The sequence below is a fragment of the Hibiscus syriacus genome, unplaced genomic scaffold, assembly GCF_006381635.1.
Source record: "Hibiscus syriacus cultivar Baekdansim isolate YM2019G1 unplaced genomic scaffold, ASM638163v2 tig00111937_pilon, whole genome shotgun sequence".
NCBI classification, from domain to species: Eukaryota; Viridiplantae; Streptophyta; class Magnoliopsida; order Malvales; family Malvaceae; genus Hibiscus; species Hibiscus syriacus.
Window position 1 is genome coordinate 151245 of NW_024063215.1, and position 144179 is coordinate 295423.

A 144179-nucleotide genomic window follows, 5' to 3' on the forward strand; every position below is an offset into this window, starting at 1 on the left:
TCGAACACGAACGGCTGGTTCTGTTGCAGCAGGGTGCACAAGGGCTTGGATATTGTGGAGAAGTCCTTGATGAATCTTCGATAAAATCCAGCATGTCCAAGGAAACTCTGAATGCCCTTGACAGAATTTGGTGGGGGTAACTTCTCAATCACCTCGATCTTTGCTTTGTCCACCTCAATGCCCTTTGCAAAAATTTTATGGCCAAGAACAATGCCCTCGGTCACCATGAAGTGGCATTTTTCCCAGTTCAGCACGAGATCGGCCTCCTCGTATCACTTCAGTACTTTCGTCAAATTGCCGAGGCATTTTTGAAAATCATCTCCAGAAACTAAAAAATCATCTATAAAAATTTCCAGAAAGTCCTCAACCATGTCTGAAAATATGGCTTGCATGCAACGCTGAAAAGTTGTCGGGGCATTACAGAGTCCAAAAGGCATTCTTCGAAAAGCATACGTACCATAAGAACACGTGAATGTTATCTTCTCTTGGTCATTCGGTGCGATGGCAATCTAATTATACCCCGAGTATCCATCCAAGAAATAATAAAATGCCTTGCCAGCGTCAAGCCATTTGAGAATCTCCTTCATCACAACTTGCTTCATGATTGGATTTAGTCTGCGCTGTGGCTCTATGGATTTGTCGTGACATTCTTCCAGTAGGATTTTGTGCATGCAGATTGTTGGACTTATTCCCTTCAGATCTACCATCGTCTATCCTAACACTCGCTTATGTTGTGACAAAACACTTAGCAAACTAGATTCTTGGTTAGGAGTAAGGGCAGAGTAAATAATCACAGGTAAAGTTTCATTACTACCCAAATAAGCATATTTAAGATGTCGTGGCAAATTCTTAAGTTCTAGGGTAAGAGCATGTTGTAATGAGGGCTTGGGAGGAACAAACTCTTCAAAATTAAGAGGTTCAAAGCGCGTACCTGGGTTAGCTTTGAGGAAGCTAACCTTATGTTCCTCGGATAAAAAATCATTAGGTTCTCCAACCTTTAAGTCTTCGATTAGCCCCTCATCAGGTTCCAGCTGAATGAAATTGTCCTGGCAAAATTGATCTGCTTCTTTTGTGATTACTGTATCCACTTCTAAAATGCTCTGGCATTCTTCAAAATCATCCATATACTTGAAAGATCGGAAGACATTCACAGTGACATGTTGATCGGCCACTATCATGGTCAACTCGCCCCTCTCACAGTCGATGAGAATACGACCGGTAGCTAGGAAGGGTCTCCCCAAGATGATGGGTGCTGTGGCGTCAACCTCACAGTCCAGAATTAGAAAATCGATAGGAAAAACGAATTTGTCAACCCGCACGATGACATCTTTAATTCGCCCTTCAGGATGCACATGTGAACGATCGGCTAATTATAAAATGACAGATGTGGGTCTCACATTTCCTATCCCAAGATTTACAAAAATTTATTTAGGCATCAAGTTTACACTCGAGCCAAGGTCACATAGTGCCTTCCCAACAAATTTGTCTCCTATCGAACATGGGATGATAAAACTGCCCGGATCATGTCTCTTCGGTGGCAACTTGCTTACTTTTGCCGTGGCAATTGTCTCATATTACTCAGCCTTTCTTTTCTTAGTAACAATCTCCTTAAGAAATTTAGCATAAGTGGGCATTTGTTCCATGGCTTCCAAAAAAGGAACATTGATTTGAAGTTGACTCAGAATATCAACGAACTTCTTAAACTGGATATCTTCGTTATGCTTCTTCAGTCTTTGCGGAAAAAGAGGTGGGGGTCCGGCTTCCTGTACTGACGGGGTGAGAACAGAAGTTGCCTTGGCATTTTTATTTGCCCCCTCAGTTTCTTTACTTGACAAATCCTCAACCTTGTCATCTTCCTCTGGTGCTTCTTCCAGCACTTCTTACTCAACTTGCACGATTATAGGGGGTGAATCATCCTTCGGTCTTCCCTCAAACTTATCTTCGACATTAATTTGTGTACCACTTCGGAGAGTTAGCACACTGCACTGTTCTTTGCCATGAGGTTTTGTGACTTCAGTGTCACTCGGTAGATGTCCTGGTCTGCGTTCTTGTAATGTCGCGGTAATTTGACCAACCTAACTCTCCAGCGCCCTTAATGACGAACTATGGCTCTGAAGCAGGGCTCCTTATTTTTGATGGAGGTCGTATGATCTTGCAGCATTGTCTTCGTTGTTGCAATAAACTCTTGCATTGTGGCCTCCAAAGAACTCGTGTTTGATGAAGATGGCCCTCCTTTGTGAGAATTATGCCATGGCATATTTGATTGAAATCCCTGGGACCGAGCTGGTTAATGAACAGTGCTGGTTCCTTGATTTCCCCATGAAAAGTTTGGATGTTGACGCCATCCAGGATTATATGTGTTGGAATAGGGGTTATTGTTGCCTCGGTTAAAGTTGCCTACAAATTTGATGGATTCTTGATTGGTCGGGCAGTCACTCTCATTGTGATTGCCGTGGCATAATAAACATGTTGAATGGGTTACCTTCACTTCTCTCACCTCACTTGGCCTTTGCAAATTCTTCAACATGTTCGTGATAGCAGCAAGTTGGGTGGACTCTGTATCTTTGGAATCTAGCTCGAAAGCTCCATGTGTTTTTCGCCCAAGTCCAAGCCTTGTGGATGGAAATTGATAATCGTTGGTGGAAATCCGATCCAGAATGTCAAATGCCTCTGTTGGTGATTTGTCAAGTAACGTCTCATTTGTCGAGGTATCTATCATCATCCTCGTGGGTTCATTAACTCCATTGTAGAACATCACCACTTGCGTCCAATCTTGAAAACCATGATTTGAACACTTACGAAGCAAGCTTTTATATCGGTCCCAGCACTCATACATTGATTCGTCATTAGCCTGACGAAAAGAAGCAATGTCGTTTCTCAGTTGGGTGTTCATGTTCGGAGGATTATACCGCAGTAAAATTTTTTTCACATATCAGTCCAATACTACATTGAACCCACTGGAACACCACTCAACCAAGACCTTGCTCGGTCACACAGAGAATATGGAAATAGCTTTAATTTCAAGACATCTTCGTGCACTCCTTGTTGGCGAAAGGAATCACAAACCTCCAAGAAATTACGAATGTGCTGCCTGGCATCTTCATTTGGCATGCCCCCAAATTGCCCTATGGAGTTCAGCATATTGAACATGACAGGTTTAAGCTCGAAGTGGGCTGCCTGAATTTCTGGTGCCACAATTCCAGGATTTAAATCATCTAAGATCGGGTTTAAGTGATCACAAATAGCACGAGATCTGGCTGCATTCCCAGCATTTGGAATTGCCCCGACATTCTGATCATTCTCATGACCAATGCCTTGATTTCCGATTTGATACATATTTGCACGTTGATCACGTCTTCTTCTCCTAAAGAACCTCTCGATCTTAGGTTCAACCGGTTCTAATGGCTCGTCCGAATGTCTTCTAGTCATACACTGCAAAAAACCTGAAAAAATAAGGAAAATAAAAAGTAAAATTATTTAAAAAAAATTAAATAAATAAATAAAAAAGTAAAATAATAATGCTATGACAAAATAATTTAACTTCCAGTAGCCAATCCCCGGCAAGGACGCCAAAAACTTGTCCGCTGTTTGTGAGTACTATAAATGGTGCGGATATGTGTGCAAGTATACACAATTGAACAAGTAATAAAGTGATGAGTGAGTATCGTTCTCCACAGGGATTGCGGGAAATCAAATAAGTTTGTCACGGCACTTTACTTTGTCACCTAAGTAAAGTTAGAGATGGTATATATACAAATGATGATGATGTGGCAAAATGAATGGATGATATGGAAATGGAACGATGGCAATGTGGTAGCAGATGAATATGTTGTGGCAAAATGGATTGTGTGTAGTGCGATCAAATAAAAATGTAAAGGCAAAATAAACTGTAAATACTGGATTTGCTAATAAGAACTTTAGACTCCTCACACGACAAGCTACTATGGGAATGAGTGATGGGGAGTTACCTAGGAAAATCTAAGTCCACTTCTCATAATGGTTTTACTTCTATGCCTTAACTGCCCGACAGAGTTTACTAAGGGAGCCCTATGCTATCTCTAGTTAAGGAACTCGACAGATTGAAGATGCCTTGGCAAAACCAATTGGCGTTAGCTACTGCAGGGATCCTATTGGTCTAGATAACAGGATATGTCTCGGTAATACCTTTGTGCGGCAGCATTAACATCTAACCTATCGCTCATGCACAACTCCTTTTAGTCGAATGAAATCCTAGCCTTATCTCTAAGGTGGATTAGGCCTAGTTACTATCTAGAACCCCTTGCTTATGTGGTTCCTCCCTAGTTTCTCTCGAATACTAAGGATATGCTACTTAGGCATTCTCTCAAACACTAAGTAATCACCTAAGGAATGGCTACTCTCATAGCTCCTACAACCTTAAGGCATTAAAATTCATAAGCAAAACAGATTATAACATAGAAAAATAATCATTCATTAAAGAAAATCTTAAATATCCAAAATAAACTCCCACCAAATAGGATTAGTTCATGGTGGGGTTCGAAATAAGCAAGCACAAAGCAAGTTAATCCGTTCCTTACAACCCAAATAATAAATAACGAAAGCAAAGAGCAAAGGGAATGAGGAAAATCCTTCGACGTGCACTGCCGGAGCTTTCCTCGGCCACCACGAACAGTCCCAGCGATCTAGCTCCTCTCGGATGCCTAGTTCGCCACTCCCTATAGCCTGTCAATGGAGGAATGCCACGGCAAAAATGATTGACGGGAAAAAGAGAGAACTTTTTCTCCGAATTTTTAGGCTCTTGGCGGCTGTCTAAAAATCTCCAAATCTCCTTTCAAAAGTCAGGCTTCTTCTTCTATTTATAGGGGGGTGGTGGACCTAGGGTTTTGTGTTAAAATTACCCTTGCACTCTAAAGTTCATTCCTTTTATGCGAGAGTTGGTGCAAAGATGGTAACTGGCCCCTCCTTTAATGCTGATTGCATAAAACACTTTTTATGCCATGACAGATGGCTCTTACTAAAAATATATTCTTTGACTTTTTCTGCCCAGAAATACCATCCGAGATGTCACGGAAATCGCATTTTGCTCAGTAGTCTCCTTATGTCATGGCATCCCTGCACATCATTAAACAAAACACCTTCCCCATAATGCAACACTGATTACAAAATTAAATACCGCGACAAACAAAATTTCACCACATGCAACTATATGCTCCTAAATGCATTTATATGATCCTAAATGGGCTTTTAGACAATCAATTACTTAAGTGAAAAAGTCCCAAATTTGACCTTTTTACGGAGTTATCATGGAAAGATCAGTCTTCATTCTTTTTCTGGTTTGATTGTATTCTTTATTTGCTGCACCTAAGTGTATTCTTTCGAATCTTGACTTATGAATGGATACATTTTGCCCCAGTAAAAAAATTTGTCTTTGGTAAATTTAACTTATTCAAAAAGATTCATTTACAGTTATCAAGAAACCCATAAAATTAGGCTTGGCTTCTTTCAAAAATTCAAAAAAATCAAGAAACCCCTGAAAATCAGGCTTAGTTTATAAAAAAATTTTGTTTTCATTTGTCATCAAGGAACCCCTAAAAATTAGGCTTACATTCCTTTAAAAATATTTTAGAGATAATCGTCAAGAAACCCCTAAAAATCTTAGTTTCTAAAAACTCATTTGAAAACATCCCGATCGAAGGTCTTACGAATGGCCCGAAGGACTTATCATCTTGCTTGAAAGACTTATAGATGACCCGAAGGATTTAAGTATCATGCTCGAAAGACTTACTGATGGCCCGAAGGACTTACTCATTAAGAAACCCTTGAAAATCAAGCTTAGTTTCTTAGTTGTCAAGGAACCCTTAAAAATTAGGCTTAGTTTCCTTTTAAAAACTCATTGAAAATAATTATCAAGAAACCCCTAAAAATCAGGCTTAGTTTCTAAAAATTCATTTGAAAACATCAATAAATCCCTAAAACTTAGGCTTAATTTCTTTGAAATTCATTTCAAAACATTAAGAAACCCCTAAAATTAGGCTTAGCTTCTTTCAAATTCATTTGAAAACATAAAGAAACCCCTGAAAATCAGACTTAGTTTCTAAAAATCTTTTGTTTCGAGCGAAACTATCTCAAGCGAGATAAAATATTCTGTTTCAAGGGAAACCGTCTCAATGGAGACAAAATTTGTTTCAAGGGAAAATGTCTCAAGGGAGACTGTCTCAAGGGAGACAAAATTTGTTTCAAGGGAAATTGTCTCAAGAAAGACAAAACTTTGTTTCAAGGGAAACTGTCTCAAGGGAGACTGTCTTAAGGGAGTCAAAATTTGTTTCAAGGGAAACTGTCTCAAGGGAGATAAAATTTGTTTCAAGGGAAACTGTCTCAAGAGAGACAAAACTTTGTTTTGAGAAGAAAATGTATCAAGTGAGACAAAATTCATTTTTTAGAGAAAACAATCTCAAGTGAGATTAATTTTGTTTTACATATTTCAAAATTTTGGGAGAATGTCTCAAGTGAGACGATGTTTGTTTTGAGAGAAATTGTCTCACGCGAGACAAAATTTGGTTCAAGTAAAAGAACTTTGAAATTTGTGTTCTGAAGGAAAATATCTCAAGTGAGATGAAATTTGTTTTAAAAGAAAAATGTCTCAAGTGAGACAAAATTTGTTTTTAAGAAAAACAACTTTGAAATTTGTGTTTCGAAGGAAAATATCTCAAGTGAGACGAAATTTTGTTTTAAGAGAAAAATGTCTCAAGTGAGACAAAATTTGTTTTTAACAATTTTTTTTGAAATTTATGTTCCGAAGGAAAATGTCTCAAGTGAGACAAAATTTGTTTTAAGAGAAAAATGTCTCAAGTGAGATAAAATTTGTTTTCAAGTTTGTTTCGAGAGAAACAACACCCAAGGAGATAGAGAGTCTGTTTGTTTCTGCACGTTGAGGAAATGTCTTTAGAAGATCTAATTGTTGACTTCAGGATGTCAAATATATGTGGATGACATTGTTCTTTCAGGTTGAAGACATCTGGTCATTTCTGAGCTTTTATTTCCTGAAATATCGAAATGATGTCCTATCTTGGATGTTTACGGGTGTCATGATAAAGTTTGTATTTTATTTGATGAATTTTTGATTTTTTTTCTCATGAGAGGAAAATTCAAAGTCTTTATTGCATATGATGAATGTTTAATGTAAAGATGCAAATTTCATGTATCATGTATGTATGTGTTGATGTATGTTTTCTAAATATGTAGGGGAATGATTACGAGAGTAGTCTTCACTCTATGTTTGATTCAATTTGTCTTCATTTCCACCAGGGTGTATTCTTGCAAACCTCATCCTGAGACAATTTATTTTCCTTTACCCATCAACTTTTGCCCCAAAAATTTGGCTTTCCCTTGCCCCAGCTTCGATCTTGAGCTTCGGAGGGATATTCGTTGAATTCCAAGATATGATTCCAGAGAGATTATCTTGTTTGAAAATGTTTTTCTTCTTTTTATTTTCAAAATTTTAAAAAATATCAAATAGAATTTTGAAAAATATTACCTCATTCTAAGTTTTACAATTGAAACAAATCATAAAACAGGAATTCATTGTATATCAAAAGAATCAATTGCTCTATTAATATTTGATAACTGCAAATCTTTAACAAATATCAAGTTTGAAAGGTTGGTTTTGAGGTTGGTTACCTAAATTCTAAGGTTTGTTTCCATGATTCGTCATTCATAAAGATTATGGCAAGCCCCTCTTTCTTGGCTTGGCATTTTGATCAGAGGTTGACAAAATTTCACAACTTACATAGTCAATTGCTAGACTTTTTAGAACAGTTTTGTTTCAGTTCTCTGAAATCTTCCATTTTTTCAAGCTTCGTAGGCTCCTATAGCAAAGGTAGAGCAGAAATATTGGTCTAAAAATGAGATTTCTGAGTGCTTGTCTGAGTTCGACTATAACAGGTGTTCCTCAACTCCCACCGAAACTCCTTATTTAGTAAGTTCGACTTAATTTGCCATTGTTTGGCTAGTTGAAATCATCTTTATTGTAAATTATATATTATAATTGTCTTTTTTGGTTAGCTGATGGATTTATGTCATCACAAAGTCTTTGGCCTGACAATCACAATGGTGCAAACACCGAATTTCCAAGTACCAGATCAATGTCATGGTTTGAACGTAATCTATTCATAAAGCCAGGGCTTTCGAGTTTCCTCTATAACCAATTGTTTTGCGGAATAACCCAACTTTATTGTATACATACATATATATATATATAATATATATATTCTGGGTATATGAATTCCATTTCTTAAGTTTTTCAAGGAGAATATGTTATAATCTCGGTGTTAGTTATAGGTCAGAAAATCTCATCGTTAGAGTTCAATTTCCAAGCAACCGACCTAAACTAGATTAAACTACTCGACCATTCCATCTGTGAAGATCATGATCATCATTGAACGTCATTAAAAAAAGTAGAAACCAATTAACTTAGCAATCTCATGTGCAAGTTGCCAAATTTTGTCAACTCCTAACACATACCTGAATGCCAACCCTTTGATTGACTCTACATGCAATGATAAAACTAGATCGGTCCCTTCAAGAGAAGGGCATGTATTGTGGTGTATTTCTGGAGTAAAATCAAGGGATCCTTGTTTTTTTGGGATTCAATCTTGTCATTTGTTAAAGATTTACAACCTCAATTATTAAAAAACTTTTAATTAAGATGATATTCAAGGAATTTCAAGATTAAAATTTGTTCATTGTTCATTTCCTAAGAAGGAAGCATTTTATTTAAAATGTTCGAACGTCAAGTGATTTACAAACATTTAAATGTAGGATAAAGAAAAACAAGTTCAAACAAGATAATATACAAGTGCATCAAAAGTTTCTAGTGGTTGTAATGATTTTTCTCGGTTTGCATTAGAATGCCCCATCATTCATCAAATGTCCATGCCCTTGAATCAATTAAATATTGAACCTTGCACTTCAATGCCCCACAATTCTCAGTGGTATGCCCCGAGCTCCCCATGTGGTAGCTACATACTGCATTAGTATCATGCCCCTCAAGAAATGAGGGTTCTTTCAATTTCGACTGAACTGGAGTCACGAGATTCCTCTCAACTAGGACTGGGAGTAGCTCTTAATATGTCACCAGAATTTCACCAGTAGAGGTCTTTTCCCGTTTCACTCTATAAGGTTTGGTCCCACGATTAGCTAAATAATACCTCACTGTATTGACCTCGACTACTTTCTTGACATCAATACTGTCAGATCCTCTTATCTTTCCATTCTTGACATTTGTTTCGATCATTTCCCCACACATGACAATATTAGAGAAATTCTTGGTGGCAGTTCCTATCATTTGATCAATATAGGGAGGTTTTAGCGTATTTATGAACATAGTAGCAACCTCCTTTTCGGTCACTGGTGGCTGCACTTGAGAAGCAACGTCCCTCCATCATTGCGAATATTGTCGGAAGCTCTCGTTGTGTCTCATCTCCATGCTTTGCAACGTTATTCGATCAGGAGCCATATCCATCAAGTGCTTGTATTGACCTAAAAAGGCTTGAGCTAAGTCTTTCCAAGAACGGATTTGAGTACGCTTTAGCTGGTTATACCATTTGGAAGCCAGTCCAGATAAACTATCTTGAAAATAGTGGATTAACAACTTCTCATTCTCCACATAGCCAGTCATCCGATGATAGTACATAGTGATGTATGATGAAGGGAATATGGTCCCATTATACTTCTCGAAATCCGAAATCTTAAACTTTTGTGGGAGAAACAAGTTGGGGATCAAATTTAACTCTTTCGCATCCAACCCATAGACTGACCTGACCATCTCCATTGATTTTATCACATCTTCTATACTTTTTAATCGTTGAGTCATTTTTTCCTTCTTAACCAAATCATTCATGTCAGGGATCTCATTATCAGCACAAAAATCTTTTGGTTTCAACCCAGATGCAACATGACAATCAGTGGAGAATGGAGCTCCAGTATGATATTGTGGGTTTTTAACAGTGAAACAGGCTGGTGCTCGAATTTCCTGATGTCCAGATGTGTGCTCAGGAATGTGGACAAGTGTGAAACCTGGAGGATGTGTGGGGTCTTCAGCAAGACTCTTTCCATAGGTCACATGCCTCCTAAACATTTCTTCTACCTTTTTCAGATATCGAGCTGAGAGTTTGCTATATTAGCTTCCAATTGTGTCAATTTTCTCCTCATTTCTTCTTGCATCTCTTTATGTTCTCTCTCAATTATGGCTAACTTATCCTCTATTTCTTTAGGCATTTTCTATCGTCGTGCAGATGATATGAATTCTTGCTACTAGTGTGAACCCGGATCACTACGATCAGAAACCTTATCTTATTATTTTATGTATTTGAATGAATGAATGTTTTAATGCATGATTTGAAAATTAATCAATACAAATGTGATGCATGCATAAAAAAAAGTGTCAATCCATAGTAATCATATTAAATGATTTTCATTGAATACAAATGGTTTCAGTACATCAAATAGCCAAACTAAAAATAATAAATAGCTTTGGCTCCTAGCTTTTATATCTTGTTCATGAGCCAGGTCATCTTCCAAGCATGATCTGGTGCTGAGCCATCAATCTGCTTCAAATCTCTTGCAAAGACAACTAATTCGACCAACTTATGAGTCATGAGCTTATGTTATGCAATGCAAGTGTCGTGTGTGAGGAGAAATTATCAAACCTTTGACAAACAACCACACACAAACAATTCAAACGAATCCAATACTTTAATATCTGAAAATCAATCAAATACACACATTAGTATACAAAGATATAAAATTAAATAACGATTGAAAGGAATCAAAGGAATCGTAAACTAAATAAAATCGAATTCTCAATTTGTAGCTATATAGACAATATATAATCGATTTATGGCTTGACCCTCTAGGTCCCCAGCGGAGTCGCCAAGCTGTCGTTACCGATTTTCGGCGATACGACTAGTCTCGACTTATTTTGTGAAAATCCGATTTTATAAAAGAAATGTGTTGGAATCGCCATTAAACCTTTTGCGTTAGGTTGGTCGAATACCTAAAAATTTCTTTCAAAAGTGTTTCAAAGAAAACATCATTTTAAAAGATAAATCAGTTTGTGTGTAACCAGAGATTCATTCTTTTTGAAATAAAAAAAGGGGTTTGGGGATCGATTACGTATGGGGAAGGATAAACACCCCTACAACGCTCAAAATTGGTACCCATCGATTATAAATTGTCTCTAATAATAGAAATCTAAGAATTCGAATATAAATTTAAATTATGATCTCATTATTTCAAATTCAACCATACAATTTTTATTGAATGAAAAATTCTAAGGATAAATAGAAAATATTTTAATATTTCCAATCGAAGAGAAAATAATCCCTAAAATACTTTAAGACGAATATTTCTCTTTCCAACTGAAATAAAAAGAATACAATAATTTCTCCCAAGAATTTGAGATTAAAATAATTTGATTCGACCAAAGAAAGAAATTAAGCCAATTTATCCAAATTATATGATTAGAAAAGATAAAAGATAGTCAAATATTTAAAATATCGAGGCTTGATCCCTAATAAAAATTAGGGGAATTGTCTTGATAAGTTTAAATAAACAAATATTTCCTTTTCCTTTCAAACTTAATTAATTTTAAATGCAATCAATTTTTTAGGTTTTTCTAGTGGGGTATTTATTTATTTTAAAACATCGGAAAAAGGTATCTAATTACTTTAAGACCGTCCCTTCTTAATATTTTAAAATAAATAAATATTACCCTTAATCCAATAATGTAATCGGTTGAGTTATGCTTATGAGGCTTTCAAGCGAAATAAAATGTCATGATTAAATACAAATGCCTAAATAAAATACAATTAAATTAAAATGGTAAATTGAAGCATTTAAAGAAAAATTATAAATATATATATGGACTAAAAACAATTTTAAGGAATTTTAACTTTATTTTACCTTATAAATCTATACATATATTTTCTAAATATGATATTAAACATAGAACATAATATTTATTATAAAATATAATAAAATGTAAAATATAATATTTACACAAGGCTCTACATATAGTATTATACATATATAATAAAGTAATATATAATAATACAAGTGAAATAAATATCTAATACATAAAACATACTTTAATGGTACAACATAAAACAATATACATTTGGATTCATTCATAACATAGTTACAAAATTAAGTATAATAACTTTAGTATCATAAACATTAATAAAACAAACATCATGGCATGAAACAGAAAAATAAGATAATATGAGCCCTAAAATCATAATAAAACATAAATATACAGGACTAAAATGAAATAAATAAAAAACAGTGGCCAAGTTTAAGGAAATAACTGTTGAGTTAATCGATTGACGGAATTCGCCAAGAGGGGGGTAAATTGGCATTTAAAAATTTAGTGGAAGCTTTTGCAGAAAATTGAAAGTAATTGCACAGCGATTTAGAGTGGTTCGACTTTCTCAATCAAAGTCTACGTCCACTACCTTAGCTATCCACACTAAGGATTTTCCAACAAATTCACTAATTTGTTCTTTCTTTTGAGGCCAAAGAGATAACCTTACAAAACACCCTCAAGAATATACCCCAATTCTTGAGAACACTCTTTCCCAAAGAGAAGATTACAAATTTGCAAACTTACAAGGAAAACCTCACAAGGTAAGATGTTTGCACAATTCTAGAACAAGAAAAGAACACTCACAAATAATTACAAATGAGCACAAATGGTGTTCTTTGAAAGCAAAATGAATATTGAAAGGAAAATTGGCTTGATTTGCACAAACTTGGTGTTTGATGCTTTCACTCTTGTTTCTCTATAATTTCTTGTTGATCAAAGGCTTCAGAACTTGTTTAAATACACCTTGAATCACTTCTGAACGTTGGGGATGATTAGTGAAGATCATATAGCCGTTTTAGTGTGAAAACAATTAATAAAACAGCTTGGAGCGTGGGGGGAATCGGTACCCCCTATGGGGAATCGGTTCCCTAAGTGTAAAATTCAAATATTTCGACCGTTATACAAGGGGGGAATCGGTTCCCTCTGAGCAATCTGGAATTTTTGGCTTTGAAATGGTTCGAAATACTTTGTAAAATTATTTTGAAAGTGTTTTAAGATTAAAACTTAATTTTACACTTGAGTAAGGATTAAAAATGATTTTTGAAAGATTTGGAGTAATGTTTTGATATTCGAATAGTTATATCGAATATACTTAGAAAATCATTTGGAAAATCTTAAAATTCATTTAATTTAATTTGTTATATCGAAATATCAAAATGTTTTCAACAATAACCAAGCAATTAATGACTAAACTATAACAAAAATGAACCATAATGTCAAATTCATAAAAAAATAGCAAAATGAGGTATTGGGTGACCAAAATGCTAAAACAAGGGAAAGATACAGTGAGCTAAAGGTGATTTTACCCTGATAAATGACCAAAGCGTAAACACGCTAAAACTAGGTAAGACGTAAATCCAGTAAAAAAGTAAAATTTAGGTATCCGGCCTTACCTAACTCAAAAGGTTGGTGGCGACTCCAAAAAAGGTAAGATTCTCTTTAAGATGAAATGTGATCTCGGGACCACCCGAAGGACTGCACCCCGATCAATTTTAGCAAGTCTATCAGCCAGACTATTGGCTTCGCGAGGGATGGATCGCACTGTAACGCTCTATTGGAGATTCATGAGAGCTCGAATCCTCCTTATGATTGAGGGAGAAGGACGAGAACCAAGGCTCTTATCTTATTCAATACCGTCGAACTCCACTTGGATTTGAAAAAGCATATATGTGATGTTCAAACAGTGGCGGATTTAGGAATTTAAAATGGGGTTCAAAATTTCAATACTATTTTTTCTAACAAAATATGTATGCAAAATTTCTTGTTTTCTTCTTCTTCCCTTAATATATTAAACTATATTTAATAACTTTTTCAAAATAATAAGTATGCACTTGGCCTTAGGATGCTAATCCACCCCTGTATTAAGTGTCCAGTTGATCAATTAGTTGCTAATGGTGCTAAATCTTTATTAATTGCTAGTATTGATGCCTCGTATAGGCCTATATGTCATAAATTAGGTTTAACATGTTCCTATAGGTTTCATCAAGTTTCGGGATGATTTGGGCATGCTTGGGGGCTACAAGAGTTGAATAAATTACTTAATAAAATATAAATTATGCATTCAGTACCTAAACTATTGGTTTTGGTTTGTTTTAGTACCTAAACTTTCATTTTTTTCTTAAAATCATATCTAATGTTTAGTTTTTGTTTCGTTTTAGTACATCACCGTTAAAAACTTAACAGGTGATTTGTACATGACACTTTTTTATGGATAAATTGCATCATTCATCACTTAACTATCTTCTCACTCCTATTTTGATCACTAATTACTCCTAATTCAATCACTCTAACTTTCAAATTTATTTTTATTTTTAATTACATATTAATAAAATGATAATAAAAATGTCATGTCACAGAAATTATCAATAAAATAAACAAGAGTGATTAAAATAGGATCAACTTGAAAGTTGAGTAGTTAAATTCAAAATATTTAAAATTAGTGAGAAGATAGGTGAGGAATGAATGATGTAATTTACTCATAAAAATGCATATGTCGTTAATTTTTTAACGACAGTGTACTAAAATAAAACAAAAACTAAATATTGGGTATGATTTTGAAAAAAAATGAAAGTTTAGGTACTAAAACTAATCAAAATTGATAGTTTAAGTACTAAACGTATAATTTACCCTAAAATATATCAGTTATAGGATATTAATATTTTAAATAATGATATTGTCAAATGAACGGTTTCTAAAATTTCATTGTGTAAAATTGATACCAAGAACTGCATAGGATATAAATGCCTAATTATTAGTATCGATATCCAAGATTAATGTACCGAAAATTGATTACTTTTAGTGCCTTTCAACACTATTTTTTTAAAATCATCGTTAATATTATGTTTTAGTTTTATTTTGACCATCCATCTTTAAAAAAAATTAGCATAATTGTTGACGTATCATTTTAAAAAAAATCAACGATGATGTGATATTACCTTATGATAACATGTTTGTACCGCTGTTAATTTTTTTAATGGCGGGTGACCAAAATGAAAACCAAAACGTAACGTTAGTAATGATTTTGAAAACCAAAATAGTAGTTGGGTGACTAAATGAGTAGTTTACCCAGGTTTGATTGAATATACTCTGCATGAAAGAGAAGCTTAGCCATGGATGTTGAAATCAAGACTTTGTTGTTTAAGCCGGAAATAGTTGTTTTGATGAACTTAAGCTATAAGAATGTCATTTAAGATAAAAGTACACAAAATGATTTTTACTAGTTTGTGAAAAAATTGATTTGATTTATAGATTTAAAGGGTGTAAATTAAAAAAACGTTGTGTTGTAATTTAAAAATGTAATTTGAGCTTTTAGTTGTTATTAATCTAAGTTTCCAATGCAGGGTAATCGGTAGGGATCTCATCCTATTATAAATTTTTATAATTAAATTTAAACAACAATTCGACTTTAAATTTTATAAACTTGATTCGACTCGAAATGTTTTTCAAATAAAATTTAAGTTATAACATATGACTCTTCAACTCAAATAACTCAAACAAAAATTTTCGACTCGATCGAATGTTCCACATGACTAAAATCAAAGTACATTTGCATGTTGGATCAAGAGAAGAATGAAAGAAAACAAAGACAATTTGGAATTTAATTGGAACATGATTTCCATGTCAGCGGGGATGGAACTATAAAGGGCATGGAAGGGGATGTAGCTCCCTCAGGGGAAAATAATTATCAATTTAGACCTTTAAATTTTGATTTATTTTGATTTTCTCTTCATTTTCTATTGTTAATTATACTTTGCCCCCTAAACTAAAATCCTGGATCCCAAACACACTTAGCAAAAAAAATACATTTGATTTATATATAAAATTTAAATATTTATTAAATAATTATGAAATAGTTTTCCTGATTTTAGAAAATTTATGCTTTACTCCCTCAAATTGAAATCTTGATTCCGTTCTTGCATGTCACGAGTTCCGTGTTCATGAAGATTTCCTCCAATTTCTTCAACTTTTTGGTGTGAACTGGTTATTGAGGTTTTCACTTTTTAATCCCCTTATACATAGAGATTAAAAAATGAAAAAAAACACTATTTTTTTGTTCTTTCATTATTTTATTTTAAATGGAAGAAAAAGGAAAACGTTTGGGAAGTATAAAAGGTTTTATTTTGACCTTTATTTATCTTGTTAATTTGGTTTCGTATAGCACAAGCATGTTCAAGGTTAGAAATTTGATTGTATTCCTTTAAAATGAGCTAAGTTGGTTGTATGTTGATGAAAAATACACTTGAATCTCTCAGTTTGATGTAGGGCAATTCAAAATCTACACATAATAAGACTCTATTCAACAATTAATAACGTTCTTATGTGTTTCTTCATATTCCTAATGCATAACAACTCTATCTCTGATCCGATCTCAACAATATCGGAATATGACCTCGGAGGTGAAGGTGTCATCTCATTAATCTCACAAGGACCTAAGGTTGTTGATATTGAATCAATCCAAAATGATCAACTTTTGGAGGTTCTCTATGAGTGTGAAGAGGATTTGATGTCACAAGTGGTAATAGAAACACCACTTTCTGAGGTCCTTGATCCTCTAAGTGAAGTGTTAGGTGATGTCGATATCCCGTATCCGTTCCGGAAAAGTGTCGGCTCGGGTTGTTTAAGCTCAATGGAGTAGGTGCAAGAGGCTGCAGTCAAGCATAATTTTCTGGTTAATGATAATGATGCCTAAGCCAGAAAATTACTTCTTTACACGGCTATAATAAGGGCCAAGAAAATCTCTAATCATGATACCAGCAAGTTGATCCAGTAGAGAGTCGAGGACTGCAAGAGCACTATCAGGAGGAAAGTCATGGCTGGCAATGAAATCAGCAGCATAATTTGCTTATCGATTGAACACAGCGAATTCGACAAACCATGCTCGATGGCAAAGCTTATCAATGGCATGAACTAAGGAATATGGACTATTGCATGTGGCATTCTTAATAAGGTTGTGAGTATCAGTATTATCCATTTGAACGAAAACACATTCGAAGCCATTTGACCAGGCAATGAAGAGACCTTTGAAGACACCCTATAGCTCAGCTTGGAGGATGGATGACTGGCCTATAATTTTATTGAACACTAGAAGGAAAGATCCATCGTGGTCATGAAAAACCCCACCAATGGAAGCCAAACCAGATCGGTGTGAAACCACATCATCAGAATTAAGGCAGACTCAATTTTGAGGAGGAGATTGTCATTGGACTTGGACAGTTCAGACATGAGAGGGTGCCAAGATCGGAAATTTTACTGCTGCGTATTGACGCGCCCACCCCAAGCTACGGTGGAACAAGCTGTGATGATCAGAGATAGAACCCCAAAAAATAGCCTCATTTCTCCCTTTCCATGCTTGCCAAATGATGGAGGAGAAAAGACTGTTCCAAGGGATAACATGTATCGGAAACAAACTTTCTGTATGGAGATTAATCTCGAGCCAATCCACAAGAGTGAAATTAAAGAAATCAAGATGAGCGTTGTCTTGGAGGAGCCAATTCTGGAGGTTACAAATCATCGGACAATCTCGGAGGATGAACAGCAGGGATTCATTCGAATTGGAGCAAAGGTGACAAGAAAAATCATTATTGAGGCCTTGTTTGCAACGATTTCGTTTCTAAGAAGTCTATCCAGGATAGAAAGCCATAACAAAACATCTAACACGCTCAGGAACATAGTTTCCAAATCCATTTCCATATCGGGTTCATTGTTGACCAATTAGTTTGGGACTTGTAGGCGCTCTTGACAGAGAAAATGAAATTATTTTCTTCATTCCAATAGCAATTGTCCGAGCCATGAGCGCAATTAGGAGAAAGTGTGCTTTGTAGTAGAGGAATGGCCTCGCGAGCAAGGAGGTGATTGAGCAGATTCCAATCCCAACCATTCTCAGCATCAAAGAAATCCTTCAGCTTTAAAGTTATGTCAACCGTAACGTTCGGATTCGCCCAATGTATAGGCTGCCCCAACTCGTGAACCCAATTATCCGACCAAAAATTAATAGTTTTGCCATCACTAATGCACCAAGCCAATCTCTCATAAAAGAGGGGCCAAACATTCGTAATAGAACACCAAAAAGGAGAGTAATTTGGCTGCAATATAAAGGACGAACAAGGAAATGATCATCCAGCTCAGTTGGTAGAGCACAAGGTTTTTAACTTTGAGGTCGTGGAATCGAGTTCCACGGAGAGCATTTCATAATTCGGAGGGGTCTCCTACGGAAACTGCTCTCAATTTGGTGTGGGGGGCAACTTACTATCTTACCTCCTCTTTACCCCATTTATATGGGAAAAAAGGGACGGCCAGCCATAAAGGACGAACAAGGTTCGATCATACGATACTTTTCTCGAAGAATGGTGGTCCAAAGCTTAGTCGCGTTTGGAATGAAGAATTATAAATCTTTATTAAAAAAGTAGTATTTTGATGTCTGATATTCCTCAAACCTAGTCCTCTATAGGAATAAGGTTGGCAAAGTTTATGCCAACTGACTAAGGAGAGAAGGTAGGATCCCGGGCTTGAGCCCCAAATAAATTGGCGAATTATAGCCTTATTTTATAACATATAATAGCTGAGAGTCGAAAAGTTTGCATGAGATAGGTCGAAATACTAAAAAGATTAGACTTCGCTAAAGTAATACGAATGGCAAGAGAGAGCGTGCTAGATGACCAACCGTCAAGCTTCTTAAAAAAAATCAATAACAAAATTGCAGATGTCACTTTTGGCTCCCTTGTGAAGAACATGTACTCATAAATAGACCCCGAGATCAGTGGCCGACTGGAACCTGAGCCGAGCGCTGATAGTATGGATAGCAATAGTCGGCGTATTAGGAGGGAAAAAGACCTTTGTTTTTTGTTGGTTAACGACATGGTCGGAATGGAGACCAAAAATGTTTAGCACATATTCAATAACTTCTGCATGGTTGATATCAACTTTGGAATAGATAATTAAATCATCTACAAAAAAGCGATGCGACATAGGAGTACCTCCACGGGCAAGTTGATAAGCCGACCAATTTTTGAAGGCAATAACGTGGTTAATGTGATGGCTCAGTTGTCCCATGCTTAATATTTTTAAAAGACTGAGTTAATTTCTTTTTTTTAAAGGGTGTTAAAACCTTTTAAAAGGGTGTCATTGTTTTTCTTTTATATTACCTTAGTGGTTAAATGAATGATTGTTATTTATAGAGGTATCGGGTTAGCGACTGCAACAAGGGTGATTGAGAGATTATTGTCAAATAATTAAGAATATGCAAAACAAATATTACTTTGTAATCACCTATCATAATAAGAAAAAAATTAAAACTTTTGGGTGTCAATTGACGACCCTCAATACATACCGACTCCGCCAATAGTGCTGGATACGTATACGTGTCTTAAGAAGCATATTCACAGATTCAGAGGATGTCTTAATGTTATAATTATATATCTATGCGTCAAACACGAGTGTTTCAACAAATATTTCATAAATATTATTACTATTGTATTAAAACACGTCCTTTCGTGTCTTAAATAATCAGACCCTTCCTAATAATTGTAGAGGGTTGTCAGAGATATTCCAATAGAAAGGGGAAGTTGGGAAAGGACTACCAAACTGGAGTGCAAATGTGCTGATTGATGCTTTAAGGGTTTAGAATAGTAGCAGTTCTTGTGTGTGTTTTCCATTGTTATGTATTATATTAAAATAAGGGTTTAAAACGTGCTGATTTTGCGTGTCAAACATAATATTAACATAGGAGGGAAGGAGATCGAGATTGATGTTGGTAATGCTCAATCCCACATAGTGTTGGAAACACTATTGGGAATGGTATTTAAGGCTTGACATTCCACTTCCTTGTTGAGTGATAGAGAACAAGGGGGGCTCTCGCGCACCGCCGCCGCCGTCCGTCCGTCTCGTCTCGGCACGGCTCGGCTCGTGGTCGTGGTCGTGGTCGTGGTTTAATCCTGAAATTTTATGGACGACTTTAACCCTATTTCTAGCCTATAAATAGAGAGCTATATTCAGCTTCTCAACTCACTCCAAAACATTCACAATTCACTTACCAAAGTGTTTTCTAAAGTTCTCTCTGTGAGTTCTCTCTGAGTGCTTTCCGATCAGAAGTGCAATACCACCAGCAGTCCACTCCGGTTTCGGGTGTACGGAATTCGGAGCGACCGTGTTAACCTCGGGGGACGGTCCGCCTACTGCAGCGATTACACACATCGAGGCGAATTCGTTTCTAAGGCAGTGGTTCTTACCACGACACGGTTTACGAATCTGTTCTTCTTAATTACTGTTTATCTTTTCAGTCAGTGCTAACGGTGTAGTTTTGCGGTTCATATATCCAACAATTGAAAATCAAATGAGGAGGAATTTAGATAAATAGGCATTATATTAAAAGATTAATATTTAAATAATCAATATAAATTTCTTCAAGTTAAAATTATACGAGAAAACAACTTGAGTGATCGAAAATGCCTTATAATATATGATTTTAACTAATTTTTTTTTGTTTACAAAAATAACCAACGAATTCGCAATTCGATTTCGAATTCGCAACACGAAAGTCAAATTAACAACACAATTTTCGAATTCGCAACAAGAATTTATCAATTTCGCAACTCAGTTTTCAAATTTGCAACTCGAATTCGGATTTCGCAACTCGAAATCGATGTAAAGTCAAAAGAGCTAGATTAGTTTATTTATGAAGTCACCCACTTATTCTTTTTTCTGCCATTTACAACCTATAATGGAATGATTGCGACCCGAGATAAGAAGAAGATGAGATGGGGCATTGTTTAATAATCTGACAGGCTTCTTTCTGAAATGGGTTTCAGTTTTAAAGTCGAAGGAGGCCTACCGAACCTGGACAGAACAGGCTCCTGACCACACCCACCGCGTGGCTTGGATGCTGCTGCACCAGTGGCCCGATGAAGGTGACACGTAAACGAACCGGCGTGGCTTGTTGGAGAGCATATGCAGGGACATTTCTTGGTTCTGTTCATCTCCATCGCATGCTGTTTTGCCTTCATCAATCCGTCTCCCTCATTCGGTGGCCTGGGAATGAAAGATTTTATTTCATATGTAGAACACCAACGTGAAAGAGAAATCACTTTCTTCTTTGCACTGTTTAGTTAATTCGCAACTCAAATTAAAAGCCTTATCATACTGACATGAACTAATTTCGAGTTGTGAAATTGGTAAATTCGAGTTGCGAAATCCGAATTCGAGTTACGAATTTGAAAACTGAGTTGCGGATGTGGTAAATTCTTTTTGCGAATTCGAAAATTATGTTGCGAATTTAGCTTTCGTGTTGGGAATTCGAAATTGAGTTGCGAATTCGTTGGTTATTTTTGCAAACCTAAAAAAAGTTGATTAAAATTAGGGATGGCAACGGGGCCGTTTCGGGCTGGGTATTGGTCCCCTTGTCCCCGTCCCCGCTTAAAAAACTGCGGGGATTTAAACGGGGATCCCCATCGGGTAATCGGAGAAAACCGCGGGGAAACGGGTATCTCCGTTTAGCATAAACGATTATTTAAAAGGGTATCGGACCGGGTATATATATTTAAATTAAATATATAAATATAAATTAAATTTATTAATATTATATATATATATATATAATAATAATAATTATTTTTAATATTTATCGGGCCAGGTATTCGGGTAATCGGGGCGGGGATTACCAAACCCGTCCCGTCACCGTTTAAAACATTCGGTTTTTCCCCGTCCCCGTCCCCATTTATCATCTCTGAACCCGACCCGTTTAATTCGGTTTTCGATTTTTCCCGACGGGTTCAATTTTTTTTGCCATCCCTAATTAAAATCATATATTATAAGACATTTTCGGTTACTCAATTTATTTTCTCAAATTATAATTGCATATATATGTATGCAACACATATTTTTTCAATTGTCAATATTTGTATTTTGTATTTGAATTTCGTTCCTATTCTCGTTTTTCTTTTGATTAATTAATTATTCCTTTAAAAAAGATAATAATAGCATGGAATAATATGTTCAATTCATCATATCTGACACACTTCAATTAAATAAGAACACAAAAATTATATTTATTTTAAAAGTTGTTATTCTCTTTTATTATTAAAATTTTATTTCATTTCTTGTTTTTAATAATTACTTTTTTATTAAAAATACTTTCATTTATTGTGTAAATTATTTGATTAAAAAATATTTTTATGATTTTAAAAATTCTTAATTATTTTTTTCTTATTTCTTATGTTAGTTTTCAAGTTTTTAATCTTAAATGAAACCGGTAGAATATTTTGATGTTACTTATAATATAATATATAAAATATTATCAACTCATGAGCTATAATTGTATTAAATTACTAATATTTATATTAAATTGATAGGTCACCCATACGTCATGGATCTCGTTAAAAATCTCCCTAATAATGCACCAAGTCGATATCAACAATACTAGCTAATAGTTACATGCTTACTCGTTGCATTTCCTACTCCTTTTTACTAGCTAATATCTGCTTCGCATTCCTCTCATTCTCTTCCTTTTCTCTCTTCAACTTCTTGAATTTTTACCTTTGAGGCAACTCAATCGTGATAAAGTCTATGATATTTCCCTCAACGTCTAGGAGAACGGCTCCACCACTCGTGTTCCTTCCCTCAACGGAAGCATCTATGGAGAGTACATAGTACCTAAAATCACATTATACATGACATATTAATGTAATCATACATTCCTGTCAAACAAACCAAACACAATAATGTAACATTCCTAGTAATGTGTAAGATAATGTAACATCGGTAATCTTATTCCCGGAGGTAATATTACATTCCATGAACCAAACGCCCCCTTAGAGTAAATCTTATATAGTTAATGCAAAAAAACCAGAAGCCATATCCTGATAAAAAGGTTCTAGCCGAAAAGGCATAAGAGGTTTTTGTACTCTTGAAAAAAAATCAATATTACTCTCGTATTATTTTTTTTCTTCTCTTAATGTAGCATTCCAACTTAGAAAACAAACCTAATGTGGGTCTTTGACCAAAGTTTTTTCATCGTTAACCTTTACGGTGCTGGCGTTAGCAGTTCACGGTGCTGACATGGCGGTCTACGATGCTGACATGACAGTCCATTTGCCATATTTGAGTTACCAATTTAGCCCATCTGGCATGTCATCCGCCACGTTATCAACCACCATGGACTACCATGTCAACACCGTAGACTGTCACGTTGGTACAGTGAACTGCCACGTTAGCACCGTAATGGTCAATGACAAAAAATGTTGGTAAAAGAGCCACGTTTGATTTATTTTCTGAGTTAGAGGGTCGCCTTAAGAGAAAAAATAGTAGAGGGCAACATTAATTTTTTAAAAAGTACAACGACCTTTAATATATTTTTGCCAAAATTCTATCTTATTTGCTACAATAACTTCCTCTCTATAATACAATCTCCAAGTAGGATGTAAATAGAATAGAAAAGTAGCATAATTTTATATTTAAAGGGATGATATTTAAACAATATTGCTCCTTTTTTATCACAAAATTTGTTATTTTCTTTAGTATGCGGGTTAAGTTCTTTAGTACATAAGTTTAGGGCTGCCTAGAATTTTCTAGGATAAACTAGTGTTTAGTTGCCCACTTATTTATGTAGTTTTATTTTGATCACCTAATTTTTTTTCTGTTTTGGTTATTTATCATTAAAAAAATATAAACAAATTTGCTGACGTGGAAGTTTTTATTTTTTCAAATATGATGTGGCATTACCTTATGGTGACACGTCAACATCATCGTTATTTTTTAACGGTGGGTGATCAAAATGAAACAAAAAAGTAATATTATGTATGATGTTGAAAAAATAATAATTTGATGACTAAAACAGAATTGCATGAGTAGGTGGGTGACTAAATGCATAGCTTATCCAATTTTCTAGGTAAGCTACGCATTTAGTACCTAAACTATCAATTTTGGTTCATTTTAATACGTAAACTTTCGTTTTTTTTAAAATCATACCTAACGATTAATTTTTGTTTTGTTTTAGTACATCGCCGTTAAATATGTAACTGGTGATTTGCATGTGACACCTTTTTTATGAGTAAACTACATCATTCATCGCTCAGCTATCTTTTCACCCCTATTTTAGTTACTAAAGTTTTTTTTTAATTTAATTGCCTAACATTTAAATTTCCTTATTTAATCACTCTAACTTTCAAAAAAAAATTCTAGAGCATTTTAACCATCAACATTTCATTTGAAGTAAAAAAATGTTTTAAAACATTAATTGTATGTTAACTAACGATTTCCATCTATATAAGAGACTTTTTACCCCAAAATATAACGTTGGGGACAAAATACTCAAAAAAAAATAGAGACCAAAACAAATTTTGGCATTATCCCACTATAAAATATAAGACTTATGACTCAATAGAAAGGTATAAAGACTTATGACTCAATAGAAAGGTATAAAGACTTATGACCAAAGGATACACTGCATTCATTCAATTTAAACCAGACACTGCTTAATGCATGACACAGGATATTTACAACAAGATTGAAAGTATTTCTCCATATTTTCACTCAAATATTTTTACCTTTACTGAGTAAACAATATACGTGTAAATGCACATTCCCTAGAAGAGGTAAAAGTAAAAGAAAAAGGACATACAAGTAATGAGTAAGGGTGAGAAACAGTGAAATCAGTTGTCCCAAACACAACAAACAAAACTTGAAGACATGTATACATCATATACAAACCTCAGACTCAATAATTGGCCACTTTCCTCCAAGATACATACATTTCTTATATGTGGAGGGATGAGTTCCTAAATTGTTTTACACCACCTTTTACGTAAAATTAGGCTCCGAGAGCAGGACAGAGAGAGAGAGAGAGAGAGACTTCCTTCCCTGCCTATTGCTCCTCAGCAGTAAAATCAGGCTCTGCAGGCTTCTGAAGCAGTATAGGTGGAATCCTCTCCGTCACTCTTGCTTTACGGCTACGGTTTTTCCGTAAAGCACGAAGTGCATTGGCAGCGAACCGAGAGGCATAAATAGTGGCACCCAGACTTGGTGAACTCCCACCAGCATTGGCTAAAGCATCTTGCAGTCTATTCTCTTCTTCTCTAAGAGATTCTTCAAGTTTCTTTTTGCTGTATCGGCGCCAAGCTGCTTGTATAAAACAAGCTGCCCAAGTCCTCCACTGCTGCGAATAGAACCTAAAAGTGTGGCGCAGCTGCTTACTGTGAAGCCGGCGGAACTGAGAAGCAACAAACTTCAAGTCATCAGCCATCAGAGCGAAGGCTTCAACTTCTGTCAGAGCTCGAACGGTTCTAGTCGAGATAGGGAGGTTCGACGAAGAATGGGGATCCAGTGCCCATGTGAGAAGTTCCTCTCCACAGAAATCCCCTGCCCCCAGATATTCAGAATTAAAGAAGCCAGTTCTTCCACCATTTGTTGTCATGGTCAATAGTTTGCCCCTCATGATTAAGAGCATCTCATCAACTGGGTCTCCCTCCCGAACAATGTAGCTCTCCTCCGTGTAGAGAACTGGCTTGAGGCGATCACACATTGCATCCAATAATTGTTCATCCATTTTCTCAAACATCGGTACCTTAACCATCGAAGCAAATGAGTGAAACAACCAAAATTAGTGATAGGTAGTGAAAACACAAGTCAAATAATAACATCAATCTTATTCCCCGAAAAGGATGCAACTCATTTAAAACAATGACCAGAACGTCAAGGCACCCACTCTCATGAGCAGAGCCAAACAAAGATGGCGCTTTATATCCCTTCTTAGGTCCTTGGGGAGATTACAAAGTAAATTCTCTTCATCAACTCCTCTAGTTTCTTGCCACCTGTATTGTTCGTATCGTCTTATCCGCTCTCTTAGACTCTCAGGTAGTAAGCGGTGGGACATCCATTGCTCTGCATCACGTCTTTTCACTCGCATCTCCTCCAACCTGGTAGTGGTGGACTGCAAATATGTCTGTTTCACAGAGATTTTAGTCCTTATGTCTGAGTGAAGTTTAAGTATTCACACAACTATATATACTAGAGTTATTTGATATTTCCTGATTTTCTGGAGACAGCAACTGGAAAGAACTGCATTGGTAACAGCATGACTCATGTATTTCCTATTTATTGCAAATAAGCATTTTATTTAGGCACTGGCTCTTGCAGCGGCTTGCTGGTTTGTTGTACCTTGTGCTCAAAGCCCACGAGCCACGAGTCCATGGTTCGAGGGCCAGTATCCTCAGCTGAGGAATCTTTCAAAGGCATTTTATTTAGGAAAGAAAGAGAGAGAACAATAATACTTGGACATTATAAAATATATGAAATAAACCAAAAAGCTTCAGCTATTTTAAACAGTTATCTTATGTTCTCAGACGATATGTTATGGCATCCAGTGGCAAAATAGCGTGAGTAGCATTCAGCTCACACATGAGATTTTCAAATATAAAAAAGATAGAAACCTACAGAATACAAAGAATTCCCAACGGTCATGTCTTACAAGAAATTAGAGATCAGTTCCACTGCTATAAAACAAAAAACTCGACAAAAATTCAAAGAATGCAGATGTTTGGTACAAACCTGCATATTTCCAATGAGAAATGAAAACAGAACCAAGCCCGAGATTGAAATGAAAACTGCAAAGCAGATCTCGAAGACATAGGTACTAGTCTTAAGATTCTGACCCAGAGAACTGCAAAAGCAATGGGCAAAAATATATCACGCAATGCTGTCAGATTTTAATAGCACTATGCTAACAGAATGAGACAGGAAACAAGAAAAAGGTTAGTCGATTCATACACAACAAACTTAAAAATCTCATTTGGACTGTAGACGGACATGGATTCAACAAGTCTAAATATAGAACACAATTAAGACTAGTGTCAACTCTGCCCCCTTACAACCATTTAACCACAGTTTTTTAAAGCACCACAAGGGCTATGAAGCGTGATGCTCTTTCATGAATTAATCTCATTACATCACACTTTGAGCTATAGCACTAAAACATTGCTTCCCATCTACCTCAAGAAAGAGAAATGAAAAAGTGATGAAAATTTTTATAGAAAAGGAGAGATGATTATACCCAGACTTTTTCCAATTATAATAACTTTCATGAGGAAGGTTTATCACAATATATGCTCCGCATTCATATTTCAACTAACCACCCCTTCAAGGCAAAGATTATTGATCAAAACGAGGGTAATTATTTTATCAAGATTCTAAGAGGTCACGGTTCTTAAGTTAACCAGACAACTAAATTAGATACTTACAGAATGTTGAAAGAGAACATTTTCTGGAAAGAAATACTAGTAGAGCGATTACATTTATGAATCTTGTTGATCCAATATGAATACGATAAAAATAAAATAATAACAATAAAAAGACAAAACAAATAAAGATAACTGCAATGATGGAAATTGGGAAGATTAATGATACAGACAAATACTAAAACTAGTTTCCAAAAAATCAGAAGTTGCATGCCAGTAAGTAAATTTAAGTCTGGTTTGTATATATCTATATATCTAATTATAATAAAAGCTACTAGAGATTAAACGCAAGTAATCTGAATACAAAAAATTAGCTAAAATATAGCCCATCTAGTGAAAGGAAACAAGCAATGACCGGTAAACACTCAACGGGAAAAGGAAAATAAATGAAAAGCGTCTTATCTAGCACACCTTAGATTTTGCAGTCCCCACCAAAAACAGTAAAAAAATTTCTCTAGAAAATCTTCTGACTCCACAACACCTGATTGAAGGGCATCAAGGAATATCCCAAAATTGAAAAGAGTCGTGTTGGGTGTTTGTATTGGACACGATTCATTCAGCAACACACTAAAAGAAGAATCACCATCACAGTAAAATGAACGGGGGGAGCATTCAGCATTATTCCTACAGGCATCTTTCCAGCATGTGTATTCTCTTTCAATGGAAAACAAGTACCAAAATGCCCCAAAAACCTACAAGAAAAGCTAGTCATTTTACCATTATAATATATAGCAGAAGAATTATTAAGCTCTAAGTCATAATGATGTGTGTGTGTGTATTAAATACAGCTCCAGGACTTACGAAAAAAACTAGATTACGTATCATTAAAAAGTTTATATGACGCAACTGAGAAAGTAACACCCAGACAACATATATCCTATAGTTAGTTCTATGGCAAAAATTAGCATGCTTAAGGTCTTGGGATATAGGGATACATCCTCCAAAGAGGACGTCAGTTTTAGTAAAAAATTAAGTAATCAACTTTAAAACATAAATGCTCGATTTCAAGGCACCATTATTTAAAAACAACTTTTTAACAAAATATTGCCGATAATTTATTTTCAGAATTGCAGTGATATTAAAAATGAAGAAAAATTGAACCTGTTGATCATGACAATAATAACTATTCTTTGTGTAGCATTATGCATGTATATGGTCGAAAGTTAGATAGTAATCAACAACATTCACATTTCAAAAGTTATGCAGAACTTTTCTACCCATTTCAATTAAAATATTAATCCAAAACTAGCTATGGCTTTACAAATTACCATACTCCAGCTTCAACTTCTATTTTAAACAATATATATCACTTGTTTGCGTCCTGGAAATTATAGCCATTGAAATAGGATGGATCGACTTTAGAGGACATGAATAAACCACCAAAATCATGTGGCAAGAGATCTGCTCTTCTTCCCTGCTATTTTAATTGTGAAATGACTAGAAGCAATAAACCACTCACAAAAGGTACATCCACAAAAGCAAATATCAGAAAAGGCACATGCTTATTGTTAAAAATATTCTAATACTGGTCTAGCAGACTTACGTGGCTTGCTAGCATGTAAAGAAACAGATTGAATGCAGCTCCAGCCCATGCAGTCTCAGTTAGTATGCCGGAAGTCCTTGTAATTTCCTTATACAGTGGATATATTCGAAAAACTCTTGGCAGATATTGGAAGAGAACAATAAATGTCAACAAGTTCTTCGTATTCAATGTCTTTGAACCTCTCATTTGTGGTATGACAATTAAAATCACCACCTGGGAAACAAACAACAAGTTAAAAACCAAGCTAATAGTATCAAACTAAATGATCATGCATTTGTAGGTTGAAAGAAAGAAGTTTCCATGACAATGGACCGTGATAAAATAGCATATTTCCATTAAATATGCAAACCATAATTAGTTGGAGCAATTAAACTTATCCTTTGACCTAATGGCAGATTATAGAATGATTCAACAACTCAGGATGCAATGAAATTTCTCAATAAAATTTACAATTCAAAGCACATAACATGAGGTTCCCTCTCACCCTATAAACTAAAAAGATTCATCCACACATTTCATTTCAATTTTAAAGCCTAAATATAGTATGACCAGCACACATAAATCAGTTAAATGCCAGAGGAAGAACCTTTTCACGGGCCCAATAATGTTTCTTACCTGTGGCAGGGGAAGAACTGCTAGAACATCGATTATGAAGTATGATTGCAGATACCTCTTTGCTATTGCCAATGAATCTTCAACTAAAACCCCTCTTCCAAATACACGAGAAGAGGGTGCAATGAAGCCAGTATGAAACTGAAAAATTATATGGATTATATAAAAGATATCCGTGAAAGAACGCAGCACACTGGCTGTAATCTCCATCTTTTCATCCAAAACAAGACACTTTTTATCATCATTAATCACAGGTACGTAAAAGAACAAAGGATCAATTGAGACTGCTAGGATACATGACAGTAAAAATATCTTGTTCCACCTTTGAAGGAACGGCCCCTGTGGATCAAGAACTTTCTTATTAGAACCAAAACTGCGATTGAATGAATAGATTTAAATGATCTTCTAATCCCTTTAAACCTTTCAGAACTTGATTCAACCCCTCTTTGAAACTTTTCTGAAAATGAATTCATTTTGAACCTAATCTTCCCCAAATTTATCCTGTTATTATCAGAGAAATGTCCTTCAGTGCTTCTCTCTGAGTTCCAGTCCTCAAACCTGGAAAAAATCATTTAATTGAAGAAATCAGACTATCATTTCATGTACCAAAAAGATCAAATGAAAGGGAAAATCAACACCATCTACTAATCACACGATGTATAACATTTCTCCAGCACGATATATAATTGTTGTCATGTAAGAAATGAGGCACCAATCGGAGATGCATATGAAACTTCAGCTCAATCAAAAGAAGTGTTAGTTTTATTTAAAATATTGGAAAACATAGGGTGTTGAGTGTCGATGACAGTAGCTACAACCGATGAGAATTGGTGACAGCACCGTCCGGAAATGCGGTCAACATGAACATCACTTGGAAAAACTGCGTATCTAGTACAATCTTAATGGTTTTAGAATAAAAGACAAAGAAAGTACATATAAGAATAAGACCTATAATTAAGCACAACATCCACTCAAAAAACATATCATTCCCCATAACAAAATCAAAGGACAAAATAATAATGTACTAACCTCACAAGCTTCTCTTGAGGATAATTCATAGCTATAACCTTCCCAATGATCCCACCTGGCCACCTCCAAGAGAAGAAAGATCAGCTCCGAAACACAATCGAATTTAAGGAACTTCTCAAATACAGCAGAAATCTTATTGCCAGATGGCCCAGACCCTAAAAAGACAAAAAAACAAATGTACAAAAAAAAAGTTACAGACACAATTAGGAACAAACTCAGAGGCAAAATAATATACTATTGCATACACATTGAAGATATCAAAAACCATACACATCCAAGACAACTGGAAACCAGTCATCAAATTAGTTGTACCCAATCACTAAAGAAGCTGAAACAATAAATTAATTGGCTACTCTCCTTTCACACTAACAGCTCGATAAATCGTTGCACAATCATAATAATTAGTGGCAAAAAAGAATAAAGAAAGAAATTAGCGTGAAACAAGAGTCACACATAGCGTTTTTCATAAAGCTGCAGACAAGCCACTGATTCCAAATGACCAAACACCAAAAATATCTGGAGAAATGGGTACCGTAATAAGAAGTAATTACATGATAATTAAAGTAAAAAAAAAAAAAGAACAATAATAAAGAAGATTAAAAAAAGCAACTTTTTCTTTTAAAAAATCAGTTCTCAAAGCAATTAATCCTGTTTGTGAAACCAAGGGACCCTAAATTTTCGGGAAATTTTAATTTCAAAGCACTCCTCTACAAAATTGAAGACTGAACTATAAATCAAGTAAAACAAATTTTAAAAAAATACAGGAGATAAGGGGAAAAGGAAGCTTACAAGGGAAGAAATCAGACTGGAGTTAACAAACAGGATGGAAGTGAATTATTGTTATTGAAACTAAAAGCTCCTTCTTTACTAGCTTGTTCAAAGAGGATATGGGGAAGAAATTTCTAGGAAAGGGTCTCAGATTTTTCTTTTTAATTTTTATTTCCAATAAAAACCAGAGAAAGTGGTCTTCGGGTAGCAATAAATTATTGTGAAGTAGGTTCCACAAGGAGAATAAAAATGGGTAAACTATACTTTTAGTATCTCAACTATAAAGTTTGTTACGTTTTGGTCACTCAATTATATTTTTCAAAATCATAATTAACGTTATATTTTTCAAAATCATAATTAACAGAACTATTGATATAATATTTTTCTCAATAATAATATGATATTATCTCATAATGATAAGTCAAAATCATTGTTATTAATATGTATGCTTTTTTAAAAATATAATAATTGGCTGACAAAAAAATAAAAGTACTAATAATTAGGATACTAAACGAATAATTTACTCGATAAAAAAAGCTTTGTACTATTACTCTAGGGGTGCGTTTGGTTAACGGAAAGATTATCAGTGAGAATAAAAGATTACCAGGGAATAGGATTACTAGGAATGTTGTATTTTGTATTTGGTTGGTTTAGCAGGAGTGTAAGATTACCGTGTTTGATTAAAGGAATAAAAGATTATTAGAATGTATATTTGACCAAATTGTCCTTATTATATATTTGTATAATATTATAAATTGTAAAATATTTATATATTTTTTTAAAAAAAATAAATTCATAATATTTATATGACTTTTTTTACAAAATTAAAAATATAAAAAATATTTAATAAAATGGTAAAAAAAATTTAACCCCTGAACTTCATATAAAATTTTAATTATAGACTTTTTTTTGTAAATCTAAAATAATTTAAGGATAAATTTATAATTTAACCTTCGTAGAATTTTTATTATTCAATGACAGAAGAATGATTTTTTTGAAAAAAAAATAATAATTTAAGGGTATTTTAGTCCAAAACGCTAGTAATGTTACAATACCTAAGGGAAGGGATGTAATGACATTCCCGGTAATATACCCCAAAAAATCTACTATTGGTAATAAAATATTACCGAGAATGAGATTCTCAGTCAACTAAATATGGAGAATCCCACAATCCTTGAACCAAACATCCCCTAGAAGTCTGTTACTCTTAAAAGAATTTCTCATTCTCTTGGCAGTCCGGTTTTTTTTCACGGTCCAAGGTTGACTCCACTGTACGGTTCAAGACCATTTGCGCTTACAGGCTACAGCGGGTATTGTCGTGGAACTTTATATATTTTGAATTTTTGAATGAGGTGAAATGGTGACGTGGCGACATGTGATTGGGAAGCGTGGAGTATGTTTCTAAACACGAGTCCAAGTGGATGCAGAGATGAGATTCTCAACCAACCACTACAGATTTGGTTGACCTGACGGAATCCGATACTAATCACGGACCAATTTTCTCTAATGGATATCCTCTGTTCCTTTTATACTCCCCCCCCGTCATTTTCAGATGCTGATCATTTTGGTCCATTATGATCCTGCGAGTCAAGGATTGGCCTAAACGGGACGGGATGTCACTCCTTAAAAATTTAAAATTATATATATTTTTATATTTTTATATATTTTTTATTAAAAATATATTTTTATCTTTCTAAAATTTTATAAGTTTAAATTCACGCCCTTAAATTTTTACAAATTTATATTTATCCCCTAATATAAAATTCTACGTCTATCATATTGCGAGTTTAAATCTTTACTATCACAAAAAGTGGATTTGCCTCTAGATGCAAGTAGATTTTATGTTGAACGTACTTGTGAACAAAATGTTAGTTAATACTGAAGTGGTAGATCCAAAAACTTAAAAATTTAAGTCTAATTTTTTTTAATAATTAGTCTGTAAAAAAAATTTATTATCACATTAAATTTAATTTAATTTTTTTCTAAAATAATGAGGATGCATTTGGCCCTTGTAGAAGTTTAATGCATTGCATCCCTCTAGTCAGGTGTTGTAATTAGGGATGGGCATGGGATTCGAACCCGATGAGTTTTTACCCGACCTAACCTGACCCGATCGGGTCAGATTCTTTTTTAAAAAAATTCGGGTCGAGTTTAGGGTGAAAAATACTCGACCCGACCCAACCCCTAAAAAAATATAATTTTACCTTTTATATTTAGGATAATTACAATAATATCCATCTATATATTATTTTTTCAATTAAATTATTGTTTTTATTGAATAAAATAATATTTTTATTATTTCGAATCGAGTCGGATTCGGATGTTATTTCAAAAAGTCAAGTCGGATTCGGATTATGTGAAGGGTGTATATTATATGGGTCGGATCAAATTTCGGGGTGGAGGAGTTATTATTCTCAGGTCGAGTCGAATTGACCAAAAATCCTACCAATGCTCGTCCCTAGTTGTAATATACCTAATCTTATTGTTAGGGGCTTAGACTTATGTATGTCATAAGCTGAAAATGTGTTTGAATAAATTTATTGACTAAATCTATTCAGAATATATATATTTCAATTTCACATGATAAAATGTCAATTATTTTGTCAAAAGTTAAATATTTAATGTGTATCTCAAGAGATAATACATTAAAAATAATATATTTTTCAAAAGTCTATCCCCTCATCATCTTCATAAGAATATTAATATAAATATTTGATGAATTTATTCAAGTGATAATTTAGAAGATTTATTTACTAATTTATTATCTGTTCAGCATTTAAAGATCATATTCAATATTGAAGTATAAAGACTCAATCTTATACAGGGGTAGATGTACATGGCTCCATATTATCTGTTTCAACATATAAAGGTTATATTCAATATTGAAGTATAAAGACTCAGTCTTATACATGGGTGTATGTATAGGACTCCATATTATCTGAGTCAGCATATAAAGATTATATTCAATATTGAAGTATAAAGACTCAACCTTATGCAGGGAAGGATGTACAGGGCTCCATAGGAGAGTCATTGTACACCTATTATTTCGATAAAAATACTAAATTTAGTTTAGTTTACTAATGGAAATAAAAAAAAAGTGCACACTCAAAATTTTTAGAATAGCGTATTAAAATTTTGAACCCCATTTTTTATTTTCTAGATCCGCCATTGATCTTATGTGATGTTATCAAGAGAGAGTAAAAAACATGTTGCCTTATTAAAAAAAATTCCAGAAAAATTTAATGAGTATTAAATATGTGTACACCTTTAATTTTACTAATTTTTTTGTCACAAGTAAAAATTTAATTAGACATTATTTTAATAGACATCTAAGGAGAGTATTATTAATATTTGTTTGCGTAGATATCTGTTATGATTATAATATTATATATTAGTAAACTTTGATGTAACTTTATTATTACGATTTTCTTTTTAATTAGGATTGAAGTTTTATATAATATCTGCACAAATCGATCTACATCAATGGTTAAAGAGGTAATTGTTATCTTCAGAGATCACGAGTTTGAATACATTATTGCATAGTATTTGAATGTTCATTATCAAATGATTGAGAGTCTCTAAAACATATATTAATACTTGTAACCACTCTAAATTAATAAAAAGATCTATATAACATCCATCCTTAATTCTTTACATCTATAAATATAGAATTTAGAGAAAATATTGTACATAATTTATATAAAAATAATAATAAAATTTTCTATTCCTTATTTTTAAAATTTTATTTCTTTATTTTTGTATATATTGTTCTTCTTCTTTTTATTACTTTATTCTTATTATTTCATAATACATATAATAATTAGAATTTAAAAGTAGAATAAAGTAGAAAAATGGTCCTCTTACTATAGGACACTATTTTATTGAGTTCCTTGATTGTTAAAAGTTATAGAATAATCCATCAATTATAGAGAGTTGCTATGTTAAGTCATTCGATAATAAAGTTACAAAGTTGTCACTCTACTATTCATTATGTTCTAAACTCGTCTTTTTTCGTTAAAAAATTAACAGTTATCTGAGTTGGACGTTAACATGTTGTCTAAGATGTGATAATCGTTTTAGATTATGCAATCATGTTTTATCAGGCCCGACCCAATACATGTGCCAGATGGGCCTTAGCCCAAAGCAGCATATTTGAGGAGGCATCAGTTTTCAAGTACTTATCTAGCACATCTGGCACATGTATTGTGCACTTGCCCTTTTCTCTCCCAGCTTACAGCTTTGGCATTAATCCTCTTCTTTTAATTAGACAATTCAATTATTTGTCGGTTGAATCATATATTTAAATCATAATTCTGTAATCACTTTAGGTTTAAAATTTAATTTATCAATACAATAATTTGGTCCCAGGTAGTTCTTCAGCCGAAGCTTTATATATTGATGCTTCACGACTATAAAGGGTTTGAGTGCATCAGGAATGTATTCAGGAACCTTGAGTCAGAATTATTAAGATTCATATCAAACAGGCGTGATTACATCATTCAAGCTATCAAAGGTAATTTGGACATTTTGATTACTAAAAGATTCTTAGTAACTTAGTCCAACAAAGGTAAAACGATGACTTACAGAATATATGATTCATGTCGACTTATCAGGATATTGGGTCAACTCGAACTGAATAAATTACAGCACTACTATACATGCCAATCATTCAGACCATGATACCTTATGAATATTTACTTTTTAACATTGACTGCACTAATTAAATTGATCACCTTTAGAGTCATCGCTGAACGAATCTTAAAGAATTGAACTAGTATTTCGGTGGCATTATTTATTTCTGTAATACACTCGTATCCAGTGACCCTTAAACCTTAAAAATGACAATTAAGTGATCACAATTATAATAATAACTAGATGACGAAATACTTAAGGATTTTTTGGCCCTTTAAGCCAGGCAAAGAAATTAATTGACCTAATAGGTTACTTGCGCGTTTATTTTGCAATCTATGACAATTATCACAGTGAAGAACGAATCGATAACATCATTGTTATAAGTTTTATGGATAGTAATTTATTTTTAAATTAAGTAAAATAATTTATAAATTAAAAATATTTTTTTAAAAACTACTAAACTCGTCACGTCGAGGAGATGTGTTATCTTGGAATTTAAAAATCTAATCGTTTATAGTCGTTGGGCAACAGACAACAACAATGGCTAGATTTCAACGGGTATATTCAAACTCGTCACCTTGACGTGACGAGTTCCATAAGATTTTTGAAAAATATGGTCGTTTATAGCTGTTGGGATTGGGGTTATAAATACGGGTTTGGGTATAGGATTTTTTATTGTTTATTGTTAAAAAAATTGAGAAAAAATTATATATTTTTTTTTTGAAGAATTCCTCAAAATGTTTACCCGAGATGAAATGTTACGTCTTGATGATGTCTATATCTCTTCGCTCAAACTCATTCCGGAAAAAGAACAAAGCATTTTGCAACAAGGAATGACACTTAAAGATCTGCATCAGCGGATTATTATATATCTACAACAATCTGGACTGTATCCAACCACATTTATGTGTGGTTTTAATGTGAATCCAATATTGATTTTAGCTCTAATTAAACATTGGAGGCCCAAAACACATACTTTTCATTTTCCGAGTGGTGAAGTGACGATTATGTTGGAAGATGTCACTTACTAACTTTGTGTTCCGGTTAATGGTGCGACATTAGTGAGACAACACAATTTCAACTGATTCGCCATTGTTCAGGCAGTTTTAAGGAAGATGCCACTACCGGAAATCTTAGACGGGTACCTAATACGAATAACTTGGTTGGAGTCTGAATTTAATGTGACTAACGACTCTATTGAGGAAGAGATTACATTTACAACCCGATCATATCTTCTCCAATTGATTGGAGGGATATTGTTACCAGATAAATATGGTAATTTGGGTCACATTCAGTATCTTCTGATATTGAATAATTTTACTAAGTGTTGCAACACTAGCTGGGCTCGATTATTTTGGTATTTTTATACTATGAACTTTGCAAGGCTACAATTTTCAAAAAGGGTTAAAAAGCATATGTTACCGATAGTCTAGTATTACTACAGTCGTGGGCGTGATATCGATTCTTTTGTTATGCCAATTACATCAACCCTTGTTGAGTTTCCTTTTACTGCAAGATAATTTTTTAACTTTATTTTTTTTGTAAATATTAAATTTAAAATTTTTTTATCCTTTTTTATTTTTTTATTATATTATTTAGACGGCGACATAAAATTAACAAGATCAAATTGTTAGGTGCAAATAAATATGATATACGAATGAGGATCGATATAGCCGATCGACTTGCTGTAAATATTAGTTTAGTAAATTACTTAATTTTTTATTTATACTAACTTTTATAATTAATGTGTTACAATTTTCTTGGATTTCGTATTGTGATGACGAGATCCATCGGTTACACAGGGGTTTTTTAAAGCATCAGACTTGTGGAGTGTCGTTGCATCTTTGCTACAGTTTTCGATTGTTGAGATACACATTACAAATAGAGTGTTGTGACAATTTTCATCTCATCAACGCATTTCTACGCAAATATTTGATATGGATGCACTTCATAAAATTGATACGTGTGGGAAGCATAAAGAGAATTGGCAAGGAAACATCTATATGCATCCAACAATTGAATAAGAGGCATTTATCTATCCCTATGCGTTTCGAAATTACAGCTGCTGATATTGATTTCGACATTTCTCCCTACCTCTAAAATTATAAAGCAAATGGGAAACCATTTTTAACAACACCGAAAGAGAGGGGAAAATGGGAAGAAATGAAAGCAAAGTTCGCAAAGGGCAAGAAAGCATCATCATCAACATCTTCGTCTTCTGCTTCTGTCAAGTATTTTGCATCTCAGACCATTTATAGTTTTTATCCTCCATGTCATGCTTCAATGGAGAGTTAACCGAATTGGGTTGGAGGTTTATGGGATGTAATGCAAAGCACTTAAACCTCTTCGACAGAACATATTGGTCAGGGTGAATGTGATCATATTATATATGGTCAACAAGGTACTGATTTTGGTAGCCAGATTGAGTCAATAACGTCAATGATGCCATCGAATACCTTAAGTACTCCACCATATTTTGAAGGTAGATTTCGAAGTGGAGTGATGTTCAATACATCTCATGTTCAATAAACAAATGAAGACGAAGACGATCAATGTGGATGACCACGACGTAATCGACGGGCCCTGTGCCATTATCATTCGATCACTCCTTGGCACCGTAAAAATTTACGTAAATATAAATAAATTTTATTATGCATTGTATTATTTTGTAAGAACTTTTATTATTATTTTGTAATAAAATTATTTTATATGTATTAAATAATTTTTAATTTTTTTAATTTAAATTCGACGAAACTTGTTATGTTGACGTGTCGAGTTTTAATGGTTAATTTTTTAAAATTTTAAAGTTGCCCGTTGCCCAATAGTAAATTTTTTAAATTAAATTCCATGGTAAATCATCACGTCAATTAATAAATTTTTTTTTACTCAATCTTTTAAAAAAATACTACACATAAAACTTATTATGTTGACGTGATGAATCTTATAAAATATATTAAATACGTTTGTATTCCACTGTAATAAATGTCTTACATTGTAAAATAAACTAGTAAATGACTTATTGGACCAATTATTTTTTTCGCCTAACCTAATTTAAAAAAAATCAAATACTTGTTTTACTTTTATGATTAGAGATGAGTATGAAATCCAAACTTGATAAGTTTTGATTTGATTGGATTGCTTTTTTTTTTAAATGTTGGGTTCAGAACGGGTCGGGTTAGATTTTTTAAGGTGATGTTCGGGTCGGGTCGGATTTAGGTTTAAGGTGAAAAATATCCGATATGAAAATATATAATTTTACCTTATATATTTAGAAATAATTATAATAATATCTCTTTATATATTATTTTTTAATTAAATTATTATTTTTATTGAATAAAAATAATATTTTTTTATTATTTCAGGTAAGATAGGATCAAATTCTGATTTTATCTCAAAAATTCAAATCAAATTCGATTTAAGTGGAGGGTATATATATTTTAAATCAAATCAAGTGAAAGATATAAAATTTTTGAATCAAATCAAATTGACAAAATTCGACCGATGTCCGTCCTATTTTTTTATCTTTATAGCAGCCTTGTAACTTTCCACTATGACACGCAATCTTTAATCTCCTCGGTAAGAGTAAAGTCTCCACTCCCCGATTCGGTCGCTTTCCAACCCATTTCTCATTTCTTATTTAACACACTCTTCACCTATTTTTGCTTTTCTCATCAACTTCGTCTTCCCTTTCGATCTATATATACAACTCTTATACTTTTCTCTCAATTTCTTGGGATTTTTTTCTCAAGAGGGAATTGAAGCTGAAGATGGAGAACAACCAGCAATCTTTTTGGCAGTTCAGTGATCAACTCAGGATCCAAAATACGAACTTGGCTAATCTTTCTCTAAACGATTCCATATGGAGCAACGCCCATGTCTCTAAAAGGCCGGACGAGAGGAGGAATTTCGATATCAGACTCGGTGAAGTTGACTCAGTCCACAATTTGAAGCCGAAGCCATCTGATTTCAATTCTTTCAACGACGATGGCTGGAAAATTGGAGTCGGCAGCATCAATAACAACATGGGGTTCGATCCGATGGGGTCTCAGAAGAACACTAGGATCAACGGGGGGGTTCAACAAAAGGGTTTATTCGAAGCCTGTGAACAGAAATAATTTCAACTTTAATCCGAAGGGAAATAAGAATAAAGGAGAGGATGATCATGGGAGTAAAAGCGGAAAGAACAGTAACAATAAGAACAATAACAGCAGCAACAACAACGACGAAACTGCCGACAAGAGGTTTAAGACACTGCCGCTATCGGAGGCTTTGCCGAGGAATGAAACTGTTGGTGGGTATATCTTTGTCTGCAACAACGATACCATGCAGGAGAATCTCAGGAGACAGCTCTTTGGTATGTCTTTTCTTCTCTTTCTCTCTGGGTTTTTGATTATGTTTCCAATTCTGATTTCTCAACTCTTGATTTTTTGGATGAGATTAGCCTAACTATTACTGCTTGCTCTAGAAATGGGAAGTAAATGAATTTGTTTAATGTTGTATTCAGTTCAGGGATTTAAATTGCGGTCCGAAACTGTTATCCGCAAATGCGATGAATTCAACTGAAAATGCTGACCACAACGGCAATTTAAATCCCCGATTCAGTCTCTAAATTGTTACTATGTATTATTTGTAGGCTTGCCTCCACGCTACCGAGATTCAGTCCGGGCGATAACACCGGGCCTGCCTCTTTTCCTTTACAACTAGTCCACCCACCAACTCCATGGAATATTTGAGGTTTGTTCTTATAATTTTCTATCAATTTATGGGATTGATTCTACTTTGAATAGTTAGTTAGGGATTTAAATTGTAATTGCGGTCGTGTTTTGTACTATAATATAACACAAATCTAAATACACCATACTACGATACCGAACCGAAGTATTTTGGGTTTGTCTCATAATGAACACAATTAGCTTTATTCCCATGACGTTGTCCATATAATCCACTCTTTTATGTCTTGATATTTATCGTGATTGTGGATACAGCGGGTGCTACCGCTGTCATTATAGGTATTGTGGTCATGCAACAATGGTTTTGGATGGCACTGCTATCCGTTATTCCACTAGCGGATTGTTATTTATATCCCTATAGGTTCTTAGGCCGAGATTTGTTGAAATCATGACTTGTTTTTGTTGAAAGCACACTAATGAGTATGATCTTGCGGTGCAATTTGGACTCAAGTGTGGCTCCTCATTTTTCCTAACTATGGATAGTTCTTGATTGCGCTTCTAACAATGTTTTAATCTATTTAGGCTGCAAGCTTTGGAGGAGCAAACATTGATCCAACAGCTTGGGAGGACAAGTAATGCCCCGGCGAGTCTCGATTTCCTGCCCAGGTATTTGTCTAGGCATTATTTGATTTGTTCATCTTCCTCGACAACAAGAACAAAAATGGAAGACTTAAAAGTAAACACCAACATTGTTCCTCTGCAGGTTCGGGTTCTCACAAGGAAAACCTGTGAGCCACTTGAGGAGGACTCGTTTAGGCCAATTCTCCACCACTATGATGGTCCGAAGTTCCGCCTTGAACTCAATGTGCCCGAGGTAAAGTTTCACTCGGATGACAAACGTTGTTAGAAAATTTCCCACCTAGCCTTCTTGGCTCTGATCTTAGTTGCTGCTTTTAAAATAACAGGCACTGTCCCTATTGGATATATTTTCTGAACAAGATCCTCAAGTAACATACTACAATGGCGTACAGATACGATTACACGAAGATATACGAAGGTGAAGATTCAAATAACTAGAGAAATTGATAGTATATTGGGAGTTTATTACGGTATCTACAGGGACTGAATTCAGATCTATGACCTGTGAGATGTAAACCATTTTGTTCATAGGCTGCACTTTTCTTCTCTGTCATACAGCTTGTCCTATACATAAATAATAATAGTACACGGGATATGAGCCTTGGAAATGAATAATGAATAGAATGGGTTAAAGCTGCAATTCTCAACCATTTTGCCAGCCTAATAGTTTGAATCCAGGCTTTTATGAATCGAACAAACTGGAATGGTATGGTCAGTCCCATAATGGACCTATACAAAATCTGATTTGGAATAATCGATCAATAGGTCGGATATCAGTGATTAAACTAAAGTAGCTTTCATCGATGGGACGGTAAGCTGGGATTGTTTAAAATATGGGAATAGGAAATGGAGAGCTTGTCTCAACGCCCAACCGACGTTTATAAACGTTTCCAATATTATGAGTGGTTAGACTATCAACTCCACAAGGTAGAACTCCGAAAAACCCAAGCCCCCGGGAAGTTGCCCCGTCTTTATCAACATGATTTTTTATCGACGGTAATATTTCTAGCCTGAATTCATGCCGGAGAGATGTTGACTAATCCGGAATCAGATATGAGAATAACATCTTAACAATTGATTATGTATGCAGAATGCAGGAAACAATGACTGTAATATCATCTCTTTTCCCACCAATATACCATTTTCCAGACATCTCAGAACCCTGCGTAGACGGAATCACGACCTTTCTATCCATGGAAACGTCGTAAGCTCGTTGCACCACTTGCCAAGATCGTCCTCCGGATGTAAACCTCGTTTGATCCCTGTTACCACAGTCTCCGATATTTGACTTTCAGAAAAGTTACCAAACAGTCCATCAGTTCCGGCTACGATAACATCCCCTGCTTCTACTGCAACCTTAATCACCTGTGCCTGCGGGGGCTTACCACAATTCGCGCAGTTTCCCAACTGATATGGGAAATTGAAAGAGTGTTGCTGAATTGGGGATCTGTATATGGCTGCAGCTTGTCCGATCACCATGAACCCGCTATCTCCAATGTTCACAGCATGCAACATCTACATATAAAGGGAAACAAAATTCAAAGATTCATGACTTCGGTTTGCATTAACATAATATCTGCAATGAGATTGGATCAAAAATAACACACGTTGTCCTTGTGGAGAGTTATGATGCAAGCCGTCGAAGACCCTGCGGCTTTGTCTTCGCAAAAGGCCTCATCCCAGACCTTCATGGGGGTCAATCCGATTGTGTGGATGAGCCTGAGTGAGGGTAGCAAGAAGAGAGTTGTTTATGAGTTGCCTCGAGTATATTCCGGCGTCGACGCCTCACATTCGCCATTCGGATTGGTCATCTATATGCCGGATCTATGACATGTATGCTTGTTTGTTAAGTTTTTAATGGTTGGTACTATAACGAAACGAAAACTAAATGTTAGGTATGATTAAAAAAAATAAAAGTTGATGTACTAAAACAAACCAAAACTAATAGTTTATGTACTAAACACATAGTTTACCCAAGTAATCGAGATGATTATAATATAATATTTATTAAGAATTCTTTTTAATTATTAATAATATATACATATTTTATAGACAGTCGCTGAATGAATAATATTCTTTTAAATCGTAGTTGATGGATTTTGAATAAACAATTGATTAATTTTAATTATTTTAAAATAAACGAGTGATAATTTTGTTATATTATGTCTTACGTGTGAGATGACAAAATATTTGGATTTGAAAACTTTGATTTTATTTATGATTTAAAGATATTTTAGTTTGATGAAGAATATAATCTTAAGAATACTTATAAAAATGTTGTTATATTATTTGTTAGGCAGAAGAGCTGAAGAGGAATGAGACAAGAACACTGCTTAAACCCTCAAACCCTAGCAAGTTGTCACTGCTTGCTTTGTTCAACCATTAACATCCAAGTAAACACGCAAAAACCAACGATAGATCAGCAGCCATGGTTTCTTCCATCGTTCAAGAACTAAAATGTTGCCTCTATTGAAAAGTCCAAAACCACTGTAACTGAAAACAAAGAGATCAAATAAGGTTTAGGGTTTAGGGTTTATACTAATGTAGCGGTAATTGTTAGGAAATATACTAAAAATTGACATTGTACATATCTTTAACGGATGCTTAATTAGATCGAAATCAAGCTCCTAAAACAAGCAAAACGAAGGGCAAAGGCAAAGGCAAAGGCAAAGTACCTGAGTAATCAACTTTGCATTTTGGATACAGTAGCGAGGAAAGCCAGGTGAGTGCATTTAATTGTGTAACTATATGTTATACTAGTCATATATGTATGATTACTTAATATGTATGTGGTGATTACCAAATAGGCACTAAGTGTGCAAAGTACGAAATTCATCATATGTTGATGAATAACCGTTTCGGTACTAAGTGTGCAATTCATGGAATTCATATGTTGATGAATAACCGTTTCGGCACTAAGTGTGCAAAGCACGAAATTCATCATATGTTGATTAATAACCGTTTCGGCACTAAGTGTGCAAAGTACGGAATTCATCATATGTTGATGAATAACTGTTTCGACACTAAGTATGCAAAGTACGAAATTCATCATATGTTGATGAATAACCGTTTCGACACTAAGTGTGCAAAGTACGAAATTCATCATATGTCGATGAATAACCGTTTCGGTACTAAGTGTGCAAAGTAAAAAATTCATCATATGTTGATGAATAACCGTTTCAGCACTAAGTGTGACAAGCACGGAATTCATCATATGTTGATGAATAACCGTTTCGGTACTAAGTGTGCAAAGCACGAAATTCATCATATGTTGATGAATAACTGTTTCGACACTAAGTGTGCTATTAACAAAATTCATCATATGTTGATGAATAACCGTTTCGGCACTATGTGTGCAACTCACAGAATTTATTATGAGTTTATGAATGACTGTATAGGCACTACGTGTGCATCGTAATGAAATGCTATTAACTTAGAATTCATGATTTGGTACTTGATCAATATGAAATAAGGAAATGACATGTTCATTGTACTATTATTCTTGCCTCACTAAGTAAATACTTAACGTGTGTTTATTTCACGCGTAGATCGTAATACAAACGAAGTAAGGAGATCACCGAACATCAAAGCAAGGGTCGTCTCATCAGTAACAATATGACATATATGTTGACTTTTTGATGTATTTAGTTGGCATGTAAAATATTTAGGAAAAACGATTTGAAAAATATTTGAGTTACCATTTTGTAAATTAATGAAATATTCGAATGATACTTTTTATTATGTAAGTAAGTTTAATGCATGTTTTATATTAGTTTTAATTAAAGTGTTTTATAAAAAGAAACAAAATATTACGGTTTTCAATAGAAGAATTGTTTTAAAAGTGATGTGACATCCATATCTCGTGTACGGATAGGTATATGGGAGATGAATGTTACATTTATTGTTATCAGAGCTACAAGTTTAGCTGATTCTCGGTCAAAATCGAGTGTATTTTGATGTAAAAAGAGTTTACATGCCACTAAAATGTCAAGGTTACTGATAGGGAATAGAATAAATATGATAGATGTCTCACCTTACTAACGTAATTACTATCTTTATGAATGTTATACTAGATGTTGGATTCTACAAATTTGAGAAGAACGGTTGGACGAGAGAGTAGAGATGGATCGGGTAGTGAAAGTTACAAAGAAAATAGTGAATATCTGATTCTGTCTGAGAACGTCAGCGCACCGATACCTCAAAATATGCTTGTTCCAGAGTTCGAAGCTTTTATACAAGCTCTCGATGCTATCTTGACAAGGTTTCAACCTCCTCTGCCTCCCATTCCCCCTGCTCCTCCAGCACCGCGAATGTTAATTCCTAAGGAGTTAAAAAGTTTGGGAGCTCCTGAGTTCAGGGGAGAAGAAGTTGAAGGTCCAATGGACGCGAATTTATGGCTAAACGATGTTATGATGATGTTGGAAAGTCTAAAATGCTCCGATCATGAAAAATTGGGTGGATCTGTATCATTACTCCGAGGGTCAGCTCAGGTGTGGTGAACAAATACGACGATGTATGCGTCGCCTGAACAAGTGAACTGACAATTCTTCCAAGATGAGTTCAAGAACAAGTATATCGGGGAGTAGTTTATAAGATCATTTTTGTTGAAGTTTCTTAGCTTGAAACAAGGAGATCGAGCGGTGCATGAATATGAGACCGAATACAATAAGCTCAGTCGTTATGCTACCGAGGTAGTTCCTAATGATAAAGCTTGATGAGATTGGTTTATTGAGGGTTTGAGACCTAAGTTGAAAGAGATGATGTTGGCCTTAAATTTACCTAGCCTACAAGAAGTTATAAACAGAGCTAAGGTTATTGAAAGAGCTCAAGAGGAGACTTTGGCAGTAGAGCAAAGTGTGTAGACAGGAAAAAAGATTGTGATGACTTCATCTACACATCATCCTAAGAGAGGCAAGGGCTCAGGTTCTTGATATATTGATAGGGTTGATTCTGTTGCAGCTACACAGAAAACTAAGCAGTCTCATTCTTTTGCTGCTAGCTCGGGTAGAGCTTTTGGAGAAAGAGGTAACCCATGTCAGACATGTAGCAAATTTCACCGGGGTGTATGTAGAGTGCTCTCTGGTGCTTGCTTTATTTGTGGAGGAACGAGTCATTATGCTCGAAACTGTTCACAGAGATCTGAGGATAGATCAGTACAATTTAAGAAATTAGTAGCATCACCTAGTAGAAACAGAGGAAGAGGAAGATCAGGCGGTCAATCTGAGGCTAGCCAAAGACAAGAGACTTGGGGAGTGGCCCAAATTTATAATATAAAGACCACTGAGGATCGGGATGATCCGGATATCATAACAGGTACATTTCACCTTTTTTTATGGTCCTATTTTTGTTCTAGTTGACCCGGTTCTACGTGCTCTTATATTAGAACAAAGTTAGTTAGAACTAGAGGAATTCCTTTAGAACCAATTTTTAGTGAAATGGTAGCAGTAAAACCTATGGGTTATAGTGCGAGGGTAACACGGGTATGTAGGAAATGTCCAATTAAGATTCAAGGGGTCGTGTTATTGGTAAACTTGATGGAGTTGCCTTTTGAAGAGTTTGAAATCATTTTGGGAATGAATTGGTTGTCTCCACATCATGTATGGGCGGATTATCGCATTAAGCGATTGTTTTTGAATGACGCGGAAGGCTCCAAAATAGTAGTGATTGGCGAAAAAGTGAAATCACCCTCCAATGTGATATCAACCATGACATCAAAGAAAATGATGTCAAAATGATGCATAGCTTTTCTAGCTAATGTGATAGACACTTGAGTGCCGGAAGTGAGATTGCATGATATCCCAACAGTTAAAGAGTTTCCAAAAGTGTTTCCAGAGGAGTTACCGGGTTTACCTCCAGATCGGGAAGTCAAATTTAGAATTGAGGTTTACCCGGGTACTGAACCTGTTTTTATGGCTCCGTATCGAATGGCTCTAACGGAGTTAAGAGAATTAAAAGCACAGTTGCAAGAGCTACTTGATAAAGGATTTATCAGACCCAGTGTTTCACCTTGAGGAGCACCTGTGCTATTTGTGAAAAAGAAGGACGGGTCTATGCACTTATGTATTGACTTTCATCAACTAAATAAGGTAACAATAAAGAACAAGTATCCTCTTCCAAGGATTGGTGACTTATTTGATAAATTAAAAGGTGTAACAGTGTTCTCTAAGATAGATATGAGGTCGGGGTGCCATCAGTTAAAGATTGAAAAGGAGTATATTTCCAAGATGGCATTCAGACTCGGTACGAACACTATGAATTTGTGGTAATGCCTTTTGGATTAACAAATGCTCTTGCAACATTTATGGACTTAATAAATAGAGTATTCCAACCGTACTTGGATCAAATCGTGGTAGTGTTTATAGATGATATCTTGGTATATTCCAAGTCAAAAGAGGAACATGATTCTCATCTTCGAGTGGTTCTTCAGATACTTCGTGATAAGAAGTTGTACGCGAAATTATCCAAATGTGAATTTTGGTTAGCTGGGATTGCTTTTCTTGGTCATATAGTCTCTGCAGAAGGCGTAAGAGTAGATCCTAAAAAGATTCAAGCTATAGTGGATTGGCAACCCCCAGAGAATGTTTCTGAAGTTCGAAGTTTCTTGGGGCTCGTTGGTTGTTATAGGCGATTTGTGAAGAATTTCTCAGTGTTAGCTCTGCCGCTAACTAAGTTGTTATGGAAGGATGTGTCTTTTGTTTGGACGGAAAGATGCCAGGAAAATTTTGATATGCTAAAGAGAATAGTAATGGAAACTCCCGTGCTTGTGCAACCTGAGTCAGGTAAGGATTATGTCATTTTCAATAATGCATCCCATAACAGATTTGGATGTGTACTGATGCAGGAGGGGAAAGTTATGGCTTATACCTCAAGACAACTGAAGAATCATGAGAGAAATTACCCAACACATGATTTGGAATTGGCAGCCATAGTATTTGCTTTGAAAATTTGGCGCCATTATCTGTACGGTGAGCGTTGCAATGTATACACGGATCACAGATTTTAAAATACTTGTTGACTCATAAAGAGCTGAATTGAGACAGAGAAGATGGATTGAGCTCTTAAAAGATTATGATTTGGTTATTGACTATCATCCGAGAAAGGCTAATGTAGTAGCCGATGTGCTCAGTCGAAATACTTTTGCAGCTTTAAGGGCTTTAGATGCACGCATATCTTTAAAAAAAGATGAGGTTTTGATTGCTGAATTAAAGTTAAAGCCGATGCTTTTAGATCAGGTAAAAGAGTTGCAAGATCGGGATGAAAAATGCTTGTTGAGATTGGCGCAAGTTGAAAAATAAGAGGCCAAAGATTTCGAAATAAGAGATAATGGATGTTTATATTACTAGGGAAGACTTTGCATTCCCGATGATGATGAATTGAGGAAAGATATTCTTTGTGAAGCACATTATAACCCTTTGATTATACACCCAAGTGGGAATAAGATATATAAGGACTTGAAGAGTCGTTATTGGTGGCATGGTATGAAAAAAGATGTATCAGAGTTTGTTGCAAAATGTTTGACATGTCATAAGTGAAAGCTAAACATCAAGTGCCTTCTAGATTACTGCAACCAATAACCTTTCCTGAGTGGAAGTGGGAGCGAGTTACAATGTATTTTGTTTCAGGGCTACCTTTGTCACCTGGGTAAGAAGGACTCGATATGGGTAATAGTAGACACATTGACCAAGACGGCTTATTTTTATCCCGGTTCGAGTAGACAACCCGATGGATAAGTTTGCGGAGTTATATATAAAAAGAGATAGTTAGACTGCATGGAGTGCCGATATTGATAGTGTCCGATCTAGACCCAAGGTTTACTTCAAGATTCTGGAAGTCTTCACATGAGTCATTGGGTACTTGATTGAACTTTAATGCAACTTTTCATCCCCAAACAGATGGGCAGTCAGAACGATTTATTCAAATACTAGAGGATATGCTAAGGGCATGTGTGATTGAGTTTATAGGATCATGGGAAATGTATTTGCCTTTAGCAGAATTCGCTTATAACAACAATTATCAATCAAGTATTAAGAGGGCCCCGTATGAAGCTTTGTTTGGGAGGAAATGCAGAGCACCATTAATTTGGTTTGAACTGAAAGATCGAGACCTGGTTGGCCAAGATTTGATGAAAGATATGGAGGAAAAAGTGAAAATCATCCAGAGCAATCTAAAGATAGCCTCATATCGCCAGAAGTCGTATGCTGATTTAAAAAGAATAGAAATTGAATTTCAAGAGGGATACAAAGTATTTTTGAAAGTATCACCTTGGAAAAAGGTATTGCGTTTTGGACGAAAAGGAAAGCTAAATCCGAGATTCATTGAATCGTATGAATTATTAAAAAGGGTTGAACCCATAGCTTATCAGTTAGCTTTGCCTTCGGACATGGACAAGATCCATAATGTTTTTCACGTATCGATGCTTAGGAGGTACATATCAAATCTATCACGTGTTATCACTCCTGAAGAAATAAAAATCGGACCCGATTTAACTTATGAGGAGGAACCAGTGCTGATATGGGCTAAGGAAACCAAGGAATTTCATAACAAGAGGATTCCATTGGTTAAAGTGCTTTGGCTGAATCATAAGGTAGAAGAAGCTACTTGGGAAAGAGATGAGGATATGAGGAAGCAGTTTCCATACCTCTTCGTTTTAGGTACTTCTTTAAATTCGAGGACGAATTTTCTTAAGGGGGTAGAATTGTAATGCCCCAAATATTGAATAAGGGACTTTAATGAAAGATTTCAAATTTGGGGATTTATTTGTATAAATGCTAAAAGATGAGAAAATGATTTGGAATAGTATTTTGAACTAAATTGTATATATATATATATGAATATAGAGGGCATTTTGGTCTTTTAGAGGAAAATAAATGTAAAAAATTATTTCCTTTTTTATAGTATTAAATGAAAAGGGGAAAGGGGAAAACTAAGTCATAAAAGCTATCTTTATCTTTTCTCTCATTTCCCATGAAAAAGGCTCTCCCCCATAGCTCAAAGTTGAGATTTCAAATGACTAGTTTATCCTTTCATTTTTTTGTTGGTTATTGAAGCCTTTAGTATGATAGAAGCTTAAGGAAGGATTAGATGGGATTAAAACTATGAGCTAGAAGAAATAAAGGAGATTTTTGAAAATGGGTTTTGAAATGATATGCTAGAATATGAATTTTTAATGATGTTTGTTAGTATATTTGACTTGTCAAATATGTAAATAAGAGATTAGAAGCATTGGATGGGTTTAAAAACAAGTTAGAAAAAGTGGTGTGATTCTTAGATTTGAATGTTCTTGGAATATTTTAGATGTTTTAGGAAGCTAAATGAAGGAAAGTCAGTATGAATAGGTAAAGAAGAGTTTAATAGTATTGATGGGTGTAAACATAACGAAATTTGACCCTATTTGTGTAATAATCGGGTTGAAAACTGGAAAATCTAGTCACGAATATTGGTATTGATAGACCAGTACCGATACTTTAGGCTTAAAATGGGAAGAACAACTGGGTATTATCGATATGATTCAAGAGGTATCGATACCGAAAGGGGGTATTGATACTGTGAGGAAGGTATCGATACCTTTGATAACAGAATGTAAAAATGGTATTGATACCGTATAAGAGTATCGATACCATAGTATAGTAGTATCGATACCATGGTGGGGGTATCGATACTATTGAGCCAGAAATGTTAAAATAGGCTGAGATTATTATAGAAAGTTAATGATATGTACTTTTGAGTATTGTTTAAGTATAATTGTTACGAAATATACTAACAATTGACATTGTACATACTTTAATGGATTCTTAAGTAGATCGAAATAAAGCTCCCGAGACAAGCAAAAGGAAGGGCAAAAGCAAAGTACCTGAGTAATCAACTTTACATTTTGGATACAGTAGCGAGGAAAGCCAGGTGAGTGCATTTAATTGTGTAACTATATGTTATACTAGTCATATATGTATGATTGCTTAATATGTGTGTGGTGATTACCAAATAGGCAGAAATGTGCAAAGTACATAATTCATCATATGTTGATGAATAACTGTTTCGGCACTAACTATGCAATTCACGGAATTCATCATATGTTGATGAATAACTGTTTCGACACTAAGTGTACAAAGCACAAAATTCAGTATATGTTGATGAATAACTGTTTCGGCACTAAGTGTGCAAAGTACGGAATTCATCATATGTTGATGAATAACCGTTGCGGCATTAAGTGTGCAAAGTACGGAATTCATCATATGTTGATGATTAACCGTTTCGACACTAAGTGTGCAAAGCACATAATTCATCATATATTGATGAATAACCGTTTCGGCACTAAGTGTGCAAAGTACGAAATTCATAATATATTGATGAATAACCGTTTCAGCACTAAGTGTGCAAAGAACAAAATTCATCATAATGAATAACCTTTTCGACACTAAGTGTGCAAAGCCCGGAATTCATCATATGTTGATGAATAACCATTTCAGCACTATGTGTGCAACCCACAAATTCATAATGAGTTTATGAATGACCATATAGGCACTTCGTGTGTATCGTAATGAAATGATATTAACTTAGAATTAATGAATTGGTACTTGATCAATATGAAATAAGGAAATGATATGGTCATTGTACTATTAGTCTTGCCTCACTAAGTAAATACTTAAGGTGTGTTTATTTCACGCGTAGGTCGTAATACAAGCAGAGTAAGAAGATCATCAGACATCAAAGAAAGGGTCGCCTCGTCAGTAACAATATGACATACATGTCTACTTTTTGACGTATTTAGTTGGCATGTAAAATATTTAGAAAAAATGCTCTGAAAAATATTTGAGTTACCATTTTGTAAAATGATGAAATATTCGAATGATACTTTTTATTATGCAAGTTTAATGCATGTTTTATATTAGTTTTAATTAAAATGTTTTATAAAAAGAAACAAAATATTACGGGTTTTCAAAGGAAGAACTGTTTTAAAAGTGATGTGACATCCATATCTCGTGTACAGAAAATACAGGAGATGGGTGTTACATTTTTATAGGTAAAAGGAGATTGATAATGTGAATACACTAACTTTAGATATCAACTATTGATTTTCATTCATCTAATAATATTAAATCAGTGTAAAACAAAAGAGCTTTAGATATGATAATTGGATCATAGCTCTTATATATGTGTACGAGCTGTTAACATACTATTATAAGATTTACATGTTTTCTTGTAGAATGATTGAAAATTGAGATTAATAATAATAAGAAGAAAATTTTTTTATTAAAAAGAAAATGATTCTTATACACTAAACTTAGTTAATCCAATGATCTAAAAACTTAAAAAAATTAGATAATATTTGAAATTATTATTGTTTTACTACTTTGGATAATGTATTTTAGGAGAAATTATTCGATAGTCCCGACTCATCACGTCATCTGTGGCCTCAACCAATAACATTTGTTCGCATCATTTGCTTCCAAGGTCAATCTCGCCTCTTTCTTACATGTAAATAAAAAATGGGTGGTTATTTGAAAGTTATTTTAAAATTTATAGTTGTCATTCATTATAACCATAGATGACGTGATGAACCGAGTCCATGAAATGATTTTCTTGTTTTAGTAACAGGTAAGAATTCAACTCAATAAAATTTCATTTCCTACTTTAATCGAATAAACATGACATATTAGGGGATAAATCATATTCATATAAATAATTTTTGTACTGACATACAATTATTAAATTTTTTATTTATACAAGAAGTTAAAGTTCTGTTAAGTTCCATGGTTGTGTTTCTCATATAATTCTTTCTTCCACTTTCCACAAAGCATGAACTAAGTGACCCATGGTAAAAAAATTATTGTTATCCCACCAAATCTATCCCTACAACCATCATCAAATCCATCAAACCAACCATGACCATTATTTATAACATGCAACAACACAAAAGATGAGGGGTTTGAACGAAAAAAAGGAGGAAGGGAGATCCGAAATAAAAAAAGAAGAAAGAAAAAACAGAGGAAAAAAAGGAGTTCAGTTCGAAAGAGAGAGGGAGAAAAAAGAGAGATTCAAACAAGAAAAAAAAAGAGAAAAAAAGTATATCTGAAAAGGAAAAAAGAAACGAGAAAGGGATAAAAAAAGAAAAAAAGAAAAGAAAAATGGAGAAGAGAATCGGGAAAGAGAGGGAGAAGACCCAAAAAAATAAAAAATAAAAGAAGAAGAAAAAGTAAAAGAAGAAAAAAGAAAGAAAGAAAAATGGAATGGGAAAAATAGGTCTTATCTTGCTCTTCGTCGGAGAGGAGAGGAGTCGTCGGAAAACATAAAAGCCAAAGAGTCTTTTGTAGATCTACAACATTCGGGCACTTATAGTCCAATCGGAACCCAAATTTGTACCCAAGGCATGAATCGACTTCAATCGATAGTTTTCTTTCACTTTTTTGACGCCGACGAGCAGTGGCTGACGGTAGCCGGTGCAAAGGCCGATGAGAACCCTCTCGTTGGGTTCAAAGAGAGTTAAAAAATGAAATGAAAAAAAAAGAAGAAAAAAAGAAGGAAATGAGGTCTTTATACCTAATTCAAAACGGCGTTGTTTCAAGGGGAGTGGATCTATGATTTCAGCATATGGGTAAATCGTACCAGAGGCCATCCAATGTTTGTATCCCTTTAGTTTAGTCACTAAATATAACTTTTAATTTTATGATTTCAAGCTCTTAATTTTACATTTTTATATTTTAGTCATTGTATCTTTTATTTATATACTTGGTTAAATTTGTGATCTAATTTTTGAATTTTAATTTATAGAATTTTAGTCCATAGTATTGTTGTGTGTTTGAAAGTGTCTTATTTATGACGTAGGTCATTGTAGTTTTTCCATAAATTCATTTTGATCACCATTTTTTCTTGAAATTGCATGAAATAGCATGGTTTAATATTTTGATGGCTGCTTGTAATTTTTATTTATTCTGATTTAGTCTTACATGCTTAATACATAGTTTCATGCTTCTAATTTTATTTCGTTTATATTTTAGTCACCATTCTAATTAATATTGTATGCTATGGATTATTTACATGTTTGGTCCTCCTTATTTCAGCACCTTTTTCATTTAGCCACTAGCCTATGGGTAAATCACACTATAGTCCTCCTAACCTTTATTTTCATGCGTTTTTGTCCCTCTTGCTTTGTTATTTAACTTTCTGCCCTTTTTTATTTATGCTCTTCATTTTCAGCAATTTGATTTTTAGTCTTTAATTTAATACACCTAAAATTTTTAATTCTTATTATTGGGACTTTTAATTTTTCGATCACTTAATTTTAGACTCTGTCTTTGTTTACTTAACATAATTCTGAGCATATAATCCTTATTAAACTAGTCAAAATTACTATTTTACTTATTTATTCTTACGTTCAAATTATATTCGTAGTTTCCACCTTTATTTTAGTTTTTTGTTATTTATATACAGTTACCAAATAAGCTTACTTTCTATCCATTTTAGAATCATGTTGACATTTACATTCATTTCCTTTAATATTAGCCCATTAAAAATTATTCTCCATATTTACGCTTACATTTACTTCATTGTAATATGTAACATTAATTGCATAGTATATATATGGTTATATTAATTGCATAGGATTAAAGATTATTCTTTTTATTATATATTAAGTTTTATGGGTAAGTTATATGTTTATGTATATATATTTGGAGCATTAATTCATAAATAGATTTGTTCATAAGCACTGTTTTTTTCTTTTTAATTAATTATTTATTTATTAGTTTTACCTATTATTAAATATTACTTTCGTTTCTATATTTCCAAAACTATGTACACTTTTTTCCATGTTTTTATGCCTTTCCATTTAATTAATTTTATCATATATATATATATATATTAAATATAATTATACATGGTATATGAAGGTTTTTTACATACATATCTATAAATATAGTAATTATTATATTTTTTTATTATCAAGGATTATTTCCTTATATTACGTGTGTGCATATATGGCTTAATATATAACAGATGTTGTAGGGAGATTGTTAGGATCGAAGAGGGTCAAATCAAACAACCGAAAAATGTGCAAAGGGGGTGAATTGATAAAAATGTGTTTAGGGAGTAAGGAGAGAAAAAGATAAGACAATGAATACAATGATTTATAGTGGTTCAACTTCTCAATTAAGTCTACCTCCACTGCCTTAGCTCCTCACTAAGGATTTTCTAACAAATTCACTAATTTGTTCTTTCTTTTTCAAGGATATGATGTAACCTTTACAACCTCCCTATTTTTTTCACTTGGCTAACATAGAACCAAAAACCCCTTTACAAAAGGATAAAAGAAGTAAACAAAGAAACCTCTCTACGGTACGTGTTTACAAATTTAAGGTCACAAGAACAAAATATTTACAAGAGAATTGGCATAAATAGTGAAAAGTTATTCTCTTGTGTTTGATTGCTTGGATAGGTGTTCTAACCCTTCTTCAAGTGTCCTCAACTTGTATTTATATGTTGGAATGTTGTTGTGGCCGTTTCTAGCCGTTGGGAGTGTTTTGGAGCCGTTGGGGATCAATTTTCGTGCAAAATAAAACTGTCCAGAACAGAGGGTATCGATACTCCTAAAGGGAGTATCGATACTACCTTTGTTATTTTGAAATCAACTAGTCGTTACTAGCTGTTGGGGCCTGATGGTATTGATATTATGCCTATGGTATCGATACTACTATGTAGAGTAGTATCGGTATCCCTTGGGGTATCGGTACCATTTTTTCATTCTGGAATTTGAGCAATGTTGGTAGTATCGATACTACCTAGTGAGTATCGATACTTCCCTTACCTTTGATATATGTACCATATGAACAGTATCGGTACTGTTTATGAGGTATCGATACTGTAAGAACAATATCGGTACTGCTTGTCCGAAAAAACATTTTGTGCTCAATTTCAAGTTAAAAGGACTTTAAATTATTTTTTAAAACTTTGAGAACTTTGAATAAATCCAATTCAAGTCCAAAAACATTTTGCCTTAATTGTTATATCAAAATATAGTTCAACAATCTCCCACTTTTTGATATAACAAAACATTTGAAAAATTGTTTTTGGTAAAACACCCCCTTAATAAAAACATTTAATGAAAAATATAGCAATTGTTGGAAAATGTATGAAAATATTCAGCTCCCCCTTTTTCATTAAGATATAGAATTTTTCAAACCATACTTCTCCCCTTTTTGTTATATAAAAAAATAAATCAACTTTAAAGTTCTAAAATAACTTTGGAGAGTAAGTGTTAAATTTTATCATAAAATCATTTTAAAAATCAAAAGCTTCCCCCCAAAAAGTGCATTCCAAACAAAAATTGTCTTTAAAAGCTTGACGCTCAAACAAAATTGAATTTCAACAAAGAATAACAAACATGTTAGTAGCATATGAAATTCAATATATCCAAGTCTAAAATACTTTATGCAATACCAAATTGAAATTAAGTGCATATCCATAAAGCTTTTCAAAAATGTTATGCATTTGAAAAATTTGATATCAATTGTTAGAGAGATATCATTTGCATTTTAAACTACATGCATAATCATTTAAAATTTAGGTCAAAAATTAAAATTTATAAAATCAAAGAATTTGAAAATTTTGATATCAATTGTTAGAGAGATATCATTTGCATTTAAAACCAATTTTGACCAAAATTCATTATGATGAACTAAAAATTATGAAAAATCATTAAAAATTTAAAATGTTCATCATAAAACTTTTTCAACATACATGAGATAAAAAACAAAACATAGCCATTTACGATCAAAACTCATGCATGCTTAAAACTAAATGAGCAACCAAATAATCAAAATCAAAAGCATTAAGTTTAGAGGTTACCCATTCCTTTTTTCAAGTGTGGCTAGAGCATCTCAAATTCTTCATCTTCATTACCATTGCTCACACACACCTACAAGAGACATTTATTTGGATATTGGTATCCAAATTGCTTTGGATCCTTGGACGTTATTTTCAATGCCCCTTGTTCCCTTGGGAACCCATACTTGTCTAATTTTAAAAGATTTTCTTTTCTTTATGGGACAAGTATGTTCCAACTGACCATAAAAATGACAATGTGAGCATTTTGACATTTTTCAAACATAATGAGTTGTTTTTAGAAATTGATTATTTTTCTTTTGCTAAGCTCTCAAGCTTAACTTTCAAATCAAAATTTTCTTTTTCTAAACCATTGATTTTGATTTTTGAAAGTTTTAAATCATTTTTCAAAATTTCAATTTGATTCTCAAAATCAACTTTTGCTTTCAAAACCAACTTTTGCTTTCAAAACCAAATCATTTTCAACTTTAAGTTTTGAAATCAATTTCTTATATTTGGAATTCATGGTCTTAAATTCCAAATACAACTCATTATAAGCATCTTGTAACTCATCAAAAGAATGTGAATTTAATTCATTTGAGTTAAAAAAATACCATTGAATCATCTTCAATGACCATGAAACATAGGTTGGCTATTTCATCTTCATAATTGGAGTTATCTTTATCACTCCAAGTCACCACAAATACCTTTTTCTTGCTAGATCCCTTCTTCTTTAGAAGAGGACATTCATACTTGACATGCTCCTTTCTTTGACAATTGAAGCATACTGGGGGACTCTTCTTCTTGCTCAATTCATGCTTCACTTCCTTGGAAAACATGAATCTCTTGAACTTTTTGAAGAGCTTGGCCATCTCTTCTTTTTCATCATCGTCTTCATCCACCTTATCATTTGAATCTTCATAGCTCTTATTAGTGGACTTGAAGGCAATGTCTACCTCATTCTTCTTCTTGTTTTGCTTGTCTTCATCTTCTTCCTCTTCCTTCACCATCAACTCATGAGTGAGAAGAGAACCAATCAACTCATCGAGAGTGAGAGACTTTAGGTCTTGAGCTTCGATAATTGTCGTCTTTTCACCGGGTATGTTATTTATATTTAATCGATACAATAACCCAAGTGTCGATACATTTTTATAAAGTATCGACACTTTATAGGTGTTATTACGGCTTCTCTTTTAAATTCCAAAATTGTCGATACTTATAATAAAGTATCGACACTTTTAACATATCCGGTGACTCTTTACCGGTTTTGTCATTTTTAGACCGGTTTTATCATATTTTTACCTGTTATATTGTTATGGATCGATACATTTTTATAAAGTATCGACACTTTATAGGCGCTATTACTGCTTCTCTTTTAAATTCCAAAAGTGTCGATACTTATAATAAAGTATCGACACTTTTAACATATCTGGTGGCTCTTTACCGGTTTTGTCATTTTCAGACCGGTTTTATTATATTTTACCTGTTATATTGTTATAGATCGATACATTTTTTAAAGTATCGACACTTTATAAACGCTATTACTGCTTGTCTTTTAAATTCCAAAAGTGTCGATACTTATAATAAAGTATCGACACTTTCAACATATCCGGTAGCGCTTTACCGGTTTGATCATTTTGAGACCGGTTTTGTCATATTTTTACCTGTTATATTAATATGGATCGATACATTTTTTATTTGTATCGACACAAACCGACAAGCTAGGTTTTCCGGTTGCCAAATATTTTAATATTTGTTCATGATTTCTACCTACAACATTATTATTACTCAATATTTCGGTAGCGCTAAACTGGTTTCTTTAAATATCTTTTAATATATCTGATCACGCCGTATATTAACCGTATATTAGTCCGCCTTTCCTAATACAAATCCCTAGTTCAAATCTCAGTGGAACCTTTTTCTTTTACTTCAAGTAGATTACTTGGATTGCATATTATCATTTCTCGTTTTTTGCACGAAAATAACATTTGTTTTCTTTTAAAAGTTAAATCCGAAAATATATTGAAGCGAAATTTTAAATGAGAAATGTATTCAAGTAGTAAATTTATTCCAGAGTCGATTAAGGAATATTTTGAAATGATAAAATTGAAATTACAAAGACGATATTCTTTCCTTTGATGATTTAGTACTTAATTTATCATTTTAACAGTATGATTTTAAGTAGGCTTAATACCAAAATAAGTGTCCAAACTCTACCCATTTTCTCAAATAGGTCCCTAACCTAATTTTTGTCTAATCCAGGTGTCTAATGTTACAAATGTTATCCATTTAGGTGTCTGGGCCGGTAACGGTGTTAATTTCCTCGTTAAATGACATGTGTTATAATCCGGTAATTTTAAAAATTTTATTTAAAATTAAAAGAAATAAAAACTATATATATATATTTAAAAACAGAAAACACAAATTTTGAAATAAACCTGAAACTTTGAAAACCTTCATTTCAACCCCTAAACCCACATTGGGCACCACCTTTTGCCATCGATGAAGCTCTACCCGACCTCCCCTCCCCCGGCGACCAAAACCCCATGAAATCGTGATCGATCGATGGTCTATCGACGACGAATCAACGTTTTAAACTGCCTGAAACCTAGTATTAAAATCGCGTTTCCATGCAATTATGACAACCAATCGACAAAAAATACGACAGTGTATGAGTATGAGGATGGCATGAACTATGTCGGTGGCAGTAGTTGTGGCCGAAAACGACGGCGGGTTAAGGTTAGGATTTGGGATTTTGGGGCTGTTTTATAATACAAGAAACGTTAGTGTTTTTTTTATAAATATCATACTATTTTTAATATTTTATTTTTAAAAAATAAAAATATCAGATTGTGACACATGTCACTTAATGGTAGAAATTAACGCCGTTGACGGCTCGAACACCTAAATAGGTAACATTTGTAACGTTAGGCACCTGGATGAGACGAAAATTTGTTTAGGAACCTATTTGGGAACATAAGTATAGTTTGGGTACTTATTTTGGTATTAAGCCTTTTAAATATTAATATTATAATCTTTATTTTTATTAATTAATAATAGTATATGTAGGGATGGCAACATGGCGAGTAGGGTTTCTGTTAACCTAATCCGACTCGAAAATATGTATCCTCTACTCAAACCCGACCCGACCAAAATTTTTTATAACAACCTTCACCCTACTGAGCCAAATTTTTAGAGTATAAATTCAACCCAACTTACCGAACCGATAAAAAAATAAGGATTTAATTATAAAAAAATAAAATTTTAAAAAAAATTACATTATTTTCCTCCGGTCGGGTCGGGTTGGAGTTTTTTCACCCTAAACTGGAACCCGACTTAATTTGAACCCGATTTTTTTAAATCCGACATATCGAGTCGGATTCGGGTTAAATTGACATCCCTAAGTATATGAGATCTAATATCTAAACCATAACAAATTTTGACTTTTCAAAATCACATTATTTTAATTTTAAGATAAATTATGTGTTTAGTACTTAAACTATTAGTTTTAATCTGTTTTAGTATCTAAATTTTTATTTTTCAAAATCATACTTAACATTTAGTTTTTGTTTCATTTTAATACATCGCCATTAAAAACTTAACCACACTGTATTTTGTATAGGTAAATTACATCATGCATCCTTAACTGTCTTCTCACTCCTATTTTGGTACTAAAGTTTTAATTTAACTGCTCAACTTTCAAATATCTCATATTTTAATCCATGTGACATGAAATTTATTATTAATAATATATAATTAAAAATAAAAATAAACTTTAAATTAGGAGTAATTTGAAAGTTGAGTAGTTAAATTTAAACTTTAGTGACCAAAATAGGAATGAGAAGATAGTTGAGTAATGAATGATGCAATTTACACATAAAAAGGTGCCACGTGCAAATCACCCTTTAAGTTTTTAACTGTGAGGTACTAAAACGAAACAAAAACTAAATATTAGATTTTATCAAAATTAGGAGTAATTTGAAAAAAAAATTAAAAGTTTAGATATTAAAACTGATCAATATTGATAGTTTATGTACAAAACACGTAATTTACCCTTTATTTTATCAAAACATCCCAAGCACTTCATCTTTCTCCTCTTATTTTCTCTCAAATTTTTTCTCAAACTTTTATCAGTTTCTTTCATCTACTTCCAATAAGGTAATGTACCTTTGATATGGCATTTGATTGGTCGATTTTGCCTTTCTAGTTCAAGTTTGAGCCATCTTTTGTGTAATTTTCAAGATTAATGAAAAGCATATGTGAAAATGCATCTTGATTTTAGATTTTTGTTTCATAATTTTCAGATCTTCATTTCTAAATGTTTTATGAACTAAAGTGATGATTTTCAATGTCTTAATATATGGATATTAAGTGTAAAAAAGTAGATTAAACATCTATAAATTTTTTTATTGCACATCTCGTTTTGGTGGGTGGGTCTCCCGACGGAGATTTTATGCATATACAAGAACTCAAACTCGAGACTTGCTTAAGCAATATCAAGCTGCTTATCACTTGAACTAATCCGTTGGAATGTTTTAATGTTGTTTGATTGATATAAAAGCATGATTTATATGTGTAACATGATGTTGTTGGTGGTATGTTCATGCATGATCCTTAACTTTAGCTATCACTAGGAATTGAATTAGTGCCAAGTGATGCAAGATTTAGCCTTAATTATCATCATCTTATGAAAATGATCGTATCCCTAGTGTAATCGGATCGACCTAATGACTATTGCCTAGGAACGGAGTCAGAATTAAATATTGGCATGGGCCGAAATATTAAACTATTTAAGAAAAATATAAAGACTTATTAGATATTTAAACTCGAAATTCAGCATGAACCAAGCGACTATAGTGATTAAGGGATTGTTGCTATCCGTGAGGTCCCGAGTTCAAGCACGTATGTAGGGGTATGAGTGTTAATTGTCAAATAGTTGAAAGTCTTTGTACATATATTACCTTGTAATCGCCCTAAATTAAAAAAATCAAAAATCAAAAGACAACTTCTAATTTGTTTAATATTTAAATTTACACTGACTTAAATTGTAATTAGACCAAAAATTTAAGAACATGAACTTATCATTCTTTAGTTTGACCCCTACTTGATTAAATATTTAATAAATTTGATCTTTTTTAAATTTAAATATTTATTTTAACTTGAATTAAAATACTATTAAACTAAAATTATATCGAATATATAAATTTTAACAGAGTTGATGGTGATTGGGCCTAAGGGAGCTCCGTCCCCGCTACTGCCTCAAATAAGATCGATCCTCTTACATGAATTGATTGATCCGTTCGTTAAAACTATTTCAAAATCATATTTTAAGTCCTTAAACACTAATTTTGTCTTTGGCCTTCCAAACATTAAGATTTTACAAAAATAGTCACTAAATTTTTATTTCGAAATCGAGGACGAATCCGGACTCAAATCGAGTTGAGTTTTCAACAATACCCTTTTGTTGACTTCAATTTCATGATTGTACTAGAAACTTAGGAGATGTATGTTAATCCTGTAACTTATTAATACGATTTAGTTTAGTCTTTAAAATATGTATAAAGATGGAAATACCCTAAAAACTTTAATAGTAAATCTATATTGGATCACTTCAATGACTAATGTTGTATCAAGAATTCGAATCAGACCGTCTCAATCAGATATCGAGTATTACAAAAGATTCCTTAGCCTCCAACATGTCATTTCTGCATTGAACCTGTATAGAAAATTATGGTCACACTACTTCTCTAAATCGACAATGTCTTGAGTTATTATTATTATTATTATTATTAATGTTCAATTAGATACGTTGTAAAACTAAAGATATAGGCCACGATTAGATGAAAAGAAAATGGACCAAATATGCTAGGGTCCCATGTCAAATTTTGTTTAGCGTTACAAAGTTGGCCCAATAAGGTAAGCGGACAGAAAAATCAACTCAGTACGACAACCCAAAATTATTTTAGAATCTACGACAAATGTTACCGTGCAGGAAAAACTCGTCACGCTTACACGATGAGCTTTCCCGAAAAATATACATATATCATACAAAATCGAGGGACTCGATTCAAACTTAAAAATCAATCTATTAATAACTAAAAATTTTGAGTTACTATTTGAGTTATTCCAGTTATATTCTAAAACTCAATTTAAACTTGAAATTTTTTCGAGTCAAGTCGAGTTTATAAAATTACAACTCGAAGTCAATTCGAGTCGATTTTTTTCCGAATTGAGTAGAGTTGAGAAAATCGATTTTTTCGAATCGAGTTTTGCTCACCTCTATCTAGGATAGCTAATGTCACTTTCATTCTCAATTTAAAAAAATATCATTTTGATCCTTAATTTTTTTCTCATTTAACCTTTAAAATTTTATTTTTTATCAAATTAAATCAAATGACGTAGAAAGTAACAGATTCGTTTCACTAATGTCATTTATTATCTTTTTAGTAAAATATTTAAAATGACAAAATATTATAATATAATAAATATATTTAAATTATAAAAAACACTGTTAAATTTATTTAAAAAAATATTGAAAATATAAAAATAGATTAAAAAATAAAAAATTATTACGGTTTTGTTTATTTGGGGCAACGATTTCTTTCTTTGACAAAGATACGTATCCATAATTATTAATACAAGAAATTATTTATTTAAAATCACATGAAGAATATAAAAGGAAAATGTTAAAAACTTAATTAAGATGTCGTTTGGTAATACTGTCTAACAGCATTTTTAGTTAAAAACTCTCGTTTTGACCGCAAAAATAATGTTAAATTAGTAAAAATTGAAGAAAAAAATACTGTGAAAATGGTGGTTTCAAACCAACCGCAATAGCTAGAATTTCTATCTTTTTCATTTCAAGTTTAAGTATCCTTAAAAAAATAATTTATTTTAGTTATTTAAAAATAAATAAATTTAATGGTTTATGTATTAAAATATTAATAATAAGTTATATAAAATATATTTTTATTTTTATATTTTTATTATAATTGAAATTAATACAATTCATATATAATAATTGTTTTTGAATTTATTATAACTTAAATTGATACAATTCATATATAAGTATAATCACAATTTTTTTTATTAAAGTATAAACATAATTTAAAAGTAATATTTTAAATTTACAATATAATGTCTAGAATTGATATTTTATCTTTACAAATTCATTTTTAATAATAATACCAAACAGTTAAATTTTAAATTACATTTTTAAACAACACTTTTAAAAAAAATTATAGCATTTTTAAGTCACTTTTCAAAAGCAATGTCAAACTGACCTTGAATAAACTCGAATAAAATGTAGCTATGAATAGATCTGATGAGATCAAACTATTGATAGAGTACCGACAAACTGTTAAATTTTAAATTTTATTTTTAAACAACACTTTTAAAAGTTCGTTTCTACATCACTTTTAAGTCATTTTTCAAAAGCAATGCCAAACTGACCCTGAATAAACTCAAATAAAAGGTAGTTATGAATATATCTGAGGAGATCAAGCTATTGACAGACCACCGACAAACAATAAATCAGAATCGATGTGAGAAACTATCTATGAATACAAATTGTGCGTCCAAATCCAAATCTAATCCGATGGTCAAAACAGTTAAATTTTAAATTGCATTTCTAAACAACACTTTTAAAAGTTCATTTCTACAACACTTTTCAAAAGCAATGCCAAACTGCCCCTGAATAAACTCGAATAAAAAGTAGCTATGAATAGATCTGACCACATAGAAAATTAAATACAAAAGGGAGATAAAGCTATTGACAGACCACTGACAAACCATAAATCATAATCGATCGATGTGAGAAACTATCCATGAATACAAATCGTGCATTCAAATCCAATCCGAGGGTCCAAACAGTTAAATTTTAAATTGCATTTTTAAACAACACTTTTAAAAGTTCGTTTCTACAACACTTTTCAAAAGCAATGCCAAACTGGCCCTGAAAAAACTCGAATGAAAGGTAGCTATAAATAGATTTGACCACATCGAAAATTAAATACAAAAGGGAGATCAAGCTATTGATAGACCACCGACAAACCATAAACCAGAATCGATCGATGTGAGAAAACTATCCATGAATACAAATCGTGCATCTAAATCTAATCCGAGGGTCCAGAGTAGGGAAGATCAATATGATAACAAATAATCATTATCTTGATTAGTCATGACGCTGTCAAATTCAACCTTTAAAAGAATGATAAACGAAAATAACACTTAAACGACCAAAAATGAGCCAGAAGGTAAAAGAAAACGTACTATAAAGAAAGAGTTATTAAAAAATTAAAAATAAGGAAAAAAACAAAGATATAATATAATAAAATTAAAAAAAGAGACCAACGTCAACACAAAGAAAAGAAAGAAAATTAGGGCTAAAAACCCTAATTATTAAATTTTTATTAGTTTTAGGGCAACGGGTTTTCTTAATCAAACTTTGAATGAGAAAAAGTACTACAATAACACCCAACTTGAAACAATTAGAAAGCTTCCTCGGCAAGTAATTACAATTACCGCTACATTAGTATATATATACACTGGTGTTTGACTTTTCAATAGACAGCAACGTGTTAGTTCTTCAACGATTAAAAAAACCATGGCTGCCGATGGAGATAGGTATGGAATTTGAACCTTGACTCCTTTGTTTTTAGTTTCCCTCACTTCTTCAATAATTCTCTGATTAATCCCTCTATTGTTGATTTTTTTTTTATGTTTACTTAGATGTTAATGGTTTAACAAAGTAAGCAGCGACAGCTTGCTAAAGTTTGAGGGTTTAAGCAGTGTTCTTGATTGATATGTTTTAATCTTGAATTCAATCATCTGTTAAACCGTAATAACAAAAGAGATTAGGGAAAGAGGCGGCTGAATCATGTGCTCGTCTCATTGTTCTCGTTTCATGGTTTCAGAGTGGGTATTCGAGAGGGGGGCTTGAGGATGATGAGTGGATCGTCTTATATAGCCAAAGATAGTGATTTGGGGTCTCAGGGAGAGGACAGCCACTTTATCTGTGAAGAGATGCATACGATCGGAGTGGCGGATGGCGTTGGCGGTTGGCAAATGCGAGGCATCGACGCCGGAATATACGCGAGGCAACTCATGAACAATTCTCTTCTCGCTACCCTCACTCAGGCTCATCCACACAATCAGATCGACCCCATGAAGGTCTTGGATGAGGCCTTTGCGAAGACGCAAGCCGCAGGGTCTTCCACGGCTTGCATCATAACTCTCCACGAGGACAACGTGTGTTATTTTCATTCCAATCTCATTGCAGATATCATGCTAATGCAAACTAAACTAAGGGATCTTTGGAATTTTTTGTTTTCCTATACATGTAGATGTTGCATGCTGTGAACATGGGAGATAGCGGGTTCATGGTGATCAGACAAGGTGCAGCCATATACAGATCTCCAATTCAACTACACTCTTTCAATTTCCCATATCAGTTGGGAAACGGTGCGAATTATGGTAAACCCCTTCAGGCACAGGTGATGAAGGTTGCAGTAGAAGCAGGGGATGTTATCGTAGCCGGAACAGATGGACTGTTTGACAACTTAACCGAAAATCAAATATCGGAGACTGCGGTAACAGGGATCGAACGAGGCTTACATCCAGAGGACGTTGCTTGGCAAGTGGCTCAACGAGCTTACGACGTTTCCATGGATAAAAAGGCCATGACTCCGTTTACGCAGGATTCTAAGATGGCTGGAAAATGGTATATTGGTGGGAAAAGAGATGATATTACAGTCATTGTTTCATGCCTTCTGCATGCATAATCAACTGTGAAGATGTGAGATATTTGACATTTGAAACTCCTAGGAATTAAGCATTTAGTGTAGAATTTTAGAGGCTCCATTTAACATTGGATTCATTTCTTAGTATATTCTTTCATGGGATGGATAGATTAACATGTTTATAGAGAGAATTTTCAATCTTTAAATGTTAAAGCCAACAATAAGGGGCACAAAAGGATCTAAAGCAATTAATTATGGTAGCTAAAAGAAATTGCAGTGCTTTTGTGTGTTGTTTACAACAGATCGGATTAGAGTCCAGTGTCCTAACCACTAGACTATGGAACCTTGGCTGTTAAGGCACCTTAATTAAACCATTTGTATTAGAGTCATTGCAAGAAGATTCAGAAATATAATGGGTTTTTTTTCCCTTCTTTTTTATAAGAACAAGCGACAAAGAGTATTACAAAATATATAAAAGAAAATAAAGGTAAATAAATTGGAAATATTGGGCCAGCTAAGCAACAAGTAGAGCAATGAGAAAGTGAATGCATTACTCAGTTTATCAAGTTGAAGAACATTGGATTTATCATGTTGACAAGTATTGCATATATATCAGAAACCAATGAATACCAAGGGAATAAGATGATGGTTATTGAACATAGAATTCACCTAAACTAAAAGGCATTCCTCGAAGTGTTTCTGATGTTAGCAGTACTTGCTCTGAGTCAAGTTCTTGTTCCTGTTTGATAAAGAAGCACTGCCTGGATCTTCCTCTTCTGAAGCAAGATACAATGGTGTTTGAGGAGGGTGCTTGTTTAAAATGAAGCCAATTTCCTCTCCACTGATCTTCTGATTCAGAAGAACCTGCAAAAAGGAATACATAACCAAAATGAAACTGCCTTTGTCCTGGAGGTCAGGGGCAGACTTGTTTCTTATCAATTATCAACTTGAGATACCGGCTCGTTAGTTTTAAATGCAACTAAACAATGCGAATCAAATTACCTTCACTGCTTTGAGCAAATCTGTATGGTGACTCCTAAGAAGGGAAACCATCCTTCCATACATATCATGTAGTCCTTGCTCCTCTTTGCGATTTCATCATCCATATTGAAGTTGACCGGGGGTTCGATCAGATCATAGTCGTTGTAAAGTGATCCTTCAAAGTCTAGAAGTGGGCCTACGAATTTAACTTTCTTCCTCCTAGGTGGTGGTTCTCCATACATGACCATTAGGTTCTCCAAGTTCCATCTGATGGAAGACATAAAAGGACCCGATATTAAACACCATTTCCCTCGGGGAGAAAAATTCCAAGAATTCAGCAGTTCTTTACGACAACTAACATGGTTAAAACTTTGCGTGCAAGCCAAGATGCATCTGCAAGGTAGTTAAGTGATGCCCTCGAGGTGTCCTGCCTGTAAATGACCTCTTCTGCAGCTCTTCTCCCAAGAAAAACATTCACACAAACAATGACACACATTATGAATGTTGACGAAATCCAGATGAGATCATAGTCGAATTATAACTGCTAATATGAATCCACACCTGAAGGCGATGCAACAGTTGTCTGATACGAGCAGAACACCAAGTAAAACTTCCACAAACTCTGAGCCTGCCATTTGGTAGAAGGGGACACCTGCTTCGCCAGCTATAGCCTTCGCAACTAAGGTCTGGAGAAGCACGAGATACATCAGATAAATAGGAAAAGGTAATTTCATATCAAAATTTGTGAACCATTTAATAGAAAACCAACCTTGCCACATCCTGGGGGATCTCCAAAAGAACTCCATGAGAGGCTTTATTCCTATCTTATCAAATAGTTCTGGATTCTTCAAATATCTCACCAACTAGTTGAAAAACAATAAGAATTAATAAGACAACGTAGTCACAGAAGACTCATATATATATATATATCTGTGTGTGTGTGTGTGTGAGGGAGAGAAGGGGGGAGAGAGAGAGAGAGAGAGAGAGAGAGAGAGAGAAATGGAAAAGGAAACAGAAACAGAAACAAAATTTGCAGAACTCAAACAAGGAACCATTATTCGCATTCATCAGTTTTTCAAACAGAAAAGTGGATACCTCTTGAAGCTCTTCAACTGCTTCATCTATGCCTGCCACATCACTAACTTAACTCCAGTTGAACCCTGAAAGAACAAACCTTCAAATTAGCCTTAGAAAGGCAACTCTGAACTCTGGTAATATAAAGATGAAGTAATATTTCAAGACTCACGTCAACACGAGCTTCTGCTTTAGATTAAGAAAAATCAATGACTTGACATGCGTCCTGTTATTTTGTAAACAATATTATTTCCAAACTCTGCAATAAACAAACAAGATTCCACAATGAGCTTTGCAAAGAAGTGCAGTGTTTACCCATTTCCTGAAGCTCTTAGGTATTATTGAAAGTGTGAAACGGACAAGAAGAACCATGATTAAAAGGACAAATGTGATTGGTTTTAGCATCTCAAATTCTCAATACTATCAGATACACCACCAAAAGTGAAAAATTCATAATCCCCCAAATCCCCTCTAATATACTGAATATGATACCAAAGAAAAGTTTAACAAATGGTTTCGTTATGGGCCACGAAACATATACAGTTGTTACAAATACAAAACTGGTGACAGCAAATACAGAGGCTGCTAGAAACCCTCCAACGAGAACTGCAGCAGCGACCATTACAGCAGTTACCATTCCAAGCTCTACCATCACTCTGCTGGATATGGAAGATGCCACTGGTTTAGGATACTCTGGTACTTTACCCACCCAAGACTGCATCACAAGTTTAAGCAGTAAAGGAGATTAATATGGAACCAAAACGTACATATTACCCAACACCCAAGTACCAAACATGCTTCAATGTCAATGATGTGCAATGATCTGTATTCTACACAGTGCTTTTCCACTGATCACCAAGGAAAGATGGTCTTGACGGATATCGCTAACAGAATTCCACATACCAATATTACATAAGACTGAATTAACCAAGGCAACTCTTACAGCATATATGATCTTGCTAAGTCGATGTAAACTTCACCATTTTCAATTAAATTCAATTCTTATGTGGATGCTTTAGCTATCACAAAAACCAAGGCAAATAAAACACAAGCATACAGTAAACTAATCCATGGCTTTCAAAATATAGCAACTTTACACATCCACCTCTTAGTTAATGTATAACATACTCATAAGCAGTGTGTTCATGTATAACTAGAAAACCAAAGAGAAGTTGAAAGGTTTATCATCGTCAGGGGCCTCTCAGTTTCATATCGTTGTCCAGTGTACTCTCTTAAAAGATCTTGAGCTTCACTCTCATCTAATCTCATTGCCCTGCAAAAAAAAAAAAAGAGAAAAACAACATATACATATAACAGAAAACTGCAAAGAAATACAACTTGAGGAAATTGCAAGTCATGTTAATATTCACCATTTAGTCCTCTGCAAGCTCTTGTCGCCAGGAATATCCTTCAAATCCACAACAAAGTCCCTATACATGCCAACGTATGAAACACCAGAAACCTCCTTGGAAGTCAACAATTTAACCTTGTCATTCTTAATAGCTTTCCTAAAATCTTCCAAGCTCATTTTGGCAACTCCTCCAAATTCTTCTCGAATTCATCTTCCTCTGATAACTCAGCCCCAAAAATCTGCTCGGGCGCATAAAGCTCCCCTTTATACTCCCTCAAAATATCATTCAAACGCACGTAGTCATTTTCACTACTCGTTTCACCCTAATTGGTTGCATCTTTCGATTTTGTTTTCAATTTTTTCTTCAAATTTTCAATCAAACCAGGTTGTTACCTTTTCTTAAATCCTTTTTTCTTTCAAGGTGTAAATCTTGTTACCAACGAGGTACCTGGGTTCTACCTGGCTAGGGTTCTCCTTCAAAACCCTAGTCACAAAGTAATCCCCTTTGGGCTTGCTAGTGCCACCACCAGGCTGTGAGGATCGCAATCCACGTAGAACCGTGAATGACCGCTGAAGAAAGACAGTTATTGATGGGAATTTCCGAGTCAAATTCAAGGGCTTTATTTTCCTGGGGAGCGATTTGACAGGAGTAGAGTATGGTTTCAGAGAATTAACCCTAGCTGAGATTAGAGAATCAATGGTGGTCATTTTTCTTTCAGCAAACTACGAGAACAGTAGGGTTTACAAAAGGGGCATTGAATTGTAGCAATGGTCATCATGAATTTCCTTTCCCAAAAATAGAATTAAATCCAACAGCACCCAATGAGATGGCGTGAGCTTCAACAACACCCGCATCAAACGGCACTGGCAATAACCAAAACGTTATTATGTCGAGCAAGAATGCCAATTGCAATCGTACCCGAAGCAGGAAAGCATGCACCGTCAACATTTATTTTAATGCAATTGGCAGGTGGCTTGATCCATTGGACAATCGACAATGGCGCAGGAGGTTCACGATCGTCAGTAGAAGAAGAAGCTCGAAGGGAAGCCGATTGAACAGCCTTGTAGCTGCCAAGCCGAAAGAAGTTTCCCATCATGGAGATATACATTCCGCCTGTGCCATAGATTCATAAGCAGCTCAAGCCATGCCCCGAATGAAGGTTGTTGACAGCTCCAAACCTGAACATCCAGCGACAGTGGGGAGATTGGGAAGTTCGAAATCGCATTTGCATCTGTCGGGGAGAAGATATCCATTGAGCTTGTATTTGGGACCATAAAATCACCACATCGTAAAGGAGCATTGTTGTTGCCAACATCATTCGATGCAAGATGAACAGGAGCGGTACCACCCCAATTGATATGAACTCGATTATGTATTTCAAGTTATATATGTTGTTGTTCGATCGTGATTCTAGTAATAAATTCTGCAATGTTTGAAATGATTCTGAAAGTACAAAATTAACGTTGTGAATATGAGATAAGAAAATAAAGAATGAAATTCAGAAGGATGTGGATGAATTTGAAGTTGAAGGATTGATATGGAAATGATTTTTAGGATTTGATTAAGTACGGAAGATGATGGAAGTTGTAGTTTGGATGGAATGGCAATATGACGAAGGTATGTGTTGGTAATGACGTGGAATGTGTAAGGTGGATTGAAAATAAAACGGATTATGACCCTCTAACTATATGGAGTTAGGAACCAGCAATATAAAGAGATGGAATTGAAGTGGAAATAGATGGAACGTGACCCACTAGATATAGGAGATCTAGGAACCAACGTTATAATAAAATGAAATGGAGGAAGGCTTCAAGACTGACAAGAAATCGAAAGAGTTCTAATCCAATAACTAAAATGAAAGCAACCGTTCAAAGAGTTTATTATGCAAAAATTTCTAAGTACAAATGTCATGGAGATGCCTATTTATAGTGTTGATAGGCACCATATGAAGAGTTATTACAATTAAAATAAAATAATCACCTAAATGCAATTGAATTCAATTAAATGAGTTGTCATTCTTCTTATCCTTTGATGGCTGACCATGTAGATTGAAAGTGGGTGAATTAAGCTTTAATTTGAGATAATTCTAGCCTTAAATTCGTCCAGAAAGAGGGATGACTCTTGGGTTGCCTTGCTTTTCTTGCAAATGGAAGAAAAGAGGTTAAATGAAGTCATAGGATGAATGTGGACATCCTACATGTCCAAATCAGCTTATCTCTTCAAATTCCTTGCTGATTTTATCACTTAATTTGGTGGTTAAATGAAATAAAATCAGCCTTCATTGCTTGGTCCCTTGTAGAATATGATCAGCCTTCAAAAGATAATAAAGACCTTGAATGATAAGTTTTGAATGCTGGTTATTGCATGTCCCCTTACTTGAACGTGAATGGCCTTCAATGGGTAATAACATCAACCTAGAATGCCTTGAATTGGTGAATTAAGATGGACATCAATTTCTTGTCTCTTAGTTGAAGTTGAAAGGACTCTTCCTTGGCTAAAACTCATCCAAATCATCATTGTATAAAATTCTCGTAATGAAAATTCCAGTCTGCACTGTCTTCACTAAATCGATCATATCTCAAGCTCCCGATATCGGATTGAGGTGATTCAAAAGGCATTGCAAAGCTAAGAGATAGATGAATAATTTCCAATTGAATTTTGGACTCAAACACGTCTGTATCGCATCCAGAATTAGAAGACATTCTGATTGATATTATTGAATCTGCTGAGACTGTTCAACTTCCCTATTGTACCTAGACACAAAATTAATAATGTTTAAGCTTGAATAAAATTAAAAAAAAACATGTTATGAAAACATATAAAGAGCTAGTTTAATTAATGAACTAGTTTAAGTGAATGAACTAGTTTAATTAGTCAACTAGCTTTATTGAATGAAAGAGGATACTTAAATGAAGTAGCTTCATAAAAACCTACATGCTTTGATGAACTCATGCTTAAATGAAGTAGCATGCTTATTTATTTATGCAACTTAATGTCATGCAAATTTATTAACACTCATGCAAATTCATGAACAAGTAAAAGATAAAATTCTCCCTTAAACTTGGTTGTTCCTTCTTCACGTCCCAGCCTTGAGTATGATGGTGGAGGTTCTTCTTTTGGATTGAAAAAGGCTTTCAGAAATCTAAACTTGGCTTGAAATTCCCAGATTAAGCTCAAATAATCTTCTTGAAGCTTCTCGAATATAAAAAACTTGCCTCGATCAAACGGTCTCAAGGAGATTGTTGAAAATGATGTAAGGCACATAGTCGGGATCACATCACCAATGGTCGCTATGGAGGCGACCTGGCTACTAATATCTATATGCCAATGATATCCAAGACAAAGAGCCTACAAGGCAAATGACGGGTGATCATCAAGTGTAGAATCCATAATATTACCCCGAGGAAAATATTTGGTAGCCAAGGAGAGTGAGATTTCATCCATGCAAATTCCGAAATCCAAGACCGCTCGTTCTCCTCGATTGATAAACAGTCTCCCAAGCAACAAGCGACCAACCACGTTCCGAGGAACTATCCGACCACTAACAAAAACGAAGAGTCGGAATAATATCATCAAGAAGATTTTATGAAAATTGCTCTTCGTCCATCGTTTTCACTTTCTTTGACAAACGATGACACCAGCTGTGATATTAACAGTGTTATCGTATGTATTGTTTGTTTCTCATTTATTTTATTCTATCTTTATGGTATATTTTTATATAGTATGCTTTTTTGATTTATTTATACGGTGTAATTCTAGCTTTGCACCTATTTAAGACCGTTGAATGAGTAAAATAGAATGCTGAAATTAGGTCATTATTTTTAGTGAATATATTCTCATTTCATACCGCTAATCTTAATCATCTATTTTGACATATTTAACATTCATAAATATGTGTAAAACTAAAAAGTTTTAATCCAAGCCATCTATTTTCGAGTAAAACAATAGGAAATGAAGAAGATATTCATTGCAGAAAATGTCTAAAGTACAACCTTAGTATTTAAACTATTTCATTTGTTATGTTTTAGTATAGAAACTTTATTTTTTTCCAAAATACACCTAACATTTAGTTTAGGTTTCATTTTGGTACCCTGTTGTTCAAAACTTTAGTAGAAATGTTGAAAACATTTTGATTTTTCGATACAACAAATAAAGTGTTAATGAATTTTAAGATTTATATTCGATTTAAATATAATATTCTATTCAATTAATAGAATATCACAAATATTACTCCAAGTTTTCAAATATCAATTTTTACTCCTTACTAGATGGAAAATTGAGATTTATACTTAAAGTATTTTTGAAATAAGTTTTAAAAGTATTTCGAACCATAATCGAGTCAAAATTGAGTTTTTAATAGGGAAGTAACGATACCTCTTTAACGAGTATCGATACCCCTCAAACATCGAATGCAAAAGAGGTACTGATACCCCTTTATATAGTAGTATTGATACCCCTCATTTTGAATTTTGACTCAGAGAAATAACAGAATGCAAAATGGGTACTGATACCATGACCGGTATTGATACCTCTTTACATAGTAGTATCGATACCCCCTTGAGAGGTGCCGATACCATCAGTTTTGCAACGGTCGAAATATTTGAATTTTATACAGGTAGTATTGATACCCCTATGAAGGAGTACCGATACCCATACGCTCCTAACAACTTTTTGAAGTGGAAAACATACAACAACGGCTCTATTGACTTCATGATCATCCCCAACGTTCAGAATTCATTCAAGGGGTATTTAAACAAGTCTTGAAGCCATTGATGAATAACTAGAAACAAGTTTTGAGAAAGAATTCAAAGAGAGAAAGCCTTAAACTTATTGTTTGAGCAATTCAAGCCAAAATCCTTTCAATATTCATTTTGCTTTCAAGAACACCATTTGTGCTTAATTGTATTCATTCTTGAGTGTTCTTTCTTTGTTCTAGAATTTACCTTGTGTAGTTTTTTGTAAGTTTGTAATTTTCTCTTTAAAAAAAAGTGTCTCAAGAATTTGGGGTATAATTCTTGAGGGAGTTGTAAGGTTACTCTTTGTCCTAAAAAGAAAGACAAATTAGTGAATTTGTGGAAAATCCTTAGTGTAGATAGCTAAGGTAATGGACGTAAACTTTGGTTGAGAAAGTCGAACCACTCTAAATCGCTGTGAAAATCTTTTCAATTTTCTGTCAAAGCTTCCACCAAAATTTTAATTGTCAATTCACCCCCTCTTGGCTATTTCATCCGATCGATTAACTCAACAGTAAATTACATCATTCATCACTCAACTTTTTTCTTACTCCTATTTTAGTCACTAAAGTTAAAAAAATCAATTTAACTACTCAAATTTCAAATTACTCTTGTTTTAATCACTCTAATTTATTTTATTAATATTTTTAAGAGATGACATTTTTATTAATATTTTATTAATATATAAATAAAATAAAAATTTGCATTTAAAATTATACCCAAACCCAAAAAGTATAACACAAACCCTAAATCACAAACCCTCACCCCACCCTCAAGGTCTAACTCTTACTGGCCTCTCCAACCCGCCCCTACCTTTTTTATTTTAATCATATATTAATAAAATAATAATTAAAAGATGTCACGTCATAAAAATATTAATAAAGTAAATTAGAGTAATTAAAATATGAGTAATTTAAAAGTTAAGTGATTAAATTTTAAAAATAAACTTCAATGATCAAAATATGAGTGATAAGATAGTTGAGTGATGAATGATATAATTTACCCCAAAATAAATGTCGGGTACAATAATTTCATTAAGTTTTTAACGGCAAGATACCAAAATGAAGCCTATGTGTGTGCATGCGTGCGTGTATTCTTTAACAAACACCAACTCAAATTAGACGAAAAACAGCTCTACCTAAGTATCCCTTTTTCTCAAAATTATGTATCTCATGAGTTGTTTCCTGGAACTATGAATATGAATGTGATTGCTATCTAAGAATTCCATATTTGGTCCGAGTCTTCAAGACATGCAAACTAGATTGTCCAGATAAAGACACGACAAGATTTTTACAAACAAAATTGAATGCTAGTATGATATTAGCTCAAGCTAAAAAGTAAGAAGGAATACAAAAAAGAATTGCGAAATTTAATGAGTTTTGAGTCTGAACGAAAAAATGAAGAGGAAGACACAAACATCACCGATCAAAATAGTGGATCTCATAGAGGACACTATGACCATCAAAATAATCAATACCAGACAAAAAAATCAAAAATAAAAGTATATGGAAAAACATGGAAGATTTCCTACAAAGAAAACATTATTGTTTTTTGTTACACCAAAACGACGAGGAATAGTAGTAAGTCATGATGGTTCAACGCCATAAAAAAAATTCAATTTCATCAAAACCAATTATTGTGGTTCGAAATTTTCTAAAAAGAAGCAAATGAAGAAACATCACTCCAAAATACTCAAGATTCAAATGTGATGTCTTTTCAAGTCAAAAATTAGATCGAGTCTCTTTCTCAATCTCCAAAAATTGCAATAACGTTGCACTAATGAAAGATGAAAGTCCTCTCCAAAAAATTGTTGATGAAACAATAAAGACTTCAAAAAGTCGAAAGATTATTGTACATAAATCAAAGTCTCACATATATTTTAAAACAAAACATCTCTTCAAGAAATTTTTTCAAAATAAGTAATAATTTCACAAATCTCTATTAAAAAAATCTTCACAATATTTTTCAAATAATGATGTTGAACAAATTCTTCCTTAAAAGGATGATTTTAATTTTTCCAATAAACCACACATTTTGATTAAACAAAATTTTAATGGATTAAAATTCATGTTTTTGTGCTTTTAGTGATCTTGATTAATTTGCATGGGTATCTATCTAACAATTTATGACATGAAATTCAAATGCATATATTCAAACGCACGGTCCAAAACATTAGTGAAATTGTCAAATGACTCTCTGTTCTTATTTTTAAAAAAAGAAAAATGAGAAACCTCGTCCATGCTATGATAACGTACATCTAGCACACGATGAAGATCTCGGCAACAAATTTACAATTTCTCGACAACTTGCCTTGGCCTAACATAACTTCCTCGGCATAAATCTCAAGTGCCATAGTTCTGAGCGCAAAATAGACATTCAAGGCAGGTCTAGTAATCAAGTTTCTTTACGTCGAATACTCGATTTAACAATGCATATGCAACTTTTTCTGTAGGACTGTCTCCCTCAAGGCAGACGAAACCGTCCACACCAGAGGAGGAGGGAACGGGTGTGTCGGCTCTAAGAGAAATGTTCTAGAGGTGATGAAAGTGTGGAAATGGAAGTCGTCACGAAGGATCGGTTTTTTCCTTTATTTGCGCTGCCTCAACATATTGCTCAGCAAGTTTCTTTACCTTGTCACCTTCCTTAACTAAGAAATTGGCATTCTTGGCATTTAAGTGGTATTTCATAACCTTATCGGTGGTTTTTGCCACAGCCCACCTGTACTGTTCAGCCGTTATCACACCGCTCTTACAGAGTGGTCGGATATGTTCTTTGATGTATGCCTCCACCTGTAAAGCATAAGTATGAGCATCAGAATGCAAACCTGAAGAAAGCAAACCCTTCTAAAAAATCATCCATCACCTTGTGTTACATACAGTAACCAAGAAATTTATATTGCATGCATTGGGGAAGAGAAACTAACAGATGTGTTACATATTACCTTCTTTGATACAGAACTAGCACATTCAGACTGCTTGTCCATCTCCATATTGGATTTCTTATCATTCTTTTTAACATCGTCACCGGTTTGAATTTGTTCAGCAGAACTTTCTCTACCAGATGACCCACGACCACGAGGGTTGATAACTTTATCTTCTTCCTTGCTTTCATCTCCTGGTTCAGATGCATCTACAATATGTTGCAATCCATGTTTTCCATTATCTTTATTAGCTGTGGTCTCAGCAGGAAGTTCTGCATCAACCAACCCACGTATCCTTTGGGTTGCTTCCGGAAATTTGTTTACTAGCATCTCTTTATCTGGACCGTATAATTCTTCACATTCTGCAATGGAAAGCTCTTCACCTGCCTCATCAGGTAAGGATTCAAGAACAGTGGAAGGCTTATCAGTACCATCATCATTGTTATTCTTTGGCAAACAGGTGGAATCATCAGGTACTACAATATTCCCCAACTTCTCATGGTCCTCTGCATCTTCAAGGTTATTTGTTTTTGATCTCTCATTGCTAAGAGTTGAGAAAACTACTTTCATTTTTGACGCACCTTCTTCGGATTGCACCTTAAGAGCCTTTTCAGCAGTAACACCAATATAATCTTCATCCTCTAGATCATACTCAAAATCACCATAAATATCTTCCTCCAAATGAGAATCCATCTCAAATATATTATCGGGCTCCTCTTCCAAGGTTTTCGCTGAAGGATCATCTATCTCCTTGGGGACCTCAGTTTTAGGAAGTGGACTAGTTGGAGGGGAATCGGACAAAAGGCCTGCATTTCTAAGTGCTTCCACAACCACAGGGTCTGTCAAACATGCATCAGAACCTTGGTCTTGCCTTATTTCTGAAGGAGATGAAGTATTTGATTCTTTAGCTCTAACACTCCTATTGTAATCTGAACGATGCAATATCTCCTGGGAGCACAAGTTCAGATATACTACTTTTCTGTTTGACCTATCAGCAACCTCTCTTTCAATATTAATTGCATCAGCAACAGCCAACTCTGTTTCTGCAGTTCTACGAATGATCGGCAGATTTGCTTTTTTTAGGAAGTGCTCAGTAAGGCGGTAAAGCTGTGCCTGCACAAATAAATGATTTAGAATCATCCACCTCCAGCTACACTTCTCTAATTTTTGTATCCAAGGATTAAAAGAGTAAAATAGCACTAAAAACAGGATATTCAAGCATGATTATAAGAAAAGAAAGATGCAATACAAGGCACTACCTACCTGCCTAACAGATATTGGGATTTTATTATGTCGACTGGGTGCCGGTGATGGCCTCATGTCTGCTGGTAGCTGAACCTGCTCGCAGCAATCAAAAAGGGAAAAAGGAACAATGAGTATGTTTTACAGCATAAACCTTCAGTTTAAAAAACACAGTCCGCTGAGAACTGTTAAATAAAGATTTTTTCTACATACTAGTAAGGGATAATTTCCTTTAAGTGCTGCATTATCCTCCTGTCCTTCCTGTGTTCCACTTTTGCTCTCTGCAGCCTTTTTCCTTGCAAGCACTGCCAGGGCCAATTTTCTTTTATCGACCTTTACGTCATCAGACTTCGCAGACACTTCCTTGTGCAATTCAACTTTAGAATTCCTTGTTGAAGACCCTTCTGAACCATTACTGGAATCAACTTTACTAGTAGCAGCAGTACCTTTTGAGTTCGAAACACCTGTCTTAGCTCGTTTAAGATCGGTTGACAGAACACCAACCTTTGATGAAACCTTGTTTGCTTCTGTGCTTTTTACAGTATGGTCAAGAGATGGTATATGAGGTTTTCCTTCAACGCCTTGTTCTCTGCTCTGTTCAGAACTACCAGTGGCTTTAAGTGCAGATAAGGGCCTTATGTCATCCTTTCGTGGGAAAACAGATGTATCTGCTAAATACAATCTGGAAAGAATTGAGTTGGATGCCTGGCCTTCAGATGTTGGCCAACTCTCTGAGCCTTCTTTATTCTTTTTTAGGAGGTCAAGAACCGACTTCAAAGTCTCAATCTTTTCAGGCTTTGATGCTCCCATGCAGCGATACTTCCAAAATTCAACTTCACAGTCTCGATCCCATGCTCGTTTCCGCCTTCCATTAGAATCCGCATAGATTTTCTTTGTTAAATTCTCACGTACTTTACCCTTCTGCAACAAGGATTTCTTCATCTTAATAGCTGAAGGTGACAACTTTTTTACAGTTTCAGTTTTTGGTACTGCTATAGCAGCCCGGAAAGCAGCAAGAAGTTGTGGGTCAAAAAGGTTTTCTCCAATTTCTTTAGTGGATTTGTTATGGACAGCCTCTCTAATTTCTTTTCTTAATTTTTTCACAACAGCAGATGCCTCCTTATCATCAGACGCTCTCATGATTTTTTTTACCCTCAAGCCAGCCAAATGTTCTCCTTTCAGGGATTTGTCAGTAGAATTTAGACGTCCAAGCCCCTTGGTAGTTCTCCGGCTTGTCCCCTGAACAATACTCATTACATCAGGAATGGAATCCTTCTTTTCAGGATGATTTTTGATTTTGCATTCTCTGGAAACTGCTTTCAGGGTGGGGCATTTAGGTGTATCGTCGGATACAGATGTATCAACTTTGCTCTCAGGGGCCATATGAACCAATTTCTCAACCCTAATTTTCTTCTCCAAAGTATCACTCTCATTCTTGCATTTGGTTTCCTCACCGTCAGAACTTATAATATCACTCCTAATGCATATCAAGAATCAGGAAGCATAAGTCATGAATGTTAAGCAAAAAGTTAAGAATGCAAATTTTTAAAACAGGAAAATAAATTAGAAGTACAGATCGTAAAGAACAAACAAACAGCAAAACTTCCACACACACCCACACTCACCATCCCTGGAAAATATAGATGAGAAGAATACACTAGCAGCATAGGTAAAAAGTCACAAAATTTAAGCAACATAACAGAAGTAATATTTGCCCAAAAGAAATATTTCCACCACTCACTCCCTCAAAGACGATAGAAAAAGGAATATATAATATAGCCACGAGCAAGTAGTGACATAGGTAAAATATAATGAGTTCAAAACAACATATATAGAAATATTACTTGTCAAAAACCACATGATATACATGCATGTGTGTGTGTGTGTGTGTGTGTATGCACATATGCAAGTATGCACGAGTGTGTGAAGACAATGGACATATTGAAAAAGAAGCAACCTGAAATATGGATTCTTCCTCTTTAAACCAGTAACAGTGCCAGCATTTTCCTTGTCAACAAGCTCAGTTTTCTCATCTGAAAGCAGACAAGAAGGCAGTTTGCATTATACTTGCATAAATTGCTTAAAAGTATCTTGCATACCTAACTGTAAGGTAAATACTAGAATAAGAGAGAAAATGTATCAAGGCAGGAAGAATGCATCAAAATAACTTTCATATTACCTATTGGCAACAGTTCTTCCATGTGACTCTGATGCTCGAACTCTAAATTCACCTGGTCTTTGCTTCCACTGCTTTTGATATTAGCATCAACTGTAAGCACAATGTTGAGATGTTTAAATGTGTATTACATAAATAGCTTAAAAGCATCTTGCTTAATTACCTGTAAGGTAAATACTAAAATAAGAGAAAATGTATCGAGATAACTTTCATATTACCTATTGGCAACAGTTCTTCCACGTGACTCTGATGCCCAAGCTCTAAATTCACCTGGTCTTTGCTTCCACTGCTTTTCGCATCATCATCAACTGTAAGCACAATGTTGAGATGTTGAAATGTGTATAAGATACAAACTTGAGTCCTACGCTGTAATGGCCCTGCTATGAATTTTAAAAGATAAAGATAGCTACATAATTAACTTACAAGACTGCAACGAACCTATTGATAAACCAAGATTAAGGCCGACGCTGGATTTGGTTTCAGATAATTGGTTCCTCATGTAGGATTTGTTCAGTGACTTTCCTGAGGTATTTCCAACACCATCTAACCTGCTTGCTTCTTTTATTGTATCTGAAGCTTTACTTGTCTTGAACTCACCGAGCACTGAAGACTTTGAAAGTGAAGTGGACAAGGAATTGCGTGATAAAGAAAGCTCCAGCTCCTGCCCCTCCAAGATTGGTTGAACAGATGCCTTTTCCATATCACAGCAATTTCCTCCAGAGCTAGATAGCTCAATTTTCTGGTGATTGCCGACTTCAACGCTTGACAAAAGGTTTTCACTTGGCTCTTCAATCCACTGATTCCCTTCAACCATTGAGACAACAACAGCTGTATCACCAGTGTCTGCAACAGAAACAGACAACTTCCCGGAGAAAGTGGTATCCATCACATATTCACCATTAGTAATATCTGGATCATGCTGGGTGCTTGCTTTCTCAGGAATCAGAACAGAGTTTTGTGAAGCTTGATTTAGTGCACATCTACGATAAAGTAAAGAAAATATCATAAATCTTAGAAGGAAAAGTGGAAAGTAGACACTAAAAAGTTCTGGGTGGATTGATATAGGTTGAAATTAAAGTCAAACACACCATAAGCCACATTACAACTTGAAACTTAGATGAATTTTAAACCAAATTAGCACAAGATTTTGAACTAAATCAGATATGAATCCCCCCTTAGAGTTATTGAGATTGCTACCAGTTAATGTAAACCATTAAAGGAGCTTCAACGTAGTCAATTCCAACAAAAATATATTACACTATGAATTAAACTCTCAAAAGATTCTATGCATCTTGGCTACATGCTACTTTATTGTAGGACATCTAGAGGACCATGATGAAGTGAGGAATCAAAATGCAACACCAAACCACACTAATCGCTCTCTTCAAATCTACCTTGGGCACAACCAAGTGTCTTCTGATGTGCCTTCAGTATCAAAACCCACACAAAAAGCATGGTACCTGTCACCATTCCAAGTTGAGAAACAATTAAGAGAGAACATTTTTACAAATTAACATTACCCAAACTAGAAGAAACTCAAACAAAGCAAAAGGAAAACACAGAACACCGAAAGTCAAAGAAATAAGTAATGATAAAGGGAAAAGATCCAAATCTACTGTCACCATTCCAAACAGAGAAACAATTAAGAGATGACATCAATACATCATCACAACTTAACATTAACTAAGCTATACTAGAGAAAGCTAAAACAAAGAACAAGTAAAATCGAAGTAATAAATAATGAGAAAGGATTAGATCCAAATGTACTACACTACTTAAGGTTAGGGTGATGAATCAAACTTATTTTTCAGTGTTGAAATTTTGCCATTGTAGTTTCTACTTGGTTAAAAAATGATCTAAAGTTAGAATATCCTGTAGGATATTTCTATATTTTCTAAAATAATATTCTTTTACTGTAAACTTTTGAACAATTTTAACCAAATTAGAGAGTATAAGCAATAAAATTAGACTGATTCAAGGATGAGTCGTATATCTGATACATCACCCTGATTAGAGTGGCAATTTGAACCTTACCCCAATGACAACATGCTCCCTCCGTCCCATTATTTTTGTCCAATATTGACTAAACATATAGTTTGGAAGTTAATTTGAACACATGCCAAGTCATATAAAATAAGAGAAATGACAACATTAACCCCAAAAAGTGATTGATAGATTTGATAAATTTGTTTTGATGGGACAATATGATAAAGGGTGAAAAAGAAATATAAATGTTGTTATTTTTTGGCTTTTCTAATAGGACATTTTGAAAGGGACAATTTCAAAATCCAAAATATTCAAATTTAGTGTGAGGGAGGAAGTATTTACAAACCAAGAAAAATACAGACATACGAGGAAAAATATAAATTTGAAATCTAATAAAAGGTTCAATCTTACCATATATCACAAGAGTCGCAAGCAATTGATGTATCGAGATCGGGATCTCCCTCAATGGTGGTGGATAGACTTCGAACTTTGCAGCCATCTCCATCCAAGCAGATAACTGACTACAAAAAGAAAGTCATGTGAGTTTGTTTATGGTGAATGCCATTCACTACAAGTTCGTGGACAAAATGAAAATAAACAAATTGTTAAATATAAGTTCTATCATCCTTAAAATAAGACTATATTCTGGATGGAGTTTCTGTTGTCCCAGACAAAGAATCAAAGTACATCTGCAATAGATTCAAACTAATATTGCCATCACATTGACATCTTTTATCTTATAGTCACATCAAAGATCAATCTGTGCCACTTGACAAATGCATCTTAACAGATTGTCAAAGTTAAAACTATATCAACTATTAGGAATAAACAATACTATGTAGGAAAATTACATTTTCATCAATGTAGTATGACGGGAATGAAAGAGTGTTGCTCTTCCCTTCAATGGACCAATCATCATCTCTGCATATATAAAAAGAGAAAGAAATCAAAATCAGAACATAAGAGAAGAATCTTAGCAACTCAATCAACAGAGTTCTTCATAAAAATAAGTACATATTGTATCATAAAGGATCATTTTCCAAATTGCTTAATCACTAAATTTTCTTACTTGAAATCCAGAATGTCAATATTATACATAAGATATGAATTTCCAATCAACATGGGTAACCTCCGGTAAATAACAAATGCTACACAGTTGTAATATGCTGTTTCATGTTAACCTTGAAAGATGAATTCATTCATTAATATATTGAAGGACTTCAAAACAAGCAAGAAACTATACAGACACCAACATGGAATTTCAAGACTCAAACTAAACTAGGATTTTTTTCCTTTTTGCGGACAAACAAAAGTAAGAGATGGAAGAAAGTAGAATTCGAAAGTACCTGGAAAATGAATCACCCTCGACTTTATTGCTTCCAATGGTATCATATACCTTCATAATCAACACGATAAATCATATTTTCTAATCACTATATTTTCTATACTTTCAAAACAATTTCAAAGCAACAATAAGTTAAAGCAGCCCAAGTGTGGCCATTTAGAGAAAAAAATAAGTTTTGCAAAAACAACTAGCAGAAAAAGATGGAGAAAAATCAATGCTTTAAGAATTTTGCATCACCCACCGGAACGCAGGTGATCAACTGAAATTCACTTTGGCAAAGAGGGCAAAGGTTTGTGATTGTTGCCCAGTTGTCAATACATGCGAAACAGAACCTGAAATTTGCAAGAGGAACGCACATCATCACATTTGTATTCAGACCATGAAACAGGATTCATCGAATTCAGAAAACTAATTGAATCTCAAAATCAATCTGAATGAAATGTCACTGAATCAAAACCACCAAAGTAGAGAGTGGAAACAAAATAAAACTGTAGCTTCTTCAGCTTAACTTTACTCCATGAGGAAGAAGATTCAAGACTAGTTAGAGAACTAAATATCTAACCACTCTAATAGAGAGCAAAGAAAAAAAAGCTTTGCAGCCACTATGTTAACTAACTAGAAATGCCGCAGGGGATAAAATTGAAAATAGAAAAAAACTAAAAAAGAATTTTCAAAAATTACCAGTGTTTACAACAACAACAAAAATTACCAGTGTTGACAGCAATCAAGGACTCCCCTGTCAATAATGATATCCATGCATATCCCGCATCTTCCGCCCTCGAAATTAGAAAGATCCTGCAGTTTTCAGCTTTCAAGTTACAGTATATATATAATACAATTCGAAACAAAAATAAATGATGAAGTAAAATAAATAAACAAATTAGTAATAATTAAACTAGAAGCTTACATTGTTCTGATCAATAAATGGAATATCATCCTCGTCCGAAATCCCACTTGCAATGAAATCCATATCCATTTGATCTTTCCAAAAAATACAAACCTGTCCGGATTAAATTAAAACTTGCAAAAACAACAGCAATCAGCCAATGAAATATCAAAATCATCTAAAAACTTGAATGATAAAAAACTAGGCATACTCTGGATCATCCAGGTGTGTGTATGTAGGGTTTTCGGAAAGCTTGATTCAGTGGGTAACCTCGTAGAAATAGGATTTTGAAGAAGGTTTAGGAGGTCAATCCAATTAATAAAGCAAAAGTTCTTTATTAATAATGATTAATTACCCTTTTAAGCAACAAGATCAGAAACGATTGAAAGAAGAGTCCGTCATTCCCTTTCTCGTGCCTTTCTCGATGAAGGGATGTTGATCAGGACGAAGAGAAGGGTACTACTGTAATTTCGAATTTAAAAAATTGAAACTTATTATGAGTTATGAGTCATTGTAGTAAATGTCGTAAATTTCAAAAAAAAAATATCTGATACAATATTAGGCAAAATAATTAGTCCGGTTACGGTATTGGGCCGAAATTCCCTAAGGTTTTGTATAAATTAAGTACGTTAGGGAATATATTGCAACTAAAACCATAACCACGTTGTTGGGTTTCTTAAGAGCACGGTTGATGACTACGTCAGTGTACCATGGACCTCAGAACGGAGCCCAATTGTAGTTGCAGTGGATCGTCGGTGACCGGGATCTGGTGGGCTTTCGTTTAGACTTTTTCTTGTTGTAAATTATCAAAACAAAAGAAAAGAAAATAAAACAAAAAGGTGAAGAGTTTTACCCTTCGGGTTTCCCTCGGTGATAGCTTATGTGGTCGGACAGTCATTTCAAACGGTGATCACGAAAGAATGATAAACCGATGAACAAAGTCTAATTTCAAGCCCATCAGAAGATTGACGACGGAGATAAAATGATAAAGATATTGAAGAGTCTATCGTCGATTTGGGAAGATTGAAGTGTTTCTCAATGAAACAAATGTTAGAATAACGTTCAGGGAGACGGAAAAGTGCAAACCGAAAACTTTGAGTTTTATTGACCAACAAATGTGACAGCTTATGACTGTAGACGTGACGATCGACGGTAGTCGATGATTTTAGATGCAACAACCTATGTAACTTCTATCAATTTATGATAAAGAGGGGAGTTTCTAGATAATAATATAAATAATAACTTAACTAAGAAAATATTTAAAATATGTCACGCTAACTCTGTCGTTAAGCTTTTAATGAAAATGTATTAAAATGAAATAAATACTAAATACTAAATATGATTTAAGAAAAAATAAAAGTTTAAATAATATAGTAGCCGATTTACCCTTTATTTTATCTTTCACCATTTTCTCCTAATATAGCCAAATTTGTGACGGTACACCCAAAATCTGAAAAGAAGCGAAGTTAACCGTCAGGTCTCTTTCAGAAACGCCACGTGTACGACAACCTTGTCGTCTTAACGGTGGCAACCACTTTATGATTTTTGTAAAAAGGACACGTGTCCATCTCTGAAACATCTAAGCTTATTCTAAAAAATTAACCCTCTGGCGGTGACTTAAGGTTTCTTTAATGAGAGTGACCACCGAGGGTTAATTAAAAATAACCTAATAATTTTTGTTGAATGAATAATTAACTACTCGTATTGTCTTCGACACCACCGACCGTCTATGACTAGGAATTTTATTATTTTTAAAATATTAAAAAAATGAATACTTTATGAAGACACTAAATTTTATCGGTTTTAAATGATGTTGTTATATTATATGATAGTTACTAACTATATTATATAATATACATACTTATGTATTTTTTATGTTTGTATACAGGCCAATCACAAACAAAACCAACATCACGTGTAGCCCAAACCCGTAGAAGATCAGGGTTTTCAGAAACCCTAACCCCACTCTTGCCTCCAGCCGCCAGCAACAGTGGCCGTTGGATCTAGACGAGATCCAACGGTCCATAATGGAGATATTTAGGGTTGTCTCAAACCCTAGCCAAGAGCTTCACCCTAGCGCCGCACAGCTTTGTTCGAGAAGCCCTTACGCCTCACGCATCCCAGCTGCTCGGTCAAACATCATCCTCACGCCTCCCACGACTGCACGACTCTCGGTCCCGAGATATCCGGAAACAAACAAGAACAATAAAGTTTGATTAGGACTCAAAGTTGTCATTTTTTTCTAGTATAAATACATGTAATCAACAGAGAGAGGGGGGAGAGTTGATACTACGAATTTGGCAAGAAAGTCACACGAAATATTGAGAGAAATATCAAGCAATTTCGAAGCCTTTTGTAACAATTTCGAAAAGGAAATAAGAAGAAGGTAGCATCTTTTACCTCTGTTCACTCGTCTTTCACTGTTGCATGTTGAGTGTTGCTTGAGATTTGACTTCAAAACCACACAAAAAAAAACGTTTTGGCCGATGAACGAAGTGAGGCCTTTATTTTCGAAACCTATTTCCCAGATTTGCGTTTTTTTAAGGCGATTTTCGAAGATCTACTGTGATTTTTGGGCTGTGGGAAGAGAATGGATTTTAAAGAAACGTGTTTCATGGTGGACCATCGCCGATGAGCGGCGGCGAGGCGGTGGCCACCATTCTCAGGCGGCGCACGACCCTTGTTCTTGGACCTCAAGAACATTACAGAGAAATGTTAGGGAGACGAGAGAAGGCTCTCGTGTGAGGAGATGACAAATGAAGCATTTTCTGAAAATTTTGACTTAAATACTAAAACCATCCGACTATCAGGACCCGACTCGGCCGACCCGCGTGTTTCTGTTCAGCAAAGGGTAAACTACCCTTTTGGTCCCTCGTTGATTTTAAAGGGTTATTTTAACCCCAATTTTACCTTATATTGATTTCTAATTTTGATTTTCTTTTGATTTGGCCACCCAACTTGTTTTTTTATTCAATTTAACCCATTTTTATTTTGTTACATATACATATATTTTTTAATATTTTATCTATACCTATTATTAATATATATATATATGTATATATTTAATTTTTTTCCTTATTTAAAGTACTATAGCTTATAATTATATCTATATTTTTTTTTTCTATTCTTCTATTTCATTATTGTTTTGTTTTTTTATTACTATTCTAATATCTTATAATTATATGTATATATATGCTTTTCTATTTATATTTTTTTCCCGATTTTTACTACATTTATATTTTTTTTATTCTTGTCTTTATTATTATTTATATTATTATTATTTATATTATTATTATATATATTATTATTATATATATTACTAACCAAACTTTTTCTTTTTCTCTCTAGCCCCCATGTCCCCTCTTTTTGACCAATCTATTTTTTTCGGTGAAAATCCATTAGTTAGGAGAACATTGAAGCATAATTATTAACACCATGGGACCCTTAAAGCCTATTAGCTAAAGGCATCTTCTTTTGACAAAAATAACTAAACATGCAACCCACACGTCTTCCTCTTTTATTATTCTTTTTTTTACCCCTTAATTTTGTTTTTATTGTAATTTTATCCCCTATTTATATATATATATATATATATATATATAATTATTTTTTTTATTCTCTATATTTCTTTTTGGTTCTTACTACTCTTTTTATTATCTTTTTACTTTATTCTATTTTCTTTATTAACTTCTTTGTTTCATCTTTATTTTTATTTTTATTTCGTTTATCTTCTTTATCTTATTTTCATTTATTTTTATTTACCTTTACTTAATCCTTTTTATTTTCTTTATCTTTTTATCTCTGTATTATTTTCTTTATTTTATTTGTTTTTATTTTCTCATTTTTTTATCTAACACTTTTCTTGATTCTTTAAAAGTATGTTTCAAAAAACAGTTAAAGGTAAGTAATTCGGATAGTCATTTTACCTTTTAATTTAAAATTACAATTTTCTTAAATAAAGACAACTGGAAATTATATAGTACCGAAAGGGCAGTTCAAGGGTGCTAACCCTTCCTTGACTGTAACTGACTCCCGAATCTGACACATCTTTGGTAAGACGCAGATCAGGTGAGAATTAAGGTATCCGGTCAACCCATTTTTTTATAAAATAAATGATCGGTGGCGACTCCAATCCACATTTTTCAAGTCGAAGCCCAATTCCGGGGCCCAACCGAAAGACGGTTCCGACAGCTTGGCGACTCTGCTGGGGACACAGGTGAGTGAGTCAGGCTAAGGTAATTTCCAGTTGTCTTTTTAACGAAAAGGGTAAGTTTAAATTTTAAGGTAATATTTCGATCCTTATTACTTATTTTTGATTATATTTTTTCGAGTAAATAGTTGGACTGATCGTTTTCTAATGATTTCAGCTTTCCAAACATTTTTCATCTAAGGCTCTAAACCCAAGCTCCGAACCTGTTTTAAGTGGGGGTGAAAGCGACGCCTTCGTGTGAATTTATTCACCGTATGGGCCTAGCAAGTAGCCTTCGGGATTCATATACCTTATGCCTTTGTGTGAATTTATTCTCCGTATGGGCATAAGGGAATGTGTCCTCTTGAGTTTAACTTAGTCCACACAAGCCTGTGATGGGTTTCGGACTAAGGGTCTGGTCGGCCCAAGGGGGCGCCAGCAAGGAGAACTCGAGTACCGTTTTTAGAACCTAAACCGGGAGACTTTGAATAAATAGAGCCTACCCCAAAACCACATTCCAAAACCTAGGACATTTCTTTCCTAACCTTTTTTTTTTGTTTTGTCCTTATGTTTTTTCCTTTACCATTTATTATTATTTTTTTATTTCTATTTTACTAACCTTTTTGCCTTTTTGTTTGTTTTTAGCATTTGCATCATAACAAGAGGCCATTGATCCCTAAAAAGGTGTTTATTAAAACTCAAATAATCTGAATTCATGGACAAAGGTGTTGTAATACAAGAGATTGAAAACGCTGAGGCACGACTATGGTCCGAGAAGACTCAAAGTGAAAAGGGAGACAGTCTTCAACGAAGCTATGTGTCAGAGTTGGTTCGCTACACCCCTATCAGCCTAAAACAGAACAATGTACAAGAGCTTCGAGACATCTGGGACAGTTGGAAGAATGATCGGAGACAGAAGTTCAGCCAACGGTACGGTGACATTGCACTCTTGCTTCATGTTAAGACTGATGAGCCCTTAATCAGAGCCATGGTTCAATTCTGGAACCCAGGATATAGTTGCTTCACTTTTAACCAAGAGGACATGGTGCCCACCATCGAAGAATACACTACACTGCTGCATTGTGAAAGCATCAAGCTAGAGCAAGCCTACATTAAACACATCAAAAGCCAGCCCTTCAAGAATGCACTGGCCAAAGTTGCAGGAGTAGATGAGAAATGGGTAATCGATCGGACTCAGCGTAGAGGCAATGGAGAAGGAATCGAATGGATCCACATAAAGTAACTAATGAAAAACCACCCTGATGAGTGGAAGACTATAGACCTTTTTGCACTGGGTCTGTATGGTTTGATCATCTTTCCGAGAGCTTTGGGATGCATTGACGCTGCCGTGGTGGAACTATTTGAGCAACTTTCGAAACGAGTTAACCCAGCACCAGCCATCTTGGCCGAGACATTTCGATCTTTCAACCATTGCCGAAGAACTGGCGCAGGAAGATTCACCGGGTGCATTCAGCTCCTTCAGGTATGGATTCACAGCCACTTCTAGAAGACTAACAGGGTTACCTACCGCCGTTTCAGCACCACCTATTCACCTCTCGTTGAATTTATCACCTTAAAATGGCATGAAGGCGCCTCAAAGGAAAAATGGATGAAGGTCTTTATGCATCTTCAAGATCGGGATATTGTCTGGAGAGCCCCCTGGCTATTTCTCAGTGACGTTCTTTTCCGATGTGGTGACTCTGACACTGTGACCTTACTTGGACTTTGGGGAGCAGTCGGGTATGCTCCGTTATTAGCACTTAGACAGTATGGAGCACGTCAGTTTGTCCCAGCAACATACGGGTTGGCTAGGTCAGAGTTTGAGTATCACGGCGACAGCTATAAGAAGATGATCAAAGAAGCAGCCGATTCGTGGAGGAAAGTATTCCGGATGGATGTTGTAGCTGCCAGAAGCATGCTCACTCCGGATTATGTGGAGTGGCGAATATTGAGAAAGAATGACAACATCCCTGTGCCAGACTGTGATGACACCCGAACCTTGGAAGAACATCTCAGGCATGTCCCTTCTGAACTCGAGATAGCCAAGACCGAGTTTGAAGCCGTGAATAGTGAGCTGAAGCAAAGGATAAAGGAACTTGAAGCTGAGCGCTATCAGTGGAAGCTAGATACTGACTCTCAGAAAGATCGGGCAAATAAACTGGAAAGAGAACAGAAAAGAGTCTGTTTTGAGTTCGAAGACTTGAGAAAGGGGTATCAAGATAAGGTCAAGGATAACGCCAAATTGAAGGTAACCTCTGAATACTGGAAAGACAAAGCTCATAGCCTGAAAAGGAAGTTTGAGGGGCCTGATGAGAAAGCTTGGAAGGAACAGATGAAGACTGCCCAAAGACGCTTGGCAGATAGTCAATATCAGAACCAGCGCTTGAGAGTTCGGGTAGCTGACTTAGAAAAACAGCATGAGAAAGATGGCAAGACAATAGCTGAGTTAGAAGCTATTGTAGATGGGTTCAAGAGGCAAGTAAACGAGCTTCAGATGGTGCCCTTCGACGGAGGATTACAATGGCGTTTCCGTTGGGAACAAGCACAGCGAAGGGTGAGGGCCCGAGATATAACCATCCGAGATTTCCTGGATCAAGTGCAAAAAGCAGCCCGTCATCTTCACGGCCTAGCAAGGGAAGTTGGTGTGGTTCGACAAGGCATTCAACCAGTGACAGATGAAGGCAGAAGACTTGTCAACCTACTGGAAGCTGTTCGGGGTCTAGAGGATTTAGTCCGAATGTACCTTTAATATGTTTTTATGTCTCTTAAAAGATAAAACATTTTTTTCTGAATAAGGGTTATTTATAATAATGAACACTTTTCTGGATCAATGCCTCCAATTGCATACATCATGCATTGCATTTCTTGCATTTTATATTTCATGTCTATTTATTTTATATTTTCCATGTTTTTACATTCGTATTAACTAACAGAACATGTCTCAGACACCAAGCTTACCACCGCAAGCAATAGATACGCATCACCCTCACAACACTCGTGCAAAGAAAAAACAAATGGATGTCAGAATGGAAAAACTCGAGGAGAACATGGCAAGACTTCAAAAGGAATTAGAGGACAAGATGGCTCAGAACAGTCAACGTACCATGGAGTCCATAAAGAAAAGCACGGAGTCCCTAGTCGACCAGATCGTGGCTAAGTTATCTGGTTTACAACAACAGACAAGTGCATCCGGAGAAGCTGCATCTGAGGGGATAACCATACCACCGACCCCACAAGTGGTTGCCTCATCCGGGACCTTACCCGGACTGCAAGGTGACTCATATGCCGCTAGAGGGAAAGCTGTATCAGCGGCAAATTTATAGACTTCTGCGGCAAAGCCTGACAGTCATCTGGACGACTGCCCTATCCCGGATTTTGACGAGGAGGATAAGGCGAAGAAGATGGAAGAAAAGATCAGGATGTTAGAAGACCAAATGAAGATGGTCCAGGGAGACCATGATTATTATGGTGTTGATGCAATGGAACTAAGCTTGGTTCCCGATTTGGTCTTCTACCAAAATTTAAGGTTCCTGAGTTTGAGAAGTTCGACGGGAACAGCTACCCTTCGGCCCATATCACTATGTTCTGTCGGAAGATGACAGGGTACGGGGGAAATGACCAACTCCTGATCCATTGCTTTCAGGATAGCCTATCTGGTTCAGCTACTCGGTGGTACAACCAGCTTAGCCGGACTCATATCAAGACATGGAAAGACTTAGCCAAGTCTTTCTTGGAGCAATATAAGCATATCAACGATATGAGACCAGACCGGGTCATGTTACAAAGCCTATAGAAGAAACACAATGAGAGTTTCTGACAGTACGCACAGAGATGGAGGGATTTATCTGTGCAAGTTCATCCACCCTTGGATGAAAAGGAAACAAGAAAGCTGTTTGTACATACCTTGAAGGCACCTTACTTCGGGCACTTGGTAGCAATCACGTCGGGAAGTTTCTCAGATTTAGTCATGGCCGGTGAAATGATCGAGTTGGCCATTAAACAAGGAAAGATTGAGGGAGGAGACTCCAGTAAAAAACCTCCCGTGAAAAACAAAGAGCGAGAGATCAACAATGTAAACACCTACAACGTCAGCAAGGGGGTTACGATCTCAAGCTCAAATTCCACAGTAGCTGTGCCATCCGGTACTTCTAGACAGAATCAGAGAGAACTAAGAAGGGAAAGGGAAAGGGAGCATTTTGAACCCATTCCCATGACATATAAAGAATTATACCAACAGCTCTTCGACACTCATGCAGTGTCGCCTTATCCTATGAATCCAATAAGTCCCCCTTACCCGAAATGGTATGACGAGAGCGCTCACTGCGAATACCATGGCGGTGTGCAGGGGCATTCGATTGAAAGTTGTCTCGCATTCAAGAGACTTGTGCAATGAATGCGGAATAAGAATTGGATCACTTTCAACTCCGGAGCACCAAACGTCGCCCAGAATCCCTTGCCCAATCATCAGGAGACAGGAATCAATGCCATTACTACTGAAGGGGGCAGGAGAATTAAATCAAGTGTTTCGGAAATTAAATCTCCTTTGGCTTGGGTATGGAGCCAAATGGTAAAGGCAGGATTTCTTGCACCATATCCAGATACGACAGAAAATGAAGATGGTAACCATTGTTGTTACCACAATAAAGAAGGGCATAAAGTGCAAGATTGCCCAGAGTTCAGATTATTAGTCCAGCTCATGATGGATCGGAAGGAGCTAGAGTTTTACGAAGAAATTCAAGAGTCCTTGGAAGCAGATGTTTGTGCCACTGGAGAATCATCAGACAGAAGATTTGGTAGGGGTAGTCCTTTGATAATTACCCTTAAGGCAAGCATGACAGTAACAACACCAGCCAAGGTGGTAATCTCAGCACCTCAACCTTTTCAATATAAGGACAATCGGGAAGTGCCATGGAAGTACGAATGTCAGGTGAGTACTTCCGGAGGATGTAATAGTAAAGTGAGGCAAAGACCACTTGAGCCGTTCAAAGAAGATGTGCTAGTTGTCAATGAACCTATAAAGGAGGAAGAAGCTAAAGAGTTCCTCAAGAACTTGAAGCACAACGAGTACAACATTGTAGAACAGCTCCACGACTTACCTACACGTACTTCAATGCTAGTACTATTTTTAAGCTCGGAAGCACACCGAGAAGCGCTGTTGAATGTCCTTAATCAAACGTTCGTGCCACAAGACATACCAGTCAGCAAGATGGATCGACTGGTGAACAATATTCAAGCTGATAATCTCATCTCATTTTCAGATGATGAGATTCCATCCGGAGGAAGAGGCCGAACAAAGGCGTTACACATTACTACCTACTGTAAGGGGCACGCTTTACCAAGTGTCTTAATCGATAATGGTTCGGCCCTGAACGTGATGCATTCGATTATATTGAAGAGGCTACCAATAGATACCTCTCATATGAGAGCTTGTCAGAATGTGGTTCGAGCATTTGATGGGACCAAAAGAGAGGTAATCGGAAAGATCGAGGTACCATTGACCATCGGACCAGCCACCTATGATGTTGAGTTCCTTGTGATGGATATCATGCCGTCCTATAACTGTCTTTTGGGAAGGCTGGGGATTCATCAAGCCGGTGTAGTACCCTCCACGTTGCACCAAAAAGTTAAATTTGTCATTGATGGGGCCTTAGTAATTATCAACGCTGAGGAAGATATCGTGGCAAGCGTGACCACGGAGGCTCCATACATCGAAGTAGACGAGGAAGCGGTAGAATGTTCGTTCCGCTCCTTAGAGTTTGTGAATGCCACATTCGTGGCGGAAGGAAAGAAGATTCCAAGACCCCGACTCTCCAAATGCACAAAGATGGAGATCAAGCAAACCTTGGGCTGAGGAGCCAGGACTGGAAGAGGTTTTGGGAAATATTTGCAAGGAAGGATTAATCATGTCCTTCCGATTTCAAAATTAGACCAGTTTGGCCTCAGTTTCCAGCCCAGTTATCATGAAAAGAGAAAGGAGATCCAAAAGAACCGGGAGAGAAGATTAGTCAGATTGACTGGAAACGGACTCCAATGGAAGCCTATGACATTCCCACCTCTTTTCAGAACATTCAAGTCAGGTGGTTATGTGTTTGAGACCACCATATCCGAGTTAGAAACGACTCTGGAAGATTTGAACATCAATGCCGTGACCATAGAAGATGTTGACAACGGAGATAGATCCGGGATATGCCCTCTGCCACTTGGGTTCATGCCTAGCAGTTGGTCGTAGGAAGAACTACCTGTGGTTTACAAGAGTCTTTCAGAGTAATATTCGAACTATCCCTATTTGCCTATACCCGGGGCAATAGGTGATCTTTTGTAAGGGTAAATAAACATTTTGTTTAAGTTTAATAAAAGATGCATTTTTCTTTTTCCAGGGCAAACAAAATTTTCTTTTATTTTTGAATTCATTGTCTATTTCCTTCATTCCAGTACTTCATTTCCACTTACCCTTGAAGTTAATTCTTGACTGTTCCGTGTGGGATATTATCCTCTCACACATGCACATTCTTCTTCTTTCAGGTCCACAGATAATGATAATGTAGACACTGATGATCCTGATCAGGAAGTGGATTTTGAATCAACCATTTGTCTTGGGGAATTTGATGAATGCGATAATGAAGGGGAGTGAAACTTTCCTACTGAATTGTTGAGGATGATAGAAAGAGAAGAAAAGCAAATACTACCACATGAGAAGGCGATCGAAATCTTAAATTTGGGCACTGAAGAAGATCGAAAGGAGGTTAAAATCGGCACAACTCTTTCGACTGAAGCAAGACAAAACCTGATAGTCTTACTTCAGGAGTACAGAGATGTGTTCGCTTGGTCGTATCAAGACATGCCGGGACTAGACACAGATATGGTAGTTCACAAACTGCCAATCAAACCAGAATTCAAACCTGTGCAGCAAAAACTGAGAAGAATGCGACCAGAAATGCTCCTTAAGATCAAGGAAGAAGTCAAGAAGCAATTTGATGCCAGTTTTCTTCAAGTAGCCAAATACCCGGAGTGGGTGGCCAACATAGTGCCTGTGCCGAAGAAGGACGGGAAAGTACGCATGTGTGTCGATTACCGGGACCTTAACAAGGCAAGTCCCAAGGACAACTTTCCTCTGCCACACATAGACACTCTGGTGGACAATACAGCCGGGAACGCCTACTTTTCATTCATGGATGGATTTTTGGGGTACAATTAGATCAAGATGCATCCTGAAGATATGGAGAAGACCACTTTCGTCACAATGTGGGGAACTTTCTGTTACAAAGTGATGCCTTTCGGATTAAAGAATGCTGGGGTAACATATCAGAGATCTATGGTGACCCTATTCCACGACATGATGCATAAAGAAATCGAGGTTTATGTCGATGACATGATTGTCAAGGCACAGACTGAGAATGAATATATCGAGAATTTGAGAAAGCTCTTCCAGAGATTGAGGAAATTCCAGTTACGGCTGAACCCTAGCAAGTGTACCTTCGGGGTGACATCCGGGAAGCTATTAGGCTTTGTAGTCAGCAGAAAAGGCATTGAGGTTGATCCTGATAAAATCAAGGCTATCCAGATTCTACCTCTACCATGAACACAAAAGGAGGTCCGAGGTTTTTTAGGAAGATTGAATTACATAGCTCGGTTTATATCTCAGTTAACCGACAAGTGTGATCCAATCTTTCGCCTTCTTCGAAAAAACAGCCCTGGAGCATGGGATGAAAACTGTCAGATTGCATTCGAGAAGGTAAAAGAGTACTTATCTCACACTCCTATCCTGATGTCCCCTATCCCAGGCAAACCTCTGTTCTTGTATCTCTCCATATTCGAGAACTCCATGGGGTGTGTCCTGGGTCAATATGACGAGTCCGGGAAGAAGGAAAGAGCCATCTATTATCTAAGCAAGAAATTCACCGATGGCGAGATCCGATATCCTCCTATTGAGAAGGTTTGTTGTGTTCTGGTCTGGGCTACAAAAAGACTCCGGCAATACATGCTGTATCACACTACTTGGCTGATTTCCAAGTTAGATCCATTAAAATACATGATAGGTGTACCTGCTCTATCCGGAAGGTTAGCCCGATGGCAGATGCTTTTGTCTGAATTCGACATCGAATATGTGAGCCAAAAAGCGGTAAAAGGCAATGCCATATCCGATTTTTGGGCAAGCAGAACTGATGAGAGCTATGAGCCGCTGGACTTTGATTTCCCAGACGAAGACTTAATGACCATATCTTTAGAAGAAGCAAGCATTTCAGCGGGCAGTTCCTGGAGAATGCACTTCGATGGGGCATCAAATGCACTAGGAAATGGCATCGGGGCAATCCTAATCTCCCCAGAAGGGAATCACTACCCATTTACCAGCAGACTGAACTTCGATTGCACCAATAACATGGCAGAATATGAAGCCTGTGTCTTGGGAATTCGGGTTGCACTGGGGCAAAATATAAAGACTTTGCGGGTGTATGGAGACTCAGCCTTAGTAATCTATCAGCTCCGAGGAGAGTGGGAAACCAATGATATAAAGCTGTTAGAGTACCGAAAACTAGTGTTGGATCTTCTCGAAGAGTTCGACGAAGTCACCTTCCACTACGTGCCTAGAGAAGAAAATCAAATGGCTGACGCTTTAGCTACCTTGGTAGCCACATTCAAGGCTGGCGGGGAGTCTGAAATGATGCCAATTAACATGCATTCGTATGAGTACCCGGCTCATTGTTACCAAATTGAAGAAGTGAAAGACACTAAGCCTTGGTACTACGACATTCTGCAGTATATCAAGCATCAGAGTTATCCAGAAAAAACCACTGAAATCGAGAAGAGAACCCTTAGAAGGTTGGCAGCTGGATACGTCCTTGACGGAGAGGTTTTATATAAGAAAAGCCATAACCAAGTTCTGTTAAGGTGCGTCGATGCTGAGGAGGCAAAAATGATAGTGGAAGAAGTACATGATGGAGTTTGTGGAGCACATGCAAATGGGCATATGATGTCAAGACAAATAATGAGATGCGGATATTTTTGGTCCATACTGGAAAGTGATTGCATCAACTATGCTAGGAGATGTCATAAATGTCAGATTTATGGAGACAAGATAAATGTTCCACCTCATCCGCTTTATGTAATGGCGTCACCATGGCCTTTCTCTGTGTGGGGCATGGACGTTATCGGGCAAATCCATCCGAAGGCTTCGAATGATCACCGTTTCATTCTCGTAGCAATTGACTATTTCACGAAATGGGTAGAGGCTGCGTCATACGCCAGTGTCACTCAATCCACTATTTGCAAGTTTCTGAAGAAAGAAATTATATGTCGGTATGGTCTACCTGAAAGGATTATCACCGATAACGCAACAAACTTGAACAACAAGATGATGAGTGCTGCTTGCGAACAGTTTAACATAAAACATCACAATTCCACTGCTTACAGACCAAAGATGAACGGAGCAGTAGAAGCAACAAACAAAAATATTAAGAAGATAGTGGAGAAAACGACTGAAACTTACAAAGACTGGCATGAGAAGTTGCATTTTGCTTTGTTCGCTTATCGAACCTCAGTACGAACTTCGACTGGGGCAACTCCATTTTCACTAGCCTATGGAATGGAAGCAGTGCTACCCATTGAAGTCGAGATTTCGTCTCTCAGGGTCTTGTCAGAAGTCAAACTGGATGATGTAGAGTGGGCACAATCCAGATATGATCAGCTTAATCTGATAGATGAAAAAAGACTGAAAGCCATTCATCATGGTCAAATCTATCAGAAACGAATGATCCGAGCACATGACAAAAAGGTGCGCCCAAGAATATTCCGCGAGGGAGATCTGGTGCTAAAAAAAATTTGGCCAGTCCAGAAAGATTTCCGAGGAAAATGGACGCCAAATTGGGAAGGACCTTATGTCGTGAAAAAGGCTTTCTCCGAAGGAGCCCTCATCCTGGCTGAAATGGACAGACCTGAACTGTCACATCCCATCAACTCGGACACAGTCAAGAAATACTTCGCTTAGGATGAAAACCCGAGAGGGCGTCCTAAGTTGAAAAAAAAAGAAAAAAAAAAGAAAAAAAGAGAAGAACGTTTAGGGTGAAAACCCGAAAGGGCGCCCTAAATTGAGAAAAGAAAAAGAGAAGAAAGAGAATAAAAGAAGAGAAAATAAGGTGGGTTCAAGATGAAAACCCGCAAAGGGCGTCTTGCAACCAAGGATGAGTCCAAGTTGAAAATCCGGAAAGGCGATTTGGATATTAACAGTGGAAACATCCCGGCACATGAATCTTCTACGAACTCAACAAATCGGAGAAATGTTGCACTCTCCCAAACGTTGTCGTATTTTCAAAAATCCTTTGGCAAAGGCTGCATTCAAGGTCACCAAACGACTTTTCAGCTCAGAAGTGCCCACATTATCGATATCTAAGACGTTCATTTACACATCATCGTGTATTCGTTTTCTAGAATGTTTGCCATGTATTATTTTCCTTCTCCTCCCTTATAAATAAAGATCATCTTTCCTTTAATTCCTTTTGAGCATCTTGAATTAGATTTAAACCTAATGATTTATTTATTTTTTATGAAAGATAATCGCATATTACTGTACAAAGATTCATTGAAAAGTACAGGTACCTAAAAGCCGATCAAGGCTCATGCACATACTTGAGATAGTTGAGGAGTATCTCCCAAATCAAGAAAAAACAGAATGTGCACATCAGATTTAAACATTTGAAGAATTCAAGATCAGAGATCGGAACCTCAAGCTTTCAAAATCAATAGTCAACAACGACAGGCCACCGGAGATCAAGATTTCTCTCCAGAGCCCATAATAACATATGTTGCCTATACATTTTAGGCATACCTAAGAGCATGACATCCCTAACATCGTATATATGCATATCTTTGTAGGTTTTACCCAGAGTCAATTTCAACTTCACAACGAAGGATATTGGACTCCAGACAACGCAAGTTCAACTTCACGACGAAGGGACCGCTGGTTGTCAACAAACATTTCTCAAATTCAGAGCCAATTTCAACTTCACAACGAAGGATATTGGACTCCAGACAACGCAAGTTAAACTTCACGACGAAGGGACCGCTGGTTGTCAACAAACATTTCTCAAATTCAGGGCCAATTTTAACTTCACAACGAAGGATATTGGACTCCAGACAACGCAAGTTCAACTTCACGACAAAGGGACCGCTGGTTGTCAACAAACATTTCTCAGTTTCAGAGCTAATTTCAACTTCACAACGAAGGATATTGGATTCCAGACAACGCAAGAGTAACATCACGACGAAGGGACCGCTGGTTGTTAACAAACATTTCTCAAATTCAGAGCCAATTTCAACTTCACAACGAAGGATATTGGATTCCAGACAACGCAAGTTCAACTTCACGACGAAGGGACCGCTGGTTGTCAACAAATATTTCTCAAATTCAGAGCCAATTTCAACTTCACAACGAAGGATATTGGACTCCAGACAACGCAATTTCAACTTCACGACGAAGGGACCGCTGGTTGTCAACAAACATTTCTCAATTTCAGAGACAATTTCAACTTCACAACGAAGGATATTGGACTCCAAACAACACAAGTTCAACTTCACAACGAAGGGACGGCTGGTTGTCAACAAACAATTTTCCAGTTCCAGAACCAATTTCAACTTCACGGCGGAGGATATTGGACTCGGAACAATACTACTCACTTGGATTTCAACTTCACGACGAAGGATATCCAGTTCCCAGACTTAACTTCACAACGAAGGGGCCATACCCAACTTCACAACGAAGTATCTTTGGCTAGAAGACAATCCATGAACTACTTCTAGTACTCTGAGCTCGATTTCAACTTCATAACGAATAATTCAGACTCAGAATTTTCTAGTTTTGACTCAACCTCACGACGAGGGGGTCATTTCGTATTGACAAATCAGTTTCCGTATCAGATTTCAACTCTTCGACAGAGGATATTCGATATGGCCGAAATTTGTGTCTTTTAATCTTTTCTCTATTGTCGTTACACGATAATGAGCAAAGAGGGGCAGTTGAAGACACTAAATTTTATCGGTTTTAAATGATGTTGTTATATTATATGATAGTTACTAACTATATTATATAATATACATACTTATGTATTTTTTATGTTTGTATACAGGCCCATCACAAACAAAACCAACATCACGTGTAGCCCAAACCCATAGAAGATCAGGGTTTCCAGAAACCCTAACCCCACTCTTGCCTCCAACCGCCAGCAACAGTGGCCGTTGGATCTAGACGAGATCCAATGGTCCATAATGGAGATATTTAGGGTTGTCTCAAACCCTAGCCAAGAGCTTCACCCTAGCGCCGCACAGCTTTGTTCGAGAAGCCCTTACGCCTCACGCATCCCAGCTGCTCGGTAAACATCATCCTCGCACCTCCCACGACTGCACGACTCTCGGTCCCGAGATATCCGGAAACAAACAAGAACAATAGAGTTTGATTAGGACTCAAAGTTGTCATTTTTTTCTAGTATAAATACATGTAATCAACAGAGAGAGAGGGGGGAGAGTTGATACTACGAATTTGGCAAGAAAGTCACACGAAATATTGAGAGAAATATCAAGCAATTTCGAAACCTTTTGTAACAATTTCGAAAAGGAAATAAGAAGAAGGTAGCATCTTTTACCTCTGTTCACTCGTCTTTCACTGCTGCATGTTGAGTGTTGCTTGAGATTTGACTTCAAAACCACACAAAAAAAAACGTTTTGGCCGATGAACGAAGTGAGGCCTTTATTTTCGAAACCTATTTCCCATATTTGCATTTTTAAGGCGATTTTCGAAGATCTACTGGGATTTTTGGGCTATGGGAAGAGAATGGCTTTTAAAGAAACGTGTTTCATGGTGGACCATCGCCGATGAGCGGCGGCGAGGCGGTGGCCACCATTCTCAGGCGGCGCACGACCCTTGTTCTTGGACCTCAAGAACATTACAGAGAAATGTTAGGGAGACGAGAGAAGGCTCTCGTGTGAGGAGATGACAAATGAAGCATTTTCTGAAAATTTTGACTTAAATACTAAAACCATCCGACTATCAGGACCCGACCCGGCCAGCGTCTGACCCGCGTGTTTCTGTTCAGCAAAGGGTAAACTACCCTTTTGGTCCCTCGTTGATTTTAAAGGGTTATTTTAACCCCAATTTTACCTTAAATTGATTTCTAATTTTGATTTTCTTTTGATTTGGCCACCCAACTTGTTTTTTTAATTCAATTTAACCCTTTTTTTTGTTACATATACATATATTTTTTAATATTTTATCTATACCTATTATTAATATATATATATATATATATATATATATATGTATATATTTAATATTTTTCCTTATTTAAAGTACTATAGCTTATAATTATATCTATATTTTTTTTCTATTCTTCTATTTCATTATTGTTTTGTTTTTTTATTACTATTCTAATATCTTATAATTATATGTATATATATGCTTTTCTATTTATATTTTTTCCCCGATTTTTACTACAATTATATTTTTTTATTCTTGTCTTTATTATTATTTATATTATTATATATATATTATTATTATATATATTACTAACCAAACTTTTCTTTTTCTCTCTAGGCCCCCATGTCCCCTCTTTTTGACCAATCTATTTTTTTCGGTGAAAATCCATTAGTTAGGAGAACATTGAAGCATAATTATTAACACCATGGGACCCTTAAAGCCTATTAGTTAAAGGCATCTTCTTTTGACAAAAATAACTAAACATGCAACCCACACGTCTTCCTCTTTTATTCTTTTTTTTACCCCTTAATTTTGTTTTTATTGTAATTTTATCCCCTATATATATATATATATATATATTATTTTTATATATATATATATATTTATTATATATATATACTACTTTTTGGTTACTCTTTATTATCTTTTACTTTATTCTATTTTCTTTATTACCTTCTTTGTTTCATCTTTATTTTTATTTCGTTTATCTTCTTTATCTTATTTTCATTTATTTTTATTTACCTTTACTTAATCCTTTTTATTTTCTTTATCTTTTTATCTCTGTATTATTTTCTTTATTTTTATTTTCTCATTTTTTTATCTAACACTTTTCTTGATTCTTTAAAAGTATGTTTCCAAAAACAGTTAAAGGTAAGTAATTCGGATAGTCATTTTACCTTTTAATTTAAAATTACAATTTTCTTAAATAAAGACAACTGGAAATTATATAGTACCGAAAGGGCAGTTCAAGGGTGCTAACCCTTCCTTGACTGTAACTGACTCCCGAATCCGACACATCTTTGGTAAGACGCAGATCAGGTGAGAATTAAGGTATCCGGTCAACCCATTTTTTTATAAAATAAATGATCGGTGGCGACTCCAATCCACATTTTTCAAGTCGAAGCCCAATTCCGAGGCCCAACCGAAAGACGGTTCCGACACTTTAATTTTGCAATTAAAATTGGTTTAATATATCAAATACCTTTGTACTATTTTAGGACTTGAAATTTAACCTTTATACTTTAATATGTTTTGATGTTGAGTCCCTATAATATTTTTTATTTAAAATTATTGGCCACTTACTGATTTTTGTTTAATACGGTTAATTTATGATTTGAAAACTAAAAAAAAAATTAAAAATAGTACTCTGCACTTATAGTTTTTATCAATTTAATATAAATCTTTAAAATAAATCAAAATTGTTAAAACTGCATATGTATTCTGTAGGGAAATAATAAAAAGTTTTTAGCTTTTTTTTTACAACTTTTAAGTTTATAATTAATAGTGAAATTGAACATAAATTTAAAAATGGATCAACATTTCCAAATGAAAATAACACATAAACTAAATATTACAAAATTAAAATATAAAGACTAAGTTTCAAATTTTGAAATAGTAAAAGGACTCTTGAGATATTTAAACCTTGCAATTTTAATGAAAACGTTAATTATAATTTCTTTAATTCTCATATTAAGAATAGTAATTTGGGAATACAATAGTAAAATAAATTTTGATTATTACGTGATATCTTTACTTTATTGAATTCAAATCTAAACAATATCCCAAAAGATTTAGAAAAAAATAGAAAAATAGAATTCATCGACTGACTTTCAGTGATAAAAAAGTATTATTCTCACTAAAAATAGTAAATTCGAACAATTATATTTGTAGAATTTATAATCAATAACTAAAATCTTTTTGAATAAATAATACATTGATAATCATCATATACTATTAAAAAAAATCTAAACAAAGCACAAACTAAGCAACCTCGATGTTAAAAGAATTGTTGTTATTCCTTGAGGTCACGGTTTAAGCACCAGGAATACAAGAGGTGTAAGCATTTAATTTCAAATAGTATAGAGTTATCTATAAATAGATATTACCTTGTACTTATTACAAATTAATAAAAAAAAGCAACTAACTTGTCCATGTTATAACTGACATGGTTGTAAATGAGATGAGACAGATCACGAACTACTCGCGATCGACTCGGTAAAAGTTTAAAAAATACTCGACTCGAATGGATTCGACTTGAGCTCGAGCTCGAGCTCGCTAGCCTAAGTTCTTAACGAGTCGAAACGAGCTACTCAATACTCGAATTGAAAAGCTCGTGATGAGCTCGAAAATATAATATATTAATTTTAAAAAATATATAAATTATTATAATATCAACATTTATGTGTAGCTTTTTTTAAATGCAATATAAGATTTTTATGTATTTAAGGTTCATGTTCGAGTTTGAGTTTGAGGCTTTAATCAAGTTAAGTTTAAAAAAAATCGAGTTTCCGTTCATGATTTCGAGTTCTAGTCGAGCTTCAAAATTTTAGGCTTGCAAGTTTTTGAGTTGAATCGAATTCTATTTTAGAGTTTTCGAATAAAGTCGAGTTCAACAATATTTAAACTCGACTCGTTTACATCCTAATATTTAACATAGTTGGATTCTGTAGACAAAAGTTTATTAATTTTGTAATTAAAAATAGGAATAGAACACGGGAGAGATGAAGATTTTTCCTATTCCATCATAAACAAAAGAAAGTGGTTGGTAGGGCAGATACTGACCAATACCTAATTTGACTATGAATTTGGTACACTTGTCCCTCTCATCTATTCTCTCTCTATCTTTGATTTCAAAGTAAGAATTAATGGTTTATTATAAATTAGTGGATCGATAATTTGGTTGCTTCAACACGTGATTTGGGACCTTTAGCCACATGGAAGAATAATAAGTGTACTTCAAATCACTCGTCTTTGTATTTTTGGAAACGCAATTAATTATGTCCCTGGTATGATTTTGGGATATTACATTAAACGTTCGTTATCAAATGATTGAGAGTATTTTGAATATATATTATTTTATTGAATGATCTCGATTATGAGTTTCGAATCATATATATGATTGTCCGATCGTGATTCTAGTAAGAAATTGAATTGCTTGCTTTGAACGGAAGATGATGGAAGTTGTAGTTTGAATGTAATGAAAGTATGACGAAGGTATGGGTTGGTAATGGCGTGGAATATGAAAGATGGGTTGAAAAGAAAATGAATTGTGACCCTCTAACTATATGAAATTAGGAACCAACAACATAAATAGATGGAATCGAAGTGGAAGTAGATAGAACGTGACCCACTAGCTATAAATGAGCTATGAACCAACGCTATAACAAAAGGAAATGAATGAAGACAACAAGACTATCTTAAAGCCGATAAAGTTCTACAAGAGAACAAGAATGAAAGCAATCTCTCAAATATGTTTTATATATTCAAATGTGTGTCGACAAATGATCCCAAAGGTGCCTATTTATAGTGTTTCTAAGCAGCATTGAAAAGACTCAAAAGATGAAAACATTCTCATCAATTTAGCAATAAAATGCACTTGAATGCTTTGTCTTCTTATCTTCGAGGTTGGCTTAATATTCTAGATTATTTTGGGGATGAATCTAGACAATTTGAAACTGAATTTGGCCTTAATTTCGTCCAAGGGGTGAAAGACTCTTGCTATTCCATGCTAAAAATTGTCATAACAAGTGAATTAAATCACCCTTCATTGTATGCTCCCTTGAAGAATATGAACAGCCCTTGAACTTAGATGATAACAATCAGCTTTGAATGGGTGAATTAAGAGTCCTTCAATGGCTTGTCACTTGGATGAAGTTGAAAAGACTCTCCCTTGGCTCAAACTCATCCATGCATAAAATTCCCGTAACAAAATTCCAGCTGCATTGTCTTCAATAAATCGATCATATCTCAAGCTCCCGATATCGGATTAAAGTGATGGAAAAGGCGTTAGAAAGATAAGAGATAGAGGAATAATGTCCAATTGATTTCTAGAACCAAACACATCTGTATCGTATCAAAATTGGAAGACATTCTGAATGACATTCTTGCATATGATGAAACCATTCAACGTCTCTCATGGACCTAGACACAAAGGTGAACTTTATTCAATATTTAATTGAAAAAATGCATGAAACAATTAAGAGTTATTTTAATAAACGAACTAGTTTGATGAATAAACTAGTTTAATTAATGAACTACTTCCCTAAATGAACTAGATGATTTAAATGCAATGCATGCTTGAATGAACAACACACTTATTAAATGCAATGAATGTTATGCAAACTTTAAATTCTCATGTAAATTCATGCATAAGCAACGTAAAGTGTTCCTCCCTTATTATTCCTCCTTCATCACGTTCAAAACTTGATGTAAACATACTCTCCATGGCTGTTTGAAACTCCTTAGCCCTTGCTCGTGTGATGGGGCCACTTGGGTACTTCTCTGGGTCTTTGCTATTGGTGATCATATCAGTTTCTCCCTCTTTAAGGCGATTTGTCCCCAAATCGTCACCTATATCATAAGGAGACATGTCAGCAACATTGGAGGTTGCACTGACATTAAACTCACCTGGAAGATCTACTTGATAGGTGTTGTCATTGATATTATTGATTATTTGGAATGGTCTATCTCCCCGATGTATTAATTTGGACTTTTGTTGAGCAGGAAACCTTTCTTTCTTCATGTGCAGCCACATCCAATCCCTTGCTCAAAAGTAATTCGCTTACGACCCTTATTTGCTTGCTGCTCATATTGCTTAGTTCGCTTTTCAATGTTCTCCCTCACTTGTTGATGAAGCTTATTAACAAACTCAGCTTTGTTAAGTCAATCTTTATTCACAATTTGATCAGTGGGTAATGGTAACAAACTTCAGTTTGACCATCCGTTTGAGGAAGGCAAGTGGTGGAGAATAGTAGCTAAGTACCAATCTTACTCATAGGGCTCTCCAAAAGTGGCTTAAGAACTTCACATCTCGATCAAATACGATAGTTTGGGTATACCATGTAGCCTTAAAATTTCCCTGAAAAATAAAGTAGCAATATGTGAGGCATCATTAGTTTTGTCACAGGGAATGAAATGAGCCATTTTGGAAAATCTATCAATAACTACAAAGATGGAGTCTTTGTTGTTCTTTGTGCGTGGAAGCCCTAGCACAAAATCCATTAAAATATCCATACATGGTGCTTCGGTATGGGTAGTGGTGTGGAAAGTCCATGTGGCATGACTTTAGATTTGGCTTTCCTGCAAGTAATGCAACGCTCACATAACCTTTCCATATCTGTTTCATTTTGGGCCACTATAAATGTTCTTGAAGTATAGCCAAAGTCTTTGCTATCCCAAAATATCCCATTAATCCTCCTCCATGGGCTTCTTTAGTGAACGATTCTTGCATAGAACCTTGAGGGATGAATAGTCTCCATTCATTGAATAGAAAACCATCATGCTTAAATTATTTATCAATCGTCCCTTTCTCATAAGCTTTGTAAATTTCTCCAAAATCAAAGTCAGAAAAATATAAGTCTTTAATAAAAGTAAAACCAATAACATAGATTCCAAAGTGTTTAAAAGAACATACCTTCGTGATAATGCATCGATAACTATATTCTCCTTATCTTTCTTGTACTTGATAACATTTGGAAAAGTTTCATGTAACTCTACCCATTTGGCATGCCTTTTGTTGAGTTTATATTGCCCCCAAATATGTTTCAACACCTCATGATCAGTGTGAATGATGAACTCATTAGGCCAAAGGTAGTGTTGCCATGTTTCAATTACCCTCACAAGAGCATACATCTCTTTGTCGTAGCTAGGATAGTTAAGCGTGGCTCCACTTAATTTCTCACTAAATAGGCTATAGGACGTCCACCTTGAGACAAGTCTGCTCCAATTCCTACACCTGATGCATCACATTCAATTTCAAAAGTTAAACTAAAATCAGGTAGAGCAAGTAAATAGGCATGAATTAAACAATCTTTAATGCTATTAAAGGACTTCTCTTGATCTTCCCCCCAAAAGAATTTAGAATTCTTCTTAATAACACTTGTTAGTGGGGCGGCTATGGTGCTGAAGTTTGGGACGAATCTATGATAAAAATTTGTAAGTCCATGGAAGCTCCTAACTCGAGAAATGCTGGTCATGGACACTCTTCAATGGCTTTAACCTTCTCTTTGTCAATCTCTAAACCTTTAGAACTCACAATGAAACCTAGGAAAACAACCCTGTCAGTACAAAGCGTATTTTTGTAAATTAACAAACAATTTTTCCTTCCTAAAAACAAGTAAAACTGACCTCAAATATTGAATATGTTCTTCTATGGTTTTACTATAGATTAGAATGTCATCAAAGTAAACCACACAAAACTTACCCAAGAATGGCCTAAGAACATGATTCATTAACCTCATAAATGTGCTTGGTGCATTAGTTAAGCCAAAAGGCATAACCAACCACTCATAAAGACCTTGCTTCGTTTTGAATGTTGTTTTCCACTCATCAACTTCTTGCATTCATATTTGGTGGTAACCACTCTTAAGATCAATCTTAGAAAATAGGTTAGAACTGCTAAGCTCATCTAACATGTCATCTAAACGAGGAATAGGGTGACGATACTTTATCGTAATTTTGTTTACCGCTCGACAATCCACACACATGCGCCAAGTTCCATCATTCTTTGGCACAAGTAGAACCGGCACGACACATGGGCTAAGGCTTTCCCTCACGTAGCCTTTTGCCATCAACTCAGATACTTGCCTTTTTAATTCCTTAGTTTCTTCGGGGTTGCTTCGGTAAGCTGGTTGGTTTGGAATGACAGCTCCAGGAACAAAGTCTATTTGATGTTATATGCCATGAATAGGTGGCAACCCACTTGATATTTCTTCCGAAAATAGGTCATCAAACTCCTACAATAAAGACACAACAAAAGCAGGCAAATTTTGATCAAGGTAGTTAGTGTTAAATTTTTTTATTTGTACATGAGCACAAGTGCTTCCTTTGTCATCATTAAACACTTTTTCAACTCTCTCTTTAGAAAGAATGATGATTTTCCTTCCCTCATTTTGATCACACTCTTTTTCTTTTACCTCAATTTTAGTTTTCTATCTCTTTGGCTCTTTTAAATTTTCCACTCAATTGAATTTGGACTTCATGTATTTGCTTTGGTGAAAGTAGCTAAAATGATCTTCCTTGCCCCATGGGTGAATGTATACCGGTTGGTATACCCATCATGGATCACTCGCCTATCAAATTGCCAAGGCCTTCCAAGTAGTAAATGGATTGTGTGCATTGGAACGACATCACATAACACCTCGTCTTTGTACTTCCCAATGGAGAAAACAATTTGAACTTGCTTGGTCACCTTGAGTTCTCCTCTATCGTTGAGCCATTGCAGTTTATATGGTTGTGGATGCTTTGTTGTTGCCAAGCCAAGTGTATCTACTATTAAGGTACTAGCAACATTAGTGCAACTACCTCCATCAATAATCACAAAGCATACATTTCCTCCAATGTGGCAGTGAGTATGGAAGATATTTTCACGTTGTTCATCTCCTCCATTGGATTGCACGTTTAGGCTCATTTTGACAACAAGAACCTCTCCTTCCACGGCATGCTCTAATTTTTCCATATCAATGGTAGCATCTTCATTTTCACCCTCTTTTGTTCCGATTCAACTTCTCCATCATCTCGAAGAAGTATGGTGTTACGATTTGGACATTGGCTTGCAATGTGTCCACGCCCCAAATACTTAAAACATTGTATGTCACGGGAATGATTTGTAGTGGCGACAATCTTACCCTTGTTGGTTTCGGTAATGGCCTTACTTCCTTTGGGTGGTCCTCCTTTTACGTTGGATGCCAATAGAAGAGTCTTCTTATATGAACTTTGCCTCCATTTTGAAGTTACACTCCTATAAGATCGTGTGGCACCCTTCGTTTTGAGTTGTTTTCCACTTTTATGACCATATGCACCATGTCTTCCATCTTCACATAATGTTGCAATTTTACCACGTTTGCAATGTCCGGATTAAGTCCCGCTAGGAATCTTGCCATTGTGGTTTCTCGATCCTCATCGATGTTGGATCGAATCATGGCCACCTCCATCTCTTTGTGATAATCTTCAACACTTCGGTTACCTTGTGAAAGATTTTAAAGACGGTTGACTAACTCTCGATAGTAGTGGGTTAGAATAAATCCCCTTCACATAACTATTTTCATTTCATCCCATGTAGTGATAGGATGTTCTCCATTGCGTCCCCTACTTGATGTCAATTGATCCCACCATATTATGCATAATCTGTAAACTCAAGGGCAGCGAGTTTTACCTTATTGAGTTCAGAATAATCATGGCACCCAAAAATGTGCTCTACCTTATTTTCCCATGCTAGGTAAGCCTCGGGATCTATCTTGCCTTGGAATGGTGGAATGGAAATCTTGATATTAACAAGATTATCATCCATTAATGGACGAAACCTTTGGGGCCTTGTACCTTGATTTCTCATTCTTTGTTGTGATGCATGATCTTTTTCTGGTCTTTCCACTTCTTCGTTCCCTCCTTGATTGGCATATTATTCTCTCAGAATCCTTGAGTACGCTCATGTTCAATACGATCAATATGTTCATGGAGAGGTTCCATCTCTTCCCTCAAAATCCTAGTCAATTCACGCACCATGGTTTGCATTTGTAGGATTGGTTCAACGTTACCTGTAACTTGAGAATTGTCTCCCAAATGATGAGACATAATTAGTAATAAAAAAATAACCTTACCAAAAAAAACCTCACCAAACACTCCAAGAAAAGTCACTCCCACTCGTGCTTCATTCGGGATGGCTTTTACCTTTTAATGATCACTCTTGCCTTTTACCACTCGTGATTTGATTTCAAGTCCTGTTAGGAACTTCCTCAAGCCTTACAAGGTCTAGTGGACTTCGTCTGAAATAATTGTGGCTTGGTAGTAAGGATAGTGAAAAGAAATTGGCTACAAGGAAAAGAAATGGTAAGTAAAGGTAACAAAATTGAATAATTGAATATAAAGATGAAGTAAATATTTTTTTCTTTAAAGATGAAAATAATTACTCCCTCCCTCTTTAAACTTTTTCTTTTTTTTTTTTTTATTTATTTTTGATTTATTTTGATTTTTTACTAAACCGGGAGAGAGAAAATGAAATGATACGCTTACTTAATCGGCTAGCTCTGATGGCAAATTATATGATCTCGATTATGAGTTTCAAAATTGTTCGATCGTGATTCTAGTAAGAAATTGAATTGTTTTCTTTGAACGGAAGATGATGGAAGTTGTAGTTTGGATGTAATAAAAGTATGGCGAAGGTATGGGTTGGTAATGACGTGGAATATAAAAGATGGATTGAAAAGAAAATGGATTGTGACCCTCTAACTATATGGAGCTAGAAACCAACAATATAAATAGATGGAGTTGAAGTGGAAGTAGATAGAACGTGGCCCACTAGCTATAGATGAGCTAGGAACCAACGCCATAACAAAAGGAAATGGATGAATACAACAAAACTATCTTGAAGCCGATAAAGTTCTACAAGAGAACAAGAATGAAAGCAACCTCTCAAAGATGTTTTATATATTCAAATGTGTGTCTACAAATGATCCCAAAGGTGCATATTTATAGTGTTTCTAAGTAGTATATGAAAAGACTCAAAAGATGAAAACATTCTCATCAATTTAGTAATAAAATGCACTTGAATACTTTGTCTTCTTATCTTCAAGGTTGGCTGAATATTCTAGATCATTTTGGGGATGAATCTAAACAATTTGAAACTAAATTTGGCCTTAATTTTGTCCAAGGGGTGAAAGACTCTTTCTATTCCAAGCTGGAAATTATCTTAACAAGTGAATTAAATCACCCTTCATTGCATGCTCCCTTGAATAATATGAACAACCCTTGAACTTAGATGATAACAATCAACTTTGAATGTCTTGAATAGGTGAATTAAGAGTCCTTCAATGGCTTGTCACTTGGCTGAAGTTGAAAAGACTCTCATTGGCTCAAACTTATCCAAATCATCCATGCATAAAATCCTCGTAACAAAATTTCAGCCTGCATTGTCTTCAATATATCGATCATATCTCAAGCTCCCGATATCGGATTAAAGTGATTGAAAGGCGTTGGAAAGATAAGAGATAGAGGAATAATGTCCAATTGATTTCTAGAACCAAACACATATGTATCACATCCATAATTGGAAGATATTCTGACTGACATTCTTGCATATAATGAAACCATTCAACTTCTCTCATGCACCTAGACACAAAGTTGAATTTTATTCAATATTTAATTGAAAACATGCATGAAAAATTAAGAGTTATTTTAATAAATGAATTAGTTTGATGAATGAACTAGTTTAATTAATGAACTACTTCCCTAAATAAACTAAATGATTGAAATGCAATGCATGCTTGAATGAACAACACACTTATTAAATGCAGTGAATGTTATGCAAATTTTAAATTCTCATGCAAATTCATGCATAAGCAATAAAGTGTTCATCCCTTATTATTCCTCCTTCATTACGTTCCAAACTTGATGTAAACATACTCTCCATGGTTGCTTGAAACTCCTTAGCCCTTGCTCGTATGATGGGGCCACTTGGGTACTTCTTCGGTCTTTGCTATTGGCGATTATATCATTTATAATCACTTTAGCTTAATAAAAAATTAATTATGTCAAAAAATTTAGATTCATTAAATACTTTAATGGTAAAAAAAATCTTATTCTTTCTGGAAAGTTCAATTCAAACAATTATATCTATATAATATACACATTACCAACTGTTATAAAATATTATAAACATATACTACATTACAATTACTCTAAATTGTTTAAAAGATTATCTAAAAAAATTTCTATATTAATTTTCAAAATCCAAATATATTAAGAATCCCATTCCATTATTACTTTATTATCCCAAGTTACTCATTTATCCAAGACCATAGATGAGTAAATGAGGTGAAATCCAAATGGCATTTCGGTAAACTCATTTCCTCATCTTCATCATCCCTGCGAAAAACGTCCGTTACATGGAACATAACGGCAATCACAATTTTAAAACACGGCTCCATCGTACACGTTTGGGTCAAACTTCAAATCCTTATATAAAGCCAACGGCTACATTACTGTTCTTCCCCCACTATCGAATCAACGTCGACGGTTTCGTTTTTAGCACTGGAGTAGAGAAAATCGGCACAAAGATCGGGCAAATTTGGAAAACGGAAAGAGCACGAATATCGGAAAAAAAGAGATGACGAGTAGTGTAAATTAATCGGGTGGTTTTGGATCGCCCACTTCTACAGTTGATTGTTGTTTTCAATGTTCATTTTAAAAAGCTCCCATTTTTCAACCTTTGCTTTCGATTCTTTTCCCCCTTGGTAAAGAATCCGCTGTCTTTCCTTGTCAGAGCTTTGGGTTTCGGCCATTTTAGCAGCAGCAGCAGCTAAATATCCCCGGTCTCTTGACTGCCATTGCAGAGATTTGAAAGATAGATAATTAGTTTTCCCTCTGTTTCATTTGCTTTTGCCTTTCTTCAATCGTGCTTTTAGGGATTTTTTTGCAACGGAAATCAGCATTTGCAGAAATGTCCGTTGCGGATGTTGCTTGGAGGCGGGTGAGTCAAGAGCCAGTTCCCCCTGCCGCCGGTTTTTGCAGGAACCAAGCGGCGGATGATTCCATCTTGATTTACCTCTCCATCGCCGGTTCGGTGATCCCGATGCGGGTCCTGGAATCCGACTCGATTGCTTCGGTCAAGCTTCGGATCCAGACGTGTGAAGGGTTTGCGGTGAAGAAACAGAAGCTTGTTTTCGGAGGCAGAGAAATTGCTCGAAACGATTCGCTCGTTAAAGACTACGGCATTAAGGGAGGTAATTTTCTGCATCTAGTCTTGAAACTCTCCGATCTTTTGCTCATCACTGTACGGACGAGTTGCGGGAAAGAATTCGAACTTCATGTTGATCGGAACAGAAACGTTGGGTATTTGAAACAAAGGATTGTTAGAGAAGGGAAGGGTTTTGTTGACGTTAATGAACAGGAAATCTTTTGCAATGGTGAAAAGGTCGATGACAAAAGGTTAGTTGAGGATCTGTGTAAAGATAATGATGATGTGATTCATTTGGTTGTTCAGAAGTCAGCCAAAGTTAGAGCTAAGCCCGTCGAGAAAGATTTGGAACTTTCGGTTATCGCCGAGTGTGATTCCGATGAGCGAAGAGGAGGAATTGTAGGAGGTGAACAAGACAAGCCCGAGGGGCTTCAAATTGTGACACAAGAACAAACTGTAAGAGATTTTTGGTTGGAACCTGTCCTCGTTAATCCTAGAGTGAAATTGCCTTCATTTGTGTGGGATATGATCAATTCGACATTCGAAGGATTGTTGGTAGGGCACCGGCCGATCAGATCATCCGAAGGGACCGGAGGGACTTACTTCATGCAAGACAAGTCCAGGTTCGATTATGTTTCGATTTTTAAGCCTATTGATGAGGAGCCTATGGCTGTAAACAATCCACAGGGGTTACCTGTTTCAACCAATGGTGAAGGGTTGAAAAGGGGTACCAGGGTTGGAGAAGGAGCTTTAAGAGAAGTGGCTGCTTATGTATTAGATCATCCCAAGAGCGGACCTCGATCTTTGTCCGGCGAGATGTTGGGGTTGGCTGGTGTACCTCCTACATGCATGGTTCAATGTTTGCATGAAGGATTCAACCATCCTGATGGATATGAATGTTCACCTGAGAATGTTAAGGTTGGATCCTTGCAGATGTTTATCAACAACTCTGGGAGTTGTGAGGACATGGGTCCTGGAGCATTCCCTGTAGAGGAAGTGCACAAGATCACCGTGTTCGATATAAGAATGGCAAATGCCGATAGGCATGCCGGTAATATCTTGATTGGAAAAGGGGACGATGGCCGGACTGTTCTTGTTCCAATTGATCATGGCTACTGCCTGCCTGAGTGTGTAAGTACTATCATTCTAATAATGCATGCATATATGGGATCTGTTACTTGAAAAACCTATTGTTGGTTGAGTTGTGTGAATCCTTTTGAAATTCTGGAAACCCTAACACAGCTATCATTCAAATAATGCTGCTTTGATCTCACGATCCACTCTCATAACCACGTGTAAATATTTCGATTTCGAAACTGAATTCCTTTTGGCTCTGCTTGCAGTTTGAGGATTGCACATTTGAGTGGCTCTATTGGCCACAGTCACAGCAGCCGTACTCATCAGACACCATTGCCTACATAAAATCACTAGATGCTGAACAAGACATTGCACTTCTGAAATCGTACGGCTTGGATGTTCCTCTCGAGTGTGCACGAACACTTCGAATCTCCACCATGCTTTTGAAGAAAGGGGTCGAGCGAGGTCTTACTCCGTTTGCCATCGGAAGCATCATGTGCAGGGAAAACATAAACAAGGAATCTGCAATCGAGCAGATGGTTCAAGAAGCTTGGGATTCCTTGCTTCCAGGCGTGAGCGAAGCTGCATTTATTCAGAGCATATCGGAAGTCATGGATACTTGGCTCGAAAAGCTCGAAAATTGAATTTACCCTAGTTCTTTTGTCATCCACAAAAATAACTAGGTGCAATTTCACTGCTGCTTTCACATAATGATGAGTCCATTTTTCTGGACTGCAAATTATGAGAATTTGGTGGCTTGACAAGCTTTCAATTTTTTTATTTTATTCTGTTTTTCTTTCTTCTTTCACTATGTTAAATCATCCTATTTTACTCTGCAAACACTCCATAGATCACAGGAGCTCAAAATGAGTAATAAAACTTGTAAATATTGGTCTTCTCATCCAAAGGATGTGTAAACATTTTGCAGGGTATATTCATGATTATATATGTATGTATACAGAGCATCATTACAAGTACTAACCGAACCGAACTTTTTTTCTTACCTCTCGAGTCTAGGGATGGACCGAGTGTGGCTGGCGGGTCGTCGCTCTCTCTCTTTGAAAATTTTAATTTCTCTTGTAATATTTCATTTATATTTTCTTTTTTTATAATTTTTTTCGTTTTTAAAATTTTATAAATTCGTCGTTTAGCATAAAATTCAGTGTTCGTGTCCATGCGGTCTCGACCCCAGTTGAAGCAAGCCTGCAACCAAAGAAAGTGAACCATCACTTACCACTCTTACCCTGTATAGTACTTTTATTCTAGTTGTAGTTTTGGTACAACAATGAAGCAAAAGCTCAATGGAAACAGGTGAGCTTGTGTTTTCATTTCCTTTTTCTTTATCCAAGGAAAGCTCCCCTTGTCGGTTGAGGAACCTAACGGCGTCGTTTTAGTTCCGGTTGAACTGATGCAAATAATATCTGAGTCTTTTTAGCAGAAAATTATGGTTACTTTCTTGAATACTACTATGGCGTGCATACACACCAAAGCATGAACTTTGTATTGTAGCAATTTGTAAGAGTTAGCTATGTCCAAAGATTAATATATATATATATATATAGTATTAGTACGAATGCACTTCCTTATCAGTGTTTGAGGCACTTTAATATTAGTACTAAGGCACTTCCGAAATAAAATGAGAAGGCCATAATACGTACTCATATGTTGTGTTGGCGTTCGAAACTTTGCCATGATTTATGCTTGGAGCATCCAATTGCAGCATGACCTATATTGTTTGCATTCATAGCTAATGGATGCATGTAGCATAGTAGAGTTGTTTATGTGACATTGTGCTCGTAGCTCAACATTCAAAATTATTTCCGTTCATAGGTTAGCAGGTGCCGATTCGGGAGCTTATCATCAGATTGTGAGATTCCAGATATCAACGAACTTTAGAGTACGTCTTGATTATTTTAGTGGGCATGTACTTCATAGACCCTTTGTATAAATCGAGTTGTAACTCTTGATGACTATTTGTATTTTGAAAATTATTTTTGGGAGCTCCCATTTTGTAAACTTATTATTTTGTCTATTTCATCACTCGAGTTGACGCTTTAAATTATGAATTTGAAATGTTTTTATTTTTTTTGGGTTAACCACTTCGATGGTCCCGTGTGACATTCTAATCCATCAATCTTCAAGTAGGGCGAGATTAGGGTGTTACAATGTCACATATCGTGCTTTTCACAAATATGAACCCTAAGGTTCCATGTCTACCACATAAATATACATAAAAATCATGTCACAAATATTTTTTTGAATAATTGAGATTTGATTACAATATAGTATTTATTTAGAATCTTTCTTAAGTATTGATAACACACATTCATCCTACATACAACTACTCGAACCTAAAATCTTTTAAAAAAACAATACTCCATTTTACACAAAGGGTATGTTTGTTTCACGTTAAACATTTTCCTGGTCAACATAATTTCCTTTGTATTTTCTGTAAAATGACTTACGGTTTGATTTTCCGTAAGTCATTTTTCGAACTTTTCACTTCAAAGAATAAATACTCAAAATAATTTTATTTTATAAATTAATATTAATAAAATATTTTAATATCATTTTAATAAAAATATTAATTATTAAAATATTTAAAAAATATTTATTATTATTTCTAATAATATAATATTATATTTTAATATTACAATAAAATACTCAATTATATTATAATAATATAAGATATTATATTTTATTGTAATAATATATAATAAATTATTAATAAAATATATATTATTTATTAATAATGAATAGTATTAGTTATTATTTAATATTAATATAATAATATTTTAACAGAGATTTTTGAAATATATTAATTAATATTTTTTAAAATATAATATAATAATATTACTTTAATAATTAATATATTTATAATAGTTTTATTTCAATAAAATGTACTAATCTTAATAATATTTTAATAAACTTATAAAAATAATATTTTAATAATAATAAATAAATTATTCTAATATTTTAAAATAATAATATTAAGTTTTTATGATAAATAATATTATTTATTATATTTAATATTTGTAATAAATAATTTTTAAAAAATTCATAAACTAGTGAAAATAGTTTACACAACCTCTTCTAAATACCATAAAACGCTTTTAAGAAAATATTTTCAAAAAATGTAATTCATTTTACGAAAAATATTTTTCAAAACATATTTTTAGTGAAACAAACAAACCTTAAGACTAAGTGGTGGAGCCATGGTTTGGTTCAGGTGGCACCCTGAAATCCAAATTTTTTTTATTAGTTACTTATTTTACTGATAGTGCCCACTTTAAAATTAATTTTATTCGATTAATTACTTATTTTATAGATTGTGATCACCTTAAAATTTTATTTGGAGTTGTCCTATTTAAAATTTTATATTATTAATATATATATATTTATCCTGAAAAATATTTCTAAATCCACTTCTCGATCCGCCACGATTAAGACCGCCTGTGATATAGCACTACTCATGTATGCCCTTCCCTCTTTGCCTTTCTAGTTGTGGGCTTGTGGCCCTTTCTCGACCCTCTACCGTCATTAATTGCTTCAAACTTCAAACTTCAAACTTCAAACTTCAAACTTCAAACCCCACCCTCCTGCACTGTTATAATTGGTCTAACATACTTTTTATGAACCTCACAAATAGTCCACAAATATTTGTATCTATTTCTTTAACAATTTAAATAAACATTAATTATGTTAAATTAGATAAAATTTAAAATAATAAAAAATTCATCAAATATTTAATATTATTATATTATAAAAGTTTAAATTCGAAACTTTGATTATAATGGATGTGTTATTTCATATTAATTAGCACCCTTGTACTGCCCTTTGGTACTAATTTAATTTTCAGTTGTCTTAATTAGGAAAATTGAAAGTTAAATTAAAAGTAAAAAATTCGATCCAAATTACTCACCTTTATTTAATTTAAGAATACTCCTAAAAAGGTCATAAAGAGGTTAAATTATAAAAAATAAAATACAGAGTGATTCAAAAGGAATAATTAAAAAAATTGAATTCTAATACTTTAAATAAAGAAATGAAAAGAGATATATAAGTACTTACATATTGAAAAATAAATGGACATAAAATTAACATAATGAAATACCGAGAAAATTGAATAGAACAATTTAAAGCCAAATAAAAGGAAGAATCGCATACATTAAAACACAAGATGACGAGGAAGATAAAAAAGTTAATTAAATTACAATAAGAATAAAATGTCAATTGCAAGATTGATTACAAACAAAGATGAAAATTAATTAAATTAAAACAAAGAAAATAGAATGAATAAAAAACAAGAATAAAAAAAGAATAAATAAAATAAAATAAAAGAAATAAAAAATATATAGTATCAAAAACTCATAAAATATGATAACCTAATAAATAATTAAATAAAAACATGAATTAAATAAAAGAATGACCCTATTAAAGAATTAATAAAATGAGTGGTAATTTAAGAAGCCAAACCATAATTAAAATAAAATTTAAAAAATGAAATTAACTTTTAAAATAATTTAGGGACCAATGCTGCAATTTGATTCTACCCGCTTGAAAACACGCAGATCCTTAAGGGATTCGGTCGGGTTTTCGGGTCGGCTATAAAAGCCCAAATTCATAAACAAAATTTCATTTTCCTCCTCCCCACAAATCGATAAAAACCCTTTTTCTTTTTTCTCTAAACATGTTAATCATGTTCTTCATTTTATGAAGAACACTTCGCCGGGTTCATACAAACCCAGATTTCGGCCGTGCGTTACCTCACCGGTCGCCGTTCATCGGCGATGAATTTTTTTTTTTACTTTTCAAAAGCTTTTTCCAACCTCTCTTCAAAAATAACTTTGGTTTTTACAAAAGAGTCTCGGGGAGGGCTAGATCTAGAAAAGACCTTTTGAAAAGCCCTCCCCTCAATCCTCGACTTCTCCTCTTTTCATAATTTTTTGAGTCAAAACAAAACAAAACAAGCAACCAAACATCACATGCGAGTGAAAAATCCGAGCAATATAAAAATACCTTTTTTATAGCATTTATGTTCAAGAGTTACAAGTCTTTTTGCTTCGATCTCTTGTGTTTTTTGTTTCATTTTTGCAGGGATTTATAGCATTAAGAGTCCCTTTTTTGTTCAATTTAGAGTTTCATTAGGATAGAAATACATGCTTTTGGTTGTTTTTGAATCCTATGAAATTACGTTGTTGGGTTGATTTTTGTTGTTGCTGTAAAAGTTGTTTCCCACTAGGGGATGGTTTCTTCAAATCGGCCGAACTCCACGGCGGTTGAGGGCTGTTGAAAAACCTAAGTCCGGTCTCGGTTTTGGGCTGTTGGATTGGCTGCAGATCCAACGACTCAGGATCGTGCGATGCTTTTGCTTGAACTGAAACCCAAATTCGTTGGGTTAGGCGAACTCGAGTTGGTTGGTGTGCTGGACTCCTGGCCGGGTCGGTTTGCTGGGTTAGGCTTGCCCACCCGGTTGGGTTCCCTACTGGGCTTCTTGGACTGTTGGACTTGAACCTATTTGGACCAAAATAATAATAAAAAGAAAAATAAATAAAACAAAAAGGAAATAAAGAATAATATAATAAAGAATAAAATATAATACATGAAAATGTTTTAAAAATATTTTCAAAAATTATATATTATATATATTTTCAAAATGTTTTCAAAAACTAAATTATATATATATATTCAAAATATTTTCAAAAAATATTATATATATATATATATATTTATATTTTCAAAAAACTATATATTATATATATTTTAAAAACATTTTTAAAAACTATATATATATATATTATATATATATATATGTTTTTAAAATGTTTTCAAAAACTATATATTATATATATTTTCAAAATATTTTCAAAGACTATATATTATATATATATATTTTTAAAATGTTTTCAAAAACTATATATTATATATATTTTCAAAATTTTTTTAAAAACTCTATATTATATATATGTTTTCAAAACGTTTTTTAAAAAACTATATATTATATATATGTTTTCAAAATTTTATAAAAAACTATATACTATATCTTATATATATATATATACTAAAAAACCCCGAACGAAAATAAGTGACTATATCTGCCCCTCTTTGCCCATTATCGTGTAACGAAAATAGGGCAAAGACAAAAAGACGCAAATTTTCGTTCGGCTTATGGGCTTGGAAACAAGCATGTTCATGTGGGAGTTGTCGACTTCTGAGTTTGAAATCCAACTTTCAGTTGAATCCTTATCAACTACCATCTATTGTGGAATTGAGACTTGAAGAAAAATGACTGCTCCTTGTTGTTGAGCCGTACTGCGAGTGACTCTTGAGATGTCTTTGAACATCATATCCTTCTTTTGAAGTTGAAATCGTAGTTCAACATTTAAATCATAAAGTGGCTCCTTGTTTCCAAATCGTAGTCAACATTGGTCCTCTTCTCGATTTAAAGACGTTGGTGTGAAAATTTTGACGGAAAAGTAGTCCCTTGCTGTTACCTTACGGTAAATATGTCCTCGAGCTGAATGGAATCGAACTCGAAGGTTCTTGTTAACAGATAACTCTTCTCGCCTTGAGTTATGTTGTTCTAGGCTAGGAGGTAGTCCTGTTGTTGCGGATGATTCATTTGCTATGACACTAAGTCAATCCATTGAAACAATATCCTTCTTCATGAAGTTAAAATCGTGGATGACTCATTCGCTGTGAAGTTGAGCTTTGAATTTGATATCTTTCGTTGTGAAGTTGAAATTGAATCTTGTAAATTACATTGTCTCGAGTTTAATATCATTCGTTGTGAAGTTGAAATTGACTCTAATAAGAATCTGCAAAATTATGCATATATGCGATGCTATGGATGCAATGTTTATGTGTGCCTAAAATGCATACGTGAAATATGTTATTTTAGGATTTGGAGGGAATTCTTCAATATCTGGCTGTCAGTCCTGATGACTCTTGATTTTAGAATCTTGAATTTCTGATCTTAATCTTGGATTCTTCACTATGTTTAAATCTGATGTACAGAGTTTTATTTCTAGTCTTGATTTGGGCAATGCCTTTCAGTTATCTCAAGTATAGTGCATATGTAACACCCCCAACCCGTACCCGATTTGGATACGAATCCGAGGTGTCACATTGACTATTCAAAACATGTACTTTTATAAAAAAACATAGAAAATTTAAACTTTCATTAATATAAAGTTAACCTTTTACATCAATATGTTCAAAACATTACCAAAATATATCAGAGCATACATACTTAACGACTTGGTTTACATGCCAACATGTATATTACATAAAAATACATACTTTACAAAATATTTCTGATTGATATCTGAGTGGAGATATATTCTGCTGGTCCTAAGCTTGATTCTCTTGCTTATCAACACCTACGTGTAAAACACTTACACGCTAAGTCATAGACTTATTGAGACATGTAACAATTAATCGGAACTATAACTACTTACCAAATGCATGTATATTTATACACCACAAACTTATATGCACACATATCATTATTATCATTCTTATCATTCATTTATATAATCATATACTCTTAAAACTAACAATGCATATCACATTACATAACTTAGCAATACCTTTCACATTTTAAAGCACATATCTCATACACAGTGCACTTATTTTATCTTTCTTTATTAGCCCATGTATACATTTGAGAACTTAAGGTATACGAGTACATAAAGGTTGTGCATATATACTGTCACCACAGCTCGTATAATTCCTACTAGGGGCGCGTAGGATTTGTCCCAAAGGTCCACATATCCCGAAGGACCACTCCTTAAGAACCATATAAATATTCCAATGGACCAAATAAGTGTACTGAAGTACAACATATATATTCCAAAGGATTACATATATGCCCCGAAGGACAACGTAGAACCCTCGACTCTTGGCATGCCAACTATACCCCTAGCTCTCACACAAATAACATGGGTATTATCTTTTTTGTTTGTCACATAAACACATTCATATCACATAGTCATATTTTCATATCATATATATCATGTAACATTCTCGTAGAGTCACATATAAATCATATCACACTTTCCTTGTATTCATATAAACATGTAATCACATATATCACTTTCACATATATTTTATCATCTATCTTAACTCTTATGTTCACATAACTTATTATCACACATAGCTAATGGTCACACAATTTATCATGCATACATGCATTCACATATTCCATATATATTTTTATATATATAAAGATGTACTCAACATCCAGACATATGCATTTACTCATATGCATCTAACATCATATCACTACATACTTATGTTCTAGTACTCATATAACCTAATATCAGAATTAGACTCATCGCAAGTCTTAATTCCCTAACATAACTTACGCTTAATATAATGTACTCACCTTGGTCTCACTTGACAATACCAAGCTCTTATTATCTCTCTTGAATCTTACTCTGACAGCCTATCCGAACTTTGTTTTTGATCAATATCTACATAAATATGCAATCCAATGAATATCAGAATTTGAATTACTCGATAATATTCAAACCAAAGTAAACTAAATAAAACAATAATTTTCACTTTTCAACTTAATTAGTATCGTACTACCAACACAATACCGATAATTCTATACTAGGGTACCGATACACCACTCCGGTATCAATACCAATATTAGTTTCGATGTTGCCTGATATCGATACACCTAGTATCGATATCATCACTCTTCTTCCTTACGGTATCAATAATGGTCATGTAGTATCAATACACTACACATAATTTTCCCATAAATTGCCTTGTAGTATCGATACTTACTCAACCAATACCGATACTACCAACCTATATTTCATTCCTTAAACCTAAAAATTCCAACACTCTACCCTAAAAATCTACTTATTTGGCTCTCTTCATGCTTTTAAAATTAACTATATATACTTAAACCATCATAGATCACTGTAACACCTCATCATCTTTCATAACTCACCATAACTCTTGAATTTAAGAATTTTACCAAAATTTCCATGTTTTCTAAATTCATTTATAATACTTTAAACTTCTTAATCCTTCTAATGACAAGTAAAATTCATTAATAGAACTTCAAAAACCTCTTCATACAAACAATTCATTTCTATACCCTTATTATAATTTCCTTTCTAATTCTCTCTTCTTGATGTTTTAAGCTTATATAAGCTTTCCTTAAGCTTATATAATAACCAAAGAACCTAAACCAACTTAGAAATTCAAGAAATCAACAGCTGAATTCAACTTACCTTTTTAAATGAGACTAACGGAAAGAAGAAGAAGGAGAAAACAAGGAAGACAAGCTTCTAGATAAATCTCTTACCTCACATGTTTATCTCTTAATAAAGAGATAAATATCTTTTAAATGAAAAGACCATAATACCCTTCAATCTTTCCATCTATGCTATATAATCCCATACCAAATATTCATATTTAAATTCTTGAACTTATCAATTTTTCCTAATTTGATAACCAAATTTCAAAAGCTTTTATTTTAGTCACATACACGATTTTTGGGATGTTCCAGCATAAGACCTGATCGGCTTTCGAATACCTGCACCTTTCAAGAAAATCTTTGTATAGTAATACATAATTATCTTTTCAAGAGTGAATAAATCATTAAGTTTGAATTCAACCCAAGATGCTTAAAAGGAATTGACTTAGACAAATGACCATATTTATTTATAAGGAAAAATGAACAAAGTGTATGACAAACATTTTTGGAAGGTCAAAAAGAAATATAAGTAATACCTTAGATCTCGATAATGTGGGTGCCTTTGAACTGATATGTCGTTAGATGACTTTTCAGTACAACCTTTGTCAAGGGGACTTTGAAAATGTAACAATGATAAGAAGTTCACATTTCCCTGAATCGTTAAGTTTGTAGAAGAATTGGATGTCCCGACGCAGAATCTTTTCTGAATCCTCATCCAAATTGTAACATCCCAAAGATCGAGTTAGTGGCTAAAATGAGAATTTTTGAAATTTGGGATCAATTTAGGAAAATTGAAAAGTTCAAGGATTTAAATAGAATATTTTAGTATTGGTTTAATTGTTATTATGGAATGAGTGAATGGCATTATGGTAATTTTAGCTTAAAATATATTTTCCCCCTTAATAAGAGTGAAACACGTGGGCATTGGAGAGTTATATGGAATTCTTCTTCTTCCTTTCTTCTTCCCGTGTGCTTAAGCTCAAGCCTCAAAAGTGAATTTTAATTTTGATGGTTAATTCTTGAATGTTTGAGTTGGGTTTTATTATTTGAGTGTTATATAAGCTTAAAGAAAAACATTAAGAAGAGAAATTAGAAATGAAATTTTATTAAGGGTTTAGAAATGAACTTTTGGTATAAAGAGGTTTTTGAAGTTCTAATGATGAATTTGGCTTGTCAAGGGTTTAATTAAGAAGTTAGAGGTGATAAATGAATTTAGAACACATAGAAAATTTAATGAAATTCTTTGATTCAAGAATTATGGTTAGTTACGAGAGATGATGAAGTGTTATAGTGTTATAAGAATGTTTACATATGTATAGATAAGTTTTAAGGCATAAGGAAAAGTTAATAAGTAGAATTTGGGGGTAAAATGTTAAATTTTCGGGTTCAAGAAGTGATTTCTAGGCAAAGGGTATCGGTACCCATTCAACAGGTACCGACACCTCAAGAGTAAAAATTCAGGAAGACATTCAACGGGTACTGATACCTTGAGGATGGTCTCGATACCCCATGAAATGAAAAATTTATGAATGTAATTTGGGTATCGATACCTAGGGATACCCTATAGAGGGTACTGATACCTACTCTAAACAAGAAATAAAATTAACCTTTCCTTTAGTCAAAGAAATGCAAGATTAGAGTATGCCAATTGGAATACTGATATGTATCAATACATGATTATGTAGACATCGATCGAAAAAAAAGTTCGAATAGGTCGTCAGAGTAAGATTCACAAGAAAGAACAAGAACTTCGTAGTGTTCATTGAGAACAGGTGAGTACATGATATTAAGTATAAGTTATGCTAGGGAATTAAGACTTGCGATGAGTCTAATTTCGATAATAGATTACATGAGTACAAGGATACAAGCATGGTGTGATATGATGTTTACGAGTACATGAGTATATATATATATAGAAGTTAAGTGTATTTTTATATGTGATTCATGTGAATATATGTTTGTGTGATTAATTAGGTAACTATGAGCCATGCGATAATAAGTTGTATGATTCTATGATCTAAAAAGATAAAACATAGGAGTGATATAGGAAAAGTAATGTAGGGGAATATATGTTATCTGAATACAAGAAATGTTATATGAAATGTGACCATATGATATAAATGTTATATGTGAACATAAGTGATTAATTGACATGAGCTATGTGACCATATGAAAGCAAGAACATGTGACATGAAATACATGAAAAAAGGATATAAGACTCTAGAAGAGTATTACATGATATGTGATAAAGAGCCATGAGCTTATATCTGTATATGATATGAATATGTGAAAGTGTGATAACATAAATAATAATGCCCATGTTATGTGTTGTGAGAGATAGGGGTATAGTTAGCATGCCAAGAGTCGAGGGTTCTATGTGGTCCTTTGGGATATATGGTCATTCGGGACATAGTGGTCCTACGGGACAAATTCTACGCGCCTTAGTGGGAATTATATGAGATGTGGTTACAACATATGTGCACAACCTCTATGTACTCACATACCTTAAGTTCTCAGAAGTGTGCATGGGCTTTAAAGATAATAAATAACTTGCTATGATAATATGTGTCTTCCTTGTGAAATGGTATATGTGATATATGACATGTATAAGAGATAAGTTTAGGATCATATGATAAAAATAATAATAAGTCCATATGTGTATTTGTGATATGAGATGCTATGTGTTTGGGTATGATGTGGTCATAGTAATTGTTCATGCATTGGGGTTATTTAGAGGTTATATAATATGCTTATGTCAAGTATATACTCATATGATAGAAAAGAATTAATTATAATAAAATAAGTAATAATAATCATGTTTATAATGGTTTAAATATGTATGTAAGTAGGATGTGTATTATATGATATGTACATGCATTTTTAGTTACATATGTACTTACATGTCTCACTAAGTCTATGACTTAGTGTGTAAGTGTCTTACACATAGGTGTTGATAAGCTTAGGACCAACAAAGCATCATATCTCTACTCGAAGTTCAAATCAAAAATATTTTGTAAAGTATGTCTTGTTATTAATTTAGTATGTTGGCATGTAAATGAAGTCATGAATTATGTATGCTCTAATAGAGCTTGTTAACATTTTGAACATATTTATGTTAAAGAATTATTTTATAGAATGAAGTTTAAATTTTCTATGGTTTCTATAAAAGTACAAGTTTATGTTACATGATATGTGAATACTTTTAATAATTAGTTATAGTTTACATTATATATTTACATGTCTCACTAAGTCAATGACTTAGCATGTGAGTATTTCACAAGTAGGTTTGGAAAGCGAGAAGGGAAGTAACGAGGAGCAAGACAGGTCATCATCTTCCTTACGAGGATCATATCAGAATCATATTGAATATATGTATTTTATTTATAGAATTTAGTTGGCATGTAGTTACAAGTTTTGAATTGAATATACTTTGATTGGTTTTATAAAACAATTTGATTGGATTTATTAATGTAAAGTACTCATTTTCTTAAATGATGAATTTAAGATCTTGTGGATTTGTAAAGAACAGAGTTTTAAAAAGTCAATGTGACACCTCAGACTCATATTTGGGTCGATACAGGTTGGGGTGTTACATTTAATGGTATCAGAGATAAGGTTTAGCCGATTCTAGGCTTAAACCGAAGTTAAATGAGTTTTGAAATGTGTACATGCCAACTTAAAGTGGAAAATTTCTGATCTGATAGTGTAAGGAGTATACTGTCTTGCTAATAAAATAAGATTAATATGATATAGTAGAAATTTGATTATGAGAAATTCTGAAGAAAAGTGAGAGGTGAACTTGATGGTGGTAGCAATTCATTTGCCCTGGCCAGGCAGGATGAAGAGCGGACACCTCAAGAAGTGCATTGTAAGATTAAAGGTTGATTTCTAAAAGTTGAAATCATACCAGAATATTGATAAAAGGTCTTCACAGTTTTGAATCAGAAAAGTGATGTGGAGTATTTTGTTATTTCATGGATAATATAGAATATGGTGAACAAGTGTCACCATAAGAAAGTTAAAATCTATGATGTGGTTAGAATTTGTAGAAGAGTTCAACAATAAGTGTATCAGTGACAAGTTTATAAGATGAATGAAACCAGAGTTATGAATTTGAAGCAAAGTGATAGTAATGTGTATAAGCAAGAGTGTGGATATGATAAGGGTTTGCATTTTAGATGGAAAAGTTAGCGTTGGCTAACAAGATTACGTGATGAAAAATGTATTAGAATTATAAGAGTTTAAGATACTATCAGGTTATGATAACCAAATATGAAGTGAATATGGATATAATTGTATATATGATTATATGAATGTGATGTAGTGAAGGAGATAAGGATTCTTATGTTTAAGGGAAGTTAAGAATTTATTGAAAAGTGTAAGGTAATATGAAAAGAGTAAGAGAGTATGAAAGAAAAGATATGACCGATGTTATAAGGAGATTTTGATTATGAAATGATAAATGGAGAAAGAATATGAGTATTGTAATTTGGATGAATAAGATTTAGGAACAAAAGGTTTGGTTATGGTGGTAAGGTAATTAGAGATTAATAATGAAGCAGTTTGACTCATGATTTTAAATAGAAAGGATTAAGACTTACTGGTTACTATTTATATGATAAGTGACATGATATGGATTTTCAATGGTTAAAAGTAAGTGTAAAATAGAAGAAGTGGAAAGATAGAAATGGATTGAGTTCTTTGGAAATTGAAGGCAAATCATTAATTGCAATTGCGAAAGAATAAGGTAGAGAAAGAAACATGAGAACATTAGAAGATATGATCTTAGTAAGGTGTGTAGTGAAAATTCGAGGACGAATTTTCTTAAAGGATGGAAGATTTGTAACATCATAAAGATCAGTTAGTGACTAAAATGATAATTTTTTAAATTTGGGGATCAATTTAGAAAATTGAAAAGTTTGAGGATTTAAATATTAATATTTCAGCATTGGATTAAATTATAATTATTGAATGAGTGAAGGGCATTATGGTAATTTAGCTTAAAAGATATTTCCCCCTTGATAAGAGTGAAACACGTCGGCTTTAGAGAGTTATCTGGAACTCTTTTTTTTCTTCCTTTCTTCTTCCCGTATGCTTAAGCTCAAGCCTCAAAGGTGAGTTTTAATTTTGATGGTTAATTCTTGAATGTTTGAGTTAGGTTTTATTATTTGAGTGTTATATAAGCTTAAGGAAAGCTTATATAAGCTTAAAACATTAACAAGAGAGAATTAAAAAAATTCTATTAAGGGTTTATAAATGAACTTTTGATATAAAGAGGTTTTTGAAGTTCTAATAATGAATTTAACTTGTCAAGGGTTTAATTAAGAAGTTAGAGGTTATAGAAATGAATTTAGAACACATGGAAAATTTGATGAAATTCTTTGATTCAAGAATTATGGTTAGTTATGAGAGATAATGAAGTGTTATAGTGTTATAAGAAAGTTTACATATGTATAGATAAGTTTTAAGGCATAAGAAAAAGTTAATAAGTAGAATTTGGGGGCAAAATGTTAAGTTTTTGGGTTCAAGAAGTGATTTCTGGGCAAGGGGTATCGGTACCATTCAACATGTATCGATACCTCAAGAGTAAAAATTTAGGAAGATATTCAAAGGGCAGCGATACCTTAAGGATGGTATCGATACCCCCTTGAAACGAAAAATTTACGAATGTAATTTGGTATCAATACCTAGGCAGTGTACCGATACCTCATTAAGGGATGTACTGATACCCTATAAAGGGTATCGATACCTACTATAAACAAGAAATAAAATTAGTATTTCCTTTATCTAAGAAATGCAAGATTAGAGTATGCCAATTAGAATACTGATATGTATTAATACATGATTGTGTAGACATCGATCGAAAGCAAAGTTTGGATAGGTGTCAGAGTAAGATTCGCAAGAAAGATAAAAGCTTGGTAGTGTTCATTGAGACCATGTCAGTACATGATATTAAGTTATGTTATGTTAGGGAATTAAGACTTGCGATGAGTCTAATTCTCGTAATAGATTACATGAGTACAAGGATACAAGCATGGTGTGATATGATGTTTACGAGTACATGAGTATATATATATATATATCTAGAAGTTAAGTGCATCTTTATATCTGATTCATGTGAATGTATGTTTGTATAAATTAGGTAGCTATGAGCCATGTGATAATAATTTGTATGATTCTATATCATAAAAGATAAAACATAGGACAAGTGATATGGGAAAAGTAATATAGGTAAATATATGTTATCTGAATACAACAAGTGTTATATGAAATGTGACCATGTGATATGAATGTGATATGTGAACATAAGTGATTAATTGGCATAAGCTATGTGACCATATGAAAGCAAGAACATGTGGCATGAAATACATTAAAAAATGAGACTCTATAAGAGTATTACATGATATGTGATCAAGAGTCATGAGCTTATATGTGTATACGATATGAATATGTGGAAGTGTGATAACATAAATAATAATGCCTATGTTATGTGTTATGAGAGCTAGGGGTATAGTTGGCATGCCAAGAGTCGAGGGTTCTACGTGGTCCTTCGAGACATATGTGTTCTATGTGGTCCTTCGGGAAATAGTGGTTCTTCGGGACTTAGTGGTCCTATGGGACAAATTCTACGCCCCTAATGGGAATTATATAAGATGTGGTACAACATATGTGCACAACCTCTATGTACTCATATACCTTAAGTTCTCAAAAGTGTGCATGGATTTTAAAGATAATAAATAACTTGCTATGATAATATGTGTGTTCCTCGTGAAATGGTATATGCGATATATGACATGTATAAGTGATAAGTTTAGGATTATATGATAAAAATGATAATAAGTGCATATGTGTATTTGTGATATGAGATGCTAGTGTTTGGGTATGATGTGATCATAGTAATTGTTCATGCATTGGGGTGATTTAGAGGTTATATAATATGTTTATGTCAAGTTTATGCTCATATGATAGAAAAGAATTAATGATAATAAAATAAGTAATGATAAGCATGTTTATAATGGTTTAAATATGTATATAAGTAGGATGTGTTTTATATATGTGTACATGCATTTGTTAGTTACATATGTATTTACATGTCTCACTAAGTCTATGACTTAGCGTGTAAGTGTCTTACACGTAGGTGTTGATAAGCTTAAGACCAACAAAGCAGCATATCTCCACTTGAAGATCAGATCAGAAATATTTTGTAAAGTATGTCTTGTTATGCAATTTAGTATGTTGGCATGTAAACAAAGTCATGAATTATGTACGCTCTGATAGAGTTTTTAACGTTTTGAACATGTTTAGGTAAAAGAATTACTTTATAGAATGGAAGTTTAAATTTTCTATGGTTTCTATAAAAGTACATGTTTATGTTACATGATATATGAATGCTTTTAATAATTAGTTATAGTTAACATTATACATTTACATGTCTCACTAAGTCAATGACTTAGCGTGTGAGTGTTTCGCACATAGGTTTGGAAAGCGAGAAGGGAAGTAACGTAGAGTAAGACAGGCCAGCATCTTCCTTACGAGGATCAGATCAGAAACATATTGAATATGTGTATTTTGTTTATAGAATTTAGTTGGCATGTAGTTACAATTTTTGAATTGAATATGATCTGATTGGTTTTAGAAAACAATTTGATTGGATTTATTAATGTAATTACTCGTTTTCTTAAATGATGAATTTACGATCTTGTGGATTTGTAAAGAACATAGTTTTGAAAAGTCAATGTGACACTCAACTCGTATCCGGGTCAGATACGGGTTGGGGTGTTACATTTAATGGTATCAGAGCTAAATTTTAGCCGATTCTAGGCTTAAACCGAAGTTAAATGAGTTTTGAAATGTGTACATGCCAACTTAAAGTGAAAAATTTCTGATATGTTGGTGTAAGGAGTATGCTGTCTTGCTAATAAAATAAGATTAATATGATATAGTAGAAATTTGATTATGAGAATTTCCGAAGAAAAGTGAGAGGTGAACCTGATGGTGGTAGCAATTCATCTGCCTGACCAGGTAGGATGAAGAGCGGACACCTCAGGAAGTGCCTTGTAAGATTAAAGGTTGATTTTTAAAAGTTGAAATTATACCAGAATAGTGATAAAAGGTCTTCACAGTTTTGAATCGGGAAAGTGATGTGGAGTATTTTTGTTATTTTGTGGATAATATAGAATATGGTGATCAAGTGTCACCAGAAGAAAGTTAAAAGATCTAATGATATGGTTAGAATTTGTAGAAGAGTTCAAGAATAAGTGCATTAGTGACAAGTTTATAAGATGAATGAAACCAGAGTTATGAATTTGAAGCAAAGAGATAGTATTGTGTATAAGTAAGAGTGTGGATATAATAAGGGTTTGCATTTTAGATGGAAAGATTTAGCGTTGGCAAACTAGATTACGTGATGAAAAATGTATTGGAATTATAAGATTTTAAGATATTGATAGGTTATGATAACCAAAGATAAAGTGGATATGGATACGGTTGTATATTTGATCATATGAATGTGATGTAGTGAGGGAGATAATGATTCTTATGTTTAAGGGAAATTAAGAATTGATAGAAAAGTGTAAGGTAATATGAAAAGAGTAAGAGAGTATGAAAGAAAAGATATGACCGATGTTATAAGGAGATTTTGATTATGAAATGATAAATGGAGAAAGAATATGAGTATTGTAATTTGGATGAAAATGATTTAAGAACAAAAGGTTTGGTTATGGTGGTAAGGTAATTAGAGATTAATAATGAATCAGTTTGACTCATGATTTTAAATAGAAAGGATTAAGACTTACTGGTTACTATTTATATGATAAGTGACATGATATAGATTTTAATTGGTTAAAAGTAAGTGTAAAATAGAAGAAGTGGAAATATAGAAATGGATTGAGTTCTTTGGAAATTGAAGGCAAATCATTAATTGCAATTGCGAAAGAATAAGGTAGAGAAAGCAACATAAGAACATTAGAAGATATGATTTTATTAAGGTGTGTAGTGAAAATTCGAGGACGAATTTTCTTAAAAGGATGGGAGATTTGTAACATCCTAAAGATTAGGTTAGTGACTAAAATGATGATTTTTGAAATTTGGGATCAATTTAGGAAAATTGAAAAGTTCAAGGATTCAAATAGGAATATGTCAGTATTGGATTAAATTATAATTATGGAATGAGTGAATGGCATTATGGTAATTTTATCTTAAAATATATTTTCCCCCTTAATAAGAGTGAAACACGTGGGCTTTGGAGAGTTATCTGGAACTCTTCTTCTTTTTCTTCCTTTCTTCTTCTCGTGTGCTTAAGCTCAAGCCTCAAAGGTGAGTTTTAATTTTGATGGTTAATTCTTGAATGTTTGAGTTGGGTTTTATTATTTGAGTGTTATATAAGCTTAAGGAAAGCTTATATAAACTTAAAACATTAAGAAGAGAGAATTAGAAAGGAAATTCTATTAAGGGTTTAGAAATGAACTTTTGATATAAAGAGGGTTTTGAAGTTCTAATGATGAATTTGACTTGTCAAGGGTTTAATTAAGAAGTTAGAGATGATAGAAATGAATTTAGAACACATGAACAATTTGATGAAATTCTTTGATTCAAGAATTATGGTTAGTTATGAGAGATAATGAAGTGTTATAGTGTTATAAGAAAGTTTACATATGTATAGATAAGTTTTAAGGCATAAGGAAAAGTTAATAAGTAGAATTTGGGGGCAAAATGTTAAATTTTTGGGTTCAAGAAGTGATTTCTGGGCATGGGGTATCGATACCTATTCAATAGGTACCGATACCTCAAGAGTAAAAATTCAGGAAGACATTCAAAGGGTACAATACCTTAAGGATGGTATCGATACCCCCTTGAAACGAAAAATTTACGAATGTAATTTGGGTATCAATACCTAGGCAGTGTACCGATACCTCAGTTAAGGGATGTACCAATACCCTATAGAGGGTACCGATACCTACTCTAAACAAGAAATAAAATTAGCATTTCCTTCAGTCTAAGAAATTCAAGATTAAAGTATGCCAATTGGAATACTGATATGTATCAATACATGATTGTGTAGACATCGATCCAAAGCAAAGTTTAGATAGGCCGTCAGAGTAAGATTCGCAAGAAGCTTGGTAGTGTTCATTGAGACCAGGTGAGTATATGATTTAAATATATGTTATGTTAGGGAATTAAGACTTGCGATGAGTCTAATTCCGATAATAGATTACATGAGTACAAGGATACAAGCATGGTGTGATATGTTTACGAGTACATGAGTTGTGATAAATTAGGTAGCTAAGAGCTATAAGTTGTATGATTCTATTATCATAAAAGATAAAACATAGGACAAGTGATATGGGAAAAGTAATATAGGTGAATATATGTTATATGAATACAAGAAGTGTTATATGAAATGTGACAATGTGATATGATTAATTGACATAAGCTATGTGACCATATGAAAGCAAGAACATGTGACATCAAATACATGAAAAAAGATATGAGACTCTATAAGAGTATTACATGATATATGATAAAGAGCTATGAGTTTTTATGTGTATATATGAATATGTGGAAGTGTGATAACATAAATAATAATACCCATGTTATGTGTTATGAGAGCTAAGGGTATAATTGGCATGCCAAGAGTTGAGGGTTCTACGTGGTTTTTCGGGACATATGTGTTCTATGTGGTCCTTCGGGACATAGTGGTCATACGGGGCAAATTCTATGGGTCCCTAATGGGAATTATATAAGCTGTGGTACATCATATGTGCACAACCTCTATGTACTCACATACCTTAAGTTCTCAAAAGTGTGCATGAGCTTTAAAGATAATAAATAATTTTCTATGATAATATGTGTGTTCTCGTGAAATGGTATATATGATATATGACATGTATAAGTGATAAGTTTAGGATCATATGATAAAATGATAATAAGTGTATATGTGTATTGTGATATGAGATGCTATGTGTTTGGGTATGATGTGATCATAGTAATTATTCATGCATTGGGGTGATTTTAGAGGTTTTATAATATGTTTATGTCAAGTAGATGCTCATATGATAGAAAGTAATTAATGATAATAAAATAAGCAATGATAAGCTGGTGTAAATATGTATATAAGTAGAATGTGTATCATATGATACGTACATGCATTTGTTAGTTACATATGTATTTACATGTCTCACTAAGTCTATGACTTAGCGTGTGTCTTACACGTAGGTGTTGATAAGCTTAGGACACAAAGCAACATATCTCCACTCGAAGATCATCAGAAATATTTTGTAAAATATGTCTTGTTATGTAATTTAGTATGTTGGCATATAAATAGAGTCATGAATTATGTACGCTCTGATATAGTTTGTTAACGTTTTGAACATGTTTATGTAAAAAAATTACTTTATAGAATGAAAGTTTAAATTTTCTATGGTTTCTATAAAAGTACATGTTTATGTTACATGATATTGAATGCTTTTAATAATTAGTTATAGTTTACATTATACATTTACATGTCTCACTAAGTCAATGACTTAGTGTGTGAGTATTTCACACGTAAGTTTGGAAAGCGAAAAGGGAAGTAACAAAGAGCAAGACATGTCAACATCTCCTTTACGAGGATCAGATCAGAAACATATTGAATATATGTATTTTGTTTATAGAATTTAGTTGGCATGTAGTTACAATTTTTAATTGAATATGCTCTGATTGGTTTTAGAAAACAATTTGATTGGATTATTAATGTAATGTACAAATTTTCTTAAATGATGAATTTAAGATCATGTGGATTTGTAAAGAACATAGTTTTGAAAAGTTAATGTGACACCTCGAACTCATATACGGGTCAGATATGGGTTGGGGGTGTTACATTTAATGGTATCAGAGCTAAGGTTTAGCCGATTCTAGGCTTAAACCGAAGTTAAATGAGTTTTGAAATGTGTACATGCCAACTTAAAGTGGAAAATATCTGATCTGATACTCTAAGGAGTCTGGTGTCTTGCTAATAAAATAAGATTAATATGATATAGTAGAAATTTGATTATGAGAATTTCCAAAGAAAAATGAGAGGTGAACCTGATGAGTAGCAATTCATCTGCCCTGGCCAGACAGGATGAAGAGCAGACACCTCAAGAAGTGCCTTGTAAGATTAAAGGTTCATTTCTAAAAGTTGAAATCATACCAGAATAGTGATAGAAGGTCTTCATAGTTTTGAATCGGAAAAGTGATGTGGAGTATTTTTGTTATTTCATGGATAATATTGAATATGGTGAACAAGTGTTAGCATAAGAAAGTTAAAAGATCTAATGATGTGGTTAGAATTTGTAGAAGAGTTTAAGAATAAATGCATCAGTGATAAGTTTATAAGATGAATGAAACCAGAGTTATGAATTTGAAGCAAATAGATAATACCGTGTATAAGCAAAAGTGTGGATATGATAAGGGTTTGTATTTTATATGGAAAGAGTTAGCGTTGGCTAACAAGATTACGTGATGAAAAATGTATTGGAATTATAAGATTTTAAGATATTATCAGGTTATGATAACCAAAGATGAAGTGGTTATGGATACGGTTGTATATTTGATCATATGAATGTGATGCAGTGAACGAGATAAGGATTCTTATGTTTAAGGGAAGTTAAGAATTGATAAAAAAGTGTAAGGTAATATGAATAGAGTAAGGGAGTATGAAAGAAAAGATATGACCGATGTTATAAGAAGATTTTAATTATGAAAGGATAAATGGAGAAAGAATATGAGTATTGTAATTTAGATGAATATGATTTAAGAACAAAAGGTTTGGTTATGGTGGTAAGGTAATTAGAGATTAATAATGAATCAGTTTGACTCATGATTTTAAATAGAAAGGATTAAGACTTACTGGTTACTGTTTATATGATAAGTGATATGATATGGATTTTCAATGGTTAAAAGTAAGTGTACAATAGAAGAAGAGGAAAGATAAAAATGGATTGAGTTCTTTGGAAATTGAAGGCAAATCATTAATTGTAATTGTGAAAGAATAAGGTAGAGAAAACAACATGAGAACATTAGAAGATATGATCTTATTAAGGTGTACAATGAAAATTCGAGGATGAATTTTCTTAAAATGATGGGAGATTTGTAACATCCCAAAGATCGGTTAGTGACTAAAATGATAATTTTTATATTTAGGGATCAATTTAGGAAAATTAAAAAGTTCAAGGATTTAAATAGGAATATTTAGTATTGTATTAAATTGTAATTATGGAATGAGTGAAGGGCATTATGGTAATTTCAGCTTAAAAGATATTTTCCCCCTTAATAAGAGTGAAACATGTGGGCTTTGGAGAGTTATCTGGAACTCTTCTTCTTTTTCTTCCTTTCTTCTTCCCGTGTACTTAAGCTCAAGCCTCAAAGGTGAGTTTTAATTTTGATGGTTAATTCTTGAATGTTTTAGTTGGTTTTTATAATTTGAGTGTTATATAAGCTAAGGAAAGCTTATATAAGCTTAAAACATTAAGAAGAGAGAATTAGAAAGGAAATTCTATTAAGGTTTAGAAATGAACTTTTGATATAAAGAGGTTTTTGAAGTTCTAATGATGAATTTGACTTGTCAAGGGTTTAATTAAGAAGTTAGAGGTGATAGAAATGAATTTAGAACACATGGAAATTTGATGAATTCTTTGATTCAAGAATTATGGTTAGTTATGAGAGATGATAAAGTGTTATAGTGTTATACGAAGGTTTACATATGTATAGATAAGTTTTAAGGTATAAGGAAAAGTTAATAAGTAGAATTTGGGGGCAAAATGTTAAATTTTCGAGTTCAAGAAGTGATTTCTGGGCAAGAGGTATCGCTACCCATTCAACAGGTACCGATACCTGAAGAGTAAAAATTCAATAAGACATTTAAAGGGCACCGATACCTTAAGGATGGTATCGATACCCCTTGAAACGAAAAATTTACGAATGTAATTTGGGTATCAATACATAGGCAGTGTACTGATATCTCAGTTAAGGGATGTATCGATACCCTATACAGGGTACCAATACCTACTCTAAACAAAAATAAAATTAGCATTTCCTTTAGTCTAAGAAATGCAAGATTAGAGTATGCCAATTGAATACTTATATGTATCAATAAATGATTGTGTAGACATCGATCAAAGTAAAGTTCGGATAGGTCGTCAGAGTAAGATTCACAAGAAAGAACAAGAGCTTGGTAATGTTCATTGAGGCTAGGTGAGTCATGATATTAAGTATATGTTATGTTAGGGAATTAAGACTTGCGATGAGTCTAATTCTGACAATAGATTACATGAGTACAAGGATACAAGTACGATGTGATATGATGTTTACGAGTACATGAGTATATATATATATATATATAGAAGTTAAGTGCATCTTTATATGTGATTCATGTGAATGTATGTTTGTGTGATAAATTAGGTAGCTATGAGCCATGTGATAATAAGTTTATGATTCTATGATCATAAAAGATAAAACATAGGATAAGTGATATGGGAAAAGTAATATAGGTTAATACATGTTATCTGAATACAAGAAGTGTTATGTGAAATGTAACCATGTGATATGAATGTGATATGTAAACATAAGTGATTAATTGACATGAGCTATGTGACCATATGAAAGTAAGAACATGTGACATGAAATACATGAAAAAGGATATGAGACTATAAGAGTATTACATGATATGTGATAAAGAGCCATGAGCTTATATGTGTATATGATATGAATATGTGGAAGTGTGATAACATAAATAATACTTCCTATGTTATGTGTTATGAGAGCTAGGGGTATAGTTGGCTTGCCAAGAGTCGATGATTATATGTGGTCCTTCGAGAAATATGTGTTCTATGTGGTCCTTCGGGAAATAGTGGTCCTTCGGGACGTAGTGGTCCTACGGAACAAATTCTACGCGCCCCTAGTGGGAATTATATGAGATGTGGTGACAATATATGTGCACAACCTCTATGTACTCACATACCTTAAGTTCTTAGAAGTGTACATGGGCTTTAAAGATAATAAATAACTTGCTATGATAATATGTGTGTTCCTCGTGAAATGGTATATGTGATATATGACATGTATAAGCAATAAGTTTAGGATCATATGATAAAAATGATAATAAGTGCATATGTGTATTTGTGATATAAGATGCTATGTGTTTGGGTATGATGTGATCATAGTAATTGTTCATGCATTGGGGTGATTTAGAGGTTATATAATATGTTTATGTCAAGTATATGCTCATATGATAGAAAGGAATTAATGATAATAAAATAAGTAATGATAAGCATGTTTATAATGGTTTAAATATGTATGTAAGTAGGATGTGTATTATATGATATGTACATGCATTTGTTAGTTACATATGTATTTACATGTCTCACTAAGTCTATGACTTAGCGTGTAAGTGTCTTACACGTAGGTGTTGATAAGCTTAGGACCAGCAAAGCAACATATCTCCACTCGAAGATCAGATCAGAAAGATTTTGTAAAGTATGTCTTGTTATGTAATTTAGTATGTTGGCATATAAATGAAGTCATGAATTATGTACGCTCTGATAGAGTTTGTTAACGTTTTGAACATGTTTATGTTAAAGAATTACTTTATAGAATGGAAGTTTAAATTTTCTATGGTTTCTATAAAAGTACATGTTTTGAATAGTTAATGTGACACCTTGAATTCGTATCCAGTCGGATACAAGTTGGGGGTGTTACACAAATTGTCCTTTCGAGTTTTCAACTTGGATCCATCCTTGGTCTTAATACACCCTTTTCGGGTTTTCATCTTAGACCCATATTTTTTTTGAATTTAAGGTGCTCTCTCAGGCTTTCACCATAAACTTTTTTTTCAACTTAGGGTCCCTTTCGGGTTTTCACCCTGAGTGAAATATTTTTTGACTGTATCCGAATTAACGAGATTTGGTAATTCAGCCCATCTATTTCAACCAGAATTAGTGCTCCTCTAGAGAAAACCATTTTTACGACATAAGGTCCTTCCCAATTTGACATCCATTTTCCTCTGAAATTATTTTAGATTGGCCAAATCCTCTTTAGTACAAGATCCCCTTCATGGAATACTCTTGGGTGCACCGTTTTATTATGTACTCAAATCATTCATTTTTGGTAGAGTTGACCATTGTGAATGGCTTTCAACCTCTTTTCCTCTATTAGGTTCAACTGATCATATCGAGTTTGGACCCATTCTGCATCATCTAGTTTAACTTCTGACAGGACTCGGAGTGATGGAATTTCTACCTCAATGGGTAGTACTGCTTTCATCCCATATGCTAACGAGAACGGGGTTGCCCCAGTCAAAGTTTTTACCGAGGTTCGATAAGTAAACATATCAAAATGTAATTTCTCGTGCAATCCTTGTACGTCTCAATTGTTTTCTCCACTATCTTCTTGATGTTTTTGTTTGCCGCTTCTACTGCTCAATTCATCTTCAGTCTATAAATAATAGAATTGTGATGCTTTATGTTAAATTGTTCACAAGCAACGTCTATCATCTTATTGTTCAGGTTCGTGGCATTATCGGTAATGATTATTTCATAAACAAAAATCCATTTTCCTCTTCCCACAAATCGATCAAAACCCTTTTTCTTTTTTCTCTGAACATGTTCATCATGTTCTTCATTTTATGAAGAACACTTAGCCGGGTTCATACGAACCCAGATTTGGTCGTGTGCCGCCTCGCCGATTGCCGTTTATCGGCGATGATTTTTTTCCTTTTCGAAAGCTTTTTCCAACTTCTCTTCAAAAATAACTTTGGTTTTTACAAAAGAGCCTCGGGGAGGGCTAGATCTAGAAAAGACCTTTCGAAAAACCCCTCCCCTCAATCCTAGATTTCTCATCTTTTTGTAATTTTTTGAGTCAAAACAAAAGAAAACAAACAACCAAACATAACATGTGAGTGAAAAAGCCGAGCAAGATAAAAAAAAATTTTTTATTGTGTTTATGTTTGAGAGTTACAAGTCTTTTTGCTTCGATCCCTTGTGTTTTTTGTTTCATTTTTGCAGGGATTTATAGCATTAATAGTCTTTTTTTTCGTTCGATTTAGAGTTTCATTAGGATAGAAATGCATGCTTTTGGTTGTTTTTGAATCCTATGAAATTACGTTATTGGGTTGATTGTTGTTGTTGCTAGAAAAAGTTATTTCCCACTAGGGGATGGTTTCTTCAAATCGACTGAACTCCACGGCGGTTGAGGGCTTTTGAAAAACCTAAGACCGATCTATCTTTTGGGCCGTTGGATTGGTTGTAGATCCAACAACTCAGGATCGTGCGACGTTTTTGCTTGAATTGGAAACCCTAATTCACTGGATAAGGTGAACTCGGGTTGGGTTGGTGTGTTGGGCTCCTGGCCGGGTCGGTTTACTGGATTAGGCTTGCCCGCCCGGTTGGATTCCTACTGGGACTGTTGGACTTGAACCTATTTGGACCAAAATAAAAAAAAAAAATAAAAAAAATAAAAAAATAAAAATTAATATAATAAATAATAAAACATAATACATGAAAATGTTTTAAAAATATTTTCAAAAATTATATATTATATATATTTTCTAAATATTTTCAAAAACTATATTATATATATTTTCAAAATATTTTTTAAAAACTATATATATGTTTTCGAAACATTAAAAAAAAATCTATATATCACATATATATGTTTTCAAAATTTTATAAAAAACTAAATACTATATCTTATATATATACTAAAAAAAACCTGGACGAAAATGAGTTACCGTCACTTTGACATTCTGAATACGAATATTGTAATATAATAGAAGAATAAAATGAAGGAATTTTCATTACACGTATCTGTAGTTCATGTTCATATCACAATTTACTCGTATTGCTATAAATACCACAGAGTATGGCTAGTAACGTATAATACAAGGCTTCTGACCAATTTAAGCAAAACCCTAAACTGCAAGTCTTCTTCCTTCTCATCTTAATTCCCCTATAATTCTGTCAACAATAAAACAAAAGAATCTAGTATCATCAGTGCCTTTATAAGAATGGTGGTTCAACGACTAACACCGCGTATTCGGCCCTCGGTTTCACTCGGGAGATCCATATCCATAAGGGTTCTTGCTGGCCCAGTTCCACTGATCCCTGCACATTTCTTCGATGCCGTATTTCGCCCTGCAACAATCAATGCGGGAATTGGTGAGGTAAAAAGAAAAGAACTAAGATGTCTGCACTTTTTTCGTACGTACGATGGCCTTACCTCCAATTCAATTCACGCTCTGCCTTTTCGGTCGAAGCATACACGATTTCGGCATCACCAGGTCGACGTCCGGCCATCACGATAGGTATTTTCTGATTGCAAGTTAAAATTTCATTGTTAGCTCAGTATAGTTGTCCTAGTCACTCTGTGACATGGAACGGAACAAGGAATAATGAAACAAGATCGAACGAGGAAACAAATACCTTCCCGGACGCCTTTTCAAAGGCAGCAACCATCTCCAAAACTGATGTTCCTTTGCCTGTTCCCAAGTTGTAGACCTCACAACCTATAACACCAGTGCTAATATGATCAACGACAATTCGATTTTCCTAAGAGAGCTATTTCAGTATATGACTCTGCTCTTCTTCTACCATAAGCCAAAATAATTGAGGCGTTTCAATACATTACAAGAAGGAAAGAAAACAAAAGATACCTATATTTGGATCAGATAATTTGCGTAATGCAGCAATGTGCCCATCTGCTAAATCGAGAACGTGGATATAATCACGTACCTGAAAAAGGAAACAAGCCTTTCGTCACAAGGTATCACAACCTTGAATCTAAATTTCCCAATAACTTGATGTTTAAGTTTAAAAAGAAATGCAAAAGCTAATATAACCTCAACTCCCAAAGCATATTGCTTCAAATGTTGAAAACAAATTCTGAAATCTGAGATGAGATCAATTTGGAATATGAAAGTTACGGATAAAAAGCTTACCCCGGTACCATCCTTAGTTGAATAATCATTTCCAAACACTGTTAATGCTGGTCGCCTCCCAACAGCCACTTGTTGAACAAAAGGCATGAGATTGTTTGGAATATCCCTGGGATCCTCACCAATATGGCCACTAG

The 144179-nt window shown here is 34.4% G+C and overlaps 4 protein-coding genes, 1 long non-coding RNA gene and 3 pseudogenes across 6 annotated transcripts; 4 read left to right on the top strand and 4 right to left on the bottom strand.

Moving 5' to 3' along the window:
- Positions 1-24774: 24774 nt before the first annotated feature.
- On the bottom strand, positions 24775-31415 carry LOC120172984 (cyclic nucleotide-gated ion channel 1-like). The gene is given in 10 exon segments (XM_039180293.1): positions 24775-24925; positions 24963-25673; positions 25815-26051; positions 26657-26768; positions 27754-28034; positions 28886-29098; positions 29501-29886; positions 29889-30055; positions 30527-30681; positions 31316-31415. Coding segments are annotated over 8 exon segments (2124 nt in total). The 5' UTR covers positions 30556-30681; positions 31316-31415; the 3' UTR covers positions 24775-24925; positions 24963-24974.
- LOC120172986 lies at positions 30579-58956 on the top strand. Its single transcript, XR_005521011.1, has 3 exons — positions 30579-30716; positions 42531-42545; positions 58946-58956. It is a non-coding gene; the product is annotated as an uncharacterized LOC120172986 (long non-coding RNA).
- LOC120172985 lies at positions 39575-41850 on the top strand (annotated as a pseudogene).
- Positions 58957-65723: 6767 nt separating the features above from the next.
- On the top strand, positions 65724-67008 carry LOC120172995 (probable protein phosphatase 2C 55). Its single transcript, XM_039180297.1, has 2 exons — positions 65724-66297; positions 66393-67008. Exons 1-2 carry the CDS (start codon positions 65992-65994, stop codon positions 66828-66830), a joined length of 744 nt encoding a protein of 247 aa, XP_039036228.1. The 5' UTR covers positions 65724-65991; the 3' UTR covers positions 66831-67008.
- A 429-nt stretch (positions 67009-67437) lies between these two features.
- LOC120173000 lies at positions 67438-71020 on the bottom strand (annotated as a pseudogene).
- Positions 71021-77127: 6107 nt separating this feature from the next.
- On the bottom strand, positions 77128-85810 carry LOC120172999 (uncharacterized protein At4g10930). Of its 2 annotated transcripts, XM_039180302.1 has the most exons (16): positions 85695-85810; positions 85505-85617; positions 85307-85392; positions 84839-84929; positions 84599-84648; positions 84104-84173; positions 83664-83773; positions 82661-82726; positions 81690-82246; positions 81485-81574; positions 81270-81359; positions 81048-81123; positions 79304-80567; positions 79112-79186; positions 77870-78961; positions 77128-77717 (listed from the first exon to the last, which is right to left on the bottom strand). In XM_039180302.1, exons 2-16 carry the CDS (start codon positions 85571-85573, stop codon positions 77493-77495), a joined length of 4011 nt encoding a protein of 1336 aa, XP_039036233.1. In that variant the 5' UTR covers positions 85574-85617; positions 85695-85810; the 3' UTR covers positions 77128-77492. The 2 variants fall into 2 exon arrangements, with proteins under 2 accessions (XP_039036233.1, XP_039036234.1); XM_039180303.1 differs by lacking the exon at positions 81270-81359 and having other exon boundaries at positions 77129-77717; positions 85695-85809.
- Positions 85811-114486: 28676 nt separating this feature from the next.
- On the top strand, positions 114487-116679 carry LOC120172988 (phosphatidylinositol 4-kinase gamma 2-like). The gene is made up of 2 exons (XM_039180294.1): positions 114487-115930; positions 116143-116679. Exons 1-2 carry the CDS (start codon positions 114563-114565, stop codon positions 116518-116520), a joined length of 1746 nt encoding a protein of 581 aa, XP_039036225.1. The 5' UTR covers positions 114487-114562; the 3' UTR covers positions 116521-116679.
- Positions 116680-142881: 26202 nt separating this feature from the next.
- LOC120172989 overlaps positions 142882-144179 on the bottom strand; it is a 3468-nt pseudogene continuing 2170 nt past the window's right edge.

Coding starts and splice junctions, on each gene's coding strand:
- LOC120172988 (XM_039180294.1), top strand. CDS start 114,563: ATGTCCGTTGCGGATGTTGCTTGGAGGCGGGTGAGTCAAGAGCCAGTT. Junction 115,931..116,142: donor GCTACTGCCTGCCTGAGTGT/GTAAGTACTATC, acceptor CTCTGCTTGCAG/TTTGAGGATTGCACATTTGA.
- LOC120172999 (XM_039180302.1), bottom strand. CDS start 85,573: ATGGATATGGATTTCATTGCAAGTGGGATTTCGGACGAGGATGATATT. Junction 84,930..85,306: donor CTTGATTGCTGTCAACACTG/GTAATTTTTGTT, acceptor TGCAAATTTCAG/GTTCTGTTTCGCATGTATTG. Junction 80,568..81,047: donor AGGAAGAATCCATATTTCAG/GTTGCTTCTTTT, acceptor GATATGCATTAG/GAGTGATATTATAAGTTCTG.
- LOC120172995 (XM_039180297.1), top strand. CDS start 65,992: ATGATGAGTGGATCGTCTTATATAGCCAAAGATAGTGATTTGGGGTCT. Junction 66,298..66,392: donor TAACTCTCCACGAGGACAAC/GTGTGTTATTTT, acceptor CTATACATGTAG/ATGTTGCATGCTGTGAACAT.